This window comes from Sturnira hondurensis, unplaced genomic scaffold (genome assembly GCF_014824575.4).
Source record: "Sturnira hondurensis isolate 20B ecotype Veracruz unplaced genomic scaffold, ASM1482457v3 Scaffold0009244, whole genome shotgun sequence".
Classification (NCBI taxonomy): Eukaryota; Metazoa; Chordata; class Mammalia; order Chiroptera; family Phyllostomidae; genus Sturnira; species Sturnira hondurensis.
Window position 1 is genome coordinate 2,343,944 of NW_028081875.1, and position 144,179 is coordinate 2,488,122.

Sequence of the window (144,179 nt, forward strand, 5' to 3'; positions counted from 1 at the left end):
GATAGAACACATGATAGGACATAAAACAAGCCTCAACAAATTCAAGAAAGTTGAAATCATAGAAAAGACCTCAGACAACGAGAGCCTGCAACTAGAAGCCAAACCCAAGGAAAAAAAACTCAAAATACTCTAACACAATTAATGGAGATGAAATAACATGTTTTAAACAATGAATGGGTTAACAATGGCATCAAGAAAAAAATCAAATACTATCTGGAAACAAATAAAAATGAACTCACAACAACCCAAAATTTATGAGACACGGCAAAGGCAGTCCTGAGAGAGAAGTTCATAACAATACAGGCCTACCTAAAGAAGTAGAAACATCTCAAATAAACAACTTAACCCTATGCCTACAATGACTGGAAGAACAACAAAGACAGCCCAGAACAAGTAAAAGGAAGGAATCAAGATTAGAGCACAATTAAACAACATAGAGACTAAAACCACAATTCAACACATCAATGAGCTGGTTCTTTCAAAAATATAAACAAAATCAACAAGCCTTTAAGTAGACTCATCAAGAAAAAAAGAGAGACAACTTAATTAAGCACAATCAGAAAAGAAAGAGTAGAAATTACAACTGATAGCACATAAATATAAAGGATTGTAAGAAACCACTGCAAAAAAACTATATGGTAAGAAATTTGAAAATCTAGTTGAAATGAACAAATTTCTAGAAAAATATAATCTTCCAAAACTGAATGAAGAGGAAGCAGTAAGCCTGGACAGAATAGTAACAGCTTATGAAATCAAAATAATAATCAAAAATTTCCAGCAAACAAAAGCCCTGCACCAGACGGTTTCACACGAGAAGTTTTTAAACTGTATTTTATCAATTATACTATTACAGTTTTCCAAATGTTTCCCCTTATTATCCTCCCTCTGGCCTGCACTGACCCCCTTCCCTCCAGTATCTACCCCCCTTAGTTCATGTCCATGGGTTGTACATATAAGTTCGTTGAGTTCTCTGTTTCATATACTATTTTGACCTCTTTCAGTCTATTTTATGCCTACCAATTATGTTTCTTCTTCCCTGTACCTTTTCCCTCTTATTCCTTCCTTCCCCCTCCCCAGTGAAATATCTCCATGTGATGTCCATTTATCTGATTCTGTTTCTGTTCTAGTTGTTTGCTTAGTTTTAGTTTTTGTTCTTTGTCTTTTCTTTTAGGTTCATCTGTTAATAGTTGTGAGTTTGTTGTCACTTTACAGTTCATATTTTTTTATCTTCTTTTTCTTACATAAGTCCCTTTAATGGTTCATATAATAAGGGTTTGATGATAATGAACTCCTTTAACTTGACCTTACCCGGGAAGCACTTTACCTGCCCTTCCATTCTAAATGACAGCTTTGCTGGATGGAGTAATCTTGGATGGAAGTCCTTGCCTTTCAAGACTTCAAATATGTATTTCCAACCCCATCTTGTTGGCAAAGTTTCTTTTGAGAAGTCAGCTGATAGCCTATGGACACTCCTTTGTAGTTAACTCTCTCCTGTTTTTTTTATTATTTTTGTAGTCTCTCTTTATATTTAGTCTTGGTTAACTTAACGGTGATATGCCTTGGTGTATTTATCTTGGGCCCAAATTCTTTGGGACCTTGGGCTTCCTGGACTTCCTGGAAATTTATTTCTTTCACCATATTGGGAAAGTTTTCCTTCATTATTTGTTCAAATATGTTTTCAATTTCTTGCTGTTGTTCTGCTCCTTCTGTCACACCTATACTTTGGATATCGGTATGTCCCAGGTTGTCCCAGAGGTATGTAAGACTCTCTTTAGTTTTTTTTTAATTCATGTTTCTTCATTTTGCTCCAGATGGATGTTTCATTTTTTTTCAACTCATTGTTTTCAGTCCTGGTTTCCTCCCTGTCATTGTTTGTTTTCTGAATATTTTGTTTTATTTCACTTGTGTATCCTTCATCTGGTTTTTTTTTTCATTTTTCAACCAAGCTCAATCAGATCAGGCAGTGTTTTGATTACCAGGGCTTCAAATATTCCATCAGATAGGTTGGCAATCTGCTCCTCACTTAGTTCTCTTTCTGAGCTTTTGCTCTGTTCTTCCATTCGGGCCATATTTCTTTGTCTTGGTGCTATGTTCTGGTTGTTATGGTTGAATATTTGTTTAATTCTTTGGTTCTTGGAGTTCCATGCAGCTTGATTTTCTGGAGCTTTTGGTTATTTGTTGATTTTAGATTGATTGTTACCTTCCTTTTTATTCTGTGAGGGTGTGAGGGGTTTTTACCTATGCCTCTATCTTGGCAAGAGCTCACAAGAAAATTTTACAAAACATTTAAGGAAGAGTTAACCCCTACTTATCAAAGACTTTTACAAAAAAAAAAAAAAAAAAAAAAAAAAAAAAAAAAACAGGAAAAAGGAATACTCCCAAATCTTTTGTATGAAGCCAGCATCATCCTAATCCAAAAACCACAGAAAGATAACTACAGGTCAATATCATTGATGAACATAGATGCTAAAATCCTCAACAAATTATAGAGAAACTGCATCCAGCAATACATTAAAAAGATCATATGCCATGATCAAGAGGGATTCATCCCAGGGATGCAAAAGTGGTACAATATGCACAAATTAATAAATGTAGCATATCACATAAACAAAAGGAATACAAAAATCACATGATCATATCAGTAGATGCAGAAAAGCATTTGAGCCCTGGCTGGTGTAGCTCAGTGGATTGAGTGTAGGCCTGCGAACCGAGGATTGCAGTTCGATTCCCAATCAGGGCACATGCCTGGGTTGCAGGCCAGTTCCTTGCAGGGGATGCATGAGAGACAACTATACATTGATATTTGCCCTGGCTGGTGTAGCTCAGTGGATGAGTGCGGGCCTGTGAAGCAGAGGGTTGCTGGTTCAATTCCCAGTCAGGGCACATGCCTGGGTTGCAGGCTGAGTCCCCAGTAGGGGACATGAGAGAGGCAAGCACACATTGATGTTTCTCTCCCACTCTTTCTCCTTCCCTTCCCCTCTCTCTAAAAATAAATAAATAAAATATTTTTAAAAAAAGAAAAGCATTTGATAAGGTACGGCACCAATTCTATGACAAAAATACTCAATCAACTAAGTGGGAATAGAGGGAGTATTCCTCAGAATAACAAAGGCCATATACAAGACACCTACAGCCAACATCATAATCAATAGACAAACACTAAAAGCATTCCCATGAAGATCAGGAGCAAGACATTGATCTCTGCCTTCACCACTTGCATTCAACATAGTATTGGAAGTCCTTGCCACAGTGATCAGGCAAAAAAATAAAATAAAGAAATAAAAGGCATGCAAATTGGAAAAATAGGAATTAAATGTCATTGGTTGCAGATGACATAATAGTGTACATAGAATACCTTACAGACTCAGCCCCAAAACAACTCAATCTAATAAGTGAATTTGGCAAAAGAGCAAGATACAAAGTCAATATTCAGAAATGAAAAGCATTTTTCTATACCAACAAATAAAGTTTCAGAAATAGAAATCAGGAAAAATATCCCATTTGCTATAGCAAGAAGAAAAATAAAGCACATTGGAGTAAATTTACCAAGGAGGTAAAATACCTGTACTCAGAACTACACAACATTGAACAAAGAAATTAAGTAAGTCACAAATAAATTGAAATATACATGATGTTCATAGATCAAAAGAGTTAACATCATCAAAATGTCCATATTACCCAATGTAATGTATAAATTCAATGCAATCCCTATTAAAATATCAATGGCATATTTCATAGATATAGAACAAACAGTTCAAAAATTTATATGGAACCATAAATGACCCCGAATACCTGCAGCAATTTTGCAAAAGAACAACAAAGTAGGTGGGGTCACCATACCTGACATCAAGCTATATTACATGGCCACTGTAATCAAAAGAGTCTGGTACTGGCATAAGAACATACACATAGATTGACAGAATAGAATAGAGCCCAGAAATAAACCCAAGTCTCTATGGTCAATCAATATTCAACAAAGGGGAGAGAAACATAAAATAAAATAAAAATAGTGTCTTCAACAAATGGTGTTGGGTGATCTGGACAGCTATACACACACAAAAAGAGAAACTTGCCACCAACTTATACCATACACAAAATAAATTCAAGGTGGATATAAGACTCAAACATAAGTCATGATATCATGAAATTCCTAGAAGAGAAGATAGGCAGGAAAATCTTAGATATTTTATTCAACAAGATTTTCACTGATATGTGCCCTGGAGCAAGGGACATAAAGAAAGAATAAACATTTGGTACTTCATCAAAATAAAAAGCTTCTCCATGGCCATAGAAAACATTGGGAAAATGAAAAAGGAACCAACTCTATAGGAAAATATGCTTGCTAATGATATCTCAGACAAGGGTTTCTTCTCCAAAATATATAAAGAACACACATGACTGCACACCAAGACGGCGCAAAATCTAATTAAATATAAGCAAAGGACCTGAATATACATTTCTCTAAGGAAGACATGCAGAATGTCCAGAGACATATGAATGGATGCTCAGCATCACTAGCCATCAGAGAAATGCAAATTAAAACCACACCACATACCACTCCACACCAGTCAGAATGGCCATCATAAACAATTCAACAAACAGTAAGTGCTGGCAGGATTGTGGAGAAAAGATAACTCTTGTGCATTGTTGGTGGGAATGCAAACTTATGCAGCCTCTGTGGAAAACAGTAAGGAATTTCCCCAAGAAACAAAAACATGGAATTTTCTTTAGACCCAATAATTTCACTGCTGGGTTTATACCCTAAGAATTCTGAGACACTAGTTCAAAAGAAGCCATGCACCCCAATGTTCATAGCAGCACAAATTATAATAGCCAAATGTTGGAAGCAGCCTATGTGCCCATCTGTAATTAGTGGAAAATAAACTATGGTACATTTACATAATGAAATACAACACAGCAAAAGAAATGAGATCCTACCCTTCATGACAACATGGATGGGACTCCAAAGTATTATGCTAGGTGAAGTAAGCCAGGCAGTGAAAGACAAATACCATATGATCTCTCCTATAAGTGGAACCTAATTAACAAAACAAAGTGGAAAGCAATATATAGTTAGAGACTTTGAAATTGACAACAAACTGAGGGGAAAGGAAATGGAAATAATTTGGGAAAGAAGGGAAAGCGACATAAATGAACAGGAATGTGGGACCCATGGACAGAGCCAGGGGCCTGGGATGAGGGTGGGAGGTGCATGTGGGTAGGACAAGGAAAGTGGTGGTGGGTAAATGGAGACAACTTATTTCAAACATTAATTTGAAAAAATAAAATAAAATAATATCCAGCCCTACCAAAAAAAGGGAGGAGAAGATGGTGGTGAAATAGGTGGGAGCAGAGTCCACTTTCCCCTATACAATAGTGAAATACCTAGCCCATCTACTAAGGAGCAGAGCAAATAGCTAACAGTGCTCCAGCATATATAAAGATAGGAGACAAGAAATTCTAGAGGACATTGAAAAGCAAGATGATAAGGAGAGTGCTTCAAGACAATAAGGCCCGGCTGCAGCCCCAGGTCTGGAGCCCACAGGGTCTGCCACAGGGGTTTTGGGAGAGAGCTGGGTCAATGGCTACCTTTACTGCTAAACAAGGTTTGAGCAGCACCAGGAGAGACCTGGTTGCTTGAAGTGGCAGAGAGGGAAATAAGGACTAAGTGGCAACACACAGGGGCTGTGAGCTCTCAGAGTCTGTGAATGCCAGCTGGTGAGGATTGAGTTTGCTTTGATGGGCCCTGACCCAGAAAGTCTCTGAAATGTTTGGAGAATTAGGCTGTGTGAGAGGCAAGGCCCTTGTATAGAGAGTAGCAAGCTTGAGCAGGAGGGATTTCAAAAAAGGAAAAAGAGGCTATTTAGAGATTTCTCCTGCAGCAGTTGCTCCAGCCACCTCCCCACTCAGCCGCTCAGCACTCCTGAGGTGGTGCAGAATTCCCTTCACACACACCAGTAGCCCTGGAAAGAGTGTGCACCGGAACCTGAGGGACCAGAGGTGGCCAAGCCAATCACATAGGCCAGCAACCCAGGGAGCGTGCACTCTGCAGAAGGCCAAGCACCCACACCTGAAGCCCTGCAGAGAGGTCCCTTCACCAACACCCAAAGCCCTGGGAAGAGTGTGCCCTGGACCAGAGGCTGCTGGGGAATTAGGCTGGAGGCTGACTGCAGATCAGGAGGGAGAAAATAAAAATCAATCATCCCTCAGCCTGCTGCAGCAACGAAGAACAGCAAAAGGAGCTTGGCCTGTTTGAAGCCAGCAGGAGGCTTTTTTTTTTTTAGTAATTTTAAATTTTTTAAACTTTCTTATCTTTTAACTCCTTCTTCCTCTCTTTTCTTTTCTCTTGCTTTATTCCTTCTTCTTTTCTGTCCCTTTTCATCTCTTCTTCATTTTTTTAAGTAATTCCCACAAGTGAGACAAAAAACCTGGGACTGTGAAAAGACTAGAGATGGACTCAAAGAAAAGGCATCCCAACAGTTGAGACAGTGAGAGAAATTTCATTTGGCTACCACAGAGAACTTGAAAACTATTGCATATTTGTATTATTATATTTTCATTACTCTTACATCTTTTATTTCATTAGTATTTTTGAATTCCTCTTCTTCCTGATTAGTCTAATTTGTGTGGCTGGCTAAAGTACATTGTTTGACTGGTTTTCCTTGGTCCTCTCTTACATGGTGTATTGTTATTTTACTATCTTTCACTTCATTTGTATTCCATTAGTGCACTACTCAAAGTCCTGTAATCCCTATTCTGGTTATTAGATCACATACATTCTGTCATATGATTGTTGCTGTATTACTGTTGTGAATAATAGCTGTTCCATACAATTGTAAATACTACACAGCACCCATCCCAGATCTTAGCCCTTTTACGGTTTCCTGAAGTCTATTACTGTTGTGGTTAACTCTATTCTCTCACACACTACACCTATTTTCTATCCTTTATTTTCACCTTACACCAGAATTTGACCTCCCACAACCTCACTGCTTTCTAGACCCAGCTCACAATTCTTCCCTCCCCAAAAAGAGTCTTAACTTCTTTCCACCCTTTCTAAAAAGTGGCTAGTTGGTGAGAATATTATGGTTAATACTACATATCCAAGGATCTCCTATCTCTTCTCTACAGGCTGGTGCTGTAAATATCATAGAATACACTCTTGCTGTCTTAAACCATTTTGCATTCCTTCTCAACTGATCACAAAAAAAAACTAGAATCACTAAAAAAAGAGTATATCACAAAGAGGTGGAAGCTCTGAACACCAGGATACCTGGTGGAAAATAAAACCCACCAACAAAGGAACTACCAACAGAAAACAACAGAAGGAGGTGATGGAGGGAGAGGAAGCCACACTAACTCAACCTAGGACCTTTCTGGAAATACAACTAAATAGTGGAGAAATGACCCAGAACACACTGAACAAGAGCAAGAAAGAATCCTCAAAACATTGTACACAAGGAAGAACCAATTTTAACACAACCTGCCCACATCTACACAACAAAATACAAGAGGTAGTGAACAAAGTGACCCTCAGTTAACCAGTTTGTGGGAAGGACCCATCAAAGAAACCCCCAACAGCAATCAACACCCAAAGACATACACAGAGCCAACATAAATGACAACCCAAAACCAGTGAGCTTTGGAGATCAAAGAGAAAGCACCAATGAACCTCACAGGTATTCTACCAGAAAAGTTTACACTATGAACCCAGGGAGTCAGAAGAGATAGATTTTAAAAGCAGAGATTAACAAAAAGAGTCTCACAAACAATGGGAAGGCAAAAAAAAAAAAATCCCCAAATTAAAGGAAAGGAGAAAGCCTCAGAAAGAATGCTAAATAAAATAAAGGGAACTCAACCATCAGACATTGAGTTAAAACCCATGGTTATCAGGAAGCTCAATGAGCCCACAGATAATTACCAGAAACTACAGGAAAACTACAATGAACTCACTACAAATTATACCAACATGAAAACGAAAATAGGAACCATCAAAAAAAGCCAAGAGGAAAGAAGAATAAAATTTCGCGACTGAAGAGCACAGTAGAAGAAATCAAAAGCAGACTCGACGAAGTAGAAAATCAAATCAGCCAGTTGGAGGAAAAGATTTTAAAAACACCTGAAAATTGAGCAAGAGTAGAAAAGGAAGCTTAGAAAGAATGAAGAAAGTTCAGGGAAATGCAGGACAAGATGAAAGGTAATAATATCCACATAATAGGAACACCAGAATCAGAAGAAGAAGAGCAAGGGATAGAAAATCTATTTGGAAAAGTAATGATGAGAAACTTCCATAATTTGATGAGAGAAAAGGTCACAAAAATCCAGGGAACACAAAGAGTATCAATCAAGAGGAACCCAAAGAGGCCCAATTCAAGACACATCATATTTTAAATGGCAAAATTTCAACACAAAGAGAGAATCTTAAAGGCAGCAGGAGAAAAACAGGAAGTAACATACAAGGAAGTCCCTAAAACACAACAGCTGACTTCTCGATGTAAATGCCCCAAGCCATAAAGGAATGGCAAGAAATATTCTAAGTAATGATAACCAGAGGAACAATAAATGTCAATGAATAAGTACCTATGAATAATAACCTTAAATGTGAATGGATTAAATGACCCAATCAAAAGACACAGAATATTGGAATGGAAAAGAAAACATGACCAACAAATTTGCTGCCTACAAGAGACCCACCTCAGGACAAAAGACCTACACACTCTGAAAACGAAGAGCTGAAAAAAAATATTCCAAACAAATGAACAGAGAAAAGAAGCGGGAGTAGCAGTACTCATATCAGAAAAAAATAGAATTTTTAAAAAGAACCATAAAAACAAACCCAGAAGGTCACTTCATAATACTCAAGGAAAGAATGCATCATGAAGACATAAACATATATGCATCCAATATAGGAGAACCCATATTCATAAAGAAAGTCTTGAGGGACATCAAGAAAAGTGCTGACAAAACAATTACAGTAGGGGATTTTCACACCCTATTGTTAAAAATGAGCATATCTTCCAAACAAAATATCAATAAAGATATTGTGGCATTGAACAATGCCCTAGATGAAATGGACTTAACTGATATTTGTAGAGACATTCACCCCAAAGAAGCTAAATACACATTCTTTTCAAATGCACCTGTAGTATTTTCAGAGATAGATCACATTATGGGACACAAAATAAACCTCAACAAATTTAAGAAAATTGAAATCCTATCAAGTGTTTTCTCTGGCCATAACGGACTGAAACTTGAAACCAACCTCAGGGAATAAACCCCAAAACACTCAAAATCATGGAGATGGAATACCATGTAATTAAACAATGAATGGGTCAAGAGTAAAATTAGGTACTAAATCAAAACGTTTCTGGAAACAAATGAAAATGAACTCACAACAATCCAAAACTTATGGGACACAGTGAAGGCCATCCTGAGAAGGAAGTTCATAGTGATACAGGCCTATCTAAAAAGATAAAAACATTTCAGCCCTGGCTGGCATAGCTCAGTGGATTGTGCGCGGGCCTGCGAACCAGACGATCGCGGTTCGATTCCCAGTCAGGGCACATGCCTGGGTTGCAGGCCAGTTCCTTGCAGGCTAATTACCAGCAGGGGACACACATAAAAGGCAACCATACATTGATGTTTATCTCCCTCTCTCCTTCCCCTCTAAAAATAAATAAATAAATAAATAAATAAATAAATAAATAAAAACTTTTAAAAAAAAAGATAAAAACATTTCAAATAAACAACCCAACCCTACGACTACAGAAATTTGAGGAGCAACAAAGCAAAGACAGCAGAAGCCAGTAGAAGGAGGGAAATAACAAGGATCAGAGCAGAATTAAAAGACATAGAGACTAAAAGCACAGTTCTAAGGATTGATGAATCCAGGCGCTGGTTCTCTGAAGAGATAAAGAAAATTGACAAGCCTTTAAGCAGGCTCATCACGAAAAAAATGAAAGGACCCAAATAAACACAGTTAGAAATGAAAGAGGAGAGATTACAACTGACACCACAGACATACAAAGGATTGTAAGAAATTACTACAAAAAAGTATATGCCAAGAAATTTGAAAACCTACATGAAATGGACAAATTTCTAGAAAAAAATATAATCTACTAAAATGCAATAAAGAAGAAGCAGAAAGACTGAAAAGACCAATAAAACCTGATGAAATTTAAACCGTGATTAAAAAGCTTCTGACACACAAAAGGCCTGCACCAGATTGTTTCAAAGGAGAATTTTAGAAGGAATTTAAGGGAGAGCTAACCCTGTTTCTCCACAGATTATTTAAAAGTTTAAGAAGATGGAAGACTCCCAGAGTATTTTATAAAGCCAATATGATTCTAATCCCAAAACCAGATAATGACACAATTAGGAAAACAAACTTCGGGCCATATAATATCTCTGATGAACATAAATTCTAAAACCCTCAAAACAATATTGGCAAACTAAATCAAGCAATACATTAAAAAGATCATACACCATGACCAAGTGGGATTCATCCCAGGGATACAAGGATTGTACAATATTCACAAATCAATAAACATGATATACCACTTAAACAAAACAAAAGACAAAAATCACATTATCATATCAAAGATGCAGATAAAGCATTTTTAAAGGACAGCACCCAGTTCTTCATAGTAATGTTTTACAATCCCTTCTATTTCTGTGATATCAGTTGTGATCTCTCCTATTTCATTTCTGATTGTGTTTATTTGGGTCCTCTCCTTTTCTTGATGAGCCTACTTAAAGGCTTGTCTGTTTTGTTTACCTTTTCCAAAAAACAGCTACTGGATTCATTGATCCTTAGAATTGTGCTTTTGGTCTCTATGTCATTTAATTCTCCTCTGATCTTGGTTATTTCCTTCCTTCTACTTGCTCTGGGCTGTCTTTGTTGTTGTTCCTCGAGTTCTTGCAGGTGTAGGGTTAGGTTGTTTATTTGAAATGTTTCCATCTTCCTTAGGTAAACCTGTATTGCTATGAACTTCACTCTCAGGACTGCTTTCACTGTGTCCAATAAGTTTTGGATTGTTGCAAGTTCATTTTCATTGGTTTCCAGAAACTTTTTGATTTATTCCCTAATTTCATTCTTGACCCATTCATTGTTTAATTGCACGGTATTCCATCTCCATGATTTTGAGTATTTGGGGATTTATTCCCTGAGGTTGGTTTCAAGTTTCAGTCCCTTGAAAATGGGTCAGAGAAAATGCTTGATAGGATTTCAATTTTCTTAAATTTGTTGAGGTTTGTTTTGTGTCCCATAATGTGATCTATCTCTGAAAATACTCCACGTGTATTTGAAAAGAATGTGTATTTAGCTTCTTTGAGATGAAGAGTTATATATATATATATATATATATATATATATATATATATATATATATATATATATATCAGTTAACACATGAAACGATGTTCAATATTGCTAGTTATCAAAGAGATGGAAATTAAAACCCCAGTGAGATACCACTTTACACAGGTCAGAATGGCTATCATAAACAAAGCAACAAGCAACAAATGTTGGAGAGGTTGTGAGAAAAGGGGGAGTCTAGTTCATTGTTGGTGGGATTGCAGACTGGTACAACCATTATGAAAAACAGTATGGAATTTTCTAAGAAAACTAAAAATTTACCTGTCTTTTGACCCAGCAATTCCACGCCTGGGATTATATCATAAGAACACTAAAACACCAACTCAAAAGAACCTATGCAGCCCAATGTTCATAACAGCACAATTTATAATAGCAAAGAATTGGAAGCAGCCTAGATGCCCATCAGTAAATGAACAGATTAAAAAATTGTGGTACATTTACACAATGAAATTCTATGCAGCAGAAAGAAAGAAGGAGCTCCTACTTTTTACAAGAGCATGGATTGAACTGGAGGGCATTATGCTGAGTGAAAAAAGCGAGGTGGGGAAAGACAAATACCACATGGTCTGACCTTTAACAGAAAGCTAAACAACAGAACAAACAAGCAAGCAAAATAAAAACAAAGACACTGAAATAGAGAACGGGGGACAGTGACCAGAAGGGAGGGGGGAGGAAATTTCAGGGTAAAAGAGGGAAGGATTTACAGGAACTAGTATAAAGGACACATGGACAACAACTAAGAAGGGTGGAAATGGGAGGGAGGTGGGGAGCACGGGGCGGGGGGCTAGGATGGAAGTAAAAGACAGAAAATTGTACTCAAACAATATATAAGAAAAATTATATAAAGCACAGCACCCATTTATAATAAAACTACTCAGCAAAGTGGGAATAGACGAAGCATTCCTCAACATAGTAAAGGCAATATATGAGAGACCTACAGCCAACCTTATATTCAATAGGCAAACACTAAAAACTTTGTCACTAAGATCACAAAGAAGACAAGATTTTCCATTTTCACCACTTCTATTTGACATAGTATTGGAAGTTTTAGGCACAGCAATCAGACAAGAAATGGAAATAAATGTACCCAAATCAGAAAGGAGGAAATAAAACTGTCATTGTTTGGATATGACATAATAGTGTACATATAAAATCCTATAGACTCCACCCCAAAATTACTCGACCTATTAAATGAATTTGGCAAAATATTTGTTTACAAAGTCAATAATCAGAAATGAAAGGCATTTTTGTATACCGAAATGAAACATCACAAACGTACATCCAGAAGAAATACCCCATTTGTTACAGCAACAAAAAAAATAAAGTACCTGTCCAAGGAGGTAAAAGACCTGTACTCAGAAAACTATACAACACTGGAGAAAGAAAGTCAGAAAAACACAAACAAATAGCAGCATGTACCATGCTCATGGATTGGAAGAAACAACATAATCAAAATGGCCATACTACCCAAAGTGATTCATAGATTCAATACAATCCCCATTAAAATACCCATGACATATTTCACAGAAATAGAACAAACATTTAAGAAATTTGCGTGGAACCATGAATGACCCCTAATAGCTGGAGCAATTTTGAGAAAGAAGTACAAAGTAGGAGGGATCACAATACCTGATATCAAACTGCATTACAAGGGCACTGTGATCAAAACAGCCTGGCACTGGAATGAAAATAGGCACATAGACCAACAGAATAGAACAGAGAACCCTAAAATAAACCCAAGTCTCTACAGTAAATTAATATTTAATGAATTGGGAAAAGCATAAAAGGGAGCCAAATATCCTGTTCAACAAATGATGTTGGGAAATCTAGACTGCTACATACAAAAAAATGAATCTCAATCACCAAGTAACACTATACACAAAAATACATTCAAGGTGGTAAAAAGACTTAAATATAAGTCATGACACCATAAGATTCCTAGAGGAAAACATTGGTGGGAAAATCTCAGACATTCCATGCAGCAACATCTTCATGGATACATCCCTTAATACAAAGTACATAAAGGAAAGAATAGACAAATGAGACCTCATCAAATCACAAAGCTTCTGCATGGCTGAGGAACACAGCATTAAAATGTAAAGAGAACCAATCATATGGGAAAATATATTTGCCAATGTCACCCCGGTCAAGGGCTTGATTTCCAAAATATATAAAAAATACGATAACTCTACTCCAGGAAGACAAAAATTCTAATTATAAAACAGGCAAAAGTCTTGTACAGACACTTCTCCAAGGAAGACATACAGAGGGCCCAGAGACATAGGAAACGATACTCATCATCACTAGCCAACAGAGAAATGCAGATTAAAATCACAATGAGATACCACTTCACACCAGTCAGAATGGCCAACATAAAAAAATCAACAAACAAGTGTTGAACAGGATTGGGAGAAAAGGGAACCCTAGTGCCCCACTGGTAGAAATGCAGACTTGTGCAGGCACTCTGAAAAACACATGGAATTTTCTCAGAAAACTAAAAATGGATCTGCCTTTTCACCCAGCAATTCTGCTGCTGAATTTTACCCTAAGAGTCCTGAAATACCAATCCAAGAAAACCTATGCACCCCATTTTTATGGCAGCACAATTTACAATAGCCAAGTGCTGGAAGCAATCTAGGTGCCCATCAATAAGTGAGAGGATCAAAAAAATATGGAACATTTACACAGTGGAATTCTACACAGCAGAAAGAATGAAGGAGTGTATACCCTTTGTGACAGCATGGATGGAACAGGAGAGTATTATGCTAAGTGAAATAAGCCAGGCAGTGAAGGACAAATACCATATGATCTCACCTTTAACTGGAACATAATCAACAACAACGAAAAAAAGCAGCAAACAAAATATAACCAGAGTCATTGCAATTAAGAACAATTTAACCATAGCCATAGTGGAGGCGGGAAGGGACAGTGGGAAGAAGGGTTTCCAGGAACTACTATAAATGACACATGGACAAAACCATGTGGGAGGGTGGAAGCAAGAGAGAGTAGTGGGTTTGGAGGGGGTGGGAGTGAGGGGTAGGGAGAATTTATGGACAACTAAAATTGAACAACAATAAAATTATTTTTACAAAAGAAAATCTATAATAGAAAAAAGTGTATATTGAGGATCTTTGGTTGGAAGTAACTAGTAACTATATTTATTGGAGCGTTATCATGTAGCTCACAGCTTGTATGGAGGACTAGTTAATTAAATGGAACAATAGAGGATGAAGGGTTGGGTATAGGGAAACTCTATACATGATGACAGCAGGAATTAGTTGATCACCTCATCTTGAGCAGGCTGATTAATGCTGATTAATGAGCACCTCATTGATCAGCCTTTGGAATGAATAAATGTCAACATTTTTTCTAGATGCTTCTTTGTTAGAGTTAGCATGGCAGAAATAAGAGTCTGGCTCAAATCAGGTTCTTGGCCTGCTCCTTGATTTGATTTGTTTTGAATAAACTAGAAAAAAAGAGCTCATTTGCTTCCATGGAGGAAGGAATTGGCTAGAATTTTCCTCATTCCAAGAAGGCATAACATGGAAGAAGGGTAATTTTTTTACAATGAATTAATCTAAAGTATTTTAGGTGGAAAATGGCCACAAATTATGACCAAATATAACATATGTCTGCTGAAAAGGGGCACTAGGCTTTCCAGTTGCCCTAGCACATAGTTATATAAAGGGTTAACTTTAGTTTATGAAATATTAGCATCCAATTGATGGAGACTTAGGAGAAAAGAGTTCCAACTCTCCCTGGCTAATGTTGTCCAAAGAAACTTCTTTTGAATCTTCTGCATAAGGAGCACTACACTGACCACTAGAATGCCATATTGGAAAACTATATATGGGTCTGTGCTTATACATTGAATGGAAGGGGCACCTAGACAAAATAAACAGAGAAAGCAAGTAAAAACGCATTAACTCAAGTTCAAGGCAGAGATTAGACTGCCCATGGAGAATGGGGGGAAGTTGAAAGGGACTTCTGGAGAATGTGGAAATAATGTTTCCATTTATAAGCAAGAGAATGACTCAAATCGGTGGTTGGCCACAGTGAAGAGTGAGTGCACTGTGGCTTGGAGCTAATCAAAGATAGAAGTATGACATTGGGGTACATCATAATTACATGAAGAGTATCTTGGCAGAAAGCTGAGATTTGGGATGACCTAATGATGTGCTTTCCACAGGATAACGGGAAAACTAATCATGGGCCAAGGAGTTACCAGATATTCAAGTTATGTTGAATGAGATAGGAGGTTCAAGTTCATTGCATCTTATCAACTCAAACAAATTAGTGGAGACCTCTAAGTTTACAACTTTATAAAATTCTCAGACATAGGAATGTAATACCCTTTTGGTGTCTTTTAACTGGCTGTTTGAGGCAGTTTCAATAAAATCATAGTGTTCATCATCCCTCTGCTACGTAACCTTTGCCAAAAAGAAAAAAATCATGACTGCTGATATTACTATTTCGTGCACTAAATGAGAGTTTCCAAAAGCAATAACAATTAATTTCCTTTGGTGGTATTAGCCAACAAAGGAGTGATGTGCCAGGTTTCCACGATCTTCTTAGATCATCTGGCATCTGGAACAATGGCTGGGAGAAAAAGCCCTTGTGGATTAATAAAGTTGTTCTATAACCCCAATGATAGAGATTTCATATCTTGGCTATTTCATATCACAGCAGGTAGAAAAGCTAGGATGGAAAATTATCAGCCTAGATACAATTTTCCTCCACAGAAATATTTCCTCTATATGGCTGAAATATTTAGAGATTTTTTCCTGTGTAAATCTTCAAAAGCACACTAGCCTTGGCTTCAGATGCCTTTTTGACACTGCTCCAGGCCTACTTAAGAAATGGGTCTAGTTTTGAAGGATATATTTGGGCAGCCATACAAACCCTAAAGGTAGAATAAGTTGTCCTTATTTTATGTAAAAAAGAATTTTAGAAAAGTAAATGCAGCCAAATCTATGAAGTTTCTGATGGCATTTACGCTGATGTATTAGTTCTTTAAGAGGAGGTTTAAGACCAAGTGAGAGAGGTGAACATGACTTGGGGCATCAACTCCCCTCTGTTATTTCTAAAACATTGCTGTAAATAGCGTCCTAAGTGTGATGAATGCAACTCATATTTACTTTTTAACCAGTTGGAAATATAATAAACCACATTAAAATTCCCCTTTAAAAATAGCATTCACAGTAAGGGTTTCCAGCAAAGAGTAAGATAGGTGTGAACTGCTTCCTGAAATGAAGAGCTAGTACCACACGTTTTTCCTAAGCTTATTTTTTTCAGTGATATTTTCTAAACAAAGTGCTGTGAAAATGAAGTAGTCAATTTGTTGGATGGTAGTCAAGTATTAAAAATGGAAAAACATTTCAATAAAGTTTAAAAATAACATTAGATTAAGGATCCAAGGTGGCAGAGAAGTTAATGGATGTTAAACGAACCTCCTCCCAGGATCAATCTCCCAGGATCATGAATTACAGCCAAATCATGGACAAATAATCCAGGATAAACAACTGAACAATAGCAGGAGAGAAGCCTTATAACTATGGACAGACAGGAGAAACAGGTTCACAACAATATGACCAGTACAGAGTGCAGAGAAGATGTAAGAGGCTTGGCTGGGCTCCCACATGTGGCAGCTAAAGTGCTGGAGGAATGTCAGTGAACAGTTAGTGTGCTGTCTATACCCCACCCTGGGCTCCCCAGCCTGTGGCACCAGAACCTGGAAAGTGCACAGACAACTTTCAGCAGTGAAAAGCAGCAGGGTTTCTCTCTGCCAGAGATGGATGGTTGGAGACTCACAGAGCTGCTTGAAGGGCAAATGCATACATTTTCATATGGAGCCACTTACTCTGGGCTCCACCAAATGGGGAGGGCAGAGTGGACTAGAGATGCTTAAGGAGAGACTAGGAACAGTTGCTTTGAGGCGAGAACTGAGGGGGCAGCCACCAGGATCCCTGTGCTGAGTTATCATCCAAAAGGCAGGAGCCACAATGCTCAGGGAGACCACTCCCCTCTAAGTGGCATCACCCTGGGAGAAGCAATAGCTTCGTCCCCAGGACTTACTCTGTTCCACTGTGTGGTACTTAAGCCTTACTGCTGATTGTAAAGTGACTATATTAACAACTGAAAGAGTCAGCCACAAATAGTATCCATAGTAGTCTTGAATAGGGCTGCCTAAGGCCACATGCGGACACTGCCTGACATCACCAGAGGTAGATCCAGAAAGAAAGAAACAGTGGTAAACACTAGATGCTACCAACATGAGTTCCATTGTGATCTTCTCCATGACTTGCAACATTTTATTTCCTACCTAGTTTTTATTACATCCCTTTCTTGTGCTTCAAGTTTGTGCATATTAAGTCACTAGATTTTATGTTATAGTTCACTTCAGTTTTCATGTTTTGCTCATCCTGTCTGTTACCCTGTTTTACCTTCTTCTTTCCTCTTATTTTCATTTTAAATTTTATTTTCTCCCTTTCCACAATTTGACACCATTCTATATTTATAATATTTCTCTCCCATCTAGTGTCTCAAAACCAATTTTCATATCAATGGTCATCTCATATTCTCTTTTTCACTCTTAAAATACCCACATGATGTTTGGAAGATGGTGGTGAGATAGTTGGGAGGAGAGTTTACTTCCCCCTGTGCAAGGGTGAAACAACTACACAATCTACTGAGGAACAGACTGAACAGCCAATGGTATCCCAGAATATATGAAGATTGGAGGCCAAAAATTGTAGAGGACCTTGAAAGATCAGGTGGTAAGGAGATGATCAGGACAATAAGGTCCCTGGGACTAGTGTGGGGATCAGGGCATCTGTAGCCCCAAGCTCATCACTTGCTGGGTCTGCCACAGAATTATAGGGAGAGAGCCAGGTCAACAGCTCCCTCCCCTGCCAAAAAAAATTTGAGCAGCACTAGGAGAGACCTGGATGCTTGAAGCCACAGCAGGGGAATAAGGATGAAGTCGCAAACACAAAGGGGAGGTGTGCACCCCCTGAGACTGTGGGTGCTGGCTGGGAATAGTTGGGCAGTGATGGACCCTGACTCAGTCAATCCCTGGTCTGGTTGTAGAGTTGGGCTGTATGAGAAGCCAGGAACTTCTTTGGAGCAGCAAGCTTGAATAGGAGAAATTTTTCAAAAAGAAAAAGAATAAAAGAGGCACTCATAGGCTGTTTGGGGAATTCTCTGACGCAGCTGCCCACGCCTCTTGAACCCCTACCCCAGCCCAGTCATGTGCTCACACACCAAGCTCTGAGGACAGTGAACAATAAATTCCATGGCCTGAAGGTTGCTTGTCTGGCCCCAGCAGAAACAGAGGTCAAGTGCTCAGGCCCACAGCCCCAGGATACAGCATGCCTAACCCTGCCACCCAGGAATACCTCCCATGTGCACCAAGGGCACTGCAGGGCCAACTGGCTCTCTAAGAGGAAGGTAAAGAAGCCTTCACAGAGGAGAGCTGCAGGCCTCAGGGAGTCAGTAATTCCCAGAAAAGCTTAACTCAGTGGGGGGCTGAACTACCCTGAAAGGGCCCTGAGAATCCCTAGGGCCAAGGACAGCAAAGAGTGAAAAGGTGAGTTATGTGAGTTGTCCCTAATTGAGGAACCTCATGGACAGTGCAATTGGTGGACTGAAGGCACAGACTGCATGCAGAAGGGCACTTGTGGTGCAGCAATGAAACAAAGAACTAAGCTGGAAGTTTGGCAACTGCAAAGAGTGTGGTTCAGGAAGAGAGAAAGGTGAAACCAATCCCTCATCAACTATCTGCAGCCAGGAAGACAAGCAGAATTGGCTTTGCTGGTTTAAAGCCAGCAGAAGGCTTTATAATTTAATTCTTTCTTCCTTTATTTCCTTCTTTCTTTTTTCATTCCTCCTTTCTTTCCTTACATTTTTCTCTTTTTTTCTTTCATTTTTTATTCCTTCATCCTCCACTTCTTTTTTTCAATCCCCACAGCTGAGAAAATAAAACCTGACACACTGAAAAGACCAGAAGTAGACCCAAAAAGGGGTCATCCTAACAACTGAGACAGAAAGAAAAATTTCACTTTGCAACCATAGAGAACTTGCAGAATAGGTGGGAGCTGTAAACATCAGTATACCTGCTGGAAGGAAAAACCCACCAACAAAGAAAACACCAACAGATAACAAGAGAAAAAGGTGAAGAAGGGAGTGGAAGCCACACTAACAACAAACTAGGACTGATCTGAAAATACAAATAAAATGGAGAAATTATCTAAAACAAACAACAGAACAAGAGCAAAAGAGAAGCCTCAAAATCTTGCACACAGAGAAGAATCAGCTTCAATACAACCTTTCCACACCTACACAAAAGAATATAAGATTTGGTAGATGGAGTGACACTCAGTCAACCAATTGGATGGAAGGACCCACCAAAGAAGACCCAACAACAATCAAAACCCAAAGACATACAGAGAGCCAGCATAAATGATAGCCCAATACCAGAAGGCTCAGGAGATCAAGGAGACTGAACCACTGAATCTCACAGGTATGATACCATAGAAGTATTCACCAGAAACCCAGGGAATCAGAACAGATCAATTTAAGAAGCAGAGGCTAACATGAAGAGTCTCACAAACAATGGGAAAACAAAGAAACATGCCCAAATAAAAGAAAATAAGAAAGCATCGGAAAGAATGCTAAATAAAATTGAGGTAAGTCAACTGTCGGATATATTAATTCAAAGCTTATCAGGAAGCTCAATGCGATCACAATAATTACCAGAAACTACAGGAAAACTACAAATAATTCACTGCAAGCTATATCAAACTACACGAATATTAAAAAGGAATAGAAACTATCAACAAGGGCCAAGAAGAAATAAAGAATAAAGTTTTTGAATTGAAGAAGGCAGGAGAAAGACTCAAAAGCATGCTAGATGAAGCAGAGAATCAAATCAGCAGGCTGGAAGACAAACTAGAAAAAAAAGCACCCAGAAAGAGGAAGAAAAAGAAAAGTGACTCAGAAAGAATAAAGAGGAGTTAAGGAAAAGTGCAGGACAATGTAAAAGGTAGTAATATTCAAATAATAGGGATACCAGGAGAAGAACAAGGGATAGAAACCCTGTTTGAAAAAGTAATGATGGAAATCTTCCCTAATTTGATGAGAGAAAAAGTCACACAAATCCAGGAAACACAGAGAGTCCCAATCAAATGGAACCCAAAGAGGCCCACTTCAAGACACATCATTATTAAAATGGCAAAATTCCAAGACAAAAAAGAAAAAAGCAGCAAGGGAGAAACAGAAAGTAACATACAAGGGAGCCCCAATAAGATTAACAGCAGACTTCTCAATGGAAAAACTCCAAGCCAGAAGAGAATGGCAAGAAATATTCCAAGTAATAAGAACCAGAGGCCTGCAACCAAGGCTACTTTACCCAGAAAAGCTCTCAATTAAGATGGAAGGACAAATAAGTATTTTCTCAGAATAAAGAAGTCTAAAAGAATACACCTCAACCAAACCAGCTCTGCAAGAAATGTTAAAGGGATTGCTTTTTTTTAATATAGTTTATTGATTATACCATTACAGTTGTTCTATTCCCCCCTTCATTCCCCTCCACCCACACACTCCCTACCCCACCCTTCTCCCCCCATAGTTTATAACCACGTGTCTCAACTTCTTCAGATTCTATATTTCCCCCGCTATTCTCGCCCTCCCCCTATCTGTTTTCTACCTACCATCTATGCTATTTTCTGTGCCTTCTCCCCCCTTCTCCTCCTCCCACCCCCCTGTTTCTAACCCTCCATGTGTTCTTCATTTCTCTGGTTCCACTCCTGATCTAGCTGTCCTCTTGGTTTGCTTTTGTTTTAGGTGTGGTTGTTAATAACTGTGTGTTTGCTGTCCTTTCACTGTTGATATTTTTCATCATCTCTTTCTTATATAAGTCCCTTTAGCATTTCATATAATAAGGGCTTGGTGATGATGAACTCCTTGAACTTGACCTTGTCTGAGAAGCACTTTATCTGTCCTTCCATTCTAAATGAAAGCTTTGCTGGATAGAGCAGTCTTGGATGTAGGTCTTTGGATTTCATGACTTGGAATACTTCCTTCCAGCTCCTTCTTGCCTGTAAGGTCTCTTTTGAGAAATCCGCTGACAGTCTGATGGGTACTCCTTTGTAGGTGACTGTCCCCTTATCCCTTGCTGCTTCTAGGATTCTCTCCTTCATTTTAGTCTTGGCTAATGTAATGATGATGTGCCTTGGTGTGTTCCTTCTTGGGTCCAACTTCTTTGGGACTCTCTGAGCTTCCTGGATTTCCTGGAAGTCTATTTCCTTTGCCAGACTGGGGAAGTTCTCCTTTATTATTTGTTCAAATACATTTTCCACTCGTGGCTGTTTCTTTCCCCCTTCTGGTACCCCTATAATCTGGATGTTGGAACGTTTAAAGATGTCCTGGAGGTTCCTAAGCCTCTCCTCATTTTTTTGAATTCTTGTTTCTTTACTATTTTCTGGTTGGATGTTTCATTCTTCCTTCTGGTCCACTCCCTTGATTTGAGTCCCAGTTTCCTTTCCATCGCTATTGGTTTCCTGGACATCTCCCTTCATTTCAATTAGTTTAGCCTTCATATGTTCCTCTAATTTGTGACTAAGTTCCTCTAATTTGTGACTGTACTCTACCAATTCTGTGAGCATCCTGATAAATAGTGTTTTAAATTGGGCTTCTGAGAGGCTGGCAATCTGTTGGTCACTTAGAGTTATTGGCTCTGGGACTTTGATTTCTTGCACCATCTTTTGGGCTGTTTGTGCTTGTTAAGTAGCAGGAACGGAACCCTAGGTTTTCACCAGAGCAGGGCAACTCAGTCGCTGGGTTGTGATGTTGTATGTGGGGCGGGGTCAAAGAGGGACAATGGCTTCCCTCCGGCGCCTGCCTCCGCGACCCCCACCAGCACCGAAGCCACCACCGTCACCAGGGACACGCGCCCCGATCCACTGCACGCGAGTGTGCCACCGCTGTCAGCCCTCCACCACTGGGTTCGCCCCCTGGGGCCTGTGTGGTCTGTCTCACTGCGCGCGAATGTGCGACCTTGGTCAGTCTGCCCTGCACCCCGACTAGGTCCGGGCTGCCTGCGCTCCTAGGTCTGTCCTTCTGGACCCTGCTCTGCTGCTGGATCTGCCTCTCTTACCGTCTCCGTTGAACGGTTCGTGGCTGTCAGACTTCCGTATAATTCGGTTTTCTGGTCTCTGGGTGTGTCTTAGTTCTCCAAAACTTTTGTTGTATCCAAACTTGGTTGTGGGAGAAGGCACAGTGTTTCCACCTATGCCTCCATCTTGGCGGAAGTCGGGATTGCTTTTTTTAAAAAAAGGAAAAAATGGAGTGAGAGAGAGAGGAACACAGGTACAAAAAAATAACAATGAATTAAGTACCTACAAATACTAACCATATATGAAAATGGATTAAATGCTCCAATCAAAAGACATAGAGTAGTTGAGTAGATAAGAGACCCACCTCAAGACAAAAGACCTACACAGACTGAAAGAGAGCTGGAAACAAATTTTTCAGGCAAACGGACAGGGAGAAACGCCTGGAACCAACATTCATATCAAACACAATAAACTTCAAAAAAGGGGGGCCATAGAAAAAGACCCAGAAGGTCACTTCATAATACTCAAGGGAAGAATCCACCAAGAAGACATACATATTGTAAATATATATGCACCTAACATAAGACCACCCAAATATATAAAGAAAATCTTAGAAGACTTCAGGAAAGATATTTTTTAAATTTAATTCTTGTTCAAGTACAGTTTTCTGTCTTATATTCCCAGCCCTGCACCTCCCCCAGTGCTCCCCACCTCCCTCCCATTTCTGCCCCCCACCTTAGTTATTGAAAGATATTGACATCAAGAATTATAGTAGGGTATTTCAACACATTACTGCCAAAATTAGTTCTATCAAGAAAAATATCAACAGAGATATTGTATCATAGAACAATGTTCTAGATCAAATTAACAATGCTATATTTAGAGCCTTTCATCCCAAAGAAGCAAAATAAATAATCTCTTCAAGTGCACATGGAACATTTTCAAATATAGACCACATGATAGGACACAGAACAAGCCTTAACAAATTCAAAAAGACTGAAATTATCAAATATTTTCTTTGACCACAAGAGACTGAAAGTAGAATCTAACCTCAAGAAAAAAAACTCAAAAACACCCAAATGCATGGCGATTAAATACCATTCTATTAGAAAAATTAATGGGTCTGGATACTTAAAAGAACATTTTTAGACAATAAAAATACAAGTTGAAAAACTTAAAACACCATGATCCTAGTTCAAGGACACTTCCAGAAGTGTCCTTCCAGCTCTATAATTTTAATAACCTGTTCCGGGTAACAACTACAAAGAGGCCAGAGCACAGAGATCCTTCAGGTTGGCTTGATCAAATTTCTGACACTTTACTGGCCTCATTCTGATGTGCAGGCCCAAGGCTGAAGTCATAAACCTTTCCTAGTGTTTAACATAATTAATGTAAAAAACTCCCCTTTTGTAACAGGATGGCCAAATGCAGCACTCCAGGGATGCAGCCCCATAAAGTCAGGGAACTGCGGTTTATGTGAATGCTGGTGCAAGTCAAGGGTTGGTAGTGTCAAGGGTGCTGGAAAAAAAAATGAACGGGTCGTGAATGAGATTATGGAAGAAATAAAAAAGTATCTAGAAACAAATAAAAATTAACTCACAAAAAAAAAACGTATGGGACACAGTGAAGGCAGTTCTGAGAGGGAAGTTCATAGGGATATAGGGCTACAAAAAAGAGAGAGAGAAACCTTTAAAATAAATAACCTAACTCAACACCTACAAGAACTCGAAGGACAAGAAAGACAGTGCAGAGCAAAGAGAAGGAAGGAAATAACAAAGATCAGAGCAGAATCAAATGGCATAGAGATTAAAAACACAATTCTAAGGATCAATGAATCCAGGAGCTGGTTCTTTAAAAAGATAAACAAAATCAACAAAACTTTAAGCAGACTATTCAAGAAAAAAAGAAAGAGTACCCAAATAAATACAATCAGAAATGAAAGAGGAGAGATTACAACTGATACTACAATAACACAAAGGCTTGTAGGAATTACTATGAAGTACTATATGCCTAGAACTGTGAAAACCTAGCTAAAATGTACAAATTTCTAGAAAAATAAAATCTCCCAAAACTCAATGAAGAAGCAGCAGGAAGCCTGAAATGTCCAATAACATCAGACAAAATTGAAGCAGTAATAAAAAACTTCCAACACAAAAGTTTGTGTTGGAAACACAAACATCTCATCCCTGGATGAGATGTCACACAGGAGAACTCTACAAAGCATTTAAGGAAGAACTAACCCATATCCTTCACAGACTATTCCAAAAATCTCAGAAGACAAAAGCCTCCCAATTTTTTTTTATCTAACAGAATTATCCAAATCTAAAAACCAAATAAAGACAGAAGAAATAAAACTTTAAGCCAATAATGCTGATGAATATAAACACTAAAATCCTCAACAAAATATTGGCAAACTACATCCAAAAATACATTAAGAGATCATACACAATGACTAAGTGGGACTCATTCCAGGGATGCAAGTATGGTACAATATAAAAAAATCAATAAATGCTGCAATACATCACATAAACAGAATCAAAGACAAAAATCACATATCATATCAAAAGGTGTAGAAAAAGCATTTGATAAGGTACAGTAACCATTTATGATGAAAACACTCAGCAAAGTGGGAACAGAGGAAGCATTCCTCAACATAATAAAGGTCATAAAAGAGAGACTGACAGCCAACATCATGCTCTAAGGTCAAAAAAACTCCTTCCCACTAAGATTAGAAAAAAGACATAGTTGCATACTTTCACCACTCCTATTCAACATAGTATTGAAGGTCTTACCCACAACAACAAGAAAAGACATGGAAATAAAAGGTACTCAAATCAGAAAGGAGGAAACAAAACTGTCATTGTTTGGATACAACATGTTAATGTACATAGGAAATCCTATAGACTCCAACAAAAAACTGTTTGACCTATTATATGAATTTGACAAATCAACATGATACAAAGTCAATATCATTTTTGGCATTTTTGTATGCCAAAAATGAAATGTCACAAACATAAATCAGGAAAAAAATCCCATTTGTTATAGCAACTAGAAAAAAATAAAGTACCTAGGAATATAGCTAACCAAGGAGGTAAAACTCCTATGCTCAGAAAACTATACAACACTGAGGAAAGAAATTTAAAAAGTCACAAACAAATGGAAGCATGTACCATGCTCATAGATTGGAAGAATTAACATAACCAAAAAGGCCATGCTACCCCAAGTAATTTATACATTCAATGAAGTTCCTATTAAAATACCAATGAAATATTTCACAGATGCAGAAAAACATTTCATAAATCTATATGAAACCATGAACTGAGCAGTTTTGAGAAAGAAGAACATCACAAGAGACATCACAATACCTGATATCAAACTCTAACAACGTCACTGTCAAAAAAAAAAAAAAAAAAAAAAAANACTTATCTAAAAAAAAAAAAAAAAAAAAAAAAAAACTTGGACTGGCACAGTAAAAGACACATAGACAAATGGAACAGAACAGAGAGCACAGAAATAAACCCAAGTCTCAATCCTCAATTAATTTTCAACAAAAAAGGAAGAACCATAAAATGCAGTAAAAATAATCTGTTCAACAAATGGTGTTAGCCATCCGGACAGCTACATGAAAAAAAAAAGAAGAAGTAGAAACTCCAGCACAAAATTACACCGTACAAAAAATATTCAAAGTGGATAAAAGACTTAAAAATAAGTTATAACACCATAAAAGTCCTAGAGGAAAACATTGGCAGGAAAATCTCAGACATCACATGCAGTAGGATTTTCACTGGTGTGTCTCCTAAAGCAAGGGGCATAAATGAAATAATAAACAAATGGGACCTCATCAAATTAAAAAGCTTTTGAATGGCTAAAGAAAACAGCATTAAAATGAAAAGAGAACCAAACATATGGGAAAATATATTGGCCAATGATACCTCAGACAAGGTTTTAATCTCCGAAATATATAAAGAACTCATACTACTCAAACCAAAGAAGACAAGCAACCCAATTAAAGAACTGGCAAAGGACATGCACAGACACTTCTCCAAGGATCACATACAAAAGGCCCAGAGACATATAAAAAGATGCTCAGTATTTCTAGCTATCAGGGAGATGCAAATTAAAACCACAATTAGATCCCATCTCATAACCAGTCATCATGGCCATCATAAAACAAAGCAACAAACAGCAATTGTTGGACAGGTTGTGGAGAAAAGGGAACCCTATTGCACTGTTGGTGGAAATGCAGACTGGTGCAGACACTATGGAAAACAGTATGGAATTACCTCAGGAATCTAAAAATGAAACTGCCTTTTGATGTAGCAATTCCACCTTTGGAATTATACCCTAAGATCCCTGAAACTCCAATCAAAAAAGACTATGCACCCCAATGTTCATAGCAGAGCAGTATCCAATAGTCAAGTGTTGGAAGCAACCTAAGCCCCCATTGGTAAATAAGTGAATAAAAAAACTATGCTACAATTACACATTGGATCTGTACACAGCAAGAGAGAAAGAAGTAGCTCCTACCTTTTGCAACAGCATGGATGGGACTAGAGAGTATTATGCTAAGTGAAATAAGCCAGGCAATTTAAGAGCAAAACTAAATGACCTCATCTTTAACTAGAACATAATAAAAAAATGAAAAAAAGCTAATGAAATGTAACCAGAGACATTGAAACTAACAATAGCCAAAGGGGAGTGGGGAAGAAACAGTGAGGAAAGGATTTTCAGTAACTACTGTCAAGGACACTTGGTACCAAGTGGTTCCAAGGGGGAGTGTGGAAGCAAAATAAAGAGGTGGGTTTGGCTAGGGTGAGGGGCATTAGCAGGGAGAAAATGCATACAACTCTAAGTGATCAACAATAATTTTTTAAAAAAGGAAATACCTAAGACTAAACCTAGCCATGAAGTTAGAAGTCTTGTACTCAGCAAGCTACACAACACTGAAGAAAGAAATTAAGGAAGACACCAACAAATGGAAACATACTCTGTTCAGGATCAGAAGAATTAACATCATCAAAATGTCCATACTAGGGCTAAGATCCAGGAGATGTGCTGTGAAGTATTTATATTTGTATTATTATTTACAATAATATTGGAGAGAAAATTTTATGACAAACTCTATGTGATCTGGATAACATGAATAGGGGGTATAGAACTTTGGGAAGTGTGCTAAATGAAAACAAGTGGCGGGAAGTGTAGAAAATTGGCAATACACTGTGGAGGAGAGAACAGGGGAAACCTGCTAACTGATACAATATAACCAGACAAGGCAAAGAAGCCTATACAGAAAGAGGAGGAATACAAAGACACTACTAAAATATAAAAGAAGTGAGAATAATGAAAAAATAATAATAATACAAATATGCAGCAACTTGTGGCTTCTCTGCTATAGCAAAGCAAAATTTCTCTCTCTGTTTCTACTGTTAGGATACCCCCTCTTTGGGTCCAACTCTGGTCTTTTTGCAGTTCCAAGTCATTTGTGTCACTTGCAGGTAAAAGAAAAATGAAACAAACTAAAAAAAATAAAATTAAAAAAAAAAAGTGCTGGCCTGGCTGGTGTCGCTCAGTGGATTGAGCACGGGCCTGTGAACCACAGGATCGTGGTTCGATTCCCAGTCAGGCCACATACCTGGGTTGCAGGCCAGTTCCCAGCAGGGGACTCACAAGAAGCAACCATACATTGATGTTTCTCTCCTTCTCTCCTTCCCTTCCTCTCTAAAGAGAAATAAATAAAATCTTTAAAAAAACATGCAGGAGAAAGGAGAGAAAAGTCGTAAGCTTGGTAAGAAGGGAAGAAGGAATAAAACAGGAAAGAAGAAAGGAGAGAAAAAAGTATTGATAGATAAAACAATAATAAAATTAAAAAGATAGAAGATTACTTAAAAAAAAAATGCATCTCTTGTTGGTTTCATACTGGCCAAACTGATTTTTCTGCCTGCAGCAGGCTGAGGGCCAATTAAGTGGTCTTTCTGGGAGTACTCTCCCAAGAGCTAGCCTGATGTTTCTCCCCATCACCCCAGGAAGGTGACCTAGGTTTTTTTCAGAGCATTTTCCCCCGGGGTCCTCGATATGGGCTGGGGTGGAGGTGCCCACTAGCGAGCCAGTCTGCCTGGATCCTGTGGGATCTGGCATGGACCTTCCCAGTTCTTTGGGGGAACTCACGAGCTTCCACCCATCCTTTGGATCACTGCCAGGCTGGGTGGGGAGCAGGCCAAGTGGCTGTCACAGGAGAATCCTTCAGTTTACTTTCCAAAAAAAATCTCAAGAAAGTCTGCCTCTCAGCCCAGACTGATCTCCAGCTCAGACCTGTTACTATCGGAGTCAGAGCCCCACACTGCGTCTCTTGATTCTCCAGGGCTGGTGACCACAGAGTCTGCAGTTGAACATAACCCTTCTTTCTTATCACCCTCTCTGTAAACTTAAGCAGAAAGATCTCTCTCCCCTGTTGCCCAACCTTGTTTGGCAGGGGAGGGAGGAAGCTGATGACTCAGCTCTCTCCCAAGGACCCTGCAGCAGGGGCAGGCTCAAGGCTCCCAAAGAGTCTGGGGCTCCTGAAGAGTCCGTGGCAGATGCACCAGGTCAAGGGCTGAAGCTGCTGCTGGTCTTGTCTTTGCTCCGGTCCCTGAGACCCTACTGACCTGCAGCTATCCCCTTACCATCTGGTTTTTCAGTGATAAGTACTATTTCTGGTCTCTTATTTTCATATATGATGGTAAACTGTTGGCTGTTTATTCTGTTCCTCCATAGATCAGCCAGGATTGTCTCCCATGTGTACGGGGAAATTGAACCTATTCCATCCTACTCTGTCGCCATTTTCCAGCTTAAGATTACTTTTTTTAGGGCAAATAAAATGAAGCCTTATATTGCATTCAAATCAGAACTATTTTCAAATGCAGAAAGAAAGTAATTAGCTTTCTGAGAAACATGAACAATGGCATTCTCGAAACATTAATCCTATCATATCCTTTATTCACATTACTTCCCGATTCAGCCAACCACATTCAAATGTTTACTCCTCCTTCCACCTCTATCTTACTCATCAGTACACCAAAGACTGAAAGTATTAGCAGAACACGCACATATCAAGAACTGAAATAAAATCAATCATAAAAGTTGAGTTAATTTTGTGTAGCGTTTTTAGTTAGGTAAGGGCAAATACATAAGCACGCACGAACTACATTGTAGCTTCTACAAAAGGCAAAATGTATATTTTAGTAATTTTCTATGAGCTTAATGCTCTTACATTTGCATTTAAAACTGGCAAGTCATAATATAAAGATGAATGGGAAAATTCACGCTAATAATTTAAATTTAATTGATTCTTATCTTGAATAGAAAATAAAAATCACCATGACAATTTGAGATATGATAGAAGAAAGGAAAAGTGTACTTTACTATATTGTTGATGGCACTGTTTTCTGTTCTTGAATAAGAGGCTTATTTTCATTTTGCACTTGACCCCCAAAATTATTGAGTCATTTCTCTTCCCAGGAATTGGCTAAAGCCTCAGTGGTACCCTAATTGTGTGTCACTTTTTCCCTTTGCCTTGTCCGGCTTTTTGTATTTTCTTACAGGTGTTCGTCCTGAGAGCATGCCCCCATAACAGTTCCATACATGACTCTCCATTTCACAGTTTCCCAGGAGCCCCATCTAATAAACTCCATTCTAGTTCTAATGTGAGGCTCCCTGTCCTCAGGGAAATCAGTGGATCAGACTTGGTGGTCTGTTGTCAGCCACAGCAAATACTGGTCCCAGAGTGGATGGCTGCTGTAAAGATGAGCATAGCATCAGGTCCCAGTATTGAGGTATATGTCTTTATGCAAGACTCTCCTGGATTTGGGAACACTTAGAACTGTGTTAAGCAGTTAAATTATTCTTTGCAAAAGCCAACAATTGCAACTCTTTTGTTTCTTAAATTGAGATATTGTTTTTCAATGGCATAGGCTCCAATAGCTGTCCCTCTAGGATTTTGCTGGCATCTCTTTCTGTCAGAACCTCACCCTCTAGTGGCCCCTAGGGTGATTCAGTTAAATGGAGCCCTGGAGGTGAGGATGGAGAATGTGAGGGGCAGTCACTCACCTTTTCATTCCACAAAGGCAGAACCAACACAGAGCTCCATATTAAGCCAAGAACTAATAGTCATGTGACTCAGCAAAAATTAAGACTTATTGCTAAAAAAACAAAGAAAAATTCAGACTTCTGGCCACTAAGGGAGGTAGTAGTAAAGAAAAAAACAGATATTAGAAAGAAAATAATTTCTTTTTCATATTGAAGAAAGATTGAATAAAAATTTTATGGAAATGTATGTTACTTATCTCTCATACCCTTTTATTTCCTCACCGCATAACATTTTGGAACTTTTGCACAAATTGCTGTTCACAAATATTATTTCATTTGTTAGTTTTTGTTTTTACTTCTTTAATGTTTAAAAATTGCCAAAATTCTCCTCAAAGGTCTTTTTTAAATTAAGGAATTAACCCACTGAAATGATGTTTTTCCTGCTTGTCCCCAGTGCTCCTGGGTACTGGGGTAAGTCCCAGTAAACTTCTTGTTGTATGCGAGGCTCTGTGCTAAGCAAACAGTGGAGATATAGTAAGGAACAAAACAGGCATAATCTCTACTGTTTTTAAAAGATTTTATTTGTTTAGTTTTGGAGCCAGGGGAACAGAAGGAGAGAAGCATGATGTGAGAGAGAAACAGCAATCAGTTGCCTCTCTCACATCCCCAACTGGGGACCTGGCCTGTGAACCAGACATGTGCACTGACTCAGAGTGAAACCAGCAACCTCTTGTTCCTCAGTCCAGCACTCAGTCCACTTAGCCACACCAGCCAGGGCTCTACTGCTTTTGTTTTGGTTTTGTTGTTGTTTTTTTTTTATAAAAATCTAAATGAGAAGAATATGTCTATGTAACTTTTGTAGAATTGGTTGGTTTTGATGCTTTTGATAAAGCATATAAGCTACAATAAGAAAAGAACCTTGGAGGGGGAAAAGGCTAAATCATAAGGCAACTATAAAAGGAAAAATAATACTCCCTTTTTTTAGGATTGTGTGTCACCAAAAAGGAACTAGGCAGAGAAAATACCTGCCCCAGGCCAGCCTGTAGTGGGTGAGTTCTTGTCTCTATTCAGGAAAGATTTCACAACATGAGTCCAGAGAATTTTGAGAATATGTTTACTAAAGCTGAGGACAATGAAACAAATGAAGGACTTAGGATAAAAAAAGTAATAGGAGAGAGCCTAGGCAGTGCTTCTTTGGCCCTTTAGTGATGTTTTGGGAAATAAGTGAGCCACACAGGACTGTGTGGACTCAGTGAGAAGTCAAAGTAACAGTGTCAGAAGTGGGCCGAGACAACGATGCTTTTAAACTCCCCAAAAAGTCAAAGAAAAAGGAGGCTTGGAGACAGGTTCAGGAGGGTAGCACAAGATGAGCTATCACTGCCTGCTCTTCTCCTGGTTACAAGACTTGTGACAACCCTTAAAGTTTAGATGAAAAAGCAAAAGCACAGGCCTGAGAAAGGGAGGGGTGCAGGGATACTCTAAGGAAAACATGCTGAGCCTTTTGTCTTAAGAAATTTTATCCATGCTGTAAAGGTGGAGATCTTAGGGGAGGTCCCAGGGGAGGATCTCAATGGAATATTCACTAGCTTTCTAGGTGTGTCCTTTCAGGGTCATGGTTCCCACTGATTTGTTGTCTCCAAGGCAGGAGTTCATTAATCATTGCATCTTGTCCTGATGTCAGCTATGGTGTTGCTTTCTCTAGCTTTGCTGGTTTTCTGGACTTGGAGATGAAACATAACTGAGGCCTAAGTGTTATCTTTAGCTTGACCAAAACTCTGCATCTTTTTTGGTCAACAGACCTGAAACCTGATGCTTTTCTCCTAAGCTCATTTGAGGTGGTTCAGACAATAATTTTTTTTCTGCCTTAACTCTCCATTAGTTTTTATCTTAAATCTTATTTATTACCTTTTCTTTTTAACAACAACAACAACAAAAACAGAGAAGGTAATGCTTTAAGTACCATGGGCTTGAGAACACTACACTCTTCTATATTCCAAGAAACAAAAATGATCTAAGTCTCATCAATGTGGGAAAGATGTGAAGGGCTGGTTTGTCCATTCCAGCTTGGGCTCAGTTTTGGGCAGCCTGTTAAATGTTGATTAATGAGAAATGTCTAATACATGTGCTACTGAATGTTTATTCTCAAGAAAAGAGGGTGGTTATAGAGGGGTTTGGGAGATGTAAAAATAATCATAGGTTAGAAGATTTGAACTCCATTTAGCATTAGGCTTGTTTTAGCCAATCCTATACATGTATGAAGCATGCTGGTCTCATCTTTTCTTGCCTTTCAGGATACTCTGTTCCTTCAGTAAACATTTGCCACCATTTCTAACAGTGATGCTGATGAGTGATGAGGATTAACACTCCCTTGTGGAAACTCATGTCCCTAAATATAGGCTTTCATCATTATCACCTAAGTCAGAATCACTATTTGAGGTGTCAGTATTCAGTAATGCTGAATTCCTCCTCTCATACTGAAAACCATATGAGGCAGGGTGGGTTTCTAAAGTCAGATAGTAAAACAGAGTTTTAGATTCAAATTCTTATTATAGATTAAAAGCTGTGAAGAGCTGATGAACATAGATGCTAAAATCTTGAACAAAATATTGGCAAACTGTATCCAGCAGTACATTAAAAATAAAATACACTATAATCACCTAGGATTCATCTAGGGGATACAAGGATGGTACAACAGTCACAAGTCAATAAATGTAATACATCACATAAACAAAAAAATCATATGATAATACTAACAGATGCAAAAAAAAAACATTTGATAAGGTACAGCACCCATGTATGATAAAAACACACAGCAAAGTAGGAGCAGAATCAGCACAACTCAAAATAATAAAAGCCATATACAAGAAACCTACAGCCAAACTCATGCTCAATGGGAAAAAATTCAAAGCTTTGCCACTAAGATCAGGAAAAAGGCAAGGATGCCCACTTCCATTACTTCCCTTCAACATAGTATTGGAAGTTCTAGCCACAGTGATCAGACAAAAAAAAAAAAAAAAAAAAAAAAAAAAAAAAAAAAGAAAGGAAAGGAATCCATATTGAAAAGGAGGCGGGAAAACTGTTATTCTTTACAGATGACAAGATAGTGTACATGCTACCAAAAAACTACTCAAAGTAATAAGTGACTGTGGCAAAACAGCAGGATACAAAGTCAATATCCAGAAATCAAAGGCATTTTTGTACACCAACAATGAAAACAGCAGAAGCAGAAATCAAGAAAAAAATCGCATTACATATAGCAAAAAGAAAAATAAAATACATCGGAATAAACTTAACCAAAGAGGTAAAAGACCTGTATGCACAAAACTACACAACACTGAAGAAATAAATCAAGAAAGACACACATAAATGGAAACATATATCGTGTTCATGGATTAAAAGAATTAACATCATTAAAATGTCCATAGTACCCAAAGTGATATATAGATTCAACACAATACCTATTAAAGTACCAATGGCATATTTCACAAACATAGAACAAACACTTCAAAAATTTATATGGAACCATTGGCTGAGAAAATGGCGGCGGAGTAGGACGGAGCGACTGCAGTTCTCCTACACTTGGGGGAAAATCCTGGCAGATTTACAGAAGAACAGCGCAATCAATTACCCAACCAACAATTCCCCAGCATTTATGAAAATAAGAGACCAGAGATAGTGACTAACCAGACCGCTGGAGGTTGTTGGGGTCTCAGGGACGCGAGTAAGGACGGAGGCGGCNACCATAAATAACCCCGACTGGCTGCTGCAATTTTGAAAAGAAGAGCAAAGTAGGAGGGATCACAACACTTGATACCAAACTGTATTACAAGGTCACTGTAATAAAAACAGCCCAGCACTGGCGTAAGAACAGACACAAACAGAATAAACAGGAACAGAATAAACAGCCCAGATAAACCCTATTCTCTATGGTTGATTAATATTTGACAAAGGAGGCAGCATCATAAAATAAAGTAAAGATAGCCTCTTCAACAAATGCTGTTATGAGAGCTGGACATCTACATGCAAAAATATGAAACTCAATCAACAACTTACCCCATACACAAAAATAAATTCAAGGTGGGTGAAAGACTTGAAATTAAGTTGTGACACCATAAAATACCACAGGAGAATACTGGCAGGAAAATCTCAGACATTACACGGAGTAATATTTTTACCAATATGTCCCCTAGAGCAAGGGTCATAAAGGAAAGAATAAACAAATGGGACCTCATCAAATCAAAGAGCTTCTGCATGGCTAAAAAAACAGCATTAAAATAACAACAGAACCAGCCATATGAGAAAACATATTTGCTAATGATACCTCAGACACGGTTTGATCTCCAAAATGGATAAAGAACCCACACAACTATGGGAAGACAAAAACCCAGTTGAAAAATGGGCATAGGACTTGAATATACACTTTTCCAAGGAGGACATTAAAAGGGTCCAGAGGCATATGAAAAGATTCTGAGCATCAGTAGCCATCAGAGGCATGCAAATTAAAATACAATAAAATAAAAAAAATAAATAAAATACAATAAAATACCCCTTCACACCAGTCTGAATGGCTATTATAAGTAGAGCAAAGGACAATTGTTGGTAAGAATGTGGAGAAAATGGAACCCTAGTGTACTGTTGGTGGGATTGAAGACTGGTGCAACCACTGTGGAAAACAGTATTGAATTTCCTCAGAAAACCTAAAATAGAACTTCTATTTGACTCAGGAATTCCACTGCTAGTATTATATCCTAAAATATAATGAAATAGCAAATTTTCACTACCCTGAAATAGCAAACCAAAAGAACCTATGTACCCCAATGTTCGTAGCAGCACAATTTACATTAGCCAAGTGATGGAGGCAACCTAAGTGCCCATCAGTAAATGAATGGATGAAAGACCTATGGTACATTTACAAAATGAAATACTACACAGCAGAAAGAAAGAAAGGAGCTCCTACACTTTGTGGCAGCATGAGTGGAACTGGAGAACATTATGCTAAGTAAAATAAACCAGGCGGCAAAAGACAAATACCGTACCATCTCCCCTTTAAGTGGATCCTAATCAACAAAATTAGACAAGCAAGTTAAATATAACAGAGGCATTGAAATTAAGAACTATCTGAGAGTAACCAGAGGGAAGGAGACGGGTAATTGGGAACAGGGAAAGTGTTTTTAGGAACAACTATAAAGAACCCATAGAGAAAACCAAGGGTGGTTACCATTCAGGGAGGGAGGTGTGGATGTATGAAGTAGTGGAGAGTGGTGGGGGGAAACGCAGACATCTGTACTTGAACAACAATTTAATAAATAAATAAATAAATAAAATCAATGTGGACACAAGACTTAAATATAAGTTGTGACACCATTAAAGTCCTAGAGGAGAACATAGGCAGAAAATTTCAGATATGTCATGCACCAATATTTTCACTGATATGTCACCTAGAGCAGGAGACATAAAGGAAGAATAAACAAATGGGACTTCTTCACAATAAAAAGCTTCTGCAAGGCTAAAGATGAGAGTTTTCAAATGAAAAGAGAACCAATGATATGGGAAAATATATTTGCAAATGATACCTCAGACAAGGGTTTGATCTCCAAATCATATAAAGAATTCACACTGCTCCAGGAAGACAATTTAAAAATTGGCAAAGGAGTTCAATTTCCAATCAGGGCACATGCCTGGGTTGAGAGCTAGGTCCTCAGTGAGAACCACGTGGGAGGTAACCACACACTGATGTTTCTCTCCCTTTCTTTCTCCTCCCCCTCCCTTTCTCTCTCCTCCCCCTCCCTTTCTCTAGAAATAAATAAATAAATAAATAAATAAATAAATAAATAAATATTTTAGAGAACTAATTAATTAATTAATTAAATCTTTTAAAAAATTGGCAAAGGACCTGAACAGGCACTTCTCCAAGGAGGACATACAGAGGGCCCAGAGACACATGAAAGGATGCTCAGCATCACTAGCCATAAGAGATTCAAATTAAAATGACCTTGATATACCACTTTCACCCAGATCAGAATGGCCATCATAAATGAATCAAGAAACAAGTGGTGGCCAGGTTGTGTATAAAGGGGAACCATAGTACATTGCTGGTAGCAATGAAGACTCATGCAGTCACTGTGGAAAACAATATGAAATTTCCTAAGGAAACTAAAAACTGAATTGCCTTTTGACCTGGAAATACCAATGTTGACATTATACCCTAAGAATCCTGAAATCTGTGCACCCCGATGTTCATAGCACCCAAGTGTTAGAAATGACCTTGTTTTCCATCAGTAGATGAGTGGATTAAAAAAAAAGAACTAGTACATTTAGACAATGGAATACTACACAGCAGAAAGAAAGAAGGATCTCTTATTCTTCATGAAGCATAGATGGAACTGGAGATAATTATGCTAAGAGAAATAAGCCAGCAGGTAAAGACATATACCATATGATCTCACCTATTAGTGAAATCTAATTTAAAAAACCAACAAGCAAGCAAAATATAACTAGAGACATTGAAATGTAGAACAATCTGAAAGCAACCAGAGAGGAGAATGGAAATGTATAACGGGGCAAAATGAGAGAAGGGTCTTCAAGGAAGAAATATAAAGGACACATGCAGAAAGCCAAAGGTGGTAGGATCGAGAGTGGGTGGTAGGTAGGGATGCTGTGGGCATAGTGGTGGGAGAAAATGGAAACCATTGTACTTGAAGAACAGTAAAAATACAGCCTGTGAAAGACAGGATTAGAAAGAAGTAAAATGGATTATGCAGAGGAAAATTCAATTTGCGGTACACATACTAAAGTTTGGCCACGTGGACAAGGACCTTCAGTCATCATGCATCAGACAGAATGTTCCAGACTTTTCTTTTCTTTATTTATTGTCACTAGATGAAGATTGTCTTGAAAAAGAAGTGAGTTCAGCCGAGGCTGCTGTCTGCAGCTGAGACAGTCTCTGAAAGAGCTGGAGATCGCCATACCCACACTTGGGCCACTGGAAGCAAGTCCTTCATTGAAGGGGAGTCTTGGCATCATTATCTCCATGTCTACAACACATGGCTAGAATAACTTCTTATAGGTATGTTTATGGAGAAATAAATACAACCAAATTTTTTCTGAATCATGAATAAAGTCATCTTTATGGTTGAAATTCAATACATTTGATCAAACTACCCACTCTTGTAAGTATGTCTGAAGTGCACTGTGTGTTAGCACCATAGAGGGTGGTCAAGTCTAAAGCTGTATTCTTTTTAGTTTCTGGTGTATTTTTGTATTGCATTCATGTTTCAAGCTGTAAATCTGTATTGTTGAAGGGACAAAATGAAATATTAATTAACTGCTTTTCTCCATTCTACTTTCAAGGATCTTTTAAGAAATGTAACCAAATTTTGAGGTCTTTTTTTAAAAATTAATTTTTCTCTTCCCTTGTCTGTTTGATTTAAGATTCTATTTATTTATTTTTACAGAGAGGGAAAGGAGGGAGAAAGAGAGAGAGAGAGAGATAAACATCATGCAAGAGATACATTGATTGTCTCTCATTTGCACACAACTGGGGACCTGGCCTACAACTCAGGAGTGTGCCCTCACTAGGAATTGAACTGGCAGTCTTTTGATTTTCAGGCCAACACTCTGATCCACACCAGTCAGAGCTTCCTTGTCTGTTTTTATATGCACATACCACATAATCTCAACTGAGTGCAACTGCCCACTTTGGAAGATATATCAATTAAAAAGCATGTAGTGATTTGCCAAATGTGTACGTAAATATCTATTTTCCCCTAATTTTGTTGTAAGAAAAACTCATTGGTTGTAAGAGACAATTCTGCATGGTGTGGACCCAGGTCCCAGGCGGAGATACACAGGACCCCTGCCCATGGATAGGTTCTCCCATAGGGAATCAGGCCTGCAATATGCCTAGGCCACTTTGAGTCTTACTTTTTGCTAAAAACTCCCTCACCCAGATTTGTGGCAAATATTTATTGCAAAAATAACTTCCTAAAATCCATGCTAAACTTTCCAAGGACAAGTGTATCTGGTCCAACCACTTTTGCCCTTTCACTTGCAAATATCCCTCTCCTGTGATGTGATTAGCAGCATAGGCTCCTCTGTTTTCTGTGAAAGGTTACCACCTAAAGTGAACCTGTGCATAAATGAGGCCCATCATGTAATATGCCGGCAAACCCAAAATAGTCCAGTCATGGCAAGGGCCTCGGCTTTTGCTCCCCTTGAGAGAAAAGCCATGCTGTCACTTTTCCTCTACAGGACTCTGTAGTCCCTGTGAATGTCACATTTCATTCATAATGAGGTACACACTGCAGGCGGTGTCCACATCAATTGGGATCTATGCTCTTATAGGCATTCAGTTCATAAGAAAATGTAATGTTCATTCAGAAAGAGAAAGGAAGCCTTAACACCTCACACTGACTTCTGCTGTGCAAAGCACTTGTGTGTTTTATCACATTTTACTCCTGTGATAGAGTATGAAGAATGGGGATTAGAGAAATTGTGCTCTCAAAGTCCACCCAACCCAAAAATTACAGAGCAATTTCTCACTCCAAGTTCTCCTAATAAATCAAAAACTGCAGATGTGCATTTGTAGGAGACACACACACACACACACACACACACACACACACACACACATTTCTGTGCCTGCTGGCCTTAGACAGTGATTTTTTTTTTTTTTTTTTTTGGCCAGGAGCTACTATCATGAAAAAAGAAAAAATGTGGAAAATTAAAAAAACAAGGGAAGAGCTGTTTATTGAATGCTCAGTACAAATGTGTTGAGTCCTCTTGCTCTTATTTAGTTGAATCATTGCCAGGACCATCCAGTGAGCAATCATTGCTATACCTATTTTACAGATGGAGAAATCAGACCTTAGAAAATTTTCACATCTTACTAAGAGCAATTAGCTCTCAAAAGTGGTGGAACTAACAATTCAACTTCTCAGTGTCTGACTTCAAACTCCTGGCATTCTCCTGTTTCCTCCCTCTTGCCCTTTTCCTACTCTTATTCTTTCACCCTTCCTCTCCCCTCTTTTCTCTGACCTCCACTTTTCTTCTCCTTGGAAGAGCTAGTGCTATTACATTCTTCAACTATCCTGTTTATTTTTTAGTTGATAAAAAGTATGAGAAAGTTAGAGAAATTGCAATGGATGCACTAAACTCAAAATTAGCAGATTTTCTTGAAAGTTACATTTCAGAATAAAAGAAAAAAACTTTCAAGTTGTAACTACAAGTTTTTTAGAGTTTTTGTCCTGAGCTTTTGAACTATCTCAGACCATACTGCCTTTTCAAAACCTTCAAGTTGTGACCTGCTCATTAATTTTATATTATGTAGTTAGGTCATTATAGCAGGGATAAAACTGATGGGTGAGTGTGGCAATACTCCCATTGTAAGGGTTTTTTTCCATTGTAAGTTTTTTATGTCTGACCCTGTTCATCTTCATATTTGCTACAGCCACCATCTGATCTTTATGCACAGATATATAATGTGGACCTGAAAGCCTTTACTTAACTCCAATAAAGAGATAATATACCATATTCAATTAATTTTGGATGTCTTTTGGGTTTTTCAATGTTAAAATTTAGTCTAGCCATGGCAGAAACTCAATTCACTTTTCTCCAAACAAAAAGAAAGAATGAGTCACCAGCCTTTGGCATACTGCAATTTTTATTTTATCTAGGGAGCATTAACAGTAATAGGAAAAATATTTATGTGTGCCTACTGTGTCTTATAAACCATACTAGATAATTTTAATAAGTCCCTTAATCCTTAGAATAACCTTGTTCAATGGCTTCACTTTACCTCACTTTGCTAGTGAGAAACAGAAGTGCACACAGACTTTGTGACACTCACAGTGAAGTGGAAGCCAGAAGCTTGGACTCTGCAGCCAACTTAATTCTTTCATATCTCTCATCCACTAGCTATGAGATTATATTTCTGTTACTTAATCTCTCACAGTCTCGGTTTTCTGAGCTGTAAAATGGGGATAGTAGCTACCTCATAGGATTATCACAAGGAGACAGAATTTAAACCTATGTCAGCATGACTTCATGCAAAATTTTTTTGAACTATAATATACAGGGAGAAGGAGAAAGTACACAACTTGTAGGTTTGGAATTATGACCTTAAGAAAGGCAAAAAATTAATAAGACAGAAAAGAGCAGGAGGCACAAAGGAAAAAATGTACAAATGAGACTGCATTGGAAAACATCACTATGAGAATGAAAGGCAACCCACAAAGTGGGAGAGGTTATTACAGTGCATATGTATAACAGAGGACTTGACACTATATGTATCAATTATCTATAAATCAATAAGGGAAAGCCATACAAGCCAAGAGGAAAATTATCAATAGAATTGAACTGGAACTTCATAAAAAGATGCCCAAATAGCCAAGAAGTGCATGAAAAGATTCTCAACAAAGTCATCAGGTAAATGCAAATTAAAACTACACCTGGTATTTTGTTTGCTTGTTTGTTTTGTTGATTAGGTTCCACTTATGAGTGAGATCATGTGTTATTTGCCTTTCACCACCTGGCCTATTTCGCTTAGCATAATGCTAAAATATAACTAGAGACATTAAAATTGAGAACAAACTGACAGAGGGGAGGTGGGAGGGGATAATGGGGAAGAAAGGGGGGGAAAGTTTTCATAAATATCTATAAAAGACACATGGACAAAACCAGAGGAGGGTAGGGACAAGGGTAAGAAGTGGGCATAGCTGGGGTAGGGGGGACAGTGGAGGTGAGAAATGGAGACAACTGTACTTGAACAACAATAAAAAAGTGTTTTAAAAAAGCTACACATGGTAGTGTTAGACATCAACCAGAATGGCTTGAATGGCTAAAGTAAAAAAGACAGGCCATACTAAGGGCTGACAAGTATGAGGAGTAACTATAACACCAATTGTCTTTTAAAGAGCTATATATTGAGATCCACAGTCTGGTAAACAATCGTATATTTATGACCCCAAAACAGAGTTTAAAAGGCTACTATCTGACCACTCATTGAATAGAAAGAAACAAATATACACTGGAAATGTAAATCCAATAACTATCGGGGCCCAGAAAATAAACACATGCTGAGTCATGACAAAATCTGTAATGCCTATTCCAGAAGAATAACTCTTTCACTGCATTTCTGTACCGGGAGAACCAGCTGTCTGACTCCTGTTTCATCTTTAACCTTCTTGACAATACACAGAAATAATCAGGTTGGTATTTCATCATAGAAAAAAAAAGAGAGAGAGACTATGAATGCAATATGATGGTTGTAAAGTAGAAATTTCTACTTTAGCAAGTAGGCAGTTATCTGAGAGAAGTGACCTCAGGATCTCAGTCAGAAGAATCTTTTATTTTTAAGAACATCTTGTAGGCTGCTCCATTTTTGTGTTCCCAGTTGCATGCAGAGATAGGAACCTGAATAATAAGGTACTCTAGAGATTTTGAGAAATTTAGCTTCTTTTCATGGCCTGCAAGATGGACCTATGTTAGACTGAATTATGTGTTCTGGGCCCATGGTATTTTATTTTTCTGTGCAGTTTGACTCTTCTAAGAAAAAATATGAGGCTAGACATGCAGGAGATAAATGATATAATTTCTTGTGAAATTAGATTAGTGAGGGGTCAGGAGAAGGTAAAGAGAGCTTTCAAACCATGAAACCTGTGAAAGTCAACAAAAAAGGAAAACCTTCCGACCATGGTTCTGATAAAATCTCCATTTGGGCACAAGCAGAGGTTGCTCCAAACAGGGTTGCAGCAGCCCTGCTTGAAGTATTAGTTTTACAATTAATTTACTGTTTCATTTTTAATATATCCCTGGGTCCTCTATATCTATCAAAATATTTCACAGGAATTCTTATTGCACCCTTCTCAGTTTCTTTGCAATTTGTAAATTTGTCTTGAGTTGTCTGTGATGGTGTCTCCTTCACTGTAAATCTTACAATGGTGAAGAATTTACCTGTTTCATTTATTTTTATATCAATAGGCCTTGCATATATCATAGATAAATATGAGTTAAATTAGTGAATAAAAATTTCATAGCCAATACCCTGTCAGTTATTCAGAGAATCTGATTTCAATCACCGAAAAATAATACCCATAGGGTTTTGGTGTTATGAACATTTATATGTTTATAAGAACTTAATGCCATTTATGGTAAAATCTAAGGAAATAAAGTTATAGTATTATTGTTGTAAATAAGCTTTGTTGTAAAATCTCAAAAATTTTAATAGTCTTATTTTTACTTTTATTTTTATTCCCCAACCCCCAAGATAACATATATAATCTATGGAGAAGCACTAGGTCAGATGACTCCTGAGTATGGTGACCATAAATCTCAGAATTTCTAGAGTAGGATCAATTCTCAATATTCTCTCTAATATCTTTTTATGTGCAGATATATTCACAAATCATACACAAAACATTCTTTGGCAGACTGGTTCTTAATTTTTTTCTAAAGATTTTATTTATTTATCTTTAGAGGGGAAGGAAAGGAGAGAAGGAGAGAAACATCAATGTATGGTTGCCTCTCGTGAGTCCCCTGCTGAGAACTGGCCTACAACCCAGGCATGTGCCCTGACTGGGAATTGAACCGTGATCATGTGGTTCACAGGCCCATGCTCAATCCACTGAGCTACACCAGCCAGGTCTGGTTCTTAATTTTTGATTCAAAAAATATAGTCACCAGATTCTCAAAACACTGGAAGATTTTCTTAGGAATCATTTAGGGGAACTTTTGGCTTGTGGTGAACTGTTTGCCTGTAAATAAATCTAAGTGTCACTGTACCTATTTCCACGTATCAATGGCCCATTTCCCTAAAGGCCTGTCTCCAGGGCCTCCTGCTTGACCCTTTTCCACCTTCTCATCCTCATGACCTGTAAGCTTGTCATATTTTCTCTTACTTTGAGGATTTAGTCATCCCTGCCTTTCTTCTGTGGCACTGATAATCAAAAGACTATTGTATGACTTCACATGGACTGTAACCTTTCCAGAGAACCTGTGGAAGAAAGGTGTATGCTAGATTTTAAGAAAGCTGTCTCAGATTGCATTCTCCTAGGTATAAACCTTGAGGGAAGAGGCTTTGGGTGATGATCCCAAGCCATACCGGACAAAGTAGGGAATTAAGGAAGACAGGGAAGGGATGATGGAAGCCAGTAAATGGGGATAGTAAAATAGCAGACTACCTCTGTGGGCAACTGGGGTTCAGTCCTCTTGGAGGCCTCTGGGGTGTAGAACACACAATGGAATTGTCCAGCTGAGGAGCAAGAGAGCCAGATCTTTGATCCAATGGGTCTCATCTGAGATTGGCTGTGCATCACTCCTGGGAGCTTTAATGACCCCCATATTACCATGCAAGAAAATTATGCTCTTGTGGCTCAAGCAAAACCCTCGAACAAATGAACCACAAGTGCTCTCAGTAGAAGCCCATGGAGTATGTGAACAGGAGACCAATCATATCTATCCTGAAGACAAGAGATATGTAAGAACTGGATATGATGAACTTATACCTGGACTAATTCCCTGCCTGAAATTTTATGTGATATTAGGTCCTCTGTTCGATCTTAACTAATTTAGCTCTTTAGCCAAGCTAGCTGTTCCTCACAATGCCTTTTTTCTGCTCTGGAAACCAATTTACTGTCTTTGATCCATTAGCAGAGCCTTATGTTAGTGAGGAAGTGCTTAAGAAACAGAGCATGTAAGCAAAGGGCATTTGCATTGTGGCTGGACTATATTCTGTTTCTATGGTAGAGATGGTCAGGGATGTAACAACTGTGTGTTGTGTGCCAGAGAACTGCTTTTCATTTATTGGATGTGACAATGTACTAGGTGTGGTTCTGACCCAGGGGTCTTAAAATCTAAACATACCTCTGTCTTTGATGTCTAGTATTTTCCTTTTCTTTCATTCAGTGGTTCTTGGCAGCAGGTGCTGACATTTTTATTATTCACGCATATATTTCCAGGATATCATCTCACCATAACACTCCAAATTTGTGCAGGAACTTTCTTCCGAGGAGTCCAAAGCTCTTCTAAATAAACCATCTCTATCATCACAGGATTTTAAGTGTGAGGAAATCCTCATGCGAAGGATAAAGGGGGAAAACATGTTTTCCATATGTCATACCTAGAAAAACCAGGGCAACTATGGAATGTGGCTGTCATAGAGGCTCATTGCTGCATGGAAGCAAGAGACCTCAGTCTTCTATAAAATAAGACAGGTAACAGGATGATCAGCTCTAAACATGTCTATGAGAAAAGTAAGTGAGATAAACTCTGTGCCTGCCACAGCAAATGTGTCATATCACAATGCTATAAAGATTCAAGAGCCTTAACATGCAGCTTCTCCCTAACATGGGACTCACCATAACATCTGAATAAAGTAGAAGCAACTTTAATGCAAGGTTCAGTCTCAGCAGCTACCATATTAAGATTACAGATTTCTCTCACCCTCATATTTCCTATTGGAAAAATTATCCCCAAATAGGGCTGGTAAAGGCACACCAACACCAACTTTCTAAGGGTGCAGTTGCAATGATTGCACACTGGTATAACTTGTAGTAGGTTGGGTTATGGTTGCCATTCTTTGTTCCCTCCTTCTTCCATGCCACTTGGTGGCATGTCAGCGATGAGATTTCCATGTGAGTTGGTCAACAGGATACTTGAAGAAGTGACAGACACCAAGGCCATAATGTGCTGTGTGATACACCTTGGCCTCTTTTGCCCCTGGAATCCACCCAGGTGGAGAGAAGTCTCAGCTGTTACCACTGTTCATCAACCCATCTACAGCACATTAGGGTTAATAATAAGACTATAAAAACAATAATAGTTCCCATTATTAAGCTCATACCCTGTACCTGGGCATTGCTTTCAATATTTTACATAATTTAATTTTCATTTTTAACTCCTAACAGCCTTATGAACAAGTGCTACTATTATCCCAATTTTCATATGTAGCAATGAAGGCATGTGGAGGAGGAGGAACTTGCCCAGAGTCTTCTAAAAGCAATAAGTTTGCAGTATAAAATCATGTGATCTTTCCACTGTATGGTACACAGAACTTGGAAGTTATAAAGTGAATGACAAAGAACTCTCTACAGCACAAATTTATCTAGATATTACATACCATTGTGCCTGTGAGCCCAGCCTGCCAAGTGTGGCCAGTTCTGAACTCAAATCCTGACTCAGCTTTTCACAGGCTGTGTGGTCTACGGTAGGCACATGTATCTCTAAACCTTGCTAGACTTCAATTTCCTCAGCTATAAAATGGATTAACATTAGCCATTTGCTACTACAGCTACCATAAGATTAAATAAGGCAAAGCCTGTACGGGACTATAACTATTACTGTTACATTAAGTAGCCAGGCTTGAAGCATGCCCCTAGCAGAGAATCACTGTGGAGCAGAAGAGTGAAATGGATAGGTCAAGTGGCAGAAGCCCCTGTGACAAACTTTTCCCATTTTGTGCTTAGTCCTGGAGACATTCTGACAAGGACAGGGAAGCCTTTTGCCCCTTTGGTATAAAAACTGATTCTTCCTCAGATGGAAAATGTCTAAGTTCAGTTATTGGGTTTATTTGTGCTCTTAGATCAGCATCCAAAGACTCAAGCTCCTGATGTCATTCCTCTGTCACTTACCTAGGAGTTTAGACAAAAAGAGGATGCCAGGTAGGGGCAAGTGGCACCAAACCAACATCAGTGTGGCTGCCAGCAGCCCAATAGGGGGCCTTGGCTCTGAGGTCAGCTGCTGCCCAATAGCATGTATGGCTTTCCAAAATGTAAAACTATCATTCATTTTTAGTGCCAACATCCAAACTGACCCATTTAGTCTTTTTTAGTCTGTTAGCCATCATCTTTGCTGGAGAGAAAATGTCTCCATACATCCATTTTACCAGTTGCTAATTCTAAGAATGAATTTGTTGCAGGAATTGGGCACTTAAAAGCTTTTAAAATGAACTTGGATGTCTCTATTCACAGCATTGTGCATCTGAAAGCCTCCCAGTTGACTTAGAAGGCTAAATACCTTCTTTATAATGTCCAAAAGGAATATACAATGTGATGTGCAGATTTTAAGCTGCTTGTGAATTAGGCCATAGTTACAGGACCAACCTTGAATCATTGCACTTAATTCCAGCGCCCTTCCTGAGCTCACTAGCTATGGCTGAAATAGGAAACCAGGGGAAAGTCTATAAGCAATTATTAATGCTTTGATTTTACTATGAATTTCCAGGATGATGAAATGAAGCTCAAAATCCAGAAATATAGCCTTGGCTTTCTTGCCAGTGTGCTAACACTTCATCTCCAGTTCATGAAAAAGATTATAAAACAAAACAAAACAAAACAAAAAACAGAAAAATGCTCCAACTGCTGCCTTTTACTCTACTAATTACTACACAAATGTCCATGACAAAGTGATTTATAGGGAAAGAATTCCTGTAACCATCATTTCATCATTTCTGTAAGAAGGCCACATGGTTGACAACTTTATAGAACACTGTTGGTGCACAAGTGAGGGATAGTTGCCTCAAGATTCTCCAGTCCATCTGCTAAACTTTTATTTGCAAAATCAGCCCTGGAAAAGACAGAAGATATGTATAACATCATACAGCTCTCACTTCTTAATATGCCATTTTTTAGAATCAATGAAGCAAATTTGATTGAGTGGGGTCTGATGACCCACACATTTTTTAAATAAGATTTTTCAAAAATAATAAAAAGAAAGGAAAAAACACACAAACTAACTTCAGATGGTGAGTTTGACTTCTACTCATCTGAGACTGAAGAAACACTTATTTTTTAAAAGTTTAATGAAAATCATGTTTCCATTATTTCTATAACTGTGTCTTAGTTATATTGCTCATTTCTCAATTTCAGAAAGAAATCACCCCTAAGGTTGTAAACTAATAGTTATTACTATAAATAAGTTATTACTATAAATAATAAATAAATATTTATAAATAAACTATTAAATATCTTGAACTTTATATTACAATAAAAATTGCCACATGCTCTGAAATTTCAGAGTGAAATCATTCTTGTAGCACACAGAATTCACACATTAAGGGCCAACAAATCCTCAGTTCTCTAGCCCAAAATTTTACTCACACCCCTTTGGTTTGTATTTTTAGTACTTAGAGGACAAAAATTGAAGAGGGGTACTCTTTCATTAAACATTTATGGTAAAGGGATGTAGCATAAAATCTTCACTGATGTACCAGATAAGATGGTGTGGGAGCTTGATTAGTAAACGGTGTCTCACTTTGAGCACTGAAATGACGTTATTATCCCTTTTATTTAAAGTTTAGAAAGTTTCTTTTTCTTGCAGTGACCCTTCCCTTATCCCTTCACAATTCCTCTAAAGAGTCTCAGTTTCCTGCCTCCATCTGCATCTCTCCACTCATCTATATCCCACATCCTTTTCCTCAGTCCTCGCTATCTTCAAAACCAGCAGCACACTCCCATGTAGGGCATGGGGCAATCATCCATGGAACAGAAAGAAAATACTTCTATTTATATTTGTTTCCTCTGTGTGAATAAGAAACCAGGCTTTAGTCATATTTGAGATGCAGATGGAAGCTGTTCCCTTAGTGGTCTGCATGGCTGGTGATCTTGGGTCAGTCATGGTTCCGGCAATCAAAGCATTGTGCATTATCAAGCAAGTCACTTTGGGGAATTGTGAGCCACTGTAAAGCAGCGCAGCTCAGTGTCAAACCATTCAGGACAGCAGTTAAGAGAATAAGGATATTTATGTCCCCTCTTCGTTCAGTCAATGCAGAGGGATTCTTCCAAGGGGATATTATTTCCTGATCTTTCTGGCCTGGGCAGGAGAGCAAAGCAGGCTCAACAGCCAGAGAAATTCTCTCATGTATCCTAATATGCAAAAAGATGAAAAAAGAAGGGCAGTAGAGGTCTGACTTCATGACTTCCAGATCAAAAGAGAGGTGCTGACTCACAGCACCATTGACCACAGAGCATGGCCTAGGACTCTCTTGCTAAGTCCCGTTCAAAGGTCTGGAAGCCAAATCTTTTGTGAGGGGGACTTTGCTCCTTTTTTGTCCTCTCTCACTTTGTTTGTATGTGTCCCTGTCAGAGTCTTGCTTGACTTGAGTGAGGTAAAATCATACGGCTCTGTAGATGTCCATAACCAAAGGGGAAATTTAGATCTCTGTAACCATTCACAGATCTCTCTCAATAGTAGGCTGGCATTCAATTTCAATGTGATGCACTGATGTAATGTGACAAAAAGAAAAAAATAAAGACAGAGTAATGCAGTAGAAATTGAAATCTAAGAAATGTATATCAAGTTGAGATAATAAACATAGATATATATTCTTTAGGATTGGGTTCGTGCTGTTGGTGCATTTTCTTTTTTTCTTTTCTTAATTTTTCTTTTTTTAAATTTATTTCATTATTTTTCAAGTACAGTTTTCTGTCTATTACTCCCATCCCACCCCCCGCACTCCCCCGTCCCTCCCATTCCCACCCTTCTCAGTTGTTGTCCATGTATCCTTTATATATGTTCCTCTAAATCCCTCTCCCAATTCCCCTGAAATTCCCTCCCCTCTTCACTCTGGTCACTGTCAGCCTGTTCTCTATTTCAGTGTCTTTGGTTATATTTTGCTTGCTTGTTTGTTTTGTTGTTTAGCTTCCTGTTAAAGGTGAGATCATATGGTATTTGTCCTTCAACACCTGGCTTATTTCACTCAGCATAATGCTTTCCAGTTCCATCCATGTTGTTGCAAAAGGTAGGTGCTCCTTCTTTCTTTCTGTAGCATAGAATTCCATTGTGTATGTGTACCATAGTTTTTTGAATATTCGACAAAGAGGGCAGTAACATAAAATGAGGTAAAGATAGCCTCTTCAACAAATGGTGTTGGGAGAACTGGACAGCTACCTGCAAAAAAATGAAACTCGAGCAACAACTTACACCATACACCAAAATAAATTCAAAGTGGGTAAGAGACTTAAATATAAGCTGTGACACCATTAAAGTCCTAGAGGAGAACATTGGCAGGAAAATATCAGATATTTCACGCAGCAACATTTTTACTGATATGTCCCCTAGAGCAAGAAATATAAAGGAAATAATAAACAAATGTTGGTGCATTTTCATAGCCCCTCAGCCAACCCTGAAGGGCAGGTACAAAATGGAGTCCCTCACCTTTTTCTGGAGGAGTCTACTGCCAAAATGAGGGAGCACCCTTGGCCTTTAAAGAAGTGATTAACTTTAAAGCATCTGGGAGCACTCCTCAACCACTGAGGTATGGACATTGACTGATTGGACCACTGGGTGCTCACCCAGTTCGCTCAAGGTAGACTTTCTGAGAAGTGTTCTCTCTACAGTCTCCCAGAGTGTCCCCAAGTGAACCAAACTCCAGTTGCCCGTGATGGTAACCTGCTTATTATTGCACTTTTCATTGCTTCCTTTCCCTCCCTACCTCACTTTTCACACTCTATCAAGCCCCCTGGAATGACTTTCTACCCACATCTACTTAAAAGCCTCCATCCAAAACCTTGTCTCAAAATTTGCTCTGGAAGGGAACTGAAAAAAAAAAAACACAGGACTTGTTTATTATACATTCAAGATACTAACAGAAACACATCTTGACATTTTCAGTGTAAGTGAAGATAATCAATATAAATGGACTAAAAGTTATATTCCCTCCTTAATTTAACCTGGCCTATTTCAGAGTTATAGGCTTGGAATTATTTTCCTGCAAAGTGCTTATTGGTCTTTAAATTCTTGTGTTTGTGGATGTGGAATATTAAAACTCATCTAATAAGTTGAACTACTTGTTACTTATTAGAGAACTGGAGGAAATGAGTCCATATGTTTCATGGCAATTTGACAAATCTAAGTTAAGCAACTGCACCTATGAATATTGTGTGGCTTGCCAGAGAGCAGGCATTCAGTTATACAACCAAACAAGCACACTGAAGCATTAACATGGATAAACTGAATTTTGACCTGTTGGTATGGACTCAAAGTTCTTAAATTTGAAGATAGGTTGGACATTTTTCTTCTAAAGTTCCTGTACACAAAATTATTTTCATGAAGCAGTTTTATTTTGTTATTTTAATTTTTATTTAATTCTTGCTCAAGTACAGTTTTCTGTCTTATGTTCACAACCCCGCCCACCCACTGCTCCTCACCTCCCTCCCACTTCAGCACCCCACCCTTAGTTATTGTCCATGTATCCTTTATACTTCTTCATGTGAGTCCATCCCCTTTTCCCCTATGATTCCCTCTCCACTCCCCTCTGGACCCTGTCAGCCTGCTCCGTATTTGAGTGTCATTGGTCATGTTTTGCTTGTTTGTTTGTTTTGTTGTTTACATTCCTGTTAACAGTGATATCATATGATATTTGTCTTTCACCACCTGGCTTATTTTGCTCAGTATAATGCTTTCCAGTTCCATCCATGGTGTTGCAAAGCGTAGGAGCTGCTTCTTCCTTTCTGCAGCATAGAATTCAATTGTGTAAATGTACCATAGTTTTTTGATCCAGTCATTTATGGCTGGGCATCTAGGTTGCTTCCAACTCTTGGCTATTGCAAATTGTGCTCCTATGAACATCGGGGTGAATAGGTTCTTTTGGATTGGTCTTTCAGGGTTCTTAGGATATACATCTAATAGTGGAATTGCTGGGTCAAAAGGCACATTCATTTTTAGTTTTCTTAGAAAATTCCATACTGTTTTCCATAGTGGTTATACCAGTCTGCAATCCCACCAACAGTGAACTAGGGTCCCTTTTCCCCCACAACCTCTCTAACACTTCTTGTTTGTTTCTTTGTTTATGATAGCCATTCTGCCTGGTATTAAGTGGTATCTCATTGTGGTTTTAATTTGCATCTCTCTTATAGCTAGCGATATCAAGCATCTTTTCATGTGTCTCTGGATCCTCTGTAGGTCCTCCTTGGAGAAATGTCTGTTCAAGGCCTTTGCCCAATTTTTAATTGGGTTGCTCATCTTCTTTGAGTGGAGTCAAGTGATTTCTTTGTATATTTTGGAGATTAAACCTTTGTTTGAGGTATCATTGGCAAATATGTTTTCCCAAGCTGTTGCTTCTCTTTTTATCTTGATACTGTTTTCCTTAGCAATGTAGAAGCTTTTAATTCTGATGAGATCCCATTTGTTTATTCTTTCCTTTATGTCCCTTGCTCTAGGGAACCTCTCAGCAAAAATCTTGCAGCGTGGAATATCTGAGATTTTCCTGCCAATGTTCTTCTCTAGGGCTTTAATGGTTTCATGGCTTATATATAAGTCTTTTATTCACCTTGAATTAATTTTGGTGTATGTTGTAAGTTGGTGCTCGAGATTCATTTTTTTGCATGTAGCTGTCCAGTTCACAACCATTTGTTAAAAAGGCTATCCTTACTCCATTTCATGTCATTGCCCCCTCTGTCGAATATTAATTGACTGTAGAAAGTTGGGTTTATTTTTGGGCTCTCTGTTCTATTCTATTAGTCTATATGCCTGTTTTTATGCCAGTACCAGGCTGTTTCGGTTACAGTGGCCTTATAATACAGTTTGATATCAGGTATTGTGATCCCCCTACTTTGTTCTTCTTCTCAAAACTGCAGCTGCAATTCAGGGTCTTTTATAGTTCAGTATAAATTTTTGAAGTGTTTATTCTATATCTGTGAAATATACCATTGGTACTTTAATAGGTATTGCATTGAATCTTTAAATTGTTTTGGGTAGTATGGACATTTTGATGATGTTAATTCTTCCAATCCATGAACACAGTATATGTTTCAATTTGTTTGTGTCTTCCTTGATTTCTTTCTTCAGTGTTGTGTAATTTTCTGCATACAAGTCTTTAACCTCCTTGGTTAGATTTATTCCCAGATATTTAATTTGGTTTTTGCTATATTGAATGGGACTTATTTCTTAATTTCTGCTTCTGCTGTTTCATTGTTGGTATACACAAATGCCTTTGATTTCTGGATGTTGACTTTGTATCCCACTGTTTTGCCACATTCATTTATTATTTTGAAGATTTTTTTTGGTAGAGGCTATAGGATTTTTCATGTACACTATCATGTCATCTGCAAACAATGACTGTTTTGTTTCCTCCTTTCTGATTTGGATGCCTTTTATTTCCTTATCTTGTCTGATGGCTGTGGCTAGAACTTCTAATACTTTATTGAATAGAAATGGAGAAAGTGGACAACCTTGTCTAGTTCCTGATCTTAGTGGAAAAGTTTTTAGTTCTTGCCCAATGAGTATGATGATGGGAGAAGTTCTTTCATATATGTCCTTTATTTATTTATTTATTTATTTATTTTTAAGATTTTATTTATTAATCCTAGAGGGGAAGGGAAGGAGAGAGAGAGAGAGAGAAATATGAATGTATGGTTGCCTCTCCTGGACTCCCTGCCGGGAACCGGGAATAGACCTGCAACCCAGGCATGTGCCCTGACTGGGATTCCAAGAGTGATCGTGTGGTTTCCAGGCCCACGCATTGAGCCACAGCAGCCAGGGCCATATATGGCCTTTATTATACTGAGGAATGCTTCCTCTATTCTCAATTTTCTGAGTACCTTTATCATAAATGGGTGTTGTACCTTATCAAAAAAATTTTCCTCAACTATTGATATAGTCATGTGGTTTTTGTCTTTGCTTTTGTTTATGTGATGTATTACATTTACTGATTTACAACTATTGAACCATCCTTGCATCCCTGGGATGAATCCCACTTGGTCATGGTGTATGATCGTTTTGATGTATTGTTGGATGAGATTTGCCAATATTTTATTGAGGATTTTAGTGTCTATGTTCATCAGCAATATTGGCCTGTAGTTTTCTTTCTTTGTTGTGTCTCTGTCTGGCTTTGGAATTAGGGTGATGTACGCTTCATACAAAGAGTTGAGGAGTTTTACTTAATTTTGAATTTTTTGGAATAGTCTGTGAAGAATAGGGGTTAGCTACTCCTAAAAAATTTTGTAGAATTCTCCTGTGAAACCATATGGTCCAGGGCTTTTGTGTGATGGGAGTTTTTTTGACTACTGCTTCAATTTCGTCTGCTGTTATTAGCCTGTTCAGGTTTTCTGCTTCTTTTTCATTGAGTTTTGGAAGATTGTATTTTTCTAGAAATTTGTCTATTTCACCTAGGTTTCAAATTTCTTGGCATACAATTCTGCATAGTAATTTCTTACATTCTCTACTGTTTCTGTGATATCAGTTGTAATCTCTCCTCTTTCATTTCTGACTGGATTTATTTGGGCCCTTTCTCTTCTTTTCTTGATGAGCCTACTTAAAGGTTTGTCTATTTTGTTTATATTTTTAAAAAACCAACTCCTGGATTCATTGATCCTTAGAATTGTGCTTTTATTCTGTGTGTCGTTTAATTCTGCTCTGATCTTGCTTATTTCCTTCCTTCTGCTTGCTCTGGGCTGTCCTAGTTGTTGTTCCTGGAGTTCTTGCAGGCGTCGGGTTAGGTTGTTTGTTTGAAATGTTTTTATCTTCTTTAGGTAAGCCTGTATTGCTATGAACTTCCCTCTCAGGACTGCCTTGGCCGTGTCCCATAAGTTTTGGGTCGTTGTGAGTTCATTTTCATTAGTTTCCAGAAGCTTTTTGATTCCTTCCCTAATTTCAATCTTTCCCATTCATTGTTTAATAGCAAACCATTCATTCCCCATACTTGTGTGTGTTTTGGGTGTTTTCCTGTGGGGTTGGTTTCCAATTTCAGTCCCTTGTGATTAGAGGAAATGCTTGGTATAATTTCAATTTTCCTGAATTTATTGATACTCGTTTTATGTCCTATCATGTGATCTATCTTTAAAAATGTTCCATGTGCATTTGAAAAGAAAGTGTATTTAGCTTCTTTGGGATGGAGCTCTCTCTATATATCAATTAGGTCCATTTCATTTACGGTGTCATTTAATGCTGCAATATCTTTGTTGATATTTTGTTTGGAAGATTTGTCCATTTTAGACAGTGGGGTGTTAAAATCCCCTACTCTAATTGTGTTGCTATCAATATCTTTCTGGAAGTCCTCTAGGATTATCTTTATATATTTGGGTGCTCCTATGTTATGTGCACATATATTTACGATGTTAATGTCTTCTTGGTGGATTCTCCCCTTGAGTATTATGAAGTGACCTTCTGGGTCTCTCTTTATGCCTCTTTTTCTAAAGTCTATTTTGTCTGATATAAGAATTGCTACCCCGGCTTTTTTTTCTTGTCCATTTGCTTGGAAAATTTGTTTCCATCCTTTCACTTTTAGTCTCTGATGGTCTTTTGACCTGAGGTGGGTCTCTTGTAGGCAGAATATGTGTGGGTCATGCTTTCTTATCAATTAAGCTATTCTATGTCTTTTAATTGGTGTATTTAATTTATTTACGTTTAAGGTTATTATTGAAAGGTACTTATTCATTGCCATTTATGTACCTGTCTTCCTCTCTGTCTCTCTCTTTTCCTTCCTTTCCTTAAAGCAGCCCTTTTAGTAATTCTTGCAGAGCTAGTTTGGTGGAGGCGTATTCTTTTAGACTTCTTTTATCTTGGAAGCTCTTTATTTGGCCTTCTATCTTGATTGAGAGCCTTGCTGGGTAAAGTAGCCTTGGTTGTAGGCCTCTGTTTCTCATTACTTGGAATATTTCTTGCCATTCTTTTCTTGCTTGGAATGTTTCCATTGAGAAGTCAGTAGCCAGCCTTATGGGACGCCTTTGTATGTTATTTCCTTTTTCTCCCTTGCTGCCTTTAGGATTCTCTCTTTGTCTTGGAATTTTGCCATTTTAATGATGATGTGTCTTGCAGCCTCTTTGGGTTCCACCTGCTTGGGAATCTCTGCGATTTCTGGATTGGTGTGACTGTATCTCTCCTCAACTTAGGAAGATTTTCCGTTATTACTCTTTCAAGTAGATTTTCCATCCCTTCTTCTTCTTCTTCTCCTTCTGGTATTCCTATTATTCTGATATTGTTATGTTTCATATTGTCTTGCATTTCTCTTAAACTCTCCTCATTTTTTCTGACTCTCTTTTCCATTATTTGGTCTGTCTTGGAGATGTTTTTCTACCCTGTCTCAATGTCGCATATGTGGTCTTCTGCCATATCGATCCTACTCTTCATACCTTCTGCTGTGTTCTTCAGATCAGAAATTGTATTCTTCATTTCCTCTTGGCCTTTGTTGATGGTTTCTATTTCCTTTTTCATGTTGGTATAGTTTTCAGAGTGTTCATTGTAGTTCCCCTGTAGTTTCTGGTAGGTCTTTGTAAGCTCTTTGAATTTCCCAATAACGAGTCCTTTGAATTCAATATCTGATAATTGAGTTGCCTCTATTTCATCTAACATTCTTTCTGAGACTTCCTCCTTTTCTGTCATTTGGGTATTGTTTCTTTGTTTTTCCGTTGTTCGTGATGCTCTTTTTGTTGGCCTCAGCTTCTTAAATTGATCTGTTCTGGTTCCCTGGGTTTATGGTGTGATCTTCTGTGGTAGGATACCTGTGAAATTCAGTGGTGCAGTCTCCTGCAGGTATCTTGTTGTTCTCTGCTTCCACCTACTCTTCTTGTTGGTTTCCAGCTGGTCAAACACTTTCTTCTCATCTCACTAGCTGCAGCATCCTGAGGGGCTATTAGTGTGGCCTTTCTCACGTCTTGGTTAACTCAACTGGTCTCCCCAGTGCCCACCTAAGATCCAGACTGGCGCCGCTCTCCAGGGTCCCACTGAAAGCACATTTTTCTCCATGCTTCCCCGCCCTGGCTTGGCTTGAGGGCACATGCACCCAGCCAGGCTTTCCTGGTCTCACAGGCTTGTGCACGGACCTTTCCCAGTGCTGTGACTGAACACACAGGCAACTCACAATTCTTCCAAGCTGGCAGCCACAGCCTGATTCCAGTCTGTGCCCGCCTGGGTAGGAATGGAGCTGCTGGCTGGTTCTCTTCCAGGGGCCTTGCCAGTAGCCCGAGACTCCCAGGGTCTGTGGCAGACCAGGCTCTGACTCTGTGCTACAGGGAACGCACCGGCGGCTCTCAGTTCTCCCAATCTTGCAACCGCAGCCTGACTCCAGGGTTTATCAGGGCTCTTTGGTTTGCTTCCCAATGCCCACTCCTCTCTCTGCCACTACAGGCAAACCAATCTCTCCTGGTTTTTTCTAATCTGCACCCTGCCAGACATGGAGGGTGGTGGTGATTAGTTCTCTCTCAGGGTAGTTGTTACCCACCCTCTGCTCTCAGAGACTGCGGCGGCCCGGCCAGGGTCTTGCTGTGGCCCGACCAAGGGCCTGCAGCCTCTGTGCTGTTCTCTGGTACCTTGTTGATCTGTGGTCACCTTCGCTCCTCAACCTCTGGTCATTCAGTGTTCGTTACACTTTCTGGAGTCCTGCCTTCCTATATGCTGGGTCCCTGTTGGCTATCCGGTGCCCTCCTCCGCAGATCAGCCCAGGTTTTTTCCAGTGCCTAGAGGGAAGCGAAATCCTTTGTCCTCCTCTGCTGCCATCTTTCCTATCCTCCCTCATGAAGCAGTTTGAAAAAATGCATGAGGTGAAGGCACAATGCACCTTTTTCTTGAGACCCATCCTGCTTATAGGTATCTCTGTTGCAAGCTGACAAGGGGCAATGAAAGGGTATTCTGTGGACAGTCCTGTCATTTGCTATGGTCTTTTCATGAATCATATGAAGAGGACCTATTCTCTCAATCCTTAGCCTGCTTGGAAAGAAGCACCCCTTTAGAGTTGAACTTTCTCTATAAACCCAGGAGATTAAATTAAGATCTTAAAGAAATCATTTGAAATATGTTCATTAAATATTGCTCATTAACTCATCTCCCAATTACAAATTACATACTTTATTTTTTTCCATTTTTTTATTTAATTATTTTTCAGGTACAGTTTTCTGTCTATTACTCACATCCCATCCCACCCCCGTCCTCCCCCCTCCCTCCCATTTCCACCCTTCTTAGTTGTTGTCCATGTATCCTTTATGTATGTTCTTCTAAATCCCTCCCCTATTTCCCATGAAATTCCCTCCCCTCTCCCCTCTGGTCACCGTCAGCCTGTTCTCTATTTCAGTGTCTTTGGTTATATTTTGCTTGCTTGTTTGTTTTGTTGTTTAGCTTCCTGTTAAAGGTGAGATCATATGGCATTTGTCCTTCAACACCTGGCTTATTTCACTCAGCATAATGCTTTCCAGTCCCATCCATGATGTTGCAAAAGGTAGGAGCTCCTTCTTTCTTTCTGCAGCACAAAATTCCATTGTGTATATGTACCATAGTTTTTTGATCCATTCATTTGCTGACAGGCACCTAGGTTGCTTCCAACTCTTGGCTATTGTAAATTGTGCTGCTATGAACATTGGGGTGTATAGGTTCTTTGGGATTGGTGTTTTAGGGTTCTTAGAATACAATCCCAGCAGTGGAATTGCTAGGTCAAAAGTCAAGTCCAATTTTAGTTTTCTGAGAAAATTCCATACTGTTTTCCATAGTGGTTGTACCAGTCTGCAATTCCACCAACAGTGGACCAGAGTCCCCTTTTCCCCACACCGTCTCCAACATTTGTTGTTTATTGCTTTGTTTATGATAGCCATTCTCACCGGTGTAGTTTTCTGCATACAAGTCTTTAACCTCCTTGGTTAGGTTTATTCCTAGATATTTTATTTTTGTTTTTGCTATATGGAATGGGATATTTTTCTTGATTTCTGCTTCTGCTGATTCATTGTTGGTATACAACAATGCCTTTGATTTCTGGATATTGACTTTGTATCCCGCTGATTTGTCAAATTCATTTATTAGTTTGAGCAGTTTTTTGGTAGAGGCTGTAGTATTTTCCATGTACACTATCATGTTATCCACAAACAATGACTGTTTTGTTTCCTCCTTTCTGATTTGAATGCGTTTTATTTCCTTTTCTTGTCTGATTGCAGTGGCTAGAACTTCCAATACTATATTAAATAGAAGTGGTGAAAGTGGAATACCTTGTCTTGTTCTTGATCTTAGTGGACAAGCTTTTAGTTTTTGCCCAAGGAGTATGATGTTGGCTGTTGGTCTTTCATATATGGCCTTTAATATATTGAGGAACGCTCCCTCTATTCCCACTTTGCTGAGCACCTTTATCATAAATGGGTGTTGTACCTTATCAAAAGCTTTTTATGCATCTATTGATATGACCATGTGGTTTTTGTGTTTGCTTTTGTTTATGCGGTGTATTACATTTACTGATTTGTGGATATCGAACCATCCTTGCATCCCTGGGATGAATCCCACTTAGTCGTGGTGTATGATCTTTTTGATGTATTGTTGGATGCGATTTGCCAATATTTTGTTGAGGATTTTAGCATCTATGTTCATCAACGATATTGGCCTGAAGTTTTCTTTCTTAGTTGTGTCTCTACCGTACATAATTTAGACTTTTGCTTTATGAATAGGGAAGCTAATGTCAAAAAAAATTAAAAGGATTTGCCCAATATAACACAAACTAGTGGTTTCAGAGTACCTTTCCCCTGCACACCTTAGTGCTGGAGACTTAGCTTTTTTAATCTCTATTTTTTCATTTGAAAAAAGAAATGGTATAGTTTTTTTTAGATTTGCTTTATGAAGTAAACTCATATTTTATTTTATTTTAAGATCTTTTATTTATTTATCTGTTTAGGGGAAGGGAAGGAGAGAAGGAGAAAAATATTAATATATGGCTCCCCTGCCAGGAACTGGCCTGCAACCTAGGCATGTTCCCCAACTAGAAATCAAACCGTTATCCTTCAGTTCATAGGTCCACACTCAATTCACTGAGCTATACCAGCCCGGGCAGTAAACTCCTATTTTAAAGAGTAACTTATTACAGTATAATTGGCATAAAACAAATCACATGTAATTAAAGTGTACACTTTGATCAGCTCTTTTTAACATTTTTATTTTTTATTTTTTTAATCTTTTTTTTTTAATTTAATTCTTGTTCAGTACAGTTTTCTGTCTTATATTCCCCGCCCTGTCCCCCCAGTGCTCCCCACCTCCCTCCCATTTCCACCACCCACCTTAGTTATTGTCCATGTGTCCTTTATACTTGTTCATGTGAATCCTTTCCCTTTTCCCCTGTGATTCTCTCCACTCTCCCCTCTGGTCCCTGTCAGCCTGTTCCGTATTTCAGTGTCTTTGGTCATATTTTGCTTGCTTGTTTGTTGTTTAGCTTCCCGTTAAAGGTGAGATCATATGGTATTTGTCTTTCACCACCTGGCTTATTTCACTCAGAATAATGCTTTCCAGTTTCATCCATGATGTTGCAAAGGGTAGTAGCTCCTTCTTCCTTTCTGCTGCATAGTATTCCATTGTGTAAATGTAGCATAGTTTTTTCATCCAGTCATTGACCTATGGGCATCTAGGTTGCTTCCAACTCTTGGCTATCGTAAATTGTGCTGCTATGAACATCAGGGTGCATAGGTTCTTTTGGATTGGTGTTTCAGTGTTCTTAGGATATACTCCTAACAGTGGAATTGCTTTACTATGTTTGTTTAAGTAGAGTTTTCTGCCTTTCCCCAGAATCCCTCCCCACAACCCCAGGCCTCTGAACCTCCTTCCCCAGTTTCAAGCCCCTCTTTGTTATTTTCTATGTATTCTTTATAATTGTACCTGTAAACCCTTCAAACTTTTACCCCATTTCCCCTCCCCTATCCAATCTAGTTACTATAGGCCTGTTCTCAATATCAGTGTCTTTCCTTACAATTGGCTTGCTTATTTGTTTTCTTCACTGGGTTCCACTTAAAGGTGAGATCATATGGTATTTGTATTTCATCATCTGGCTTATTTTACTTAGCACAATGCTTGCCAGTTCCATCCATGTTGTCACAAAGGGTAGAAGTTCCATCATTCTTTCTGCTGCTCATAATTCCATTGTGTAAATATGCCATAGATTTAGAATCCAATCATTTACTGATAGCCACTTAGGTTTTTTTATAGTAGTTGGCTACTGTAAATTGAGCTTCTATGAATATCAGCATGCATAGGTTCTTTGCTTTGGCGTTTCAGGGTTCTTAGGGTAAAATCCCAGCAGTAGAATCCCCAGTTCAAAAGGCAGTTCCATTTTTAGTTTTCTGAGGAAATGTCATACTATTTTCCACAGTGGCTGCACCAGTCTGTGGTGCAGACTGGTGTACTAGGGTTCCTATTTCTCTACAACCTCTCCAACACTTCTGGTTTATTGCTTTGTTTAGTATTGGGAACCTCTCTGCCTGGTTTCAGGAGTTGTAACTGCCCCTCATTGCTAAGGCTGAGTGATGGAACTCCAGTCTGTGAGTCACTAAGGAGACAAAGCTTATTTCCCCAGCAGCAATGCTGCTTCTACTTCATCCCCTGCCCCCAACACTTGGTTGGTTAGTCAGAGATGGGTATGACCCCTCAGAGGAGGAGCAACCTAAGCCAGGCATGATCACGTGGGAGGCCTTCAAGAAAGGACTCAAAGGGCTACAGCAGAGGGTGTGATGGACCCTCACCCCTGGCTATTTTAATACAGCCCGAGTCCCCATTTCCTTCTGGGAGAAGTGCTTCCTGGCTCTAATCCACTTAAGCCTAAAAACCTATGACTGGGAAGGCAGTGCAGCCCTTTGCTGGCTATAGTGGAATCCAGGGTGATTGGGCATAAGAAAGAGATTTTAAAGTCCTGTAAAGTCTGCTTTGCTAAGATTGCTTTCATTCATATGATAAGGGTCTGAGCAGGAAATGAGTATGTCTCCCTAAGTTTTGACACCCCCTTACCGGACAGACACTAACTCAGATTAAGCCCTCAGATTTCTTTGAAATGTGATCTACTGTTTGATCCTTGCTGCCTGACATTGATTGATGAGCTTTACTTGTATTCCTACGTGTTCCAAACCTAATAAAAGCAGTTGAAGAAGAGGTTCTTGGTCCTTCTTCTGTTAGAATTTGACCATCTCTCCTCTCCAAGCAAATCATGTCTTGGTAGTTTCACTTTCATTTATGTAAGAGGGAGGAACTTGCTGGCAAAACTGCCCCCACAGTATAGAATGGCCATTCTCAATGGTATGAAGTGGTACCTCATTGTGGTTTTAATTTGCATCTCTCTCATGGCTAGTGATATTGAGCATCTTTTCATATGTCCTGGACCCTCTGTACATCCTCTGTGAAGTGTCTGTTCAAGTCCTTCACCCATTTTTAATTGGGTTGCTTGTGTTCTTAGAGTGGAGTCATGTGAGTTCTTTAGGTATATTGCAGATAAGTACATTGTCTGGGGTATAATTGGTAAGTATGTTTTCCTATATGGTTGGTTCTCTTTTCATTTTAATGCTGTTTTCTTTTACCATGAGGAAGCTCTTTATTTTGATGATATAACATTTGTTTTTTTCTTTCCCTTAAGTCTCTTTCTCTAGAGGACATATCAGTAAAAATATTGCTGCATGGAATATCTGATATTTTTCTCCCTATGTTCTCCTGAAGAGCTTTTATGCTGTCAAGAGTTATATTTAATTCTTTTATCCAATGTTTTTGTGTATAGTGTAAGTTGGCAATCGAGTTTCATTGTTTTGCATGTAGCTGTCCAGCACTCCCAATAACACTGGGGAAAAAAGCAATTTTTTGCTCCATTTAATGTTGCTTCTCCCCTTGTCAAATATCAATTGAGTATAGAGACGTGAGATCATTTCTGGGATCTTTATGCTATTCCATTGGACCATGTGTCAGTTCTTATGCCAATACTAGTCTGTTTTGATTACAGTGGCCTTGTACTACAGTTTGATATCCGGTATTGTTGTCCCTCCTACTTTGCTCCACTTTCTCAAAATTACTGCAGGTTTTCAGGGACATTTATGGTTCCATATAAATTTTTGAAGTGATCCTTCTATATCTGTGAAATATGTCATTGGTACTTTAATAGGTATTGCATTGAATCTATAAATTGCTCTGGGGAGTATAAATATTTTGATGATGTTAATTATTCCAATCCATGAACATGGTATATGTTTTCACTTGTTTCTGTCTTCCTGAATTTCTTTCTCCAGTGTTCTGTAGTATTCTGATGTTTTAAATTCTTGGTTAGGCTATTCCTAGGTATTTTATTTTTCTTGTTGCTATATCAAAGGGGATTGTTTTTGGATTTCTACTTCTGATGTTTCATTATTTTTATACAACAATGCTATTCATTTCTGAATGTGAATACGTTTTGATTGTGTATTCTTCTGTTTTGCCAATTTCATCTATTAGGTTGATCATTTTGTGGTGGAGTCTATAGGATTTTCTATATATTCTATCATGTTATCTGCAAAGAATCAAAGTTTCAATTCCTGTTGACTTTAAATGCCCTATTTCCTTTGGTTCTCTCATTGCTGTGTCTAGGACTTTCTACTCCGTTGAATAGTAGTGGTGGAAGTGGACGACCATATTTTATTATTATTATTATTTTATTTAATTCTTGTTCAAGTACAGTTGTCTGTCCCCCACTCCAATCCCAGTCCAGCCACCAGCTCCCTACCTCCCTCCCATTTCCACACCCCTTAGTTGTTCTCCATGTGTCCTTTATACAAGTTTATGTGAATCTTTCCCCTTTCCCCCTAAAATTTTCTCCCCTCTACCTTCTGGTCCCTGTCAGCCTGTTCTCTATTTCAGTGAATCTGGTTGAATTTTGCTTGCTTGTTTGTTTTGTTGTTTAGCTTCCTGTTAAAGATGAGGTCATATGGTATTTGTCCTTCAACACCTGGCTTATTACACTCAGCATAATGGTTTCCAGTTCCATCCATGCTGTTGCAAAGGGTAGTAACTCCTTCTTTCTTTATGCTGCATAGAATTCCATTGTGTAAATGTACCACAGCTTTTTGATCCAGTCATTTACCAAATGGGCATCTAGGTTGCTTCCAACACTTGGCTATCATAAATTGTGCTGCTATGAATGTTGGGGTGCATAGATTCCTTTGGATTGGTGTTTCAGGTTCTTAGGATAAAGTCCAGGCAATGGAATTGCTGGGTCAAAAGGCAGGTCCAATTTTAGTTTTCTTAGAAAATTCCACACTGTTTTCCATAGTGGTTGTACCAGTCTGCAACCCCACCAACAGTGAACTAGGGTCCCCTTTTCCTGACAACCCCTCAGAAATATGTTGTTTGTTGCTTTGTTTATGATGGCCATTCTGACCAGTGTAAGGTGGTAAAACTACTAAAGGTAGTTTTAATTTGCATCTCTCTGATAGCTAGCAATATCGAACATCTTTTAATGTGTCTCTGGATCCTCTCTATGTCCTCCTTGGAGAAGTGTCTGTTTGAGTCATTTGCCCATTTTTTGATTGGGTTGCTTGTCTTCTTTGAGTGGAGCCAAGTATGTTCTTTGTATATTTTGGAGATTAACCCTTTGTTTGAGGTATCATTGGCAAATATGTTTTCCAAAACAGTTGATTCTCTTTTTACCTTAATGCTATTTTCTTAAGCTCTGCAGAAGCTTTTTATCTTGATGAGATCCCATTTGTGTATTCTTTCCTTTATATCCCTTGCTCTAGGGGACATATCACTAAAAATGTTGCTGCGTGAAATAGCTGATGTTTTCCTTCCAATGTTCTCCTATGGGACTTTAATTGTTTCATGGCTTACATTTAAGTCTTTTGTCCACCTTGAATTTGTTTTGGTGTATGGTGTAAGTTGGTGCTCAAGTATTATTGTTTTGCATGTAGCTGTCCAGTTCACCCAGCACCATTTGTTGAAAAGGCTATTTTTACTCCATTTTATGTCATTGCCTCCTTCGTTGAATATTAATTGACTGTAGAGAGTTGGGTTTAATTTTGGGCTCTCTGTTCTGCTCCATTCCCCCATGTGCCTATTTTTATGCCAGTACCAGACTGTTTTGATTACAATGGCCTTGTAATACAGTTTGATGTTCTATATTGTGATCCCTCCTTCTTTCTCAAAATTGTGCCTACTATTTGGGGTCGTTTTTGGTTCCATATAAATTTTTGAAGTGTTTGTTCTATGTCTGTGAAATATGCCATTGGTACATTAATAGGTATTGTACTGAATCTGTAAATTGCTTTGGGTAGTGTGCACATTTTGATGATTTTAATTCTGCCAATCCATGAACATGGTATTTGTTTCCATTTGTTTGTGTCCTCCTTGATATCTATTTTCAGTGTTGTGTAGTTTTCAGCATGCAGGTCTTTTACCTCCTTGGTTAGGTTTATTCACACATATTTTATTTTTGTTTTTGCTATATTGAATGGGATTCATTTATTAATTTCTAGTTCTGCTGATTTATTGTTAGTATATAAAAATGCGCTTGATTTCTGAATATTGACTCTGTATCCCGCTGTTTCACCAAATTCATTTATTAGGTGGAACATTTTTTTGGTAGAGGCTATAGGATTTTCCATGTACACTATCATGTCATCTGCAAACAATGCCGGTTTTTTTTCCTCCTTTCTGATTTGGATGCCTTTTATTTCCTTTTCTTGTCTGATTGCAGTGGCTATAACTTCCCAGATTATATTGAATAGAAGTGGTGAAAGTGGACAACCTTGTCTTGTTCCTGATCTTAATGGAATAGATTTTAATTTTTGCCCATTCAGTATGATGTTAGCTATAGGTCTCATATAAGCTTTTATTATATTGAGGAATGCTCCCTTTATTCCCAGTTTACTGAGTGTTTTTATCATAAATGGGGGTTGCATTTTATCAAAAGCTTTTTCCACGTCTATTGATACCATCATGTGGTTTTGTCTTTGCTTTTCTTTATGTGATGTATTACATTTCCTGATTTCCAAATACTTAACCATCCTTGCATCCCTGGGATGAATCCCACTTGGTCATGGTGTATGAACATTATAATGTGTTGTTGGATGCGATTTGCCAATATTTTGTTGAGGAGTTTAGCATCTAGGTTCATCAGTGATGTTGGCCTGAAGTTTTCTTTCTTTGTTGTCTCTATCAGGCTTTGAATTTAGGAGGATGCTGACTTCATAAAAAGAGTCCAGGAGATTTTCATCATTTTGCATTTTTTCAAATAATCTGTAAAGAATAGGGGTTAGCTCTTCCTTAAAAGCTTTGTAGAATTCTCCTGTGAAACTATCTGGTCCAGGGCTTTTGTGTGATGGGAGTTTTCTTATTACTCCTTCAACTTTATCTGCTGTTATTGGTCTGTTCAGGCTTTCTAGTTCTTCACTGAGTTTTGGGAGGTTATATTTTTCTAGAAATTTGTCCATTGCACCTAGAGTTTCAATTTTTGTGGCATACAGCTCTGCATAATAATTTCTTACAATCCCTTCTATTTCTGTGATATCAGTTGTAATCTCTTCTCTTTCACTTCTGTTTGTGTTTATTTGGGTCCTCTCTCTTCTTTTCTTGATGAGCCTACTTAAAGTTTTGACTATTTTGTTTATCTTTTTTAAAAAACAGCTCCTGGATTCATTGATCCTTAGAATTGTGCTTTTAGTCTCTATGTCATTTAATTCTGCTCTGATCTTGGTTATTTCCTTCCTTCTACTTGCTCTGGGCTGTCTTTGTTGTTGTTCTTCGAGTTCTTGCAGGTGTCACGTTAGGTTGTTTGTTTGAAATGTTTCTATTGTCTTTAGGTAAGCCTGTATTGCTATGAACTTCCCTCAGGACTGCCTGCACTGTGTCCCATAAGTTTGGGGTTGTTGTGAGTTCATTTTCATTTGTTTCCAGAAACTTTCTGATTTTTTCCCTAATTTCAGTTTTGACCCATTCATTGTTTAATAGCATACCATTCAGTCTACAAGATTTTGAGTGTTTGGGGTTTTTTTCTGTGGGGTTCATTTCCAGTTTCAGTCCCTTGTGTTTGGAGAAAATGCTTGGTATGATTTCAATTTTCTTGAATTTGTTGAGGCTCCTTTTGTGCCCTATCATGTGGTCTATATTTGAAAATGCTGTGTGTGCATTTGAAAAGAATGCATATTTAGCTTCTTTTGGATGAAGGTCTCTATGTATATCAGTTAAAATTCCATTTCATCTAGGGCATTGTTCAAAGGCACAATATCTTTGTTCATATTTTTTTTGGAAGATCTGTCCATTTTTGGCAGTGGAGTATTAAAATCCCCTACTATAATTGTGTTAATGTCAATATCTTTCTTGAGGTCCTCTAAGATTTTCTTTATATATTTGGGTGCTCTTATATTGTTTTCATATATATTTATGATGTTAATGTCTTATTTGTGGATTCTTCCTTTGAGTATTATGAAGTGACCTTCTGGGTCTCTCTTTATGGCCTTTTTTTTTTTTGAAGACTATTTTGTCTGATATAAGTATTGCTACCCCGGCTTTTTTTTTTTCTTGTCCATTTCCTTGGAATATTTCTTTCTAGTTCTTCATTTTAGTCTGTGTAGGTCTTTTGTCCTGAGGTGGGTTTCTTGTGGACAGCATATGTGTGGGTCATTCTTTCTTATCCATTCAGCTATTCTATATATTTTTATTGGAGCATTTAATCCATTTACGTTTAATGATTTTGTTGATAGGTACTAATTCATTGCCTTTGTTGTACCTGTGTTTCTCTTTCTCTCTCTCTTTTTCTTCCTTTCCTTAGAGCAGTTCTTTTAGCATCTCTTGCAGAGCTGGTTTCATGGAGGTGTATTCTTTTAGACTTCTTTTGTCTTGGAAGCTCTTTATTTGGCCTTCTATCTTGATTGAGAGCCTTGCTGGGTACAGTAGCCTTAGTTCCAGGCCTCTGGTTCTCATTACTTGGAACATTTCTTGCCATTCTCTCCTTGTTTGGAGCATTTCCATTGAGAAGTCAGTAGCTAACCTTATTGAGGCTCCCTTGTATGTTACTTCCTTTTTCTCCCTTGCTGCCTTTAAGATTCTCCCTTTTTCTTGCAATTTTGCCATTGTAGTGATGTGTCTTGAAGTGGGCCTCTTTGGGTTCCTCTTGATTAGGACTCTCTGTGATTCCTGGATTTGTGTGACTTTTTCTCTCATCAAATTAGGAAAATTTTCCATCATTATTTTTTCAAATAGTTTTTCCATCCCTTGTTCTTCCTGTTCTCCTTCTGATATTCCTATTATTTGGATATTATTACGTTTCATATTTTCTTGCATTTCTCTTAATCCCTCCTCATTCTTTCTGAGCCTCTTTTGCTTTTCTTGCTCGGTTTGGGAGATTTTTTTCTACTCTGTCCTCTAACTCACTGATGCAATCTTCTGCTTCATCAATCTTGCTTTGATTCCTTCCACTGTGTTCTTCAGTTCAGAAATTGTATTCTTCATTTCCTCTAGGCCTCTGCTGATGGTTTCTATATCTTTTCATGTTGATATATTTTATGGTGAGTTCATTGTAGCTCTCCTGTAGTTTCTGGTAGATTGTTGTAAGCTCTCTGAATTTCCCGATAATCAGTGCTTTGAATTCAATATCTGATAGTTGACTTGCCTCTGTTTTATCTAATATTCTTTCTGCACCTTCCTCCTTTCCTTTCATTTGGGGGTTGTTTTTTTGTCTTCCCATTGTTTGTGAGCCTGTTTTTGTTATCCTCAGCTTCTTAAATTGATCTGTTCTTACTCCTTGGGTTTATGGTGTGAACTTATGTGGTGGAATGCCTGTAAAATTCAGTGGTGCAGACTCCTTCCGTTATCCTGGTGTGCTCTGCTTCCACTTATTTTTTTTTTTGTGATTAGTTGTAGGGGGAGGCAAGATGGTTTATGATAGCAGGAGGGTATTCTGTGATATTTACAGCAACAGCTGGTAGAGAAGAGATAGGTGGTCCCCTGGTTATGTACAAAGATAACTGTAATCTTCTACAGCACTAGCCCCCCCCCTTTTTTAGAAAAAAATGGAAGGAAGATAAGGCTCTTATTGGGAAGGGAAGGTTTGTGAATTGGCTCTAGAAAGCAGTGAGGTTGTGAAGGTCAGATTCTGAGGTAAGGTGAGAATAAAGGATAGTAAATAGGTGTAGTGTGAGAAAGAATAGAGTTAATCACTACAGAATTATAGTTCAGGCAACAATGTAGTGGGCTAAGAACTGGGGTGGGGGTGTTGTGTAGTATTTACAATAGTATGTAATAGCTATTATATATAATAATATTAGAGCAACAATCATATGACAGAATCTATGATGTACCAAGATTATAGAGTATTGGATCTTCAATAATGTGCTAGCTTGGAAAGGGGAATTAAAGGACAGTAAATTAGCAATACAGTATGATTGAGGGGACAGGGAAACCTGTCAAGTGATACAATATATCCAGCCAAGGAAAAAAAGACTATACAGAAAGAGGGGAATACAGAGATACCATTAAAATAAAAGATGTAAGAATAATGACAAAATAATGAAAAAATACAAATATGCAATAACTTGTAGTTTTTCTGTTATAGCAATGTGAATTTTGTCTCTCTGTTTCTCCTGTTGGGATGCCCCCTCTTTGAGTCCAACTCTGGTCTTTTAGCCTTTCCAAGTCTTTTTTCTCACTTTGGGGGGGTGAGAGGGGAAAAAAGAAAGAAAAAGAGAAAAAAGGGGGCTGCAGATGGGAGGAAAAAGTGATAGGTTTGGAAAGAAAGGAAGAAGAAATAAAACAAGAAAGCAGAAGAGAGAGGGTAAAAGTATTGAAAGATGAAAGAATAATAAAATTAAAGAAATAAAAGATTATTTAAAAACACACAAAACCCCCCCAAATAAAAATAAAAAATGGAAAAAAAACAGAAAGAAAGAAAGAAAGAAAGAAAGAAAGAAAGAAAGAAAGAAAGAAAGAAAGAAAGAAAGAAAGAAAGAAACCTCTTCTTGTTTTCCAGCTGGTCAAACCTTTTCTTCTGGTCTCAGTAGCTGCAGCAGCCTGAGGAACTATTAGTGTGGCTTTTCTCGAGTCTTGGTGAGCTCAACTGGTCTCACCAGTGCCCTCCCAAGATCCGGACTGCACAGCTCTCCAGTGCCCCACTGAGGGCAGATTTTTCCCCAGGATTCACAGTACTGGCCTGGCGTGAGGGTGCATGCTCTCAGCCAGGCTTTCTTGGTCTGGCAGGCTTGGGAGCGGACCTTTCCCAGTGCTATGGCAGAATGCACAGGGCCACTCTCAGTTCTCCCAAGCCGGCAACCAAAGCCTGACTTCTTGCGTTTTTCAGTCTGTGCCCAGCTGGGTAGGGAGGGAGGTGATGACTGGCTCTCTCCCAGGGTTCTTGCTGCTGGCCCTGGGCTCCCAGAGAGCAAGGCATATGGCCAGGGCCCTGGCGAGCCCCAGTGGAGGACCTGCAGCCTCTGGGCTGTTCCTTAGGACCTTGTTGACCTGCAGTTGTCTCCTCTCCTCACCATCTGTCTAATCATTCAGTGTCTGCTACACTTTCTGGAGTCCTACCTTCCTATATGCTGGGTCCCTGTTGGCTATCCCCTGAGCTCCTCCACAAATCAGCTCAGTTTTTCTCAGGCGCAAGGGGGGAAGCAAAATCCTTTGCCCTACTCCACTGCCATCTTAAAACACTCTCTCCATATTTTATTATTGATCTTCATGGGAACAATTTTATTTTTAGCCCATTGAGTATGATCTTGGCTGTGGGTCTCTCCTACATGGCCTTTATTAATATAAGTAGTATGCCCTCTATTACCACTTTTCTGAGTGTTTTTTTTTATCATAAATGGGTGACATAGTTTATCAAATGTTTTTCAGCATCTACAGATATGATCATGAGATGTTTGTCTTTGATTTTGTTTATATGATATATTATGTTTATTGATTTGCAAATATTGTACCATTCTTGCATCCCTGAGATGAATCCCACTTGGTCATGTTGTATGATATTTTTAAATTAGTGCTGCATGCAGTTTGCCAATATTTTGTTGAGAAGTTTTGCATCCATGTTCATCAGCAATATTGGCCTAAACATTTCTTTCTTTATTGTGTATTTATTTGATTTTAGGATTAGGATGATGCTGCCTTCATAAAAATAGTTTCATAGTCTATCATCTTTGGTATTTTTTGAAATAGTCTGTGAAGGATAGGGGTTAGCTCTTCCTTAAATGCTTTGTAGAATTATCCTGTGAGACCATCAGGTCCAGGGTCTTTGTGTGTTGAGAATTTTTTTAATTATTGCTTCAATTTTGTCTGCTGTTGTAGGTCTGTTAAGGCTTTCTGTTTCTTCTTCATTGAGATTTCGGATATTTTATTTTTCTAGAAATGTGTCCATTTCAACTAGGTCTTCAAATTTTTTGGCATATAGTACTTTGTAGTAATATCTTACAATCCTTTGCATTTCTGTGGTATCAGTTATAATCTCTACTCCTTCATTTATGTTTGTGTTTATTTGGGTCCTCTTTCTTTCCTTGATGAGCCTGCCTAAAGGCTTGTAAATTTTTATTATCTTTTCAAAGAACCAGCTCCTGGATTCATTGATCCTTAGAATTGTGCTTTTACTCACTATGCCATTTAATTCTGCTCTGATCTTGGTTATTTTCTTCCTTCGATTTGCTCTGGGCTCTTTGTTGTTGTTCCTCAAGTTCCTGTGGGCATAGGATTAGATTGTTTGTTTGAAATGTTTCTATCTTTTTTTAGGTAGGCCTGTATTGCTATGAACTTCCCTCTCGGGACTGCTTTTGTTGTGTCTCATAAGTTTTGGGTTGTTGTTCGTTCATTTTCATTTATTTCCAGAAACTTTTATTTCCTCCATGATCTCATTCTTGATCCATTCATTGTTTAATGGCATGCCATTCAATCTTCCTGCATTTGAGTGTGTGTTTTTTTTCTCCAGGTCAGTTTTTAGTTTCTGTCCCTTGTGGTCAGAGAAAATGCCTCATATGATTTCAATTCTCTTGAATTTGTTTAGGATTGTTTTGTGTCCCATCATGTGGTCTATCTGTAAAAATGTTCCATGTGCACTTGAAAATAATGTGTATTTTGCTTCTTTGGGATGAATGGCTATATATATATATCAGTTAAGATCATTTGATCTAGGATGTTGTTCAATGCCACAATATATTTGTTGATATTTTATTTGGAAGAGCTATCTATTTCTGAGAGTGGAGAGTTGAAATCTCTATTATAATTGTGTTGCTGTCAATATCTTTTTTAAATAGTCCAAGATTTTCTTTATGTATTTGGTTAGTTCTATGTTGGGTGTATACATATTTACAATGTTTATGTCTTCTTGATGCATTCTTATATTGAGTATTATAAAATGACCTTCTCAGTCTCTTTTTATATCCCTTTTTTTGAAGCCTATTTTGTCTGATATGAGGATTGCTACCCTATATTTTTTTAAAGTTTACCCTTGCTTGGAATATTTGTTTCCAGACTTTTACCCTCAGTCTAGGTAGTTTTTCTGTTCTGAGGTGGCTCTCTTGTAAGCAGCATATGTATGGATCATGCTTTCTTATCAATTCAGCTATGCTATATCTTTTGATTGAAGCATTTAATTTGATTATGTTTATGGTAATTATTGATAGGTACTGACTGCATTTTTCAGACTATAAGATGCACACCACACCAAATATAGAAAAATTAGTGCTTGTAAATGCTGCAGTTGAGCTCTATTTACATTTACATTGCTGAAAATATTATATTTATGTTATTAAATATTTTTCCATATTTCTTGCTTCTGAATTTTTTTCCTATTTTTCTCCTCTAAAACCTAGGTGCCTCTTATGGTCTAAAAAATATGGTATTAATTGCCATTTTTTCTACCTGTGTTCCTCGCTTTTTCACTCTTTAACTTCCTTTTCTTTTTTATTTATTTAATTATTGTTCAAGTACAGTTTTCTGTCTTATACTTCCATCCCAGCCCACACACCCAGTGCTCCCCACATCCCTCCCATTCCCCGCCACGCCTTAGTTTTTGTCCATGTGTCCTTTATACTTGTTCCTGTGGATCCTTCCCCTTTTCTCCTGAAATTCTCTCCCCTCTACCCTCTGGTCCCTGTCAGCCTGTTCTGTATTTCAGTGTCTTTGGTCACATTTTTCTTGCTGGTTTGTTTTGTTGTTGTTTTTCTTTTATTTTTTTTAATTTATTAAATTATTTTCCAAGTACAGTTTTCTGTCTATTACTCCCATTTCATCCCACCCCCACTGCTTCCCCCTTCCTCCCATTTCCACCCTCCTTAGTTGTTGTCCATGTATTCTTTATATTTGTTCCTCTAAATCCCTCCCCTATTTCCCCTGAAATTCCCTCCCCTCTCCCCTCTGGTCACTGTCAGCCTGTTCTCTATTTCAGTGTCTCTGGTTATATTTTGCTTGCTTGTTTGTTTTGTTGTTTAGCTTCCTGTTAAAGGTGAGATCATATGGTATTTGTCCTTCAACACCTGGCTTATTTCACTCAGCATAATCCTTTCCAGTTCTATCCACGCTGTTGCAAAGGGTAGGAGCTACTTTCTTTCTGCTGCATAGGATTCCATTGTGTGAATGTACCATAGTTTTTGGATCCATTTATTTACTGATGGGCACCTAGGTTGCTTCCAACTCTTGGCTATGGTAGATTGTGCTGCTATGAACATCGGTGTGCATAGATTCTTTTGGATTAGTGTTTCAGGTACTTAGGATATAATCCAGGCAGTGGAATTGCTGGGTCAAAAGGCATATTTATTTTTAATTTTCTGAGAAAAATCCCATACAGTTTTTCATAGTGGTTGTACCAGTCTGCAATCCCACCAACAGTGAACTAGGGTCCCCTTTCCCCCACAACCTTACCAGCATTTGCTGTTTGTTGCTTTGTTTATGATAGCCATTGTGACCAGTGTAAAGTGGTTTTAATTTGCATATCTCTGATAGCTAGTGATATTGCGCAGCTTTTCATGTGTCTCTGGATTCTCTGTATATCCTCCTTGGAGAAGTGTCAGTTCAAGTCCTTGCCCATTTTTTAATTGGGTTGCTTGTCTTCTTACAGTGGAGTACTGTAAGTTCTTTGTATATTTTGGAGATGAAACCTTTGTCTGAGGTATCATTGACTAATATGTTTCCCCCAAAATTTGTTTCTCTTTCCTTCCTTTTCTTAATGCAGTCCCTTGAGCATCTCTTGAAGAACTGGTGTGGTAGACGTGATTTCTTCTTGACATCTTTTGTCTGGGAAACTACTCATTTGACTCTCTGCTTTACTTGAGAGCCTTGCTGGCTAGAGTATCTTTGGTTGAAGGCCTTTGGTTTTCATTTCTTGGAATATTTCTTGCTATTCTCTTCTGGCTTGGAGTGTTTTCATTTAGAAGTCAGCTGCTAGTCTTTCCATGGCTCCCCTGTATATTAGTTTCTGTTTGTCCATTGCTGACTTTAAGATTTTCTCTTTGTTTTTAAATTTTGTCAGTTGAATTATGATGTGTCTTAAAGTGGGCCTCCTTGAGATCCTCTTGATTAGGACTCTGTTTCCTGGATTTCTGTGACTTTTTCTCTCATCAAATTAGGGGAGTTGTTCATCATTACTCTTTCAAATATGTTTTGTATCCCTTGCTCTTCTCCTTCTGCAATCCCTATTATATGGATATTATTGCATTTTATGTTGTCTTGCAGCTTCCTCACTGCCTGTTCCTTCTTTCTCAATTTATTTTCCTTTTCTTGCTCTTTCTGGGTGCTTTTTTCTACATTGTTCTCCAACTCACTGATTTGATCCTCTCTTACAGCCCGCTTGTAATTCCTTCTTGCGTGTTTTTTTTTTTAATTTCCAAGACTATATTGCTCATTTGTTCCTGGTTTTTGTTTATAGTTTCTTTTTTTTTCACGCTTATATAGTTCTCACTCAGTTCCTAGTAGTTTTTGTGAGTTCCTTGAGCATCTTTATAACCATTATTTTGAATTCTGTATCAGATAATTTGCTTACTTCCATTTCATTTAGCTCTTTTAATGGGGAGTCTTCCATGCCTTTTGATTGCAAGTTCTTCTTGTCTCCCTGCTTTAGATGACATTTTTGTTTGTTTTTGCACTTCCTGATGTTTCACTTTGTTAGCTGTCTTTTTAGGGTAAACTTCTATGGTAGAAATTCTATGAAGTTCAGTGGTGTAGTCTCTTTGATCTCCTTGTTTGAATGCTCTAGGTTTGCCTTTTTTTTCTGTTTGTGTGGATTTTCTTATTGTACTTGAGTTTTTACTTTTTGGTGTTTCCTTTTTTGGTGGTTTCTTTCCTCAAGTGGATATACTGATGTTTGCAGATTCCACTGCAAACATCAGTACTGATGGGCACCTGGGTTGCTTCCAATTATTGGCTATTGTAAATTGTGCTGCTATGAACATTGGGGTGCATAGGCTCTTTTGGATTGATGTTTCAGGGTTCTTAGGATATAATCCTACCAATGGAATTGCTGGATGAAAAGGAAGGTTTATTTTTAGTTTAAGAAAATTCCATACTGGTTTCCATAATGGCTGTATCAGTCTGCAATCCCAACAACAATAAACTAGGGTCCCTTTTTTTCCACAAACTCTCCACCACTTCTTTGTTGCTCTGTTTATTATGGCCATTCTGACTGGTGTAAAGTGGTATCTCATTGTTGTTTTAATTTGCATCTCTCTGATAGCTAGTGATATTGAGCATCTTTTCATGTGTCCCTCAACCCTCCGTTTGTCCTTATTGGAGAAATATCTGTTCGAGTCCTTTGCCCATTTTTAATTGGGTTGCTTGTCTTCTTAGAGTGGAGTTGTGTAAGTTATTTGTCAATGTTGGAGATTAAACCTTTGTCTGAGATATCTTTGGTAAACATATTTTCCCATACATTTGGTTCTCTCTTTATTTTATTACTGTTTTCTTTAACCATGCAAAATCTTTTTATTGTGATGAGATTCCATTTGTTTATTCTTTCCTTTATGTCCCCTGCTCTAGAATATATATCAGTGAAAATGTTGCTGCATGAAATATCTGAGATTTTCCTGCCAATGTTCTCCTCTAGGACTTTAATGGTGTCACAGATTATATTTAAGTCTTTTATTCACCTTGAATTTATTTTGGTGTATGATGTAAGTTGGTGCTTGAGTCTCTTTTTTTGTTGCATGTAGCTGTCAAGTTCTCACAACACTATTTGTTGAAGAGGCTATCTTTTGTCCATTTTTATGTTGTTGCCCTCTTTGTCAAATACTAACTGACAGTAGAGACTTGGCTGTATTTCTGAATTCTGTTTTCTGTTTCATTGGTCTATGTGTCTTTTGTCATGCCAGTAGCAGGCTGTTTTCATTACAATTGCAATGTAACATACAGGGTCCTTGTAATACAGTTTGGTATCAGGTATTGTGATCTCTTCTACTTTGTTCTTCTTCCTCAAAATTGCAGCTGCTATTCAGGGTCATTTATGGTTCCATGTAAATTTTTGAAGTGTTTGTAATATGTCTATGAAATATGCCATTGGTACTTTAATAGGTATTGCATTGAATCTGTAAATTGCTTTGGGTAGTGTGGGCTTTTGATGATGTTAATTCTTCCAATCCATTAACACAATATATGTTTCCATTTGTTGGTGTCTTCCTTGATTTCTTTCTTCAATGTTATGTAGCTTTCTGCATACAGGTCTTTTACCTCCTTGGTTAGGTTTATTTCTAGGTATTTTATTTTTCTTTTTGCTATATTGAATGGTATTTTTTTCTTGATTTCTGCTTCTGCTGTTTTCATTGTTGGTATACAAAAATGCCTTTGATTTCTGGATACTGACATTGTACCTCACTGTTTTTGCCAAATTCATTTAGTAATTTGAGCAGTTTGGGGGTAGAATCTATAGGATTTTCCATGTACACCATCTTGTCATCTGCAAACTGACAGTTTTGTTTCCTCCTTTGCAATTTGGATGACTTTTACTTTCTTTTCTTGCCTGATCACTGTTGCTAAAACTTCCAATGCTATATTGAATAGAAGTGGTGAAAGTGGACAACTTGTCTTGTTCCTGATCTTAGTGAAAATGCTTTTACTTTTCAGCTATTGAATATGATGTTGGGTGTAGGTCTCTCATATATGGTGTTTATTATATTGAGGACTTCTCTCTCCATTCCCATTTTGTTGAGTGCTTTTATCATGAATGGGTGTTGTACCTTATCAAAAGCTTTTTCCACATTTATTGATATGATCGTGTGATTTTTGTGTTTTCTTTTGTTCATGTGTTGTATTACATTTAATGATTTGCAAATATTGAACCATCCTTGCATTTCTGGGAGGAATACCACCTGGTTATGGTGCATGATCTTTTTAATGTATTCTTGGATGTGGTTTGCCCCTACTTTCTTGAGGATTTTAGCATCTATGTCCATCAGCAATATTGGCCTGAAGTTTTCTTTCTTTGTTGTATCTTTATCCAGTTTTGGGATTAGGATAATGTTTGCCTCATAAAAAGAGTTTAGGTGTCTTCCATCATTTTGAATTTTTTGTAATAGTGTGTGAAGAATAGGGGTTAGCTCTTCCTTAAATGCTTTGTGGAAGTCTCCTGTGAAACCATCTGGTCCAGGGCTTCTTTGTGATGGGAGTTTTTTGATTACTGCTCAATTTCATCTGCTGTTATTGATCTGTTCATGCTTCCTGCTTCTTCTTCATTGAGACTTGGAAGATTATATTTTCATAGAAATTTGTCCATTTCACCTGTTTTCCAATTTCTTGGCATACAGTTCTTCATAGTTATTTCTTAGAATCCTTTGTATTTCTATGTTGTCAGTTGTAATCTCTTCTTTCATTTCTGATTGTGTTTATTTGGGCCCTCTCTTTGCTTTTCTTGATGAGCCTCCTTAAGGCTTGTCTATTTGGTTTATCTTTTCAAAAATAGCTCCTGGATTCATTGATCTTTAGAATTGTGCATTTAGTCTTTACGCCATTAAATTCTGCTCTGATCTTGGTTATTCCCTTTCTTCTTCTTGCTCCAGGCTGTCTCTGTTATTGTTCCTCGAGTTCTTGTAGGTGTAGGGTAGGTTGTTTGTTTGAAATGCTTCTATCGTTTTTAGGTAGGCCTATATTGCTATGAACTTCCCTCTCACGATTGCCTTCACTCTGTCTCATAAGTTTTGGTTTGTTGTGAGTTAATTTACATTTTTTCCAGAAACTATTTTATTTCTTCCCTAATTTCATTCTTGAACCATTCTTTGTTTGATAGCATGCTTTTCAATCTCTATGACTTTGAGAGTTTTGGGTTTTTTGCTTTGGGGTTGGTTTCCAGTTTCAGTCCCTTATTGTTGGAAAAAATGCTTGGAATAATTTCAATTTTCTTAAATTTTGTTGAGGCTTGTTTTGTGTCCTGTCATGTGGTCTATTTTTGAAAATGTTTCATGTGCATTTGAAAAGAAAGTGTATATAGCTTCTTTGGGATGAAGGGCTCTATATACATCAGTTTAGTCCAATTCATCTAGGGCATTGTTCAATGCTACAGTATCTTTGTTGATATTTTGTTTGGAAGATCTGTCTAGTTCTGACAGTGGGGTGTTAAAATCCTCTACTATAATTGTGTTGCTGTGAATATCTTTCTTGAAATCCTCTAAGATTTTCTTTATATATTTGGGTTCTCCTATGTTGGTTGCATGTATATTTAAGATGTTCATATCTTCTTGTGGATTCTTCCCTTTTGTATTATGAAGTGACTTTCTGGGTCTCTTTTTATGTCCCTTTTTTAAGACTATCTTGTCTGATATGAGTTTTGCTACCCCAACTTTTTTTTCCTGGCTATTTGCTTGGAATATTTGCTTCCAGCCCTTCACTTTTAGTCTGTGTTGCTCTTTTGTCCTGACTTGAGTCTCTTGTAGTCAGCATGTGTTTGGGTCATGCTTTCTTATCCATTCAGCTATTCTATGTCTTTTCATTGGAGCATTTAATCCATTTACATTTTAGATTATTATTGATAGGTACTTATTCATTGCCATTGTTGTACCTGTGTTCCTCTTTGTCTGTTTCTTTTCATTCTTTTTTTAAAAGCAGTCCTATTAGGATTTCTTGCAGAGCTGGTTTGGTGGAGGTGTATTCTTTTAGACTTCTTTGTCTTTGAAACTCTTTATTTGGCCTTCTATCTTGAGTCAGAGCCTTACTGAGTAAACTAGCCTTGGTAGTAGGCCTCTGTTTCTCATTACTTGGAATGTTTCTTGCCATTTTCTTCTTGCTTGGAGCATTCTCATTGAGAAGACAGCAGCTAATCTTATTGGGGCTCCCTTGTGTGTTACTTACTTTTTCTCCTTTGCTGCCTTTAAAATTCTCTCTTTGTGTTGGAATTTTGCTATTTTAATGGTGATGTGTCTTGAAGTGGGCCTCTTTGTGTCCTCTTGATTGGGCCTCTCTTTGTTTTCTGGATTTGTGTGACTTTTTCTCTCATCAAATTAGTGATGTTTTCTACCACTACTTTTTCAAATAGATTTTCTATCCCTTGCTCTTCTTTGTCTCCTTCTGGTATCTCTATTATTTGGATATTATTATGTTTCGTATTGTCTTGCATTCATCTTAATTTTTCATTCTTTCTGGGCCTCTTTTTCTTTTCTTGATCTTTCTGGGGTTTTTTTTTTTTTTTACTTTGTTCTCCAACTTACTGGTCCAATCCTCTTCTTCATCGATTCTGCTTTTGCTTCCTTCCACTGTGTTCTTTAGTTCAGAAATTGTATTCTTCATTTCTTTTTGCCCCTTGCTCATAGTCTCTATTTTCTTTGTCATGTTGATATAGTTTTTAGTGAGGTCATTGTAATTCCCCTCTAGTTTCTGGTAGCTCATTGTGACCTCTTTGAATTGCTGATAACCAGTGCTTTGAATTCAATATATGATAGCTGACTTTCCTCTATTTTATCTAGCATTCTTTCTGAGGCTTCCTATTTTCCTTTCATTTGGCGATTGTTTCTTTGTCTTCCCATTGTTTGTGAATCTCTTCTTGTTAGCTTCAGCCTCTTAAATTGCTTTGTTCTGTCTTTCTGTATTTATGATGTAAACTTCTGTGGTATAATACCTGTTAGATTCAGTGGTGTAGTTTTCTTGATCTCCTCAGCTCACTGGTCTTGGGGTCACCTTCACTTTGGCTTTCTGTTTGTCTTTGGCTTTTGGTTGTTATGGGGTCTTTTTTTTGTGGGACCTTGCCACCAGCTGGTTAACTTTTTGTCCCTCTGTCCACTTCCTGTTTTTATTTGTTGTGCTGGTAAAGGTGTGTTGTGTTGAAGATAGTTCTTTTATGTGTACAAAGTTTGAGGATTCTTTTTTGCTCTCGTTCAGTTTTTTGCACTGGGTACTTTCTTCACTGTTTAGTTGTATTTCCAGAAAGGTCTTGGATTGAGTTTTGTGTGGTTTCCACTCTCTCCTTCACCTTCTTCTGTTGTTATTTGTTGGTGGTTCCTTTTTTGTTGGGTTTCCTCTTCCAGTGTGTATCCTGGTGTTCACTGCTTCCATCTACTCTTTTTTTTCTGATCAGTTGGAGGGGAAGGCAAAATACTCCCCTTTATGGCAGCAGGAGAGTATTCTATGATATTTGCAGTAGCATCCTCTAGAGAAGAGATAGTAGATTCTTTGGGTATGTATAGTGTTAACCATAATCTTCAACCCAAGTGGTCACTTCTAAGGAAGAATGGACAGAAGATAAGACTCTTGGTAGAAAGGGAAGGGTTGTGAGTTGGACCTAGAAAGCAGTGAGGATTTGGGAGGTCAGCTTCTGCAGTAAGGTGAGAATAAAGATAGTAAATAGATGTAGTGTGTGAGAGAATAGAGTTAATCACTACAGTAATGGAGTTTAGGAAACAATGAAGTGGGCTAAGATCTGGGAGGGGTGTTGTGTAGCACTTCAAATAGTATGGAACAGCTATTATTTACAATAATATTAGAGCAACAATCACATGACAGAATCTGTGAGATACCAAGAATAGGGAATATTGGACCTTCAATAATGTGCACAGGTGAAGTGAGGGACAGTAAATTAGCAATACACTATGAATGAGAGGACAGGAGAAATCTTTCAAATTGTACAATATAACCAGCCAAGGTAAAAAATGCTATATAGAAAGAGGAGTAATACAAAGATGCTATTAAAATAAAAGCTGTATGAATAATGAAAAATAATTATTATACAAATATGCCGTAACTTGTAGTTTCTCTGTTATAGCAAAGTGAAATTTATCTCTCTTTCCCTACTCTTGGGATTCCCCCTCAGGGTCCAACTCTGGTCTTTTCACAGTTCCAAGTTTTTTGTCTCACTTGTGGGTAAAAAAAAAAAAGCAGGACAAAGGAGGGAAAGGTGATAAGTTTGGAAAGAAAGGAATAAGGAATAACACAAGAAAAGAAAGAGAGGAAAAGGGTATTGAAAGATACAACTATAATTAAGTTTAAAAATAAAAGATTACTTAAAGGAAAAAAACTCCTCTTGTTGGTTTCCAGCTGGCCAAATCAGTTTTTCCGGTCTCACTGGCTACAGCAGGCTGAGGTGTGGCCTTTCTCCCTTCTTGGTGTACTCAGTCAGTCTCATGGGCACTCTCCCAAGATCCACTCCGGGTCCTCTCCCCAGTGTCCTACGCAGAGAATCCAGGTCATCTTCCAAGCACTCTTACCCAGGAGACTCCGCCTTGGGCTGGGGTGTGGACTCACACCTGCCAGGCTTTTCTGGTTTCACAGGCTTGGGCGAGAACATTTCCCAGTGGTACTGGGGAGCGCAATGCCTTTTACCCAACCTTGGGATCACTGCCAGGCTGGGTGGGTAGTGGGCCAACCAGCTGTCACAGAAGGATCCCCCAAGAAGTTTACTTTTCAAGAAATTTCTCCTACTCAATTCTGCTGCTCAGCTCCGCTCAATTGTCCAGCCAGACCAGTGCCAGTTGGGGTCAGAGCCTGACACTGTGACTCTCAATTCTCCCAACCTGGCGACCACAGACTCCACGGGTGATCACTGCCCCCGTGTTTACCTCCTCATGCCCATTTATCTCTTTGCAACTTCAAAAAAAAAAAAAAACAGATCTCTCCCAGTGTTGCTCAAACTGGGCCCTATTGGGGAGTGAGGGAGCTGATGACCTGGCTCTCTGCCAAGGACCCTGTTGCTGAACCTGGGCTCCCAAAGAGTCTGCAGCAGACCTGGCACCAGGCACGGCTGAGGCCGCAACCTCTGAGCTGGTCCCTCTGACCTTATTGTCCTGCAGCCCTCTTCTCACCGTATGGCCTTTCAGGGTCCACTACAATTTCTGGTCTCCTATTTTCCTATATGCTTGGGCAATGTTGCCTATTTGCTGCATTCCTCCACAGATCAGCCAGGTTTTTCTTTCATATGTGAGGGGGGAAGCAGAATCCTGTCTGTCCTACTCCACCGCTGTCTTCCAAAATTTTAATTAATGTATTTATTTTAAAATACCTATTTTTAAAAACTTGGCAGTGAACCTGAGCACATTCTTTCCAAGGAGGACATACAAAGGGCTCAGAGACATATGAAATGATGCTCAGCATCACTAGCCATCAAAGTCATGCAAATTGAAACCACAATGAGATACCACTTTACACTGGTAAGAATGGCCATCATTAACAAATAAACAAACAAGTGTTGGAGAGGATGTGGAGAAAAGGGCACCCTAGTGCATTGTTGGTGGGAATGCAGACCGGTGCAGCCACTGTGGAAAACAGTATGGAGTTTCCTCAAACAACTAAAAATGGAACTGCCTTTTGACCTGGCGATTACACTGCTGGGATTATAACCTCCAAATCCTGAAACTCCAATTCAAAAGAATCTATGCACCCCAATGTTCATAGCAGCACAATTTATAACAGCCAAGTGCTAAAAACAGCCTAAGTGCCCATCAGCAAATAGGTGGATCAAAAACTGTGGTGCATTTACATAATGGAATAGTACACAGCAGAAATAAAAAAGGAACTCCTACCTTTCATGACAGCATGGATGAAACAGGAGAGCATTGTACTAAACAAAATAAGCCAGGCAGTGAAAGACAGATATCATATGATCTCACCTATAACAGGAACCTAATGAATAAAAAAAATGAGCAAAACAGAACCAGAGGCATGGAAACAAGGAAAAGGACAGTGACCAGAGGGGCGGTGAGGAAGATAAGGGTGGAAAGAAGGAAAAGGGTCTATTCAAAAACATGTATAAATGGACATGGACAACAGGGCGGGGATTGACTATGGGACCTGCAGGTGAGTCAGGCAGTGAATAGCAATGCAGGAAAAATTGGGACAACTCTAATAGAACAACAGTAAAATAAAAATAAAGGTGTCACATAGCTTTGTAAAATGAGGAATATTTAAAATTTTCGGCATGACTTTGATAATACTTTTTCTGTAATTCTAAGTGACTCACTCCAGTGGCCACCTCAGCTACATATTCATTATAATGAATGGCCCAAATCTCTCACTTCAAGGTTGAAATGCCACGTGGTTTACCGTGAAGAACAATGAGCTGCCTTCACTTTCTCAGAAAATAAGCTTAGACCAAACTGCGCTATCACTAGAAATTTAACTCATTCCAATGCTTGATTTTATTCACGTCACAGAGAAGAAAAATATTTTTCTTTATTTTTTAAATTTATTTTAATGTTTTTCAATTACATTAGTCTGCATTTTCTTCCAATCACTTTCCCCCACCCCAGCTAAACCCACCTCGCTCCCTTGCTTCTAACCTCCCCCGTGGTTTTGTACATGTGTGCTCCACAGTAGTTTCTGAAAACCCTTACCCCCCTTTCCCCTCTGGGTATTGTTAGGCTGATCTTAATTTCAATGCCTCTGGCTATATTTTAATTATTTTTTTCCTTTCTTTATTATGTTTCAGTTGAAGGTGAGATCGTATGGTATTTATCTTTCACCACCTGGTTTATTTCACTTAGCATGATACTCTCCAGTCCCATCCATGCTGTTGCAAAGGGCAGGAGCTCCTTCTTTCTTTCTGCTGAATAGAATTCTACTTTGTAAATATACCATAGCTTTTTGATCCACTAATTTATTGATGGGCACTTAGGTTGCTTCCAGCACTTGGCTATTGTATATTGCGCTGTTATAGGTTTTATTGTGCTGCTATGAACATTGGGGTACATATGTTCTTTTGGATTGGAGTTTCAGGGCTCTTAGTGTACAATCCCAGCAGTGCAATTGCTGCATCAAAAGACCAGTCCACTTGCAGTTTTCTGAGGAAATTCCATACTGTTTTCCACAGTGGCTGCACCAGTCTGCATTCCAACCAACAGTGCACTAGGGTTCCTTTTTCTCCACATCCTCTCCAACACTTATTTGTTGATTTGTTTATAATGGCCATTTTCAACGGTGAATTGGTATCTCTCTGTGGTTTTAATTTGCATTTCTCTGATAGCTAGCGATGCTGAGCATCTTCTCCTATGTATCAGGGCCCTCTTTATGTCCTCCTTGGAGAAGTGTCTATTCAAGCCTCTTGCTCACTTTTTAATTGGGTTTTTGGCTATCCTGGAGTGCAGTTGTATGAGTTCTTTATATATTTTGGATATCAAACTCTTGTCTGAGGTATAAGTGGCAAATATGTTTTCCCTTATGGTTGGTTCTCTATTCATTTTAATTATGTTTTTTAGCCATGAAGAAAAGCTTTTTAATTGATGAGGTCCCATTTGTTTATTCTCTTCTTTATGCCCCTTGCTTTTGGGGACATATCAGCGAAGATGTTGCTCACAGAATGTTTGAGATTTTTCTGCCAATGTTCTTCTCTAGGACTCTTATGGTATCAGGACTTATATTTAAGTCTTTTATCCACCTTGAATTTATTTCTGTGTGGTGTACATTGGTGATCAAGTTTTATTTTTTTACATGTAGCTATCCAGATCTCCCAAAACCATTTGTTGAAGAGGCTATTTTTAGTCAATTTCATGCTTCTCCCTTTGTCAAATATTAATTTACTATAGAGACTTGGCTTTATTCCTGGGCTCTGTGATCTGTTCCACTACTCTATGTGACTCTTATTATGGCAGAGAAGAAAAATGCTAGGAATATTTTAACAAGATCCAAATGGTACACCAGAACACTAAGAAATATCCAACTAAGTCACATGTTCTGGCCAATGAGATGTGACCTGGTATGGTGCATAATGTGATTAAAATGCACTCGTGTGATTGGGTTTGCTCTATTGAGCTTCTGTCATCATAAAAAGAACCAGAAAGTTAGCCCTGTAGTTTCCAGAAGAAGATGAGGGACATGTGGAGCAGAGTCATCCCAGCCTAGACTAACTGACTCCAGCCAACCTGTGTATGCATAAGCAAGCCCCATCAAGATCAGCAGAGTCACTAAGCCAAGACCAGTCTATAGCTTCTAATCCTCAGTCAACCCACAGAGATACCAGCTAAATAAATATTTTCTGCTGTAGGCCACTGAGATTTTTTAGTTGTAATGCAGCATACTTTGACATAATTAACCCATGCAGTATTGAGAAAAACATTAGATGACAGAAATGTCTAATATAAACTCTTTATATAATTTTCATGGTGCATATAATTAACCATACCCTTATTTTACCTATGAAATTTTATATTATTTGTACTTTTCAAGGGGAAAATTGGTTGAGTTTCACATCATAGGACACAGATTTAGGTACAAGGACACAAGAGCCTCAGTACAGGAATCTTTTAAGAAATAAGTTCCTCAAGAACATGAAAAAGTCTTAAAAAGGCTTAGACCTTAAAGTCTAAGGTTCCCTACACCTCCAAAACTAAATGTTTGGGTTATTCCTAACTCCATGCTCTAGTGATTTCCAAGTTAATTACAAATGCTTAACAAACATGATGTTCTATTTCAAGGCTAAGCACAGATAAGCAAGGAAATTAATGAAACCGTGTAGTTTATTGGTTCAGTTTGGAGGCTCATGAATGACTCTGCCAGGGTTTAAATCCATCTTCATTAACTATTACCTTGAGTCAGTATAGTCTTCTTAAGTTTCCTTATCTGTTAAATGTGGATAACACTGGTTCCTTACTGACTGAAATTTTGGGTAAATGTAAATGTATAAATCACTTACATAGTATAAATGCTTACATATTTATATGTAGTTCACAAATATATATACCCAGCAAATATTATAATCTTCTTTTTTAAAAATTTTTTATTTTTATTTTTTATTTTTATTTCTTTCAATTTTTTATTTAATTATTTTTCAAGTACAGTGTTCTGTCTATTACTCCCATCCCATCCCACCCCCCCCATCCTCCCCCCTCCCTCCCATTTCCACCCTTCTCAGTTGTTGTCCATGTATCCTTTATATAGGTTCCTCTAAATCCCTGCCCTATTTCCCCTGAAATTCCCTCCCTTCTCCCCTCTGGTCACTGTCAGCCTGTTCTCTATTTCAGTGTCTTTGATTATATTTTGCTTGCTTGTTCGTTTTGTTGTTTAGCTTCCTGTTAGAGGTGAGATCTTTTGGTATTTGTCCTTCAACACCTGGCTTATTTCACTCAGCATAATGCTTTCCAGTCCCATCCATGATGTTGCAAAAGGTAGGAGCTCCTTCTTTCTTTCTGCAGCATAAAAGTCCATTGTGTATATGTACCATAGTTTTTTGATCCATTCATTTACTGACGGGCACCTAGGTTGCTTCCAACTCTTGGCTATTGTAAATTGTGCTGCTATGAACATTGGGATGCATAGGTTCTTTGGGATTGGTGTTTTAGGGTTCTTAGGATACAATCCCAGCAGTGGAATTGCTGGGTCAGAAGGCAAGTCCAATTTTAGTTTTCTGGGAAAATTCTATACTGTTTTCCATAATGGTTGTTCCAGTCTGCAATCCCACCAACAGTGGACCAGAGTCCCCTTTTCCCCACACCCTCTCCAACATTTGTTGTTTATTGCTTTGTTTATGATAGCCATTCTCACCGGTGTAAAGTGGTATCTCATTGTAGTTTTAATTTGCATCTCTCTGATAGCTAGTGATATTGAGCATCTTTTCATGTGTCTCTGGATCCTCTGTATGTCCTCCTTGCAGAAGTGTCTGTTCAAGTCCTTTCCCCATTTTTTAATTGGGTTAGTTGTCTTCTTAGAGTGAAGTCGTGTGAGTTCTTTGTATATTTTGGAGATTAAACCTTTGTCTGAGGTATCATTGGCAAATATGTTTTCCCATACAGTTGGTTGTCTTTTTATTTTAATGCTGTTTTCTTTAGCTGCGCAGAAGCTTTTTATTTTGATGAGATCCCATTTGTTTATTCTTTCCTTTATAGTCCTTGCTCTAGGGGACATATCAGTAAAAATGTTGCTGCGTGAAATATCTGAGATTTTCCTGCCAATGTTCTCCTCTAGGACTTTAATGGTGTCATGGCTTATATTTAAGTCTTTTATCCACCTTGAATTTATTTTGGTGTATGATGTAAGTTGGTGCTCGAGTTTCATTTTTTTGCATGTAGCTGTCCAGTTCTCCCAACACCATTTGTTGAAGAGGCTATCTTTACCCCATTTTATGATACTGCCCCCTTTGTCGAATATTAATTGACTGTAGAGATTTGGGTTTATTTCTGGGTTCTCTATTCTGTTCCATTGGTCTATGTGCCTGTTTTTATGCCAGTACCAGGCTGTTTTGATTACAGTGGCCTTGTAATACAGTTTGATATCAGGTATTGTGATCCCTCCTACTTTGTTCTTCTTTCTTAACATTGCAGCTGCTATTCGGGGTCTTTTATGGTTCCATATAAATTTTTGAAGTGTTTGTTCTATGTCTGTGAAATATGCCATTGGTACTTTAATAGGTATTGCATTGAATCTGTAAATTGCTTTGGGTAGTATGGACATTTTGATGATGTTAATTCTTCCAATCCATGAACACGGTATACGTCTCCATTTGTTTGTGTCTTCCTTGATTTCTGTCTTCAGTGTTGTGTAATTTTCTGCATACAGGTCTTTAACCTCCTTGGTTAGATTTATTCCCAGATATTTTATTTTTCTTTTTGCTATATCGAATGGGATTTTTTTCTTGATTTCTGCTTCTGCTGATTCATTGTTAGTATACAGAAATGCCTTTGATTTCTGGATATTGACTTTGTATCCCGCTGTTTTGCCAAATTCATTTATTAGTTCCAGCAGTTTTTTGGTAGAGTCTATAGGATTTTCCATGTACACTATCATGTCATCTGCAAACAGTGACAGTTTTGTTTCCTCCTTTCCGATTTGGATGCCTTTTATTTCCTTTTCTTGTCTGATTGCTGTGGCTAGAACTTCCAATACTATATTAAATAGAAGTGGTGAAAGTGGACAACCTTGTCTTGTTCCTGATCTTAGTGGAAAAGCTTTCAGTTTTTGCCCATTCAGTATGATGTTGGCTGTAGGTCTTTCATATATGGCCTTTATTATATTGAGGAATGCTCCCTCTATTCCCACTTTGCTGAGTACCTTTATCATAAATGGGTGTTGTACCTTATCAAAAGCTTTTTCCGCGTCTATTGATATGACCATGTGGTTTTTGTCCTTGCTTTTGTTTATGTGGTGTATTACATTTACTGATTTGCGGATATTGAACCATCCTTGCATCCCTGGGATGAATCCCACTTGGTCATGGTGTATGATCTTTTTGATGTATTGTTGGATGCGATTTGCCAATATTTTGTTGAGGATTTTAGCATCTATGTTCATCAGTGATATTGGCCTGTAATTTTCTTTCTTTGTTGTGTCTCTCTCTGGTTTTGGAATTAGGATAATGCTCGCTTCATAAAAAGAGTTTGGGAGTTTCCCATCATTTTGGATTTTTTGGAATAGTCTGTGAAGAATAGGGGTTAGCTCTTCCTTAAACGCTTTGTAGAATTCTCCTGTGAAACCATCTGGTCCGGGGCTTTTGTGTGATGGGAGTTTTTTGATTACTGCTTCAATTTCATTTGCTGTTATTGGTCTGTTCAGGCTTTCTACTTCTTCTTCATTGAGTTTTGGAAGATTATATTTTTCTAGAAATTTGTCCATTTCACCTAGGTTTTCAAATTTCTTGGCATACAGTTCTTCATAGTAATTCCTTACAATCCCTTCTATTTCTGTGGTATCAGTTGTAATCTCTCCTCTTTCATTTCTGATTGTGTTTATTTGTGTCCTCTCTCTTCTTTTCTTAATGAGCCTACTTAAAGGCTTGTCTATTTTGTTTATCTTTTCAAAAAACCAACTCTTGGATTCATTGATCCTTATAATTGTGCTTTTGGTCTCTATGTCATTTAATTCTGCTCTGATCTTGGTTATTTCCTTCCTTGTACTTGCTCTGGGCTGTCTTTGTTGTTGTTCTTCGAGTTCTTGCAGGCGTCGGGTTAGGTTGTTTGTTTGAAATGTTTCTATTTTCTTTAGGTAAGCCTGTATTGCTATGAACTTCCCTCTCAGGACTGCCTTGGCCGTGTCCCATAAGTTTTGGGTTGTTGTGAGTTCATTTTCATTTGTTTCCAGAAACTTTTTGATTTCTTCCCTAATTTCAATCTTGACCCATTCGTTGTTTAATAGCATACCATTCAGTCTCCATGATTTTGGGTGTTTTGGGTTTTTTCCTTTGGGGTTGGTTTCTAATTTCAGTCCCTTGTGGTCAGAGAAAATGCTTGGTATGATTTCAATTTTCTTGAATTTGTTGAGGCTCATTTTGTGTCCTATCATGTGGTCTATCTTTGAAAATGTTCCATGTGCATTTGAAAAGAATGTGTATTTAGCTTCTTTGGGATGAAGCGCTCTATATATATCAGTCAAGTCCATTTCTTCTAGAGTTTCATTTAATGCTGCTATATCTTTGTTGATATTTTGTTTGGAAGATCTGTCCATTTTTGACAGTGGGGTGTTAAAATCCCCTACTATAATTGTGTTGCTGTCAATATCTTTCTTGAAGTCTTCTAGGATTTTTCTTATATATTTGGGTGCTCCTATGTTGGGTGCATATATATTTATGATGTTAATGTCTTCGTGCTGGATTCTTCCCTTGAGCAATATGAAGTGACCTTCTGGGTCTCTCTTTATGGCCCTTTTTTTGAAGTCTATTTTGTCTGATATTAGAATTGCTACCCCGGCTTTTTTTTCTTGTCCATTTGCTTGGAAAATTTGTTTCCAGCCTTTCACTTTTAGTCTGTGATGGTCTTTTGTCCTGAGGTGGGTCTCCTGTAGGCAGCATATGTGTGGGTCATGCTTTCTTATCCATTCAGCTATTCTATGTCTTTTGATTGGAGCATTTAATCCATTTACATTCAAGGTTATTATTGATAGGGACTTATTCATTGCCATTTTTGTACCACAGTTCCTCTCTGTCTCTCTCTTTTCCTTCCTTTCCTTAAAGCAGCCCTTTTAGTATTTCTTGTAGAGCTGGTTTGGTGGAGGCATATTCTTTTAGACTTCTTTTGTCTTGGAAGCTCTTTATTTGGCCTTCTATCTTGATTGAGAGCCTTGCTGGGTAAAGTAGCCTTGGTTGTAGGCCTCTGGTTCTCATTACTTGAAATATTTCTTGCCATTCTCTTCTTGCTTGGAGTGTTTCCATTGAGAAGTCAGTAGCTAACCTTATTGGGGCTCCCTTGTATGTTACTTCCTTTTTCTCCCTTGCTGCCTTTAGGATTCTCTCTTTGTCTTGAAATTTTGCCATTTTAATGATGATGTGTCTTGAAGTGGGCCTCTTTGGGTTCCTCTTGAATGGGACTCTCTGTGATTCCTGGATTCGTGTAACTTTTTCTCTCATCAAATTAGGAAAATTTTCCATCATTACTCTTTCAAATAGGTTTTCTATCCCTTGTTCTTCTTCTTCTCCTTCTGGTATTCCTATTATTCGGATATTATTACGTTTCATATTATCTTGCATTTCTCTTAGCCCATCTTCATTCTTTTTGAGCCTCTTTTCCCTTTCTTGCTCTTTCTGGGAGATTCTTTCTACTGTGTCCTCCAACTCACTGATCCGATCTTCTGCCTCATCGATCCTGCTTTTCATTCCTTCTACTGTGTTCTTCAGTTCCGAAATTGTATTCTTCATTTCCTCTTGTCCTTTGGTGATAGTTTCTATTTCCTTTTTCATGTTGATATAGTTTGCGGAGAGCTCATGGTAGCTCCCCTCTAGTTTCTGGTAGCTCATTGTGAGCTCTTTGAATTTCCTGATAACTAGTGCTTTGAATTCAATATCTGATAGCTGACTTGCCTCTCTTTCATCTAACATTATTTCTGAGACTTCCACCTTTTCTTTCATTTGGGCATTGTTTCTTTGTCTTCCCATTGCTTATGAGACTCTTCTTGTTAGCTTCAGCTTCTTAAATTGATCTGTTCTGACTCCCTAGGTTTATGGTGTGAACTTCTGTGGTAGAATTCCTGTGAAATTCAGTGGTACAGTCTCCTGCAGGTATCTTGATGTTCTCTGCTTCCACCTACTCTTTTTTTGTGTGTGTGTGATCAGCTGGAGGGGGAGGCAAAATGGTTTATGACAGCAGTGGAGTACTTTATGATATTTACAGTCACAGCTGGCAGAGAAGAGATAGAAGATCTTTAGGCTCTATATAGTGTTAACTGTAATCTTCAACCCAATTTGACACCTCTAGGAAAGGATAGACCAAAGATAAGTCTCTTGTTGGGGAGGGAAGGCTTGTGAGTTGTATCTAGAAAGCAGTGAGGTTACGGGTGGTCAGATTTTCAGGTAAGGTGAGAGTAAAGAATAGTAAATATACGTAGCGTGTGAGCAAGTAGAGTTAATCACTACAGTAACAGAATTCAGGAACCTGTAAAGTGGGCTAATACCCGAGAGATGTGTTGTGAAGTATTTACAGTGCTATAGAAAGCAACAAACAAACACACAAAAAAGGGCAAGAGAAGTGAGGAAAAATCAATAAGTTTGGGGTGAAATGAAGAGGGACTAAAACAGGGAAAAAGAAAGGAGAGGAACAGAGTACTGAAAGATACAGCAACAATAAAATTAAAAAAGTATATACGATTACTGAAAAAAGTTTAAAAATAGGAGTAAAAAACAAAAACAAAAAAAAAAACAACAATAAAAACTCCTTCCTTGTTGGTTTCAAACTGTTGCTTTGAAACTGTTGGTTTCAAATCCGGTTTTTCTGGTTTCGGTGGGACCCCTCTGTGGACTGGGTTGTAGGCCCAGGCGCACACCCGCCCACCAGCCAGGCTACCAGACTGGGGTGCAGGCGCCCGCCCACCTGACAGGCTGCCTTGGTCCCAAGGGATCTGGTACTGTCCTGTGGCTGGGTGAGAAGCAAGTCAAGCTGCCTTCACAGAACACCTCAGTCCACTTTCCAGTAAAAACTTCTCCAGAAAGTGTGCCTCTCAGCCCAGCCCAATCCCCAACCTGACTGGTTAGGACAATGCTCCTCTCAAATTTCCTGGGCTGGCAGGCTGGTGGGCTGGCCACCACAGAGGTGGCAACTGAACACGGCCCCCTGTCCTTGCCACCCTCCCTGCACACCTAGGCAGACAGGTCACTGCCACCCAGCCCCTCCTAGATGGTGAGGGAGGGAGCCAGCTCTTCCAGGGACCCCGCAGCCGGCCCAATCCTCCACTGGGTGCTGGGCTCCCTATGAGTCCTCCATGGCACTGGCCACAGACGGAAGCCTCTACACCCCTAACACAGCAGCAGTGGCGGTTCTGAGGTGTTTGGGGCTGGCCCAGGGCAGCTGGTCCTGCCACTGTCGCTTTTGTCTTTACTCACAGTTGCTGGGCTCCCGCTGAGTCCTCTGTGGCAGACGGCCGACGCTGGCCATAGACAGAAGCCTCTGGGCCCTGGATGCTGTGGCAGCAGCAGCTCCGAGGTCTTTATGCGCTGGCAAATGGCTGCTGGTCCCGCAGCTGCTTTTGACTTTACTCTGGGGTGCCTGGCTCCCGAGGGCAGCCGGCCCTGCCGCTGCCGCTTTTGTCTTTACTCACAGGTGCTGGGGTCCCGATGAGTCCTCTGTGTCAGACGCCCCTGTCGCTGGGCGCAGGGGGAAGTCTCTGGGCCCCGACCGCTGAGGCAGCCAAGGCTCCGAGGTCTTTATGCGCGGGCCAATGGCTGCCGTCCTGCCACCGCTGCGAACGCTGCCACTGCCCGTGACTTTTCTCAGGGTTGCCGGGCTCCGATGAGTTCTCCGTGGCAGACGCCCTTGTCGCTGGGCACAGATGGAAGGAAGCCTCTGGGCTCCGACCGCTGCGGCAGCCGAGGCTCCAGGTCTTCATGCGCCGGCTAATGGCTGCCATCGGTCTGGCCGCCTCCTCCTTACTCGTGTCCCTGAGACCCCAAGGACCTCTAGCTGTCTGGTTCGTCACTATCTCTGGTCTCTTATTTTCATAAATGCTGGGGAATTGTTGTTTGGGGAATTGATTGCGCTGTTCTTCTGTAAATCTGCCAGGATTCTCCCCCAAGTGTAGGAGAACTGCAGTCGCTCCGTCCTACTCCGCCGCCATTTTCTCCCCCTCTCTATAATCTTCTTTAACTTATAACATCACTTGCAAAATTTGGTAGACTTTACACAACTTTAAATTTATGGCTGATCTGACTTCTGGCCAAGATGGAGGCATAGGTGGAAACACTGTGCCTCCTCACACAACCAAGTTTAAAGACAACAAGGTTTTAGTAACAAAAACACAATCAAAACACAGAAAATTGAACTGTACGGAAGTCTGACAACAATGAACCACTCAGCTAGACTGGGTGGAGCCAGTGTCTGGTGGAGCCAGGTTGGGCCATAAAAATTGGCTAGACCCACCCAAGAGTGCAGAGGTTGTTGACAGATCCCATGTGTGGGGTTGCAATGGGCAGACCCAGTGAGGGCACAAAGCGGCCAGCTGACCAGAGTTATACATCCATGCACAGGTAAACCAGACAAAGGACCAAGCAGTGAGAAAAACTGCATAGGCCCCAGCAGCTTTGGGGAAGCAGCAGAGGGGACTGCCATTGCCCCTCTTTGACCCTATCCTCACACACAGTGTCGCAACCCAGCCACTGAGTTGCACTGCCTTGATGAACACCTAGGACTCTGCCCCTCATACACAACAGGTGTGAAGAGACCAAAACATTATGGCTCAAGAAGAACTCAAGACCCCAGAGCCAATAATTCTAAGCAACCAAGAAATTGCCAACCTATCAGATGCACAGTTCAAAATAGTGGTGATAAGGATGCTCACAGAACTGGTTGATTTTAGTCACAAATTAGAGGAACAAATAGAGGCTAAACTAATTGAAATGAAGGGAAATGCACAGGAAACCAACAGTGATAGAAAGGAAACTGGGACTCAAATCAATGGACCAGAAGGAAGAAAAACATGACCAAACAACAGAGAATGAAGAAACAAGAATTCAAAAAAATGAGGAGAGGCTTAGGAACCTCCAGGACATCTTTAAACATTCCAACATCTGAATTATAGGGGTACCAGAAGAGGAATAGGAAGAGTGACAAGTGGAAAACTTATTTGAACAAATAATAAAGAAGAACTTCCCCAATCTGGAAAAGAAAATAGACTTCTGGGAAATCCAGGAAGCTTGAAGAATCCCAAAGAAGCTGGACCCAAGGCGAAAAACACCAAGGCACATCATAATTACAATAGCCAAGATTAAAATAAGGGAGAGAATACTAGAGGCAGAAAGAGATAAGGGGACAGTCACCTACAAAGAACTTATCAGACTGTCAGCTGATTTCTCAAAAAAAAAAAAAAAAAAACAACTTTACAGACAAGAAGGTGCTGTAAAGGAGTATTCCAAGTCAGGAAATCCAAAGACCTACATCCAGGATTGCTCTATCCAGAAAAGCTTTCATTTAGAATGAAAAGGCAAATAAAGTGGTTCTCAGATGAGATCAAATTCAAGGAGCTCATTATCACCAAGCCCTTATTATATGAAATGTTAAAGGGATTTATCTAAGAAAAAGAAGATGAAAGATATGAACAGTGAAAGGACAGCAAACTTGCAGTTATTAACAGCCACACCTAAAACAAAAGCACACTAAGAGGACAGCTAGATCAGGAGCAGAAACATAAAAATGAAGATCACATGGAGAGTTAGCAACAGGGCAGTGGGAGGAGGAGAAGGGAGAAGAAGGTACAGAGAGGTATAAAAATGACAATGAATAAGTACCTATCAATAATAACCTTAAACGTAGATGGATTAAGTGCTCCAATCAAAAGACATAGAATAGCTGAATGGATAAGAAAGCATGACCCACATATTTGCTGCTTACAAGAGACACACCTTAGGACAAAAAACCTACACAGACTAAAAGTGAGGGGCTGAAAACAAATTTTCAAAGCAAATGGCCAGGAAAAAAGCCAGGGTAGCAATACTCAGACAAAATAGACTTCAAAAAAAGAGCCCTAAAGAGAAACCCAGAAAGTCACTTCCTAATAATCAAGGGAAGAATCCACCAAGAAGACATAAACATTGTAAATATATATGTATCCAACATAGGAGCACCCAAATATATAAATAAAATTTTAGAGGACTTCAAGAAAGATATTCACAGCAACAATATTATAGTAGGGGAATGTAACACCCCACTGTCAAAAATGGACAGATCTTCCAAACAAAATATTAACAAAGATATTGTGGAATTGAACAATGCCCTAGATGAAATGGACTTACCTGATTTTATATATATATATATATATATATATATATATATATATATAACCCTTCATTCCAAAGAAGCTAAATACACATTCTTTTCAAATGCACATGGAACGTTTTCAAAAATAGACAACATGATAGGTCACAAAATAAGCCTCAACAAATTCAAGAAAATTAAAATCATCCCAAGCATTTTCTATGATCACAAGGGACTGAAACTGGCACCCCACCCAAGAGAAAAGACCCAAAACATTTAAAATCATGAAGATTGAATAGCATGCTATTAAACAACAAATGGGTAAAGAATGAAATTAGAAAAAAAATCAAAAAGTTTCTGGAAACAAATGAATATGAACTCACAACTCAAAACTTATGGGACACAACAAAAGCAGTCCTGAGAGGGAAGTTCATAGCGATACAGGACTATTCAAAAAAGATAGAAACGTTTCAAACAAACAACCTAACCCTACACCTATAAGAATTCAAGGAACAACAACAAAGACAGCCCAGAGCAAGTATAAGGAAGGAAATAACCAAGATCAGAACAGAATTAAATGGCATAGTGAGTAAAAGCACAATTCTAAAAACCAATGAATCACGAGCTGTTTTTTTTTGAACATATAAACAAAATAGACAAGCCTTTAAGTAGGCTCATTAAGAATAGAAGAAGTAGTGAAGCCCCTGCTGGTGTAGCTCAGTGGATTGAGGGCCATCCTATGAACCAGTGGATCTCAGTTTGATTCCCAGTCAGAGCACATGCCTGGATTGCAGGCCAGTTCCCAGCAGGGAACCAAGAGGCAACCACATGAGAGGGAACCGCACATTGTTATTTCTCTCCTTCTCTCCTTCCTTTCCCCTCTAAAGATAAAAAATAAAATCTAAAAGAAAAGAAAAGAAAAGAAGGGAGAAGACACAAATAAATACAATCAGAAAAATCAGAGATAACAACTGATACCACAGAAATAGAAGGGATTGTAAAAAATTACTATGCAGAATTGTATGCCAAGAAATGTGAAAACCTAGGTGAAATAACCAAATTTCTAGAAAAATACAATCTTCCAAAACTCAATGAAAAGCAGCAGGAAACTTGAATACACCAGTAAGAGTACATGAAATTTAAGCAGTAATAAAAAATCTCCCAAAGCACGAAAGCCCTTTGCCAGATAGTTTTACAGGAGAATTCTACAAAAGGATTTAAGGAAGAGCTAACTCCTAACCTTCACAGGCTATTCCAAAAAATGCAAAAGGATGGAAGACTCCTAAACTCTTTTTATGAAGCCAGCATCATCCTAATCTCAAAACCAGATAAAGATAAAACAAAGAAAGAAAACTTTAGGCCAATATCATTGACTAACATGGACTCTAAAATCCCCAACAAAATATTGGCAAACACCTGCAACAATACATTAAAAAGATCATTCACCATGACCAAGTGGGATTCATTCCAGGGATGCAAGGATGGTCAAATATTTGCATATCAGTACATGTAATACATCATAGAAACAAAAGCAAACACAAAAATCACATGCTCATATAAATAGATGTGGAAAAAGCTTGTAATAAGGTATAACACCTATTTATGATAAAAACACTCAGCGAAGTGAAAATGGAGAAAGAATTGCTCAATACAATAAAGGCCATATATGAGACACCTACAGCCAACCTACAGCCATAGTCAATGGGCAAAAACTAAAATCTTCCACTAAGATCAGGGACAAGACAAGGTTGCCCATTTTCACCACATCTATTCAATATAGTATTGGAAGTTTTAGTCACAGTGATCAGACAAGAAAATGAAATAAAAGACATCCAAATCAGAAAAAAGGAAAACAATTGTCATTGTTTGCAGATGACATGATAGTGTACATGGAAAATTCAATAGACTCTACCCAAAAACTGCTCAAACTAATAAATGAATTTGGCAAAACAGCAGGATGAAAAGTCAATATCCAGAAATCAAAGGTATTTTTGTATACCAGCAATGAAAAAGCAGAAGCAGAAATCTAGAAAAAAATTTCATTCGATATAGCAAAAACAAAAATAAAATACCTAGGAATAAACTTAACCAGGGATGTAAAATACCTTTCTGCAGAAAACTACACAGCACTGAAGAAAGAAATCAAGGAAGACACCAACAAATGGAAATATATACCATGTTCATGGATTGGAAGAATTAACATCACCAAAATGTCCATACTATCCAAAACAGTTTACAGGTTTATTGCAATATCTATTAAAGTACCAATGGTATACTTCACAGACATAGAGCAAACACTTCAAAAATTTATATGGAACCATAAATGACCCCAAATAGCAGCTGCAATTTTGAGAAAGAAGAACAAAGTCAGAGGGATCACAATACCTGGTATCAAACTGCATTACAAGACCACTGTAATCAAAACAGCCTGGAACTGGCATGAAAACAGGCACATAGACCAATGGAACAGAAAAATAGCCCAGAAATAAACACAAATCTCTATCGCCTATTAATATTCAACAGAGGGGGGCTGTGACATAAAATGAACTAATAATAACCTTTTCAACAAATGATGTTGAAAGAACTGGACAGCTACATAAAAAAAATGAAACTCGAGCACCTACTTATACCGCATGCCAAAATAAATTCAAGGCAGGTAAAAAACTTAAATATAAGCAGTGGCACTATTAAAGTCCTAGAGGAGAACATTGGCAAGAAAATCTCAGGTATTTCACGCAACAACTTTTTTACTGATATGTTCCCTAGAGCAAGGGACATAGAGGAAAGAATAAACAAATGAAATCTCCTCAAAATTAAAAGCTTTTGCATGGCTAAAGAAAACACTATTAAAATATAAAGAGAACCAACTGTATGGGAAAATATATTTCCCAATGATACCTCAGACGAAGGTTTAATCTCCAAAATATACAAAGAACTTACATGACTCCACTCCAAGAAGACAAGCAACCCAATTAAAAAGTGGGCAAGGGACTTGAACAGGCATTTCTCCAAGGAGGACATACAGAGGATCCAGAGAAGCATGAAAAGATGCTCAATGTCACTAGCTATTATAGAGATGCAAATTAAAACCACAATGAGGTACCACTTTACACCAGTTAGAACGGACATCATAAACAAAACAACAAACAACAAGTGTTGGAGAGGTTGTGGAGAAGAGGGGACCCTAATCCATTGTTGGTGGGATTGCAGACCGGTACAACCACTACGGAAAACAGTATGGAATTTTCTAAGAAAACTAAAAGTGGACCTGCCATTTGACCCAGTGTTTCCACTGCTGGGATTATATCCTAAGAACCCTAAAACACCAATCCAAAAGAACCTATGCACCCCAGTGTTCATAGCAGCACAATTTACAATAGCCAAGAGCTGGAAGCAACCTAGGTGCTCATCAGTAAATGAATGGATCAAAAATTATGGTACATATACATAATGGAATTCTATGCAGCAAAAAGAAAGAAGGAGCTTCTACCCTTTGCAACAGCATGGATGGAACTGGCGGATGTTATGCTGTGTGAAATAATCCAGGTGTTGAAAAACAAATACCATATGATCTCACCTTTAACAGGAATCTAAACAACAAAACTTACAAGCAAGTAAAATAAAAACAAAGACACTGAAATAGAGAACAGGGGACAGTGACCAGAGGGGAGGGAATTTCAGGGGGAAAGGGGGAAGGATGTACAGGTATAAAGGACACATGGACAACAACTAAGGGGAATGAAAATGAAAGGGAAGCAGGGAGCGCTTGGTAGGTTGGCTGGGATGGGAGTAAAAGACAGAAAGTTGTACTTGAACAATAATTAAATAAAAAATAAAAAGAAAACTCATTGCTGATCTTTTAAAAATGTACTAAAAATTTCTGCCACTTCTCCTGAAACCCCTATGCCAACAACTCCCTAATACTTTTTACCTTCCAGAAATTACAACTATTAGTTCAGGCCCATGGAGATGCTAACTTGCTCTGGATATGTTTTGTTTGCCTCCTAGTTCCACACAAAACTATCTCACCTTGGCTTTGTGTTCCAGAATGCTAACATTTATAGGCTGTATCACTGGGTTCCATTGTCCTGTTTTTGGATGAATTCTAACCTGCTACTTAACATGTCCATTTCTCTTTTTATTGCACCAACATTAACCAGCAAGAGTGCTTTCCACACCTTCATTGACCAACTGAATTGTGTCTTGTAATCTTGGGTATATTGTGTTGTTATTCAGAGGTCCTGTTTTCAATATTTATTTGAAAAGATCAGATTTAACAGCATTCTGGAGAGCTGAGGTTACATAAAGCAACAATTTTGTTGCAATGAATTTGAGTCATGTGATCTTTGCATATGTACTGTGCATTTTAAGAGTGCTACTCAATACATTTATTTATAAATGATACTGATATTAATCAATTAGATGCCAATATGCTAGTGTCATGATACATTTAGAAGATTAGAACATATGGTAGAAAAGAATTAATATTTCCTCTTGTTCTTTCTACTATCCAATATTTGAGAAATTATTCACATATCCATAATATGCAAGCAGAAAGGAAATTCCTAGCACAGGTCAATCTTCAGTTACATTAATCCATTATATTTCTTTATGAGAACTTCAATTGTGCGTGTTCAGCCCATGTGCTCCACCAGCTATCCTGTATTTGGCTAACAACCTTCAAGTGTATTTCCTTCTTAGAAATGGAATACTCTTTCATGACTACTTTCCTGAGAGAGATTCTCAGATCCAAAGGATATTTTTATTATACTCAGACCTCACTCAGTAAAAGCTTCCACATCTAGCTTATTATTTGTGATATCATTCTGAGATATTGTGGCCATTCTGAATGGTCAATCTCATGACCATCAATTTTTGGTCAAAATAGAAATGTTCAAAATGGAAATGATAGTCATGGAGTAAAGAAGCTGACCACTCCACAAAAAAAGAGAATGTTTAATTCTTGTATATAGGTTGCCCATTTCTCCCTGAAAACTCCTCCTAACTGGTTAGGAGAAAGAAAAGTGAAAAAAACAGACAAACTCAAAGCCTACCTGGTCACACATGATCACATTCACAAAGACCTGGCCCTTACCATAACATAACTCTCCATGGAAAAATTTCAGCCTCCAACCCCATTCAACAGGCATGAATTCCTAATATGTTTTTATTGTTTGTTTGTTTTTACTGTTTGAAAGATTTTGTTCATCTTTAAGGGGGCTTTAAAGAAGAACTATGAATAAATAACACTAACAGAGCAAAAATTCTTTTTTTTACTATAGACATAAATCGTCAGTACTTTTGTAATTCTAAATAGTACAATATCTTACCATATGATGCACACCAGCCATTATTTATTTTAAAAACACATTTTAAGATTAAAAATATAGCTGCAATTTGAATTTGAAAATCAGGCATCCTAAAATAGCTAACAAATTGTGGATGCACAGAGTCAGCCTTCTTTTCATCCTTTCCTTGATTGGTGACTTAAGCAGAGATGATCAAGATCAATTTAAGGGTGAATGAATTTCATCTTCTTCAGTTTCTGCACGTTGTATGAGGCTGCAATTCTGTCTGCAGGATGACACAGGAAGTGAACAAAGAAAGTAATCAATATTTTATTCTTATCTTTGTAGTGTATTTTGCTTGTTAACTTCTTCTAAGTACAATTGAGTGAATAATTATTACTCTTGCAGAGGCATCGATGAATACATGTGGAAGAAACTAAAATCAATTGGCACAGCAATAGCTTTCAACTTCCAAAATCATTTTCTCTGTCTGCTAATGAGGCCAGATTTGTTCAGTCAATGTCAAGCTTATAACAGAGTGGACTCTTCCAGGTTTGCTGTAACTTAGGATCCAGTTATGGTTGTGACATTTGTTTTTCTACTTGTTGAAAATGACTAAGGAACAGTGTCTAGTCACATATCCTCCAGGTCCTCACAGTTTCTCAAAGTGTGCACATTAAAGTTTGAAAAGCACAGATTTAGGCCAGTTGATTTCACAAAGCTTTAGCAGTATATGAAGCTATCTAGAACATCAATCATGTTTATTTTAATGCCATGCTTACTGAGAATTATGCATTTTAGGTATGTATTTGTGAAATTAGTACATATATTTTATTTCACTAATGACTAGAAGTAAATGTTTAGTTCATTTAATACGCAGAATTTCTTTTCTTCTCCTCCCACATTAAAAAGTTTTTACATTAATCAATACATTGTACAAGCACAATTTTCTGCTTTTCCCCCAACCACTCTCCACCTCCTCCCCCTCTTTCCACTGCTTCTTATTGTCCATATGTCCATTATAATTGTTCCTGTAAACCCCTCAGCCTTTTCCCCCACTACTCCCTCCCCTATCCCCTCTGGTCACTGTCAGTCCATTCTCAATTTCAGTGTCTTTGGTTATATTTTGATTATTTGTTTGTTTTATTGATTAGGCTCCAGTTAAAAGTGAGATCATATGGTTCATGTCTCTCACTGCCTTGCTTATTTCCCTCATGATAATGCTTCCCAGTTCCATCCATGCTGTTGCAAAGGATAGGAGCTCCTTCTTTCTTTCTGCTGCATAGAATTCCATCATGTAAATATACCATAGTTTTTTTTTGTCCATTCATTTACTGATGGGCACTTAGGTTGCTTCCAGCATTTGGGTATTGTAAATTTTGCTGATATGAACATTGGAGTGCATAGATTTTTTTGGATTGGTCTTTCAGAATGCTGAGGTTATAATCCCAGCAGTAGAACTGCTGGTCAAAAAGATAGTTCCATTTAGAATATTCTGAGAAAACTCCATTCTATTTTTGAAAGTAGCTGCACCAGTCTGCATTCCTACAGTGTACTAGGGTTCCCTTTTCCCCACACCTCTCCAACACTTCTGGTTTGTTACTTTGTTTAGGATTGCCATTCTTAATGGTGTGAGGTGATATCCCCTTGTGGTTTTAATTTGCATCTCTCTCATGGCTAGCAATATCGAGCATCTTTTCATATGTCTCTGGACACTCTGTATGTTCTCATTGGAGAAGTGTCTGTTCAAGTACTTTGCCCGTTTTTAATTGGGTTGTCTTCTTAGAGTGGAGTAGTGTGAGTTCTTTATATATTTTGGAGAGTGGCCCCTTGTGTGAGGTATTATGGGCAAATATGTTTTCCCATACAGTTGGTTCTATTTTCATTTTACTGATGTTTCCTTTTGCCATTCAGAAGCTTTTTATTTTGATGACATCCCATTTGTTTCTTCTTTCCTTTATGTCCCTTGCTCTAGGGGACATATCAGTGAAAACATTGCTGCATGGAATATTTAATATTTTCCTTCCTATGTTCTCCAAAAGAATTTTTATGGTGTTATGACTTATATTTAAGTCTTTTATCTACTTTGAGTTTATTTTTGTGTATGGTGTAAGTTAGTGATCAAATTTCACTTCTTTGCATGTAGCTGTTCAGCTCTCCCAACATCATTAGGAGAAAAGGCTATTTTCCTGCTTAAATTCTCTGGGAGGATTTTTATGGTGTCATGACTTATATTTAATTCTTTTACTTACCTTGAATTTATTTTTGTGTATGGTGTAGGTTAGTGAACAAGATTTTTTTTTTTTGCATGTAGTTATCCAACTCTCTCTAAAGCAATGGGAGAAGAGGCAATATTTTCTCAATTTTATGCTGCTCCCTTTTTTTTGTCAAATAGTAATTGATGGGAGGGACTTGAGTTTATTTTTCTCTTTCATTGGTCAATATGTGTGTTCTTATGCCAATACCAAGGTGTTTTTATTACAGCGGCCTTGCAATACAGTTTGATAGGAGGTGTTGTGATCCTTCCTACTTTCCTATTCTTTCTCAAAATTGCAGCAGATATCCAGGGTCATTTATGGTTCCATATAAATTTTTGAAGTGTTTGTTTTATATCTGTGAAATATGCCATTCATACTGTAGTAGGTGTTTCATTGAATCTATAAATTGCTTTGGGTAGTATGGACATTTGAATGATGTTAATTCTTTCAATCCATAAACATGCAAAGTATATGCTTCCATTGCTCTCTCTCTTCCTTAATTTCTTTCCTCACTGTTGTATAGTTTTCTGGGCACAGGACTTCTAACTCCTTGCTTAGGTTTACTTCTAGGTACTTTACGTTTTTGGTTGCTATATCAAATGGGACTTTTTTCCATATTTCAGTTTCTGATGTTTAATTGGTGGTGTACAAAAAGGCCTTTGATTTCTAAATATTGAGTTTGTATCCTGCTATTTTGCTAAATTCATTAATTAGGTTAAGAAGTTTTTGGGTGGAGTCTACAGGATTTCCTGTGTACACTATTGTGTCATCTCCAAACAGCAAAGTTTTGTTTTCTTTTTTTACAAATTGGATTCATTTTATTTCCTTTTCTTATGTGATGGCTGTGGCTAGCACTTCCAATACTATGTTGAATAGAAGTGGTGAAAGTGGACAACCTTGTCTTCTTCCTGATCTTACTGGGAAAGATTTTAGATTTTCTCCATTGAGTATGATGTTGGCTGTAGGTCTCTCACATATGGTTTTTATTTAATTGAAGAATGCTCCCTTTTTCACATTTTGCTGGGTATTTTTATCATAAATGGGTGCTGTACTTTATCAAACATTTTTCTGTGTCTATTGATATGATCATATGATTTTTGTCTTTGCTTTTGTTTGTGAAATGTGTTACATTTACTGGTTTGCGAATATCGTACCATCCTTGCATGCCTGCAATGAATCCTACTTTGTCATGGTGTATGACATTTTTAATGTACTGCTGGATGCGGTTTGCTAATATTTTGTTGAGAATTTTAGCATCTAGGTTCACTGGTGATACTGGCCTGAAATTTTTTGTTTTGTTTGTCTTTATCTGGTTTGGGGATTAGGATGATGATGGCTTCATAAAAAGAGTTTGGGAGTTTTTCATCTTTTTGGATTTTTTTAATAATCTGTGACCTATGGAGATTAGCTCTTCTTTAAATGCTTTGTAGAATTCTCCTGTGAAACTATCTGGCTCAGGGATTTTGTGTGATGGGAGTTTTTTTATTACTCCTTTAGTATCAACAGCTGTTATTGGTCTGTCTATGCTTTCGGCTGGTTCTTCATTGTGTTCTTGAAATTTATATTTTTCTAGATGTTTGTCCATTTCTCCTAGGTTTTCCAATTTCTTGGCATATAGATCTTCCTAGTAATTTCTTACAATCCTTTGTATTTGTGTGGGATCACTGTAATCTCTCCTCTTTCATTTCTGATTGTGTTCATTTGGGTCCTCTTTTTTTCTTGATGAGCCTCCTTAAAGGCTCATTGATTTTGTTAATCTTTTCAAAGAATCAGCTCCTGCATGTATTGATTCACAGAATGTGTTTTTAGTCTCTGTGTCCTTTAATTCAACTAAAATCTTGCTTATTTCCTTTCTTGTAATTACTCTGGGCTGTCTTTCTTGAAGTTCTTGGAGTTCTTGTAAGTGTGTGGTTATTTTTTTTCTTGCTTGTTTGTTTTTATTTTTTTAATTTTATTTTCTTTTATTTAATTCTTGTTCAAGTACAGTTTTCTGTCTTACATTACCAGCTGTGTCCACCTCGCCAGTCGCCCCCTCCCTCCGATTTCCATCCCCACCTTACTTATTCTCCATGTATCCTTTATACTTGTTCATGTGAGTCCTTCCCCTTTTTCCCTGTGATTCTCTCCACTCTCCGCTCTAGACCCTGTCAGCCAGTTTCGTATTTCAGTGTATTTGGTCATATTTTGCTTGCTTGTTTGATTTGTTGTTTAGATTCCTGTTAATGATGATATCATATGGTATTTGTCTTTCACTGCCTAAATTATTTTACTCAGCATGATGCTTTCCAGTTCCATCCATGATGTTGCAAAGGGTAGGAGCTCCTTCTTTCTTTCTGCTGCCAAGAATTCCATTGTGCATATGTACCATAGCATTTTGATGCAGTCATTTACCGATGGGCGTCTACATTGCTTAAAAGTCTTGGCTATTGGAAATTGTGCTGCTATGAACATCAGGGTGCATAGGTCCTTCTGGATTGGTGTTTCAGGGTTCTTAAGATATACTCCTAATAGTGGAATTTCTAGGTCTAAAGGCACATTCATTTTTAGTTTTCTTAGAAAATTCCATACTGTTTTCCATAGTGGTTGTACCAGTCTGCAATGCCAGCAAGAGTGAACTAGGGTCCCCTTTTCCTCACAACCTCTCCAGCACTTGTTGTTTCGTTCTTTGCTTATGATGGCCATTCTGACTGGTGTTAAGTGGTATCTCATTGTTGTTTTAATATGCATCACTCTGATAAATAGTGATATTGAGCATATTTTCATGTGTCTCTGGATCCCCTGTACATCCTCCTTGGAGAAGTGTCTGTTCAAGTCCTTTCCCCATTCTTTATTTGAGTTCCTCATCTTCTTTGAGTGGAGTCATGTGAGTTCATTGTGTATTTTGGAGATTTAACCTTTGTATGAGGGATCATTGGCCAATATGTTTTCCCAAGCTGTTGCTTCCCTTTTTATCTTGATACTGTTTTCCTTAGCCCTGCAGAAGCTTTTAATTTTCATGAGATTCCATCGGTTTATTCTTTCCTTTATGTACCTTGCTCTAGTGGATGTATCAGTAAAAATGCTGTTGCGTGGAATATCTGAGATTTTCCTGCCAATGCTCTCCTCTAGAAATTTAATGGTTTCCTGGCTTATATTAAAGTCATTTATCCACCTTGAATTAATTTTGGTGTATGGTGTAAGTTGGTGCTCGAGTTTCATTTTTTTCCACGTAGCTGTCCAGTTCTCCCAATACCATTTGTTGAAAAGGCTATCTTTACTCTATTTTATGTTACTGCCTCATTGTCAAATATTAATTGACTGAAGAGATTTGGGTTTTTTTTTCTGGGTTCTCTGTTTTATTCCATTGGTCTATGTGCCTTCTTTTATGCCAGTTCCAGGCTGTTTTGATTACAGTGGCCTTGTAATACAGTTTGGTATCAGGTATTCTGATCCCTTCTTTCTCAAAATTGTGGCTGCTATTTGGGGATGTTTATGGTTCCATATAAATTTTTGAAGTGTTTGTTCTGTGTCTGTGAAATATGCCATTGGTACTTTAATAGGTATTGCATTGAATCTGTAAATTGCTTTGGGTAGTATGGGCATTTTGATGATGTTAATTCTTCCAATCCATGAACACGATATATGTTTCCATTTATTTGTGTCTTCCTTGATTTCTCTCTTCAGTGTTGTGTAATTTTCAGCATACAGGTTTTTTACCTCACTGATTAAGTTTATTTCCAGATATTTTACTTTTGTTTTTGCTTTATTGAATGGGATTTTTTTCTTTATTTCTGCTTCTGCTATTTCATTGTTGGTATAAAAAAAGGCCTTTGATTTCTGAATATTGACTTTGTATCCCGCTGTTTTGCCAAATTCATTTGTTAGTTTGAGAATTTCTTTGGTAGAGGCTATAGGATTTTCCATGTACACTATCATGTCATCTGCAAACAATGCCAGTTTTGTTTCCTCCTTTCCGATTTGGATGCCTTTTATTTCCTTTTCTTGTCTGATCGCTGTGTCTAAAACTTCCAATAGTATATTGAATAGAAGTGGTGAAAATGGAAAACCTTGTCTTGTTCCTGATCATTGTGGAAAAGCTTTTAGTTTTTGACCACTGAGTATGATGTTGGCTGTAGGTCTTTCATATGTGGCCTGTGTTATATTGAGGAATGCGCCCTCTATTCCCATTTTTCTGAGTGTCTTTATCATAAATGGGTGTTGTACCTTATCAAAAACTTTTTCTGAGTCTATTGATATGATCATGTGTTTTTTTCTTTGCTTTTGTTTATGTGATGCCTTACATTTACTCGTTTACAAATATGGAACCATCCTTGCATCACTGGGATAAATTCAGATTGCTCATGGTGTATGATTTTTTTTATGTATTGTTGGATGCAATTTGCCAATATTTTATTGAGGATTGTAGCATCTGTGTTCATCAGCGATATTGGCCTGAAGTTTTCCTTCTTTCTTGTGTCTCTATCTGGCTTCTGAATTAGGATGATTATGGATTCATAAAAAGATTTGAGGAGTTTTCCCTCCTTTTAGATTTTTTTGAATTTTCTATAAAATAAAGGGGTTAGCTCTTCCTTAAAAGTTTTGTAGAATTCTCCTGTGAAACCATCTGGTCCAGGGCTTTTGTGTGATGCTAGTTTTTTGTTTACTGCTTCAGTTTCATCTTCTGTTATTGGCCTGTTCAGGTTTCTGCTTCTTTTTCATTGAGTTTTGGAAGATTATATTTTTCTAGAAATTTGTTCATTTCACCTGGGTTTTCAAATTTCTTGGCACAAATTTCTGCATAATAATTTCTTACAATCCCTTCTATTTCTGTGGTATCAGTTGTAATCTCTCCTCTTTCATTTCTGCTTGGGTTTATTTGGGTCCTCTCTCTTCTCTCCTTAATGAGCCTATTTAAAGACTTGTCTGTTTTGTTTATGTTTTCAAAAAACCAACTCCTGGATTCATTGATTCTTAGAATTGTGCTTTTAGTCTCTATGTCATTTAATTCTGCTCTGATCTTGATTATTTCCTTCCTTCTACTTGCTCTGGGGTGTCTTTTTTCTTGTTCCTCAAGGTCTTGCAGGTGTTGGGTTCAGTTGTTTGAATGTTGCTATGTTCTTTAGGTAAGCCTGTATTGCCATGAACTTCCCTCTCAGGACTGTCTTCACTGTTTTCCATAAGTTTTGGATTGCTGTGAGTTCATTTTCATTTGTTTCCAGAAACTTTTTTTATTTCTTCCCTGATTTCTATCTTGACCCATGCATTGTTTAATACTATGCCATTCAGTCTCCATGATTTGGGGTGTTTTTGGTTTTTTCCTGTGGGGTTAGTTTTTAAATTCAGTCCCTTGTGATTAGAGAAAATGCTTGGTATGATTTCTATTTTCCTGAATTTGTTGAGGTTTGTTTTGTGTTCTATCTTATGGTCTACCTTTGAAAATATTCCATGTGTATTTGAAAAGAATGTGTGTTTAGCTTCTTTGGGATGGAGTGCTCTATATATATATCAATTTGGTCCATTTCATCTAGAGTGTCATTTAATGCTGCAATATCTTTGTTGATATTTTATTTGGAATATCTGTCCATTTTTGACAGTGGGGTGTTAAAATATCCTACTATAATTGGGTTGCTGTCAAGATCTTTCTTGAAGTCCTCTAGGATTTGCTTTATATATTTGGGTGCTCCTATGTTGGGTGCATATATATTTATGATATTAATGTCTTCTTCGTGTATTCTTCCTTATTATGAAGTGCCCTTCTGTATCTCTCTTTATGGCCCTTTTTTTGAAGTCTATTTTGTCTGAGTGGGAATATCTACCCCAGCTTTTTTTCTTGTCCATTTGCTTGGAAAATTTGTTTCCATCCTTTCACTTTTAGTCTCTGATGCTCTTTTGACCTGAGGTGGGTCTCTTGTAGGCTGCATATGTGTGTGTCATGCTTTCTTATTTATTCAGATATTCTATGTCTTTTAATTGGTGCATTTAATCCATGTACGTTTACTGTTGTTATTGATAGGTACTTATTCATTGCCATTGTTGTACCTGTCTTCCTCTTTGTCTCTTTCTTTTCATTCCTTTTTTAAAAGCATTCCTATTAGGATTTCTTGCAGAGCTCGTTTGGTAGAGGTATATTTTCTTAGACTTCTTTTATCCTTGAAACTATTTATTTGGCCTTCTATCTTGACTGAAAACCTTACTGAGTAATCTAGCCTTGGTGGTAGGCCTCTGGTTCTCATTACTTGGAATGTTTCTTGCCATTTTATTCTTGCTTGGAACATTCTCATTGAGAAGTCATTAGCTAATCTTATTGGGGCTCCCTTGTATGTTACTTTCTGTTTCTCCCTTGCTGCCTTTAGAATTCTCCCTTTGTCTTGGAATTTTGCCATTTTAATGATGATATTTCTTGCAGTAAGCCTCTCTGGGTTCCAGCTGATAGGGACTCTCTGTAATTTCTGGATTCTTGTGACTTTTTCTCTCTTCAAATTAGAAAAATTGTCTGTTATTACTCTTTCAAATAGTTTTTGTATCCCTTGTTCTTCTTCTTTTCCTCTGGTATTCCTATTATTCGGATATTAGTATGTTTCATATTGTCTTGCATTTCTCTTAATCCCTCCTCATTCTTTCTGATTCTCTATTCCTTTACTTGCTCTGTCTGGGATATTCTTTCCACTCTGTCCTCTTGGTCACTTGTGCGGACTTCCACCTTATCGATCCTACTTTTTATACCTTCTACTGTGTTCTGCAGTTCAGAAATTGTATTCTTCATTTCCTCTTGGCCTTTGCTGATGGTTTCTATTTCCTTTTTCATGTTGCTATAGTTTGCAGAGAGTTCATTGTAGCTCCCCTGTAGTTTCTGGTAGCTCGTTGTAAGCTCTTTGAATTTCCTGATAACCAGTGCTTTGAATTTCACATCTGATAGTTGACTTACCTCTATTTCATCTAACATTCTTTCTGAGACTTCCTCCTTTTCTTTCATTTGGGCATTGTTCCTTTGTCTTTTCATTGTTTGTGATATTCTTCTTGTTGGCCTCAGCTTCTTAAATTGATCTGTTCTGATTCCCTGGGTTTATGGTGTGAACTTCTGTGGTAGGATACTGGTGAAATTCAGTGGTGCCATCTCCTCTAGGTATCTTGGTGATCTCCACTTTCACCTATTCCTTTCTGTTTTGTGGGTGTGTGATTAGTTGGAAGGAGAGGTGAAATGGTTTATGATAGCAGAAGAGTATTTTATGTTTCTTACAGTCACAATTGGTGGAGAAGAAATAGACAATCTTTAGGCTATGTATAGTGTTAACCATGCTCTTCAACCCAGCTTGCCACTTTTAAGAAAGGATGGACAGAAGATAAGCATCTTGTTTGGGAAGGGGAGTCTTGTGAGTTGTATCTAGAAAGCAGTGTGGCTGGACTAAGAGACTTGTACAGAAAGAGGAGGAATACAAATATATTATTAAAATATAAAAAGAAGTGAGAATAATGCAAGAAAATAATGATATACCTGAAAGAAAACTAAGCAAAAAACAAACAATCCTACACACACACACAAAAGTCAGGAGAAAGAAGGAATAAGCAAAAAGTTTGGGAAGAAGGGAATCGGACTAAAACCGGACAAAAAGAAAAATGAGGGACAAAGTATTGAAAGATAGAGCAACAATACAGTTTTTAAAATATAAGATTACTGCTCTGGCTGGTGTAGCTCAGTGGACTGAGCGCAGGCCTGCAAACCACACGATCGTGGTTCGATTCCCAGTCAGGGCACATGCCTGGGTTGCAGGTCAGTTCCCAGCAGAGGACTCACGAGAGGCAACCGTACATTGATATTTCTCTCCTTCCCTTCCCCTCTAAAGATAAATAAATAAAATATTTAAAAAATAAGATTACTTAGAAAAGAAGTTACAAAAAAAAAAAAACCTTCCTTTGTCGGTTTCAAACTGTCCAAACCAGTTTTTCTGGTTGCAGCAGGACCTCTCTGTGGGCTGGTGTCCAGGCGCGTGCATGAGTCAGGCTACCGGATTGGGATGTGGGTGCCCATACCCTCAGCAGTTGGCCTGGGTCCAGCGGTATCTGGCACTGTCCTTCTCAGTCCCGAGCCAGTACCCTGGTGTCCACCCCCCTCCCCTGGATGGCTGCTGGGCAGTTGGGCTGTCAGGCAAGTTGCTGTCACAGGACACCTCAGTTCACTTTCCAATAGAGACTTCTCCACAAAGCCTGCCTCTCAGCCCAGCCCAATCCCCAAAAGACTGGCAACAACAGTGTCCTTGTCAAACCCTCGGGGCTGGTGGGCTGGTGGGCTGGCGTGCTGGTGGGCTGGTGACCACAGAGTCTGCAGTTGAACAGGGCCCTCCACCCCCTGCCACACTTTAGGTAAACTTAAGCCCACAGGTTTCTGCCTGGTATTGCCCAGCCTTGCCTAGACGGGGAGGGAGGGAGTCAGTTCTCTCCCACGGACCCTGTAGCAGGCCCACAGCTCCCATGGAGTCTGTTGTAGACCCACCGCATGCCGGGCTTCCGGATTTCCCTCTGCCACAGGCGCCCGGCCCTGGACTCAGATGGGGGCCTCTGTTTCCCACCGACGTGGCTAGGCACCAGCCCATATTGCCTGCCACTTCTCCTCTGTACTCATGCACTGGCTGAGGTCGCCTGCCACCTCCTATTGTCTGCACTCAAGTATCAGGACATGGGCGAAGCCCTCCATGGGTGCAGCCCACTGCCAGGGAGGCTACAGGCTCAGCCGCTTTTGTCCTCACTCGCCTTCCAGAGTCCTTGCTGACCTGCAGCTGTCTGGTTCCTCTGTCTCACTCTCTGGTCTCTTGATTTCATAAATGCTGGGGAATTTTTGGTTGATTATGCTATTCTTCAGTAGATCCACCTGGATTTTCTACCAGGTGCATGGGAGCTGGGTTCCCTCTGTGCTACTCTGTTGCCATCTTAATCTCCTCTCAGAAAAATTGTTTTAAATTGTAGGAGGGGGGGGATTGAAAACAACCCCACATATGTCATCAAAAAGCTGGTCTCTGGCAGAGATGCCCAGGAGGTCTGACAAGCATTACTTTATTTTCTGAAGATGTTTCTTGGCTGACATCACCCCATGAGGACAGCAGGCTGGCACAACCCTGGTTCCCGCAACACCTGACCATCAGCACGTGGGATGCAGTCAAAGCAGCGTGTTGGTTCCCCTGACAAATCCCCTTCCAGGTCCCTGGCGGCACGTATCATGTGACACAGGGAATGTAGGGTTATGTTGTTTATTTGAAATGTTTCTATTTATTTATTTATTTATTTATTTATTTATTTATTTATATTTTATTTAATTATTGTTCAAGTACAGTTTTCTGTTTTTTGTTTTAGATAGCCCTGTATCACTATGAGCCTCCTTCTCTGGACTGCCTTCACCGTGGCCCATAAGTCTTGTGGTGTTGTGAGTTCATTTTCATTTGTCTCCAGGAAGCTTTTGATTTCTTCCATGATCTCATTCTTGTCCAATTTATTGTTTAATAGCTTGCTGTTTAATGTCCATGAGTTTCAGTGTTTTCTTTTTGTGTTTTTTTTGCCTAAAGTTTGTCTTCTAGTTTCAGTCCTTTGTGGTCAGAGAAAATGCTTGATATGATTTCAATTTTCTTGCTTTTTTATTGTTGTTCAAATACAGTTTTTTTTCCATTTTTTCTTCCAATTTCCTTCCACCCCAGCTATCCCCACCTCCCACCCCTGAGTTTCTAACATGTCAGCAACCTCTTGAACAGAAAACATTGTCTCACCTTAAGAAAACAATATCAATATAATCATCATTTTCATCAACTTAACCACGTTTTCACACTTTTGCTCTCCAATACATTAACCACTAGCTGCATGTGGCTATTTAATATAAATTAATTAAAATTAAATAAAATTTAAAAAGTGTTTCCTCAGCAGCCCCGGTCACATTTCAAGTGTTCAGTGCCCGTGTTGCTGGTAGCTGTTCTATTGGACACCAGAGAACAAAGAATACGTCTATATTCACAGAAATTTCTGTTGGACAGTTGGTCCAGATATCTACTGCAATCACTTTTCACATACTATGTCACTTAATTCCCACAAGAAACTTGTGAGGAAGGGTTTGTTGGCCCCATGTCATGTATGCAAACCTGAAGTTCAACGGGCTTCAACAGGTCCTCACAATCTCTGATCAACCTGTTCCTAAAAGCACATTCATTCCTCTTTGATTGGTTTGCATTGATAGTGTATTTCCATGCCAAGGCAGACCTTCCCACATGTTGTAGGCTGAGAAATAAATTAATTCCTGAAACCCTACCCTGTTAGGACTACCAAATGTCATGTCTAAAGCTAAAGTTTACTTTTTAAATCATTTTATTGCTATTGTATTACAGTTATCCCAATTTCCCCCATTATCCTAGTCCACATGTCCCACACCCCACTCTCACAGTAAATTCCCACACTGTTGTCCATATCTGTGGGTCATTCATACATGTTCTTTGTCTAGTCCCTTCCACTTCTGTCCACCATTATCCCCCTGCCTCTCCCCTTCTAGTCACTTTCAGTTTGTTCCATGTTTCCATGCCTGTGGTTCTATTTTGTTCATTAGTTTATTTTGTTCATTGGAGCTTCAAGACAGCATGAAGTGTAACAACACTCACATCATAGAAATATCTGAAGGAGGAGAAAGGGAGCAAAGGATAACAGGAGGAGGAGAAAAAGAGCAAACAGAAAAGCTCTTTGAAAAAAATAATGACAGAAAACTTCCCTAACTTGGTGATGAAAAAAGTCATGAACATTCAGGAAGCACATAGAAACCTAATAAAGGTGAACCCAAAGAGGTTGACCCCAAAACACATCACAGTTAAAATGGCAAACTTGAAAGGCAAAGAGAGAATCTTAAAGGCAGCAAGGAAGAAATGTTAAGTAACATACAAGGGATCTTTAATGAGGCTATCAACTCATTTCTCAGCAGAAACAGTAGAAGCCAGAAGGGATCAGCATGAAATTCCAGGCAGTGAAAAGCAAGAACCTTCAACCAAGACTTCTCTACCTAGCAAGGCACCCATTTAAAATGGAAGGTGAAATAAAGAACTTCCCAGACAAAAGAAAGCTAAAAATGTACATCTCCACCAACCCAGCACTGCAAGAGATGCCAAAAGGGACTGCTATAAAAAGCAGAAGAAAGAGAGACAGAGAGAAAAAGAAGGAGTATATGGAAAAAGTAGTGATGCATAAGTACCTATCCATAATAATAAACTTAGAGAGGGAGTTTGTGTAACTGAATCAAATATTTTGCTTTCTAACTTCTTGCCCCATCTTGTGGAAAGCAGCCTGATGTTCTCGGAGGGAAGATGGTGGTGAGATAGGTAGGAGTGGAGTCCACTTCCCCATGCACACAGGTGAAACATCTAGCCAATCTTATGAGGAACAAAGTAAACAGCCAACAGTGTCCCAGAGTATATGAAGATTGCAGACCAAACATTGCAGAGGACATTGAAAAATCAAATGGTAAAAAGATTGCTTCAGGACAATAAGGGACAATAAGGTCCCTGGGACCAGCATGGGGACCAGGGTGGCTGCAGCCCCAGGCCTGGAGCCCTCTGGGTCAGCTGCAGAATTCTTGGAAAGATGTAGTTCAATGGCTCCCTCCTCTTCCAAACAAACTTGGAGCAGCACCAAGAGGGACCCGGATGCTTGAAGTCGCAGGTGGGAGATAAGGACAAAGTGTCAAACACACAGGGGCGGTGTGCACCCATTGAGACTGTAAATGCTGGCTGGGAACAGTTGGGCAGTGATGGGACCCTGACATGTTCAGTCCCTAGTCTGGTTGGTGAGTTGGGCTGTGTGAGAGGCCAGGCACTTATCTGGAGCAGCAGGCTTAAATAGGAGGAATTTTTCAAAAAGAAAAAGAGAAAAAATGACACACAGTAGCTGTTTGAGAAGTTCTCTTGCAGCAGCTGCTCCTGCCTCCTTCACCCCTACCTCCAACTGGGCATGGCAGCTGCACTACTGCTGTGGTGGTGAAGGCCCCACGCTCACACCTGAAGCCCCAAGATGGTGTACACCAGAACATGTGGCTCTGTCCCTCCCTAGCAGCAGAGGCTGAGTGCTCACACCTTCAGGCCTGGGAAGGAGCATGCTAAACCCTGCCACCTAGAGGCACCTCAAACCTGGTCCCTGTACCAGGGGTGAAGCAGCAGAGGAGGTACTCACCTACATCTACAGCAGTAGTCACAGGGGTACCCCAGCCCAGCAAGACTGACTGGATCTTTAAGAGGAAGGTAGAGAAGACCCCTCAGAAGAGAGCTGCAGGGCTCAGGGAGTGATCATTCCCCAGAAAACCTTAATTCAGTGGGTGCGGATGGACTGAACCACACCCACTTGGAGAGACCCTAGCTTCTAAGACACAAAGAGCAAGAACATGGTATATGAGTTGCCCCTAACTGATGTAGCTTAAGGACAGCACAACAGGTGGACTGAAGGCATAGGTTGGTTGCAGAAGGGTACTGGGATGAGGATCTTCGGGCAACTGCGAAGAGTTGGGAGAAAAGGGAAAACAATCTCCCCTCAGCCTGCTGCGGGAAGGACAACTAGCAAAACTGGCTTGACCAATTTGAAGCCAGCAAGAGGCCTATTTTTCCTTTATACATTTTTTTCTTTCTATTCCTTCTTTCTTTCTTTCCTTCTTCCATTTTATTCCTTCTTCCTTCCTTTCTTTTTTTATTTCTTCATTTTTCCTACTTTTTCTTTTATTTTCTTTATTTAATTCCCACAAGTCAGACAAAACCTGGAGCTGTGAAAGAACCAGAGTTGGACTCAAAGATGGGTCATCCCAACAACTAAAATATTGAGAAAAATTTCACTTTGCTGTTCCAGAGAACTTGCAAGTTACTGTATATTTGTATTATTGGTTTTTCATTTTTCTTTTTTTATTTAATTGTTGTTCAAGTACAGCTTTCTGCCTTTTACCCCATCCCAGCCCCCACCCTCCCCATTTTTCATTATTCTTACATCTTTTATTTTATTAGTATTTTTTAATTTCTTTTCCTTCCGTTTAGTCTTCTTGTTAATTTGCATTGGTTTCCCTTGTTCTCTCTTTCAAAGTGTGTTTTTAATTTTCCATCTTTCAATTTACTTGTGTTCCATTAGCACACTATTCTAGGTCCTATTCTTTCTATTCTTGTTATTCAGATCACACAGATTCTGTCATATGACTGTTGCTCCATTACTATTGTAAATAATAGCTGTTCCATACATTGTAAATATTACACAGCACAACTCCCAGATCTTAGCTCACTTCACTGTTTCCTGAAGTTTATTACTGTTGTTGTTAACTCTATTCTCTCATACACTAAACCTATTTTCTATATGTTACTCTCACTTTACCTCAAAATCTGACCTACCAAAAGCTCACTGCTCTTTAGATCCACTTCACAATCCTTCCTCCCCTAACAAGAGCCTTATCTTCTTTCCACTCTTTTGAAAAAGTGACTAGTCAGGAGAAATATCATGGTTAACAATATACATATACAAAAGATCTCTTATCTCTTCTCTATGGCTTGTTACTTTAAATACCACAGAACACACTACCTCTGTCTTAAAATACTTTACCATTTCTTTTTGACTGATCACAAAAAAGAGTAGGTGGGAACTATGAATACCTGTATGCCTGCTGGAAGATAAAACCCACCAACAAAGGAACCACCAACAGATAACAGTGGAAAAGGTGAAGGAAGGAATGGAAGCCACACTAACCTCAACCCAGAACCGATCTGGAAATAAAACTAAATGATGGAGAAATTACCGAGAACAAACAACTAAACAATAATGAGAGAGGAGTCTCAAACTCTCAGAGAGACAGAAGAACCAGCTTCAACACAACTTGTCCATACACACACAACAAAATATAAGATGTGGTGGATGGAGTGACCCTCACTTAAACACCTAGAGTGAAGGACATCCAGAGAAAGACCCAACAATAATCAAAACACAAAGGCATACACAGCCCCAACCTAAATGACAGCCCAAAACCAGTGAGCTCAGGAGATCAAGGAGACTGCATCACTGATTCTCACAGATCTTCTGCCATAGAAGTTCACACCAGAAACCCAGGGAGTCAGAACAGATCAATTTAAGAAAGAGGGGCTAACAATAAGAGTCTCACAAACAATGGGAAGACAAAGAAACAATTTCCAAATGAAAAGAAAAGAGAAAGACTCGGGGAAAATTCTAAATGAAGTAGAGGCAAAACATATCAAATACACTATCAGATATTAATTTCAAAGCAAAGGATATCAGGAAGCTCAATGAGCTCACAGAGAATTATAAAAAACTACAGGGAAGCTACAATGAACTCACTGAAAACTATATCAACATGAAAAAGGAAATAGAAACTATCAATAAAAGCCAAGAGCATATGAATAACACAATTTCTGAACTGAAGAACAGAGTAAAACGAATTGAAAGCAGGCCTGATGAAGCAGAGCATCAGATCAGCAAGCTGGAGGACAAGGGAGAAAAAATACAGAAAGAGCAAGAAAAAAAAGAGGCACAGAAAGAACAAAGAGGGGTTAAGAGGAATACAGGACAACATGAAACATAATAATATCTGTATAATAGGAATACAAGAAGGAGATGAAGAAGACCAAAGGATGGGAAATATGTTTGAAAAAGTAATGATGGAAAACCTCTTTAATTTGATGAGAGAAAAAGTCACACATATCCAGAAAAACACAGACAGTCCCAATCAAAAGGAACCCAAACACGCCAACTTAAAGACACATTATAATTAAAATGGCAAAATTCCAAGACAAAGAGAGAATTTTAAAGGCAGCAAAGGAAAAAAAAGAAGTAACATCCAAGGGAGCCTCCTGATAAGGCTAGCAGGTGATTTCTCAATGAAAATACTCCAAGACAGAATGAAATGGCAAGAAATATTCCAAGTAATGCAAACTAGGGACCTGCAACCAAACTACTTCATACAGCAAGGCTATCAATTAAAATGGAACAACAAATAAGGAGCTTCCCAGACAAAAGAGGCCTCAAAGAGTACACTTTCTCCAAACCAGCTGTGCAAGATATGCTAAAGAGGCTATTTTGAGAACAAAAAGAAACAATGAGAAAGAGAGGAGTACAAGTACAAAAAATGTCGAGGAATAAGTACCTATCAATAATAACATTACACATAAATGGATTAATGCCCCAATCAAAAGACATAGAATAGCTGAATAAGTAAGAAAACATGGCCCACACGTATGCTGCTACAAAAAAAATCCACCTCAGAACAAAAGACCTACACAGACTGAAAGTGAATGGCTGGAAACAAAAATTTCAAGCAAATGGACAGGAAAAAAAGCTATGTAGCAATACTCATACCAGACTACATAAACTTCAGAAAAAGCCATAAGAAGAGACCCACAAGGTTACTTCATAATACTCAAGGGAAGAACCCATCAAGAAGACATAAAAATTGCAAATATATATGCGCTCAACATCAGAGTTCCCAAATACGTGAAGAAAATCTTGCTGGGGGAGGGGGGGGGCAGGGCTGGGAATACAAGAAAGAAAACTGTACTTGAACAGGAGTTAAATAAAAAAAAAAATCTTGAAGGACTCCATGAAAGATATTGACAACACCACAATTACAGTAGGGGATTTTAACACCCAACTGCCAGAAATATACAGATCTCCCAAACAAAATATGAACAATGATATGGCAGCATTGAACAATTTCCTACCTGAAATGGACTTAACTGATATATATGTAGAGAGCCTTTCACCCCAAAGAAGCAAAATGTGCATTCTTTTCAAATGCACATGGAACATTTTCAAAGATAGACCACATTACAGGATGCAAAACAAGCCTCAACAAATTCAAAGAAATTGAAATCATATCAAGCAGTTTCTCTGACCACAAAAGACTGAAAGGAAAAATTCAACTCCAAGGAAAAATTCAAAAAAACTCAAACTCACAAAGTTTGAATACTATGCTATTAATTAATGAATGGGTCAAGAATGAGAACAAAAAAAATTAAACCGTATCTGGAAACAATTAAAAATAAAGACACAACAAGGCAAAACTTAAGGGACACAGCAAACCCGGTCCTGAGAAGGAAGTTTATAGCAATACAGGCCTACATAAAAAAAAATAGAAACATTTCAAATAAACAACCTAATCCTACAATTACCAGAACTCAAGAACCAACAACAAAGAGAGCCCAGAGTAAGCACAAGGAAGGAAATAAACAAGATGAGAGGACAATTAAATGATGTAGAGACTAAAAGCACAATTCCAACCATCAATAAACCCAGAAGCTGGTTCTCTGAAAAGATAAACAAAACTGACAAGCCTTTAAGAAGACCCATCAAGAGAAAAAGAAGATGCAAATAAAGACAATCAGAAATGAAAGAAGAGAGATTACAACTGAAACCAGAGGGATTACAACTGAAACCTTTATAATTATAAAGGATTGTAAGAAATTACAGGGAAGATCTATATGCCAAAAATTGGAAAACCTAGGTGAAATGGTCAAATTTCTAGACAAATATAATCTAAAACTCAATGAAGAAGCAGCAGAAAGCCTGGACAGACCAATAACAGCTGACAAAATTGAAGCAGTAATCAAAAAATTCTCATCACACAAAAGTTTTGGGCCAGACGGTTTCACAGGAGAATTCTACAAAGCATTTAAGGAAGAGCTAATCCGCATAGTTTACAAATTATTTCAAAAAATCTAAAAACATGGAAGACTCTCAAACTTTTTTTATGAAGCCAGTATAACCCTAATCCCAAAACCAGGTAAAGAAACAACAAAGAAAAAAAAAACTTCAGGCCAATGTTGCTGATAAACATAGATGCTAAGTTCTTCAAGAAATTATTGGCAACTTCATCCAGCAATACATTAAAGATTATACACCATTTATTGGGGAATTTGTGTACCCCAATGTTCATAGCAGCACAATTTACAATAGCCAAGCACTGGAAGCAACTTAAGTGCCCATCAGTAAATTAGTGGATAAAAAAAACGATGGTACATTTACATAATAGAATACCATGCAGCAGAGAGGAAGAAGGATCTCCTACCTTTTGCAATAGCATGGATGGGACTGGAGAGCATTATGCTAAGTGACATAAGCCAGAGGGTGAGAGACAAATACCTTATTATCTCACATTTAACTAGTACATAATCAACAAGATAAAAAAGTAAAGAAAATATAACCAGAGACATTGAATTTAAGATCAACTAATATCCAGAAGGGAGAGGGGAGGAGACAGTGTGGGTAAGGATTTTCAAGATCTAGTATAAAGAACACAAGGACCAAACCAAGGGGAATGGTGGAAGCATGGAGACGATGTAAGTAAAAAGAAAATAATTTAAATAAAGAAATAATAACTTTAAATAAAAATGGATTAAATGCTCCAGTCAAAAGACATAGGGTAATTAAATGGATAAGAACACATAAAAGCTACCTTCAACATTAATGCTGTTGAATAACAGGAAAGGAAGGGGCATTCTATTTTTTTCTAAAGTAAGTCATTCTTCCCCAGCATTCCCATCAAAACTGCTATTTTTTCTTTTTATTATGGGAAGTTGATCTGCTTAATCCCCAAAAAGGCTTTTTATATGCTTCTATTTCCCCCATTTTTATATTTCCTTTAGGTACAGGTACTAAATCTGTGTCATATTTTTATTAGTATTAAACTGATGTTGTTGACATTTTTAGAACATTTTTTCCTCCAATTCATTTATTTAATTATTTTTCAAGTATTCTTTTCTATTACTCCCATCTCATCCCACCCCCATGCTCCCCCCTCCCTCCCATTTCCATCCTTCTCAGTTGTTGTCCATGTATCCTTTATATAGGTTCCTCTAAATCCCTGCCCTGTTTCCCCTGAAATTCCCTCCCTTCTCCCCTCTGGTCACTGTCAGCCTGTTCTCTATTTCAGTGTCTTTGATTATATTTTGCTTCCTTGTTTGTTTTGTTGTTTAGATTTCTGTTAAAGGTGAGATCATATGGCATTTATCTTTCATCGCCTGTATTATTTCACTCAGCATAATGATTTCCAGTTCCATCCACGATGTTTCAAATGATAGGAGCTCCTTCTTTCTTTCTGCTGCGTAGAATTCCATTGTGTAAATGTACCATAGTTTTTTGATCCACTAATTTAGTGATGGACACCTAGGTTGCTTGCAACTCTTGGCCATTGTAAATTGTGCTGCTTTGAACATTGGGGTGCATATGTTCTTTGGGATTGGTGTTTTAGGGTTCTTAGGATACAATCCTAGCACTGGAACTGCAGGGTCAAAAGGCAAGTCCAATTTTAGTTTTATGAGAAAATTCCATACTGTTTTCCATAATGGTTGCACCAGTCTGCAGTCCCACCAACAGTGGACCAGAGTCCTCTTTTCCCCACACCCTCTCCAACATTTGTTGTTTATTGCTTTGTTTATGATAGCCATTCTCACTGGTGTAAAGTGGTATCTCATTGTGGTCTTAATTTGCATCTCTCTGATAGCAAGTGATATTGAGAATCTCTTCATCTGTCTCTGGATCCTCTGTATGTCCTCCTTGCAGAAGTGTCTGTTCAAGTCCTTTCCCCATTTTTTTAATTGAGTTAGTTGTCTTCTTAGAGTGAAGTCGTGTGAAATTAGAACATTTTTTATTGGTGAGATGAAGGTACATGAGCTTAGGTTTTTTAATTTTTATTTAATTATTGTTCAAGTACAGTTTTCTGTCTTATATTTCCAGCCCTGCCCCCAGTGCTCCCACCCTCCCTCCCATTTCTGCATCCCATCATAGTCATTGTCTATGTGTCCTTTATACTTGTTCATGTGAGTCCATGCCCTTTTCCCCTATGATTCTCTCCACTCTCCCCTCTGGACCCTGTCAGCCTGTTCCGTATTTGAGTGTCAGTGGTCATATTTTGCTTGCTTGTTTGTTCTGCTGTTTAGATTCCTGTTAATGGTGATATCATATGGTATTTGTCTTTCACCACCTGGCTTATTTCACTCAGAATAATGCTTTCCAGTTCCATCCATGATGTTGCAAAGGGTAGGAGCTCCTTCTTCCTTTCTGCAGCATAGAACTCCATTGGGTAAATGTACCATAGCTTTTTGATCCAGTCATTTACCGATTGGCATCTAGGTTGCTTCCAACTATTGGCTATTGTAAATTGTGCTGCTATGAACATCGGAGTGGATAGGTTCTTTTGGATTGGTGTTTCACGGTTCTCAGGAAGTACTCCTAATAGTGGAATGGCTGGGTCAAAAGACACATTCATTTTTAGTTTTCTTAGAAAATTCCATACTGTTTTTCATAGTGGTTGTACCAGTCTGCAATCCCACCAACAGTGAACTAGGGTCTCCTTTTCCCCACAACCTCTCCAGCACTTCTTCTTTATTCCATTGATTATGATAGCCATTCTGCCTGGTGTTAAGTGGTATCTTACTGTGGTTTTAATTTGCATCTCTCTGATAGCTAGCGACATTGAGCATCTTTTCATGTGTCTCTGGATCCTCTGTAGGTCCTCCTTGGAGAAATGTCTGTTCAAGTCCTATGCCCATTTTTTAATTGGGTTGCTCATCTTTACTGAGTGGAGTCAAATTATTTTTTTGTATATTTTGGAGATTAAACCTTTGTCTGAGGTATCATTGACAAATATGTTTTCCCAAGCTGTTGCTTCTCTTTTTATCCTGATACTGTTTTCCTTAGCCATGCAGAAGCTTTTAATTTTCATGAGATTCCATCGGTTTATTCTTTCCTTTATGTCCCTTGCTCTAGTGGATGTATCAGTAAAAGTATTGCTGTGTGGAATATCTGAGATTCTCCTGCCTATGTTCTCCTCTAGGGTTTTAATGGTTTCACAGCTTATATTTAAGTCTTTTTTCCATCTTGAATTTATGTAGATGGCGGCAGAGTAGGACAGAGGATTTCACTTCCCCCCTTGCACCAGAGAAAAACTGGGATTATCTGCGGAGGAGCTCAGTGCATAGCCAACAGGGACCCAGCATATACGAAGGCAGGACTCCAGAGCGTGTAGCGAACACTGAATGACCAGAGGTTGAGGAGCAAAGAAGACCGCAGATCAATAAGGTATGAGGGAACAATGCAGAGGCTGCAGGACCTCCGCTAGGCCATACCAGGGCCTTAGCCCGACTACCCTGGTCTATGAGAGCCAAGGGCGGGCAACAACAACCCTGGGAGAGAACAAGTCACCCGCACCCTACCTATCCAGTAGGACATAGATTGGAAAACACCAGTAGAGATTGGTTTGCCTGTAGTGGCAGAGAGAGGAGTGGGCATTGGCAACAAACCAGAGAGCTCTGATAACCTGTGGAGTCAGGCTGCAGTTACCGGCTTGGGAGAAATGAGAGTCTCCTGTGCATTCCCTGTAGCTCAGGGTAAGGGCCAGGTCTTCCACAGACCCTGGGAGTCTCAGGCTAGTAGCAAGGCCCCTGGAAGAGAGCCACTCATCAGCTCCCTCCCTACACAGCCTGCACAGAATGAGAAGCACCAGGAATCAGGCTGTAGCTGTCAACGTGGGAGAACTGAGAGTGGCCCATGCGTTCCCTGTAGCATGGGGACAGAGCTGGGTCTGCCACAGACTCTGGAAGCCTCGGGCTACTAGAAAGCCCCTTGAAGAGAGCCAGTCATTCGCTCCCTCCCTAACCAGCCAGGCACAGACTGAAAAATCCTGAAGTCAGGCCATGGTTGCAGGCTTGGGAGAATTGTGAGTTGCCCTGTGTGTTCAGCCACAGCACTGGGAAATGGGTCCGCTCCAAAGCCTGAGAGACCAGAAAAGCCAGGCTGGGAGCGGGCACCCTCAAGCCAGGCCAGGGCTTGGAAGCCTGGGGAAATATCTGCTCTCACTGGGGCATGGTAGAGCAGTGCCAGTCTGGATCTTGGGAGGGCACTGGAGAGACCAGTTGAGATCACCAAGACGCGAGAAAGGCCACACTAATAGCCCCTCAGGCTATTGCAGCTAGGGAAACCAGAAGAAAAGATTTGACCTGCTGGAAGCCAACAAGATGAGTAGGTGGAAGCAGAGAACATCAAGATACTTGCAGGAGACTGCACCAGTGACTTTCACAATATCCTACCACAGAAGTTCACACCATAAACCCAGCGAACCAGAACAGATCAATTTAAGAAGCTGAGATCAACAAGAAGAGCATCACAAACAATGGGAAGACAAAGAAACAGTCCCCAAATGAAAGAAAAGGAGGAAGTCTCAGAAAGAATGTTAGATGAAATAGAGGTAAGTCAACTATCAGATATTGAATTCAAAGCACTGGATATCAGGAAATTCAAAGAGCTTACAACAAGCTACCAGAAACTACAGGGGAGCTACAATGAACTCTCTGCAAACTATACCAACATGAAAAAGGAAATAGAAACCATCAGCAAAGGCCAAGAGAAAGTTAAGAATACAATTTCTAATCTGAAGAACAAAGTAGAAGGTATGAAGAGTAGGATCAATGAAGTGGAAGACCGCATAAGTGACATGGAAGACAGGGTAGAAAGAATCTCTCAGATGGACCAAGTAATGGAAAATAGAATCATAAAAAGGAGGAGTTTAAGAGAAATGCAAGACAATATGAAACATAATAATATCACAATAATAGGAATACCAGAAGGAGAAGAAGAAGAACAAGGTATAGAAAACGTACTTGAAAGAGTAATAACAGAAAATTTTCCTAAGTTGAGGAGAGATAAAGTCACACAGATCCAGGAATTGCAGAATGTCCCAATCGGGTGGAACCCAAAGCGGCTGCAAGACACATCATCATTTAAATGGCAAAACTTCAAGACAAAGAGGGAATCTTAAGGCAGCAAGGGAGAAAAAAGGAAGTAACATACAAGGGTGCCACAATAAGGTTGGCTACTGACTCTCAATAGAAACATTCCAAGCAAGAAGAGAATGGCAAGAAATATTCCAAGTAATGAGAAACAGAGGCCTACAACCAAGGCTACTTTACTCAGCAAGGCTCTCAATCAAGATCAAGGCCAAATAAAGAGCTTCCAAGACAAAAGAAGTATAAAAGAATATGCCTCCACCAAACCAGCTCTACAAAAATTACTAAAAGGGCTGCTTTAAGGAAAGGAAGGAAAAGAGAGAGACAGAGAGGAACACAGGTACATAAATGGCAATGAATAAGTACCTTTCAATAATAACCTTAAACATAAATGGATTAAATGCACCAATTAAAAGAGATAGAATAGCTGAATGGATAAGAAAGCATGACCCACACATATGCTGCCTACAAGAGACACACCTCAAGTCAAAAGACCATTACAGACTAAAAGTGAAAGGCTGGAAAGAAATTTTCCAAGCAAATGAACAATAAAAATAAAGCCAGGGTAGGAATTCTCATTTCAGACAAAATACACTTCAAAAAAAGGGCCACAAAGAGAGACCAGGGAGGAGGGTTAAGATGGCGACAGAGTAGCACCGAAAGAACCCAGCTCTCGTGCATCTGGTGGAAAATCCGGGCAGATCTACCGAAGAACAGCATAATCAACCAACAGTTCCCCAACATTTATGAAAATAGGAGACCAGAGAGTGTGACGGAGGAACCAAACAGCGGCAAGTCGGCAAGGAATCCAGAAGGCAAGTGAAGACAAAAGTGGCTGCGGGCCCACGGGAGGCCTTGGGCTGCGTCCGGCTTGGGCGCGCCCAGGGCAGGCGTACTCTGGTGGAGCGTTTTTTACTCCTGGCTGGGTATACTGTACTACCTGACAGGTGACCACTGCTCCTTCCTCCACAGTGTTTTGCTGATTTTCTATACTTCATGTGCTTTCCTTTGCTATACTACCCAAGCTATATAACCCCCATTCAGACAGATCACATAGAATTTATCACTCGAGTATTCCTCTAATATTAGTGTAAATAAGGGCTGTTCTGTACAACAGTGATACTTCATACCACATCTCTCGGACCTTAGATCACCTTACATGTGCCTGAATTCTATTATTCTATTTACTGACACGCTACACCCAGTTACTAACCTGTACTGTCACCTTACCTCAAATCTGACCACCTGCAACCACACTGCTTTCTAGATACAACTCACAAGCCCCCCCCTACTTAACAAGACACTTAACTTATGCCTGCCCTTTGCTAAACGTGGTAAGCTGGGTTGAAGAGGACGGTTAACTTTATACTTAGCCTAGAGATTGACTATTTCTTCTCTGCCCAAGGTGTCTGTAAATAACATAAAATAACCTTCTGCTATCATAAACCATTTTGCCTCCCCCACAACTGATCACAAACGCACAATAAAGAAAGGAGTAGGTGGAAGCGGAGAACAACAAGATACCTGCAGAAGACTGCACCAGTGACTTTCACAATATCCTACCACAGAAGTTCACACCATAAACCCAGGGAACCAGAACAGATCAATTTAAGAAGCGGAGGACAACAAGAAGAGTATCACAAACAATGGGAAGACAAAGAAACAATCCCCAAATGAAAGAAAAGGAGGAAGCCTCAGAAAGAATATTAGAAGAAATAGAGGCAAGTTAACTATCAGATGTGGAATTCAAAGCACTGGTTATCAGGAAATTCAAAGAGCTTAAAATGAGCTACCAGAAACTAAAGGGGAGCTACAATGAACTCTCTGCAAACTATACCAACATGAAAAAGGAAATAGAAACCATCAGTAAAGGAAAAGAGGAAATTAAGAATACAATTTCTGAACTGAAGAACACAGTAGAAGGTATGAAGAATAGAGTCGATATGGCAGAAGATCGCATAAGTGAGATTGAAGACAGATTAGAAAAAATCTCCCAGACAGAACAAGTAACGGAAAAGAGAATCAGAAAAAATGAAGAGAATTTAAGAGAAATGCAAGACAACAGGAAACATAATAATATCTAAATAATAGGAATTCCAGAAGGAGAGGAAGAGGAACAAGGGATAGAAAACCTACTTGAAAGAGTAATAACAGAAAATTTTCCTAAGTTGAGGAGAGATAAAGTCGCACGGATCCAGGAATCACAGAGAGGCCCCAGCAGGTGGAACCCAAAGAGGCCTACTGCAAGACACATCATCATTAAAATGGAAAACCTCCAAGACAAAGCGAGAATCCTAAAGGCAGCAAGGGAGAAAAAGGAAGTGACATACAAGGGGGTCCCAATAAGGCTGGCTACTGACTTCTCAATGGAAACATTCCAAGCAAGAAGAGGATGGGGAGAAATATTCCAAGTAATGAGAAGCAGAGGCCTACAACGAAGGCTCCTGTACCCAGCAAGGCTCTCAATCAAGATAGAAGGCCAAATAAAGAGCTTCCAAGACAAAAGAAGTCTAAAAGAATACACTTCCACCAAACCAGCTCTACAAGAATTACTAAAAGGGCTGCTTTAAGAAAAGGAAGGAAAAGAGAGAGACAGAGAGGAACACAGGTACATAAATGGCAATGAATAAGTACCTTTCAATAATAACTTTAAATGTAAATGGATTGAATACACCAATTAAAAGTCACAGAATAGCTGAATGGATAAGAAAGCATGACCCACACATATGCTGCCTAAAAGAGACCCAACTCAGGGCAAAAGACCATCACAGATTAAAAGTGAAAGGATGGAAACAAATTTTCCAAGCAAATGGACAAGAAAAAAAACCCGGGGTAGCAATTCTCATATCAGACAAAAGAGACTTCAAAAACAGCGCCATAAAGAGAGACCCAGAAGGTCACTTCATAATACTCAAGTTAAGAAGACATTAAAATCGTAAATATATATGCACCCAACATAGGAGCACCCAAATATATAAAGAAAATCCTAGAGGACCTCAAAAATGATATTGACAGCAACACAACTATAGTAGGGGATTTTAACACCCCACTGTCAAAAATGGACAGAACTTCCTAACAAAATATCAACAAAGATATTGCAGCATTAAATGACAATCTAGATGAAATGGAACTCATTGATATATGTAGAGCCCTTCACCCTAAAGAAGCTAAATACACATTCTTTTCAAATGCACAAAGAACATTTTCCAAGATACATCACATGATAGACACAAAACGAGACTCAACAAATTTAGGAAAATAGAAATCATACCAAGCATTTTCTCTGATCACAAGGCACTGAAATTGGAAATTCACCCCCCAGGAAAAAAACCAAAAACACCAAAATAATGGAGAATAAATGGTATGCTATTAAAGAACAAATGGGTCAAGATAGAAATCAGGGAAGAAATAAAAAAGTTTCTGAAAACAAATGAAAATGAACTCACCACAACCCAAAATTATTGGACACAGCCAAGGCAGTCCTGAGAGGGAAGTTCATAGTAATACAGGCTTACCTAAAGAAAATAGAAGCATTTCAAACAAACAACCTATCCCGACACCTCCAAGAACTTGAGGAACAACAACAAAGACAGCCCAGAGCAAGTAGAAGGAAGGAAATAACCAAGATCAGAGCAGAATTAAATGACATAGAGACTAACAGCACAATTCTAAGGACCAATGAATCCAGGAGTTGGTTTTTTGAAAAGATAAACAAAATAGATAAACCTTTAAGTAGGCTCATCAAGAAAAAAAGAGAGAGGACCCAAATAAACACAATCAGAAATGAAAGAGGAGAGATTACAACTCATACCACAGAAATAGAAGAGATTGTAAGGAATTACTATGCAGAGCTGTATGCCAAGAAATTTGAAAACCTAGATGAAATGGACAAATTTCTAGAAAAATATAATCTTCCAAAACTCAATGAAAAAGAAGCAGAAAACCTGAACAGGCCAATAACAGCAGGTGAAATTGAAGAAGTAATCAAAAAACTCCCATCGCAGAAAAGCCCTGGACCAGATGGTTTCACAGGAGGGTTCTGCAAAGCTTTTAAGGAAGAACTAACCCCAATTCTTCTCAGAGTATTTCAAAAAATCCAAAATGAGGGAAATCTCCCCAACTCTTTTTATGAAGCCAACATCGTCCTAATTCCAAAGCCAGACAGAGACACAACAAAGAAAGAAAACTTCAGGGCAATATCGCTGATGAACATAGACCCTAAAATCCTCAATAAAATATTGGCAAATCATATCCAACAATACTTCAAAAAGATCATACACCATGACCAAGTGGGATTCATCCCAGGGATGCAAGGATGGTTCAATATTCATAAATCAGTAAATGCAATACACGACATAAACAAAAGCAAAGACAAAAACCACATGAACATAACAATACATGCGGAAAAGCTTTTGATAAGGTACAACACCCATTTATGATAAAGGTACTCAGCAAAGTGAGAATAGAGGGAGCATACCTCAATATAATAAAGGCCATATATGAAAAACCTACAGCTTTTTGGACAAAAACTAAAAGCTTTTCCACTAAGATCGGGAACAAGACAAAGTTGTCCACTTTCACCACTTCTATTCAATATAGTATTGGAAGTTCTAGCCACAGCAATCAGACAAGAAAAGGAAATAAAAGGCATCCAAATCAGAAAGGAGGAAACAAAACTGTCATTGTTTGCAGATGACATGATAGTGTACATGGAAAATCCTATAGCCTCTTCCAAAAAACTACTCAAACTAATAAATGAATTTGGCAAAACAGCGGGTTACAAAGTCAATATCTGGAAATAAAGGCATTTTTGTATACTAACAATGTAACAGCAGAAGCAGAAATCAAGAAAAAATTCCATTCAATATAGCAAAAAGGAAAAGAAAATATCTGGGAATAAATCTAACTAAGGAGGTTAAAGACTTGTATGCAGAAAATTACACAACACTGAAGAGAGAAATCAAGGAAGACACTAACAAATGGAAACATATACCGTGTTCATGGATTGGAAGAATTAACATCATCAAAATGTCCATACTACCCAAAGCAGTTTACACATTCAATGCAATACCTATTAAAGTGCCGATGGCATATTTCACAGACATAGAACAAACACTTCAAAAATTTATATGGAACTACAAAAGACCCCGAATAGCAGCTGCAATTTTGAGAAAGAAGAGCAAAGTAGGAGGGATTGCAATACCTGATATCAAACTATACTACAAGTCCACTGTAATCAAAACAGCCTGGTACTGGCATAAAAACAGGCACATAGACCAATGGAATAGAACAGAGAGCCCAGAAATAAACCCAAATCTCTACAGTCAATTAATATTCGACAAAGGGGGCAGTAACACAAAATGGAATAAAGATAGCCTCTTCAACAAATGGTGTTGGGAGAACTGGACAACCACATGCAAAAAAAATGAAACTCGAGGACCAACTTACACCATACACCAAAATAAATTCAAGATGGATAAAAGACTTCAATATAAGCCGGGAAACCATCTAAGTCCTAGAGGAGAGCATTGGCAAGAAAATCTCAGATATTCCACGCAGCAATATTTTTACTGATACGTCCCCTAGAGCAAGGGATATAAATGAAGAATACACAAATGGGATCTCATCAAAATTAATAGCTTCTGCATGGCTAAGGAAAACAGTATCAAGATACAAAGAGAAGCAACTCTTTGGGAAAACATATTTGCCAATGATACCTCAGACAAAGGTTTAATCTCCAATATATACAAAGAACTCACTCGACTCCACTCAAAGAAGACAAGCAACCCGATTAAAAAATGGGCAGAGGACTTGAACAGACATTTCTCCAAGGAGGACATACAGAGGATTTAGAGACACATGAAAAGATGCTCAATATCACTAGCTATCAGAGAGATGCAAATTAAAACCATAATGAGATACCACTTAACACCAGTCAGAATGGCTATCATAAACAAATAAACAAAGAACAAGTGCTGGAGAGGTTGTGGGGAAAAGGGAACCCTAGTTCACTGTTGGTGGAATTGCAGACTGGTACAACCACTATGGAAAGCAGTATGGAATTTTCTAAGAAAACTAAAAATGGACGTGCCATTTGACCCAGCAATTCCACTGCTAGGAGTATATCCTAAGAACCCTGAAACACCAATCCAAAAGAACCTATGCACCCCGATGTTCATAGCAGCACAATTTACAATAGCCAAGAGTTGGAAGCAACCTAGATGCCCATTGGTCAATGACTGGATCAAAAAGCTATGGTACATTTACACAATGGAATTCTATGCAGCAGAAAGAAAGAAGGAGCTCCTACCCTTTGCAACATCATGGATGGAACTGGAAAGCATTATGCTGAGCGAAATAAGCCCGGCAGTGAAAGACAAATACCATATGATATCACCTTTAACAGGAATGTAAACAACAAAACAAACAAGCAAGCAAAATGTAACCAAAGACACTGAAATACAGAACATGCTGACAGGGTCCGGAGGGTAGAGGGGAGAGAAACACAGAGTAAAAGGGGATGGACTCACATGGATAAGTATGAAGGACACATGGACAATAACTCAGACGGGGGGTGGAGATGGGAGGGGTGGGGAGCACTGGTGGGGGGGGGGACGCAGGGCTGGGAACACAAGAAAGAAAACTGTACTTGAACAAAAGTTAAATAAAAAATAAAATTAAAAAAAGAAAAAAAAGAGAGACCCAGAAGGTCACTTCATAATACTCAAGGGGAGAATCCACCAAGAAGACATTAACATCATAAATATATATGCACCCAACATAGGAGCCCCCAAATATATAAAGAAAATCCTAGAGGACCTTGAGAAAGATTGTGGGAGCCTACCAGGCCGCAGGGGACCACGGACAGAGCCCCCACTGTGAAAACGGTGGCGGGACTTGGTTTCTGGTCCCCGGAGCCGGCGGGTATCTTGACATCTTCCGGACCTTCTCCTTCTCAGCCTTGAAGGAAAGAACAAGGTCTTGGCATGTGCGTCATGTTCCAAGGAAGTGATAATCTTGAGGACACTGCTATCTGTGGGCTAATGTTCTCAGGATGTGAGAACATCTTGCCCTCTTGATAGCTTTCGGGAATGTACAAACTTTTGTAAAACAGCATTGTTCTCAGGCCACTGTAGTTCTGCATATAAGCCAGCAGTTCCTTGAATAAACTCGCCATTTGCCACCAAGAGCACTTGGACCTCTCCATTATTTTAATTAAGTTAAGTCCATCGCCTCACCTCGCGAACACCTTGCTGCCGCGGGCGGCGGCAAAAGATATTGACAGCAACACAATTATAGTAGGAGATTTTAACACCCCACTGTCAAAAATGGACAGATCTTCCAAACAAAATATCAACAAAGATATTGCAGGATTAAGTGACACCCTAGATGAAATGGACCTAATTGATATATATAGAGCCCTCCATCCCAAAGAACCTAAATACACATTCTTTTCGAATGCACATGGAACAGTTTAGAACAATGTGATGTCTGAGAAACTCATGTATCCATTTTTTTGAAATTTTGAAAAGTTAAAGGAAGACTATGTTTGTATTCAGAGAAACCAACTTTTACCCGAATATATTTAAACCGAGTGGAAGGAATCTTATCTTTTATCAGTTACTTATTATGCCGCTATTAGTTCATGTAGAAAATATTATATATATTCTCCCTGATAACATTGCCATTTTTCAGTTTGCCAGAAAGAGAAATTTGAGGTGGTAAGATGACCAAGCTCACCCTGTATCCAACTCTCCTTCCTTTCTTACCTGACCTAGCTCCATCCCCATCACAAAATCTTCAGATAACATACAGCAGAGGAAGGTCATGTGAGCTACTTCTGAGCTCCCCCAAATGATTAATGAGCCTCAGTATTTGCCCACATGTGGCCATGCAGGACCTCTCTGGCTAGGTCAGCCATTTCCCTCTTCCACATCTGCTGGTCAATCAAAAACTAAAATGTGCAAGACAGAATTTGAGGACCTGAGTGGGAATATGTGACTCACCCTGAACTGTTTTTCATGTTATAAACAAGGAATATATGACACTGATTTCAGCTCTTTTCAGATAAATTTGCACAAATGAAATATACTATGAATCTTCTGGACAAAAACCATATCTCTCACTCAGCCTGGCCTAGTGAGTGGCTCATATTAAACCAGGGTTGTTCAGTCCCTTTGGAAACCATTGCCAACAGCAATCTGTTTACTTCGCACTCTGCTTCTTGTCCCTTTTCTTTGTGTCTTTGTTTATTCCTTGCTTTCATCTATCTCTTCTTTTTTCATTCTTTCTTTCCAGATTCCACTTTTGTGTTTCTCCAAGAAAGACTTGGAGTCAAATTCTGGGTGGGAAGACATCTAAAGCATCTACCCAGGCTCTGGCATAGATGCTTACTTGTCATCTATATTCCTTTCATCGATACAGAGAATTTTTTTCCCTTGAATCATCTTAAAATAAAAAAATCTGTCTCTTTTAAAGGCTGTTAAATTAAATTTCATTAAAGTTTTCCAAACTTTCATATGGGATACTTTTCTGTGAAGGCAGAGTGCTAAAGATAGGTAATGAACAATAATTCAGAGGTTAAAAATGAACCAAGTTACAGCCTGGGCCTTGCTGGTCATGTTAAAAATTCCTACATGGTATTGTTCCTTATAACAAAGAATTTCATCACAGTTATTTTGAAGGTATCCTTAAGATCTCAAGGAAAATATAAAGTCCTAACAAAGAAGAAAATACATTAAAAATAACTTAGTGAATTCTAATATCCTGTTAGATAAAGGAAGCAGTAATACGGAGCAATCTAGATGTACATGAGCTGTTTGTATTCTAGAGAGGGGAAAAGAAAGAAATTTTAAAACTCAGCAATGATATCAATTAGAATTCTGTTGTAGGCAGTGCTGGTTATTAGTCAGTATTCACCTGCCTGGGCAAATCAATGGTTGTCAGCCTGAGTCCCTGACATGACTATATTCAGTTCTAAGGATTTTTAGCATCATCCCTGGCTCAGATTTGGCATTCACAAAAACTCTATACACTGGAGTATCCATTGGAATGCTTTGGGCTGCAAAGAAGAGAAAACTCAGTGGGAGTTCATGTAAACTAAAAAGAACCAGGTTGGCTCATGTGATTGGAAGACTGAGGAGTGAATTAATGATATCTCAAGAGCCCATGTCTTTTCTCCTCTCCACTTGGCCATCCAGTATTAATTCCAGCTTAAAGATGATTCTCCTTATGGTCCAGCCATCTAGACTTCACGCTTCCTGACTATATCTAGGGTAAGAGACACCCTAGAATTGCCTCTGGGAACTCTCTCTGAAGAGCCAAAGGAACCTCCCCAGGAACTCACAGCAATGCTTGCATTGCAAATTGTCAATGTGGATCCCATCATATACCTCCTCTGGGACCATTTTTTTAGTAAGGGCTATTGGATTACCTTTCCATAATCAGGTTTTCAAAAGACCTGGAAGTGGTGTAAGCTCAAAAGCAGTGGGTGTAATGCATAACTGACTAAGCAGGGGTCTGCTAGAAGGGGAAGGAGGACGTCCTACTGAGTTGACACCTGGCAGAGTCTACTGCCTGCTATAGATGCATTACATGACTTCCTGGAGTCTGGACAATGTCACTTACTCAGGATTATACCATTTATGAGACCTATGATATTCAGAGAGTGGTCTTTGAGCCAGTCAGTGCTGCTCCAAAGCCTGTCCTTTGTCTGTAAAAAGGTGAGGACAAAAATGAAGAGGAAGTATTTGGCCACTTTGACCAAAGAGTAATTTTATACTATGAAATCTAATAATAAAAAATAGGGTTTATATTTTATATATCTTTTTAAATTTCATTTTCTAGTAACTTTGCTTTATTTCAGCTTTCAAAGTGTTGCCCCATTATGGATTTTTTAATTTAAAAGCTGGTCTTCTACTATGGATTCTTGTGTTTCTACTATGAAAACTTCTGCATAGATGAAAGGAGCAATGCCTAATTCCTCAAGGTGATCTCAGCAATGAGGACAATGTTTGGCAAGCAGGTGGATCTCAGTATCTGTTGACTAAATTAATGAACAAGGGACACAACTGGCACTGAAGTCCTTGTTTTCAAATTCCAAATCCAAAGCTGCCTCAACTGTGCCATAGGTTGCTAAGAAGGTAAATAGGTCAACTGTTCTCAGGCCTCTTTCATACCACTAAAGTGGCAAATGACCTAATCAGAAGACAGAGTCTAAATTACCTATAAAAGTGGTTTGAATCTCTCCTGGATTTTAATCTCTTCTTATGAACGTGAGGGCTTGACAACTTTAGATGCACTGGGAAGTGCTGCCATGTCCACCCTCTGGAAAAGCCCTGATCCTCCTAAAAGGAGCTCCCTGGGAATTGAAAGCCTCTGCTGGATTGCTGTTGGTGAGGCCATGGGGAGGGGTTCTGAGCTGAGGTGTTTTCCTATTGGAATAAAACACATTGCTCCAGAACTCAGAGTGAGACAGGCAGACTTCCTTAAAAGTAGCATCTGTATTTGTGCAGTATGTGGTGGGGAAAGGGAAGAATGTCTTCACTGCTCCATTAAAAATATGAAAATGATAGCTCAGTGGATTGAGCGCAAGCCTGCAAACCAGACAACCGCGGTTTAAGTCCCAGTCAGAGCACATGCCTGGGTTGCAGCCAGTTCCCAGGGGGGAACAAACGAGAGGCAACTATACATTGATGTTTCTCTCCCTCTCTCCTTTCCTTCCCCTCTAAAGATAAATGAATAAAATCTTAAAAATAAACATATTAAAAAAGAATTATGAAAATGACATTTATGAACTTTGAGACTACACTATCCCAAATCCTCTTAACTCCCATGTAAAACTCAAAAGTCACCTCCTGGGGACCTCCATGTCAGCTTATTAGTATCACACATCCTGCTCTTTTACAGGAAAACACCAACATGATGTCAGAAAATCCAATGACATCTTGTCTTTTGATTCATAAATATATTCAAGTAAGTCTCTCAGTGAGAAAGGCATTCTGCCAGGTCCTGAAAAATATTTGTTCCATAACTACCTGCTTAGGCTACCAATTGTCATCTAAGCTGTGAGTCCCTCAGACATAAGTCAAATAATGTCACCACTTTTTTGTTTTTTAAATAGAAAGAGTAATATCATTGCCTGCTTATGAAACCTGGCTGATTAGGAAAGAAAACTTGTTTCTTTTTCTGGTTTTTAAAGGCCATAGAAAGCCTAAATAGGTGGGGTAGGTGTGCAGTAGAGGAAAAAGAGAATTTCAACACACTGTCTTTACTAAGGCCTATTTAATACTCATCTCCTTTAATACATCTGCCTTTAAACAGCAGAGGAAAAACAATGTATTTACATGAATAAACAGCTACTTTCATTTCAAATGGGAGTTTAACCTGTTTACTTAAAGGATTTAAAACAAATAATCCAAAAGTCCTTTCAAAATGCCAACTACCAATTAATTTTTCTTTTAAAGAAAAGTCTGGCCAACTTTTGGAGTACAAATTAAAATTAGTTTGTATATAATTAAATGGCAAACATTTCAGGCTATGAATATTTAACCATGGCAGCTGGCTGGATTCATTCCCACTAAGTGAATGAACACTCTTTAAAACTCCCTAACTTTCCCCCTACACACACACACACATGCACATGCATGCATACATGCATGCACACATACACAGAAAAAGAAAACCCTTTTACAACATATTGTGTATTAAATAAACTATAATAACTACTAGTGTTAAATTTTTTAATTAAACATAAATTAGACTCATGTATCTACAAAAAAAAACACAGGAAATACTTTTGATAACAAGAATGTCTTTTGTGATTACATGCATGTCCAAAATGACTGGTATGGACTGTGTGGAGGAGTATTGCCATCACCCTGAGTTATTTATTTAATGGAGTGTTCAATAGAAACCCATATATATAATTATATTTTTATATTAGTATCATAACACTTTTTTACCTTTTCAAAACATTTTTATAAGTAGAGTTGACATTTTCTGAATTTGTATGTCTTTAACATATAGCAAATTTGTGAGAGGAAGAAGGCTGGATTTCTGACATATCTTTAAAAAGGGCTACTCTCATTCTGGGAGTTTACATAGTGTGTTCAACCCAGAGCCTGGCATAGAGGAGATACTGAGAGCATATTTGCCAACTTGATGTAAGTGTGTTGAGCCCCAGCCACAACGTTGTGCAGAAGCCCAGGCCACATGAAGAGATCACAGGTAGTCGTTCTGGCCTCAGCCACATACCAAGTAAGACTCAAGCCCCAGCCAGCATCAACAGACAGACACATTACCAAGGGTGCTTTCAGATACTACCAGCCCCAGCCTTCAGGCCACTTGAGCTGATCCTAAGTAAAGAAGAAATTATCACTGCCCAAATTCAAATTCCTGAGCAAAATCAATGCTGTTGTTATTATTTTAAGCCACCAAGTTTTGCATCATTTGCTACCCAGCAATTGTTAACTGGAAAAGATTTTGTAACTCTTGAAGTTCTGGCTCTACCTGTTTCCTACTTAGACTATAACTGCAGGTAGCTGTGTTTCTCGTAGAATTTACCGTGCACTCCACAAAAGGAAAACAAGTGTCACAGAGTACTTTACCCTAAGCATTACATAGAGATTCTCCCATCATGCATTGTAAAGTTCAATGGAATTCTTAGGAAAAAAGAAACATGCTTCTGTGGGCAGCTCTTGAAAATAGAATGGTTGGTGTTTCCAGTAAGCCAAAGTATATTTTCTCAACCCTAGTTATTTTCTCCTAAGATAGTGCTAACCAAGAATAAGTAGGATAAAAGAAAACAAATTCTGTGCCGATAACCCTGATTTAGCAAAGGTCAATGCTTGATAAATCTGCTGTAAAGGGCCTTTGTCTCTGCTCTCACTCCACATCCCTAGAAGAGCCCTAGAAACTTCCTCATCCTGACCCTGGAGGCATTGGGAGGCAGTGGTATTACCCAGCTGCCACTAATATGCTCCCAGCTAAAAAATTCACCCTCAATCCTGTACCCTTACAGCAGTTCAACAGCGATTCTATCTGATATCAATTCTTTCCATTGCTCCTATTTTTTGGTGTCCTGACTATGAGGAACAGAAGAAAAGGGTGAGGCTTAGAGTGTCTGGGAGTTTCAAAGTGGAATCAATTTTCTATAATAGGAGCTAAATAGGGTCCCAAGTACTGGGTGTGTCATTGGAACTCAGAATATACTGCCTGCCCTATGGAAACAAGCAAATGACTGAGATATAAACTTTTGAAGCACAACACAATCATAGACTCTGGTTTTATTTGTATTTTCCTTTCTCCTGTGGGAAAGTGAATAATATTAAGTTTTATATCACATCATATTTATACATCACATATGTCAGTGTAAATTCCTTCAGGAGAAGCTCCACCTGATAGCCATCTCTGTCCTCCATAGGTCCTAACACTGTGATTATAACATAGTAGATGCTCAACTATAGTGTAAGAGAGACCAGATAAAACTATTAGGCCATTCTTGCATAGAACATTCTACTGTAAAGCTTCTGAGCCCCCAGCAAGTGATGAATTTGCCAAGGACTTCCTGCCTATATCTTCTCTAGGAACTGCTCCTCCCAGCCTCCGCAAAGCACATATGTCTAGGGAGTTGTTATATCATGTGCCTCCTTCCTCATCCTCCAAGAGGAACAGAATGGGTTACAATAAGAAGTTTTCACCCTATGAACTAATCAACCAATTAGTCATTCTCTCTTGGCAAGACGGGCTGCAACAGACAAGCCCTCATATGGAAAGATTACTTAGAAGTAGGGTGGCCATTTTCAGTCACATTCTCTTACAAACAGACAGGGAAGGTAGATCAGTGAACAGAAATAGAGGGCCAGAACAGACAAGGAAAGGAAAGATATCACATGGCTCTAGAAAAAGAGGCAGAGAGCCAAAGAGAGGCAAATAAGTCAAAACACTGAGCAAAAATCACTGCTGTGGACCTGACAATTTTCTAGAATAAGAATTCAAATTCTTGGATCTTAATTCTTGTTCCTAGAATAAGATCCTGAGTGGTTCAGCAGTCCCCCTTTTCCATGAGCTATTACTGCTTTATTTTTTAAGGTTTTATTTATTTATTTATTTATTTATTTATTTATTTATTTATAGAGGGTGGGGGGGAGAAAAAGGGAGAGAACCATCAATGTGTGGTTACCTTTCCCGCACCCCCTACTGGGGACCTGACCCACAACCCAGGCATGTGCCCTGACCAGGAGTTGAACTAGCAACCCTTTGGTTCACAGGCTCATACTCAATTCACTTAGCCACACCAGCTACAGCTAATATACTCTGTCTAATTTATATATGAGCATGATTGAGTTGTGTTCTGTTCTTTAAAAAGAAAGCTGGTTACAAACCAAAAGTACTGATTTATAGCCAATGTTCATCTCAGGCCCAGACATGTAGTGTTCCTTTTACCAGGAACACTCGAGTGAGGGGCCTCCCCTCCTCAGTTCCTGCCTTGCTCACAAGAGAAGAACTTAAGCAAGAGACAACACATATAGTGGAAATGAGGTAGTAAGTTTATACATGAGATACATTTTAGTAAAAGGCTGCAAGGGGGCACTCAGCTAATCTGAGTGCCTCACATATATTGGAAAAATGAAACTACAAGTTTGTCTGTATCCTCAAGCTGCAAGCAACAACCCGGGTAATTTGAGTGCACCACCTATTGGGGTTCAGGGTTTATTTACTCTAACCATCTCCTAGATATACCTCCTTCTCCCCTTCTTTAGACATTGGAATTAATATACAGTTTTAAAGGCTTTCTTTCTCAGCAACTGAAATTGCTACAGAGACTTCCTTCCCTATGGAAGCAAGACACACAGAAGTTCAAGAGCTCCCTCCTCCTGTACTATCACAGATCTGCTTATGATTCTTAGAATGCCTGGCAATCTTGTTGGACCAAGCTCAAAACTGTTATGTCAATGGGTAAGACATGATTCCCTCCTGTCCCTGCCTTAATTTACTACCTATCCTACCTAACACAATGACTTGAACAAATATTTATGGACTAGCTGGGCCAAGCAAACACATTCAAATTACATATTTTTTCATCAATCCACATTCAAGATTATGAGAATTAAGGGCATTGCCCTCAGCCATTTTTAGTGTTTTCTACTTTGGTTTTCTACAGTCACACTTTTGGATACTAGGATGACAGAATAGAATGTTGTAATGCTAAAAGAGGAAGCCTTTGATCCCAATTCAAGAAGACATGCTGGGTAGCAGACAGACAAATCCAGTGTGTTAACCATATTTAGAGCTCCCTCATCACAGTGAAATTTTTTGAACCAACTTGGCAAATATTATACTCTAATATTGTGTATAAAAATATATTAGTGACATTTCAAAGCTAAGGAACTGCTGCTTCCTTTAAAAAATACACTCATGGTGGTCACAAAGGGATAGCACAGATGTGGGAGGTTCCTGCTGAAAGGAGTGAAGATGGGATGCCAGACTGGGCATCCCAGCATGGAGCGCCAGAGCCAGGATAGGCCACCCATGTAATATCCAGTGGTGAAAGGCAGTGAGGTTTCCATCTACCAGGGAGAGACAAAACCTGCTGGAGAAAAAGACACTTTTTAAAAAGGGATCAAATCACAAGATTTTTGTTCACAGCCACTCACCCTGGGCTCCAGCAAAGGGAGGGTGGTGCCAACTGGAGTCTCCTGAGGAGGGTCTTAAGTGGGAGACATTGGGGAGAGACATAGGAGAGCAGCTGCCAGAATCCCTATGATCCTCCTGTGAGGAGACATCCCTTAATATTGCAGCAGCCATTTTCTTGAGAAGAGAAAATCCCTTCCAAAGAAATGAGCCTGGCAAAAAGCAATTGCCCTACCCTGTGGGATACCACTCACCCTACCCTCTGGAATCCTGCACATTTCACCTTGAATCTTTTCTTTATTTTGGGGAGAGATATAAAGAAAGGGAGAGGGAGAGAAGCATCAATGGGAGAAAGAGGCATTTGCTAGTTGTCTTCCATGCATGCTCCAACCAGGAACCAAACCCATGACCTGACCATGTGACTTCACCAGGTTTCAAGCTGATGATCTTTCAGTTTGTGGGATGATGCTCAGCCAGGTACGCCACACCAATTAGGGCCCCACATTGCACCTTAACCCCCATTGAGGAGACAGCAACATAGTTTCAGGAGGTGTCAGTGACTGGCTTCTGGAGAATGACCATTCCTTACACTTTTCCAGGAACTAGATTATGGTAGAGCCAATAGAAACACCCTCATGGTTTCCAGAAGATCCAAACTCTATGCTCCAGATACCCCACCCACATCCCAACTAAGGGTTCTGCCCTGCTGAGTTCAGGTAAATAATCTGGTACAGGGGGAACATACCCACCATCTTTCCTGAAATCTGAACAGCACCTTCCCTTCATGGGAATTTCAAGGGTCCCATCATTCCAATTCTGCCAGAAAGCTTTTCAGAAACAGCTGTTTCAGTGACTAAGAGTGACAAGGGGGCAGAGATAGGCAAAAATGGATCTCACAGATCCTTGGAACCTTTGCTGATCCACTGCTGTGCCCTGTGCTGGTAAAAGCTGGCCTTGGAATGTACCTTGGCCTCTCTCATGCACAGCCAAATCTGGCAGAGATAATTACAAATTGTGGATCACTTGTAGCTTTGAATAGGCTACTGAGAACCAGACAAGGACAATATCTGACAGGCTTACACAAGGCACAGACAACATAGGATCAGTATCCCACAGAAGATCCCAGGAGACAGACAGTAAACTCTGCCGAGACAAATTCTACTTCATTCTTTTTTCAGCATTTTATTTATTTTTTCTTGTTCATAGCATGTTTATTTTTCTATTTTATTAAATATGCCTTTCATATCTATTCTTTTACCCTTTCCTTTTCTTGCTCTATTTTTTCTTCTTTCCACTTGTTACTTTTTTATTTCTGTTTCTTTTTTTCTGTTTCTGTTTTTCTCTTTCTATTCTTTATTCCTATTGTTTTTCTCCATCTTTCCTCTCATAATCTTTTTTCTTTTTTGTCTTCTCATATTTTTTTTACTATTCTATTTCTTTTGGGGGGGTCTTATTCTTTTCTCATTTGTTGTTGTCTGGCTGTTGTAGTGGTTTATTGTTTGTTTGTGTTTGTTTTGCTTTGTTTTGTTCTGTTAGCACCTGTACAACAGCCTGGTAGATGTGTTTGGGTTGAGTCTCTCAGTCAGCTACGGAGAAGGGAGATTCTACCCTCAAATAGGTCAAAAGTAATCAGGTAGCAATTGCAAACTGGAGAGCCCACATAACCTGCACAACTTCTAGAGCATCCAGCCCAGTAGATCAAGGAGAATGCACCATTGCATATCCCATCACTCAGGATTCCTATAACATAAGGCCACCCCAAGAATCCTGGAGTCAAAATAGATCTATCCAATATATAGAAACAAACATAAAAAGACAATTAAAATGGGTAGACAGAGAAACAACCTGCAAAAGAAAAAAAGGAGTAATCTCCAGAGAAAGAAGTACCATATTTTTCAGACTAAAAGAGGAACATCCCCCCCAAAATTGGGAGGAAAATGTAGCGGTGGCTCTGCCCCTGCATTTGGTGACCCCACTTGACTGTCGCCACCCCCGCATAGCAAGCCAGTTAAGCTACATTTGGACTATAAGATGTACACCCCCTTTCCTCCCAAATTTCAGGGAGAAAAGTGTATCTTATAGTCCAAAGAATATGATGAATAAAATTAAGGCAAGCAATTTATCAGACATAGAGTTAAAATCAATGGTTAAAAAATTCCCGAGGAACTCAGGTAGAACTAAAAGGAGCATTTTGGGAACTGCAAGCAACTTTATGAGAACTACCTGATCATAGAAAAGGACATAGAAACTATGAATAAGAACCATTTAATAATAAATAATACAATATCTGAAATGAATAATATACTAGAAGGAATTGAAAGTAGACTACACGAAGTAAAGGACAAAATAAGCAATTTGGAAGACAGGGTAGAAGTAAACACCTACTCACAGCAATAAAAGGATAAAAGTCATAAAAAGAAGAAGGATAGTTTAAGGGAATTTGGGACAACATCAAATATAACAATATCCACATCATAGGGGTATCTAAAAGAGAATAAAGTGAGCAAAGGATTGAAAATATTTTTGAATAAGTAATGACAGAAAATGTCCCTAACATGGTGAAGGAAAAAGTCACACAAGTTCAGTAAGAACAGAGATTCCCAATGAAGACAACACAAACAGACCCACACCAAGGCAGATCATAACTAAAATGGCAATGACTGAAGAAAACGAGAGAACCTAAAAGGCAGCAAGAGAGAAACAGTTACCTGCAAGGGAGTTTCTATAAGAATTTCACCTGATTTCTTAACAGAAACACTTCAGACCAGAAGACATTGCCATGAAGCATACAAAGTAATGAAAATCAAGGGCCTGAAGCCAAGATTACTCTATCTAGCAAGGGTATATTTCAAAATTGAAGGTGAAATAAAGAGCTCCACAGGAAAAAAAAAGCTGAAGAAGTTCATTACCATCAAACCAGCATTGCAAAAAGTGTTAAAAAGATTGCTTTGAGGAGAAGAAAAAAACAGAGACAGAAGAACATAGGTATAAAGAAAAATGAAAATGAATAAGTATTCATCAATAATAACCTAAAATGTAAATAATTTATATGCTCCAATCAATACATATAGGTTAGCTGAATAGATAAGAAAACTTGACCCTTATGCACGCTGTCTTCAAGAGATCCATCCCCCAAAATAAGATTCATACAAGCTGAAGGTGAAGGACTAGAAAAAATATTTGATGAGAATGAAGACAAAAAACATAAGCTGGGGCACCAATACTTATATTTCACAATATAGACTACAGAAAAAACTCCATAACAAGAGACAAAAAAGGTCACTGCATAATCCTAGAGAAATCAATACAAGAAGATATACCCTTTTAAACATATATGTACCAAATATAAGAACACATAAGTATATAAAGAAAATCTTGTTGGACTTTACGGAAGAGATTGACAGCAATACAGTCATAGTCACCAATGGATAGAATATCCAGACATAATATAAACATGAAAACAGTGAGTTTATACAACACACTAGATCAAATGGATTTCACTATTTACTGAACATTTCATCCCAAAATAAACAGAATATAAATTCTTCTTAAGACCACATGGGTCATTCTTACAAACAGACTACATGTTAAGACATAAATAGTCTTAACAAATTCAAGGATATTGAAATTATATCAACATTTTTGCAGATTACAATGCATGAAATAAGAAATCAAACTCAGGCGGGAGGGGAAGATAGCAATGGAGTAGGACAGAGCAGATTTCACTTCCCCCTATACATGGGAGAAAAACCTGGCCAATCTACGAAGGAACAGAGCAAATAGCCAACAGTACCCCAGCATATATGAAAACAAGAGACAAGAAATTGTAGCAGATACTGAAAAACCAGATGGTAAGAAGATGGCTGCAGGACAGTATGGTCCCAGGGAACAGAGCAGAGACAGAAGCAGCAGCAGCCACAGCCCGTACCCAGTGCCTGGTGCCTAGTGCTGCATCTACCCAGACTATTTGGGAGCTGTGGGCCTGCCAGGGTCTTTGGGAGAGAGCCAGGTCATGAGCTCCATTCCTACCCTGCCAAGCAGGGTTTGGGCAGCATCAAGAAAGACCTGGTTACTTGAGGTTGCAGAAACGGTAATAAAACAAGGAGGCACAAACAAGGACTGAGAGCACCCTTGGAGTCTGTGGTCCACAGCTTGAGAGAATTGAGAGTCTCAGTGTCAGTCTTTGACCCTGATAGTAACCAGTCTGGCTGCACAATTGGGTTGTGCTGAGCAGCAGGTTTGAGTAGAGGAATTTCACAAAAAGTAAACTCTTCCAAGAATTATCCTGCAACAGCTGCTTGGCCTACTCCCCACCCAGCCTGGCAGCAATCCCAAGGTTGGGCAGAAGGCATTGGGTTCTGCCATAGCACTGGGAAGGATTTCCACCCAGACCGGTGGGGCACAGGCAGTCTGGCCAGGTGGACACGCCCACACCCCAACTAACTGTGATGATCGCCAGGGAAAGAGTGCTCTGAAGAGAACGTGGATCCCCTGTGTGGGGTGCTGGGGATAGGCACCAGACTAGCTCTTGGGAGAGTGCTCTCAGGACTGGCTGAGTACACATGGAGA